The 105,723-nt window shown below is 39.9% G+C and overlaps 5 protein-coding genes and 1 non-coding gene across 8 annotated transcripts; 4 read left to right on the top strand and 2 right to left on the bottom strand.

Moving 5' to 3' along the window:
- The first annotated feature begins 3,102 nt into the window (after positions 1-3,102).
- LOC143702836 (zinc finger protein PLAG1-like) lies at positions 3,103-21,480 on the top strand. The gene is made up of 3 exons (XM_077196730.1): positions 3,103-3,266; positions 7,102-7,428; positions 15,791-21,480. The coding sequence occupies exons 2-3, from the start codon at positions 7,205-7,207 to the stop codon at positions 16,725-16,727; spliced, it is 1,161 nt and encodes a 386-aa protein (XP_077052845.1). The 5' UTR covers positions 3,103-3,266; positions 7,102-7,204; the 3' UTR covers positions 16,728-21,480.
- A 478-nt stretch (positions 21,481-21,958) lies between these two features.
- Positions 21,959-26,975, top strand: LOC143702837 (small ribosomal subunit protein uS10). 2 transcript variants are annotated; one of them, XM_077196732.1, is made up of 5 exons: positions 21,959-22,117; positions 23,926-24,025; positions 24,206-24,279; positions 26,659-26,820; positions 26,937-26,975. In XM_077196732.1, the coding sequence occupies exons 1-5, from the start codon at positions 22,115-22,117 to the stop codon at positions 26,955-26,957; spliced, it is 360 nt and encodes a 119-aa protein (XP_077052847.1). In that variant the 5' UTR covers positions 21,959-22,114; the 3' UTR covers positions 26,958-26,975. The 2 variants fall into 2 exon arrangements, with proteins under 2 accessions (XP_077052847.1, XP_077052846.1); XM_077196731.1 differs by having other exon boundaries at positions 26,659-26,975.
- On the top strand, positions 24,074-24,142 carry LOC143702841 (small nucleolar RNA U54). The gene has a single exon (XR_013190640.1). It is a non-coding gene; the product is annotated as a small nucleolar RNA U54 (small nucleolar RNA).
- A 1,546-nt stretch (positions 26,976-28,521) lies between the features above and the next one.
- Positions 28,522-51,584, top strand: LOC143702835 (kinesin-like protein KIF20A). Its single transcript, XM_077196729.1, has 18 exons — positions 28,522-28,758; positions 28,840-28,935; positions 35,024-35,143; positions 37,194-37,332; positions 39,022-39,206; positions 40,530-40,614; positions 40,679-40,858; positions 43,180-43,291; positions 43,377-43,439; positions 44,111-44,257; positions 44,330-44,492; positions 45,676-45,852; positions 46,230-46,369; positions 47,345-47,510; positions 49,862-49,973; positions 50,137-50,207; positions 50,278-50,397; positions 51,253-51,584. Exons 1-18 carry the CDS (start codon positions 28,642-28,644, stop codon positions 51,502-51,504), a joined length of 2,445 nt encoding a protein of 814 aa, XP_077052844.1. The 5' UTR covers positions 28,522-28,641; the 3' UTR covers positions 51,505-51,584.
- Positions 51,585-54,104: 2,520 nt separating this feature from the next.
- LOC143702834 (uncharacterized) lies at positions 54,105-69,065 on the bottom strand. Of its 2 annotated transcripts, XM_077196727.1 has the most exons (4): positions 68,942-69,065; positions 65,719-66,404; positions 61,032-61,182; positions 54,105-60,697 (listed from the first exon to the last, which is right to left on the bottom strand). In XM_077196727.1, exons 2-4 carry the CDS (start codon positions 66,385-66,387, stop codon positions 55,947-55,949), a joined length of 5,571 nt encoding a protein of 1,856 aa, XP_077052842.1. In that variant the 5' UTR covers positions 66,388-66,404; positions 68,942-69,065; the 3' UTR covers positions 54,105-55,946. The 2 variants fall into 2 exon arrangements, with proteins under 2 accessions (XP_077052842.1, XP_077052843.1); XM_077196728.1 differs by lacking the exon at positions 65,719-66,404 and having other exon boundaries at positions 68,942-69,041.
- A 25,963-nt stretch (positions 69,066-95,028) lies between these two features.
- On the bottom strand, positions 95,029-98,055 carry LOC143702833 (transcription factor Sox-17-beta.3-like). Its single transcript, XM_077196726.1, has 2 exons — positions 97,626-98,055; positions 95,029-96,215 (listed from the first exon to the last, which is right to left on the bottom strand). Exons 1-2 carry the CDS (start codon positions 97,924-97,926, stop codon positions 95,617-95,619), a joined length of 900 nt encoding a protein of 299 aa, XP_077052841.1. The 5' UTR covers positions 97,927-98,055; the 3' UTR covers positions 95,029-95,616.
- Between the last annotated feature and the right edge of the window lie 7,668 nt (positions 98,056-105,723).

The raw sequence follows: 105,723 nt of genomic DNA, 5'->3' as shown, positions 1-105,723 counted from the left end.
AGAAGGGAGAGAGAGACAGAGAGAGAGAGAGAGAGACACAGAGAGAGAGAGAGAGAGGAGAGACAGAGAGAGAGAGAGAGAGAGACACAGAGGAGAGAGGGAGAGAGAGAAGAGAGAGAGAGAGAGAGAGAGACACAGAGAGAGAGGAGGAGAGAGACACAGAGAGAGAGGGGAGAGAGAGAAGAGAGAGAGAGGGAAGAGAGAGAGAGAGACACAGAGAGAGAGGGGAGAGAGAGACACAGAGAGAGAGAGAGAGAGACACAGAGAGAGAGAGAGAGAGAGAGAGAGAGAGAGAGAGAGAGAGAGAGAGAGAGAGAGAGAGAGAAGAGAGAGAGAGAGAGAGAGAGAGAGAGACACAGAGAGAGAGGGAGAGAGAGAGACACAGAGAGAGAGAGAGAGAGACAGAGAGAGAGGGAGAGAGAGAGAGAGAGAGAGAGAGAGAGACACAGAGAGAGAGGGAGAGAGAGACACAGAGAGAGAGGAGAGAGAGAGAGAGAGAGAGAGAGAGAGAGAGAGAGAGAGAGACAGAGAGAGAGAGGGAGAGAGAGAGACACAGAGAGAGAGAGAGAGAGAGAGAGAGACACAGAGAGAGAGAGAGAGAGACACAGAGAGAGAGAGGGAGAGAGAGAGAGAGGAAGAGAGAGAGAGAGAGAGAGAGAGAGACACAGAGAGAGAGAGGGAGAGAGAGAGACACAGAGAGAGAGGGAGAGAGAGAGAAGGGAGAGAGGAGAGAGAGACAGAGAGAGAGAGAGAGAGAGAGACAGAGAGAGAGAGAGAGAGAGAGAGACACAGAGAGAGAGGGAGAGAGAGAGAGAGAGAGAGAGAGAGAGAGAGAGGAGAGAGAGAGAGAGAGAGAGAGACACAGAGAGAGAGGGAGAGAGAGGGAGAGAGAGAGCCTACTTCACCATCTAACTAATCTTTCTTTCTTTCTTTCAAAATGTTCCTTCTTTCCTTCTTTCTTTCTAACTAATCTTTATTTATTTCTAAATTTCTTTATTTCTAACTTCTCTTTCTTTCTAATTTTTTATTTCTAACTAATCTTTCGTTCTTCTTTCTTACTATTCTTTCTTTCTTTTTAACTAATCTTTTTCTTTCTAACATTTCTGTCTTTCTAACTTCTTTCTTTCTATTTTTTTATTTAGAACTAATCTTTCATTCTTCCTTTTTTTCGTACTAATCAGTCTTTCTTTCTAGCTTTTCTTTCTTTCTAACTTTTCTTTCTTTCTAACTAATCCTTCTTTCTTACTAATCTTGATGATCGATCCATCCATGGTCATGTTAAAACATGCTAAATCATGCTAGCAATGTGGTAACCCATACTAGAAACATGGTAAATAATGTTAAACCGTGCTGGAACATTTTAAAACTTTCTGGCTAGGCTTTTTCAAGCCAACTTAAAGTATTTCTGTGAACTTTATCATCTAGTTCAGGATTGTTGTCGATCATTCTGATTTCAGAACAACAAATAACGTTACCAAGCCTGTTTCAAAAGTTACAGCTGCTTTATTAAACCAAGACAAGTATTTAAGAACTGCACATGTAAATCTGAACTTCAATGATAGCAAAATATAATTTTAAATAAAGGTAATTGAGACAATGTTCTTTTTTTCCGTTTAGAAAGGAGTTTCGTTGTTTAAGTTTAATGAATGTTTATGTATATTTAATAAAAATGCAATGTTTACATAGGCATGTCTTTTTCTATGTATATATTTCATTATTTAACGAACATGTACACTCATTCATAAATTATATTTATACATGTACGAATTCATAATTTCAAGTTTAGCTTAATGTTTTTTATTTTGTATTATGTCTATGATCTTCATTACTTGATTTATATTTGATAAACCTTTTTAAATCAAATAAAAAAAATACTAATAGAAGTATTTTACTTAAATAAGTGCATGACATACAGTATTGCAATTATTTCGATAAGTGTGATTCTATTTCAAATGCAAATACGACAATCTCATAGGAAAACTGTGTCTATTAATTGTGGCGCTTTATTTCTTTACTTTAATTTTACATTCCATTGAATTAATGAATTATTAGCTTTTTATATTCTCCCGCAGTTCCCTCACAGACCCCTAGGGGAAACCCTGAGTCTAGATAAACGAGTTCACTATAAAGAAGGTCAAATACTCATTCAAGATCATTTCCTGAAGGGAAACAGAAAGTCAAAATCAAGAAATCAATAATCAATAATGTTCAGGAAGTCATAATCAAGTTAAGTTTATATCCGGTACTAGCGAACATTATAGAATAAATTATATTTGCCAACAACGCAAATACTGTGAAAATTACATATTAAACCTTTCAAATATACATTTCATTGTTTTCGGTAAACAATGTATTTTTGCATAATTAAAAAGTATGAGATGACGTCATTTAAACGGTATTGATACTTTACGTCATAACGTATAAAGAAAACGAATTTAGATCTCCACGCATACAATAAACGCCTCAGAATTAAACACCATAGTGAGCACTTAGTCGTGCCTTAAATCGCTTCAAAACAAACATCAATCTCAGTCATTCAAACTAACGTTAGTATACAGAGGACCGGTGATTTAGCCCAGCTTAAATTTAACGCGACGTATAACTTCTACTGAATTAGAAATCAAAAGGAACACGCTTTATAGCAAACCACAAGCTGTGTTTGTCATGAAAACAGTAAGTTTAACGTCGCAAATACTTACATTTTTGTCGCACAAGAACACTCAACCTTCCCTCATGTCATGTCAGAGACGCACGTAACGTCTGTCACAACAACACAACTCAACCTAACTATTTGTAGCTGATTGACAGGCGTCGACGACCAATCAAACTGCAGGAAGGAAAGCGTCACCGGTATTGGTCGCGTGTATTGTCACCTCTTCCATCCAATGGGATCAGAAGATAACTGTTTTACCCGCCTATTGATTAAACAGATATTTGAACGAAGTGGCAGCGATTGACAGAACCACCGACGAGTGCTAAATTTTAGATTTTCTGAAGGGGAAAGTCAGTGGCGGTGAAATCTGAAAATGACAGTTTGTTACACAAATCACGAGCGCGAGGGAGGAGGGCGTATCGGTGGGCGTGGCCTGAGCTGGGGTTGGTTGCATCGCAGCGCATACACACAATGGCTGCTGGAAAGAGGCGAAAGCAAACAATTTTTAGGCCCGCCGCGTCTAGCAAAAAATATGAGAAAAAAATTATTAAAAATCCGGGAAATAGTTGAAAGTCAAGAAAAACACCCTAGAAAGGATGTTAACGCTCCTATGGTGAGTTTTACGCATATTAAGAAAATTGTTACGGCGTTCTTTAATTAAAATATCGGGGTTATTCAAATTATGAGAGAGGGGAGAGCTAGAGGGGAAAAAAAGTTTTGTGTTAATCAGCGCAGAGTCTGAAACTGAAGAGAACAGCAACGAAAGACTGAATTATACAGAAGATCGAACATTATTCTGGTGTTTGTTTCTGTCAAGTCACTTGACGCGCGGACTAATGTCAATAAACAGATAAGTAGTTGTAAAAAGTTGCAAAAAGTTTTTGAACATTTTGTTTTCTCTGGGAATAATAAGGACGGGATAGCGTGGCGAACTCACGCGCGTGTTTAAACGCTAAAATGCGCGCCGCGCGAAAATTCTGACAGGATTTGTGATACAAGGACCTTTCCGTGTTTAATAAACACGCTGTTTAATTTCGACACAGTTCGCAGTGTGTGCGTCGCGGTCAGTGTGTTTATTGACTATATTAGGGGTGTCATTGAGTCACTATAGCGAGAGAAGCTGCTTGTCAATATCGCAAACAACCAAAATGGTGGGAGAAGTGAAGGACTTACTAATTATGAGATGCTGAGTTCATCTAGAGATCCGCTCTGACAGAAAGTGCCACTGTGATCAGGATGTGATTGGTGGATCATAAACATTAAAGCACATAATAATAATTTAATGAGTTTTGATTGACACTGGGATGTCAGTCATATATAATATCAGAGTTATAAGTTGTTATTGGACGCGGGTGTGGTGCGTTTCTGCAGAATCTCAGCGCAGATTTACTGTATAGCTTACGATCAATAGTTTAATATGCTCGTGCATGTGATGATGATGATTGGCGCTCGTGCGGCATTCCGCGCAAAATACATGATCGAACTGTTAAAATCGGGAAAAAGTCTATTTTTAATGTGCAGTCGTTTCAATGTTTATTTGATGTGTGTGTGTGTGTGTGTGTGTGTATAGTAGTATATGGTGGGTAGTATGATTCCCATCTCCCCCCCAAACCCCCCAAACCCCCCCCCCCCCCCCCCCCCCCCCCCCGAAGGGGGTCAACGGGTTTACCGGGTTTACCGCGCAGTTGTTACGGATGTTCTTCTTCTGTTGCTGCGAGTGGAAGAAAGTTCGCGGTCCTTCAACGATAGAACACGTCAGAGGTTTCCCGCGCAGAACTGGTGTCGCAGAAAGAGATTTAGCATCATAACAGATCATATTCACACATTTAGAACTCATAATTGTTGTTTGATTTCGGTTGGTTGTCTAAAAGGTGAACTGATTGTTGGACAGAAATCACTGTAAACAAATAAGTCGGTAAAAATAGAGCACAATATAGTTTATAAATGTGAAGGCTATTTTACAGGTGTTTCACCTGTATATTTTGAATATTTTATTGTGTCGTGTTTTAGGGTAAAACGACTGGATAATTACAGGCTACATGTTCCTTTCCGTGTTTGTTTTACAAATAAGATTTGGTGCAGAAATATGACTTTGAAGCTTAGTTATTTAAATCAAAGTAGATTGTTTTATGTTTTGTTTTTGTTTTTTTGCGTAATTTTAGCTGAGAACAAAATGTTTTATTTGGTATAATTTAAATCTGCTCAATCACAATTTAATCAGGTAGCTATTGAGGTTTCTGACAGTTCTTCTCTTGTATGGATTATTTCTTACTGAGATGCATCAAAAATTATGTGTAACTAAATGATGAAACTCTGTAGGCATTAGTAATATTGCCCAAAGATATCTAAAATGCAATACAGTATATAAATATATTTTATTTTTATTATTATTATTTTTACATAACTGTACTACAGACCAGAAATGTTTTATTTTAATATTGTTCTGTAATACCTAAATATATAGTACTTTAAGCTAAATTCATTTTATAACTGCATCATATTTAAATTTCTTTTATAACTGTTTTAATTTTCCTTGCTTTTATTTTGGGATTATTTCAATCCCTTTCTGTAAAGCACTTTGAATTGCCATAGTGTATGAAACTTGCCTTAATAAACTTGCCTTGCCTTAAATATATTAGCCATTTAATTAGCCTAGTAAGCATTGCCAACATTGAAATACTAAAATTTTGATGCCATTAAGTAATTTTGCATATTTGCAAGAATCATAGAAGTGGAAGAGCTGATTGGATGTTAAAAGGCATACCAGAATAATTTAACTGGTTTAAAAAAAATGTTTTGTTTTTTTAAAGAATGTTTAAATATTTACAGGGTTGTTAGAGAGTGACTAATCCAGCATGGAACAGTTATAAAGGAGAAAACATTTATTCTGGCTGGTGTTTCATTAAACATTAAAGCTTTAAATTGGCATTTGCCCTTTGACTTTTCAGTGCCAATATTCAGCTGGAATAGCCTAGTAAAGACGCACATGGAATGAGTTGTGTGAAGTGAGGGGTTTGCATAGCATTAAAAACGTGTCAAACTATTATGAGTTTTTGAGATAAAGTGAATGCAATCCCAAGGCTTTGTAAACGAGAAGGCGAAACACTGCTGCGGTTATTAAAGAGTTTTACTAGATTCTGAGGGGTCGTTTACACCACAACGATGTACCAAAAACGAAACGTTTGAGTTTTTCTCGTACAGACGACAACGGAGTCAAAACGATCTCCGTTCACACGGATCCATGAAAACGATTAAAACGCTGCCAGGGCGGGTGGGTGGCGATGTCACAGTGTAAATAAACACTACTCGCCTATAGACTGAATATGTAATACGCATGACGTCACCGTCTTCACAAATTTCCGTTTTTGTAGTTTATACGGCGATGATAACGTATAGTTTTCAAAATCGTACATTTTCACACCTGAAAACGCTGATGTCGTGTAAATGAACATATAAAAAGTTTTTACTTGAAAACGGTGTTGTGTAAAATGCCCCTTAGGGGTTTTTCATGCGCTTGCATGTTACGTATTCACTCTAGTGTTTCTTTACAAAGTGACATCGCCATCTACTGGCCTGGAGGCAGAATAAAAGCGTTTTTAACAGTTCTCGCGAATCCGTGTGAACGGGGATCATTTTGACAATGTTGTCGTCTGTACGCGGAAAACGAAGTAGAAAAACAATTTTTTAATGTCATTCTTTTAAGGTACTTTTACATGACAACGATCTACTATAATGTAAACGTACCTTAAAAGAATGACATTAAAAAATTGGATAAAAAATATTCCACTGACAGCATTTGCCTGATCTGAGTTATTCCTACATGTAATGCAGAAAGAAGCTTCTCCTTTTACACAACACATATCCTGTATTGTTTTGAATTCTATGTTAGGCGTGTATTTATTGCATGTTTTGTTTATTTTTATATTAATGCAGCGTATCACTGTCGTCACAGAATTTACACTTTACAAATACATCAGCTTACAAGTGGTTTACGTTGCATACTACAATGGCATGGCACTGTTATTATTCAGTGATTGTGCCAATTAATGCTAGCAACATGTTAAAACAGGCTACTAGCAATGTGCTAATTCATGCTAGAAACATGGTTGCAATTTGTTAAATCATGCTAGAAACGTGTTAGCAAAGTGCTATTTCATGCTAAAAACATACTAGCAATGTGATAATCATGGAAAAACATGTTAGCAACTTGCTAAAACATGTTAGCAATGTGCTAGAACATGTTAACAACGTTTTATTGAGTGAATAAAATCTTCAAACTTCAAGCTTTTCAAAGTTATGTCATCAAACTTTACTCATGTAGTTTTAGCTAATGTATATATTAAATGGTAAGTTATTGTTATTATATGGGTTTTTGGCTTCAGAAAAAGCTGTAAAATCTGTAAAGTGTATTTTTTTAATGTTTGTTTTTGTTGCTATCTATTTCTCAGGGCCTTACGTCTCTGCTGTGTTGACGATTTGGGCTTTTACGCGCTCTCTGTGCCGGGACGTATCGCTCGTGTCCAACGCATGGCTTGCTGTCGCTAGGTTGCCATGGCAACAGTATCTCCCAACGACGCGGCAGAACACTGTCGAGTGAGGAAGAGGAGAGTAGAGGGGAAAGCAAGGAAGAACTTCTCCTGTCAGTTGTGCGAGAAGGCCTTCAACAGCTTGGAGAAGCTGAAGGTACACTCGTACTCCCACACGGGGGAAAGGCCGTATCGCTGCACACACACTGATTGCACCAAGGCCTTCGTCTCAAAGTATAAACTCCTACGGTAGGTACTTGTATTCTAACAAACAATTTAATGCCCATTATAGGTCTCTGATGCAAACCCACTCTCTCTGAATTTGCACATATGCGAGTAGATAAACTTTCTTTTGACACTACATTTAATTTTCCTTAAAACTCAACAGAATGATATATTTTTTTAAAAATTATTGAAAAAAATTCATCATGCCTTAAAATAGCTTGAATGTAACTCGACACCCTTGCCTCATTTAGTGTACATGGTTCTATGCATATGCAAATGAGCCCCGCCTTATTGAATTTTCACGTGCTTTTTTATTACGGAAATAACAACGAGAGATAAAAGCAACGAAGAAGAAAAATAATAGAACTGTAGCAGCACAGTAGATGGCACAATACAACACTGACACCTATTGGCAAATTACTATATTACAACACTCCCACTTAATTTTACAATGGGTAAATTCTAAGCCATTTCTTAGTAAAAGAATTTCTTATATTAAAAAAAAAAAAAATTTCCTGTAGTCCTTTTTCCATGTTAATAGTTTTACACTGTAACATAGTTAACAGTCTAGCCCATTTAAGATCAGACTAAAACAGGATTAAATGAAACAATGTCCAATCTCACTCCTGAAACACTCAAACTTCTGTCTCACCAATGGCTTGGTAAAGATGTCTGCCTTCAGGTCATCTGTGGTACAGTATTGCAGTTGTATTTGTCCATTCTGCACACATTCTCGAATGTAATGCTAGCGAATGTCAATGTGCTTGGTTCTTGAATGATCAACTGGATTCTTTGCGATTGCAATGGATCCTTGGTTGTCCTCCAGGATCACCACACGAGTAGCATCCATTCCAAGATCACTCAGAAGTCGTCTAAGCCAGACACATTCCTGAGCTGCTTGACTAAGTGCAACATACTCAGCCTCCGCTGTTGAAAGAGCAACAGTTGACTGTTTCTTGCTGAGCCAACTCACCGCTCCTCCACCCAGTAAGAACACATTACCGGTTGTAGAGCGACGATCGTCCTGGTCTCCAGCCCAGTCAGCATCTGAGAAACCGACCAAAGCTCCAGACTCTGACCGCTCATACTTGAGTGCGAGATTCAGTGTTCCCTTCAAGTACCGTAGAATTCTCTTCACCGCAGTCAGATATGAAACACTTGGATTTGCATTGAACTTTGATACAACGCTCAATGCTTGTGCTATGTCAGGTCGTGTGGCCATCGCAGCATACAGTAGGCTACCTACCGTAGACTGGTAAGCACTTGGGTTCAGAGCCTTGCTGACACCATCATTCCTCTTTAGCTTTACATTTGCATCTGCTGAAGATGCAATGGGATATGCATCATGCATACCATACTTTTGAAGAATGGCTTCAATGTAATGGTTCTGATGAAGGAACACACTGTTTTTTTCTTTGTCTTGGATGACAGAGATTCCCAAGATATAGGACAGTTATCTCATGCCCTTCATCTTGTAGCGCTTGTTAAGTGCGAGTTTCAGCTCTTTCATGCTTTCCATCGACTCTGTGATCAGAATTAGATCATCAACATACACAGCTAATATCTCCAGCTCCTGTCGAGATCTCACAAACACACACGGGTCTGATGTACTCTGTTTGAAACCAATGTTTTTCATGAACTCTGTGAAAGTTTTGCTCCAGCAGCGAGGGGACTGCTTCAGTCCATATAATGACTTCTTCAGCTTTCACACCAAATTTTCCTCCCCTGGTCTGATGTATCCCTCTGGTTGCTCCATATAGATCTCCTCATCCAGGTGTCCATTTAGAAATGCGGTTACCACATCCATCTGATGCACATGCATGTTATTGTGGACAGCGAAGGACAACAATGTACGAATTGAGCTAAAACGTACCACGGGTGAAAAAGTTTCATCGTAGTCAGCACCATACTTCTGTGAGTAACCCTTAGCGACAAGTCTGCACTTGTATCTCTCCACTTGTCCGTCACTTTGATTTTGATCCTTTGGTAATTTCACTAAATCCCACGTCTAATTTTCCCGCAGTGATTCATATTCCAAGTCAGCCGCCTTCTGCCATTCCTTTGCATTAGGACTCAGCATTGCCTCTTTCAGTGTGCTTGGTTCTGCAACACGACAAACACTAGCATAATGATCAACAGTTACCAGGTAGGCAAACTCATCATAACCATATCTCTTAGGTGGTTTTCTGATTCTGCCACCTTCTCTAGCAGTTTGATCGACAGTAGCATCGATTGGTGTTCTCTCGTCAGTTTTCATGACAACTTTGTTCTCCGAACAAGAAATGTCCACTTCTTGCTTCAAATCAAAGTCTGACTCATTGAAGATCACATCCCAACGAATAAGAATCTTTCTTTTTTTTTCGTCGTACAAGCAATAGCATTTGGCATTGTTGGCATATCCCACGAAGCGAAGCTTCACAGCCTTCTTGTCCAGTTTACTTCTTTCTGTGTCTGGGACATGTGGATAAGCTACTTAACCAAACAGTTTCATGTGACTCATATTTGGCTGTTTGTCGCACCATCTCTGGTAGGGCGTCACTTGTTTAAGAACAGATGTGGGAAGTCTGTTCTGTATGTAAGCTGCAGTTGCTACAGCCTCTGCCCAGTACGACTTTGTTAATTTAGCGTGAGAGAGCATGGTTCTCGCTGCTTCAATTAATGTCCTATTTTTTCTTTCTGCAACACCATTTTCCTGAGGTCTGTGAGGTACAGTTGTCTCATGGTGGATACCTTGAGCCTTCAAGTATTCTTGAAATTCTTTGGATGTGTATTCCCCACCATTATCCGTTCTTAGTCTTGCTATTTTCTGTCCGCACTCATTGGATAAGATTTTCTCAATGGGCTAGATTTGGAAAGAACTTCACTCTTCTATTTCATTAAGCACACCTTGCAACATCTAGAATAATCATCAATAAAAGTCACAAAGTACTTTGATCCACCTATAGATTCAGTCTGCATGGGACCGCAGACATCACTATGAACCAACTGTAGGTTACTTTTGGAACGGATTTCTCCTACTGGCTTATGTGGCTTCCTAGACAGCTTGCCTTCCACACATGCTTCACAGAAAGGAACTTCTTCCTCTTCAGGAAAGTCCACTCCATTCACCATTTTTTTTAGTTCCTTCAACTTAGTGGTGTGACCCAGTCGCTGATGCCACAAACTGGTTGCTATTAATGCACTTGATGCACAGTGACAGGCGGGCAAACTTCCATCTACATCCAGCTGATACAATCCATCAGATCTTTGTGTTCCCATTCCTCTGAGATTTCCATTTTTATTACGGATGTAACAGCGAGACTTCTTGAACTGCACTGTATTTCCTTTTTTGACAGCAGCTCCCACTGAGAAGAGATTCCCGGATAACTTTGGAACATACAGCACATCAAACATTGTGACATTTTTTACATCACTGATTTTTAATGTCATTCTCAGTTTAACATTACCAACTCCTAGAGCGTCAACCACTCTGCCATCACCAAGTTTCACAGACTGTGCTTTTGGAAATTGCTGGTAGTCTTTGAGAATTTCTTCATGACACGTCATGTGCTTTGAGGCTCCAGAGTCGATCAACCACTCGACCTGTTGTGTCATCTTATCCTGATTTGCCTCTCTGGCGATGAAGGCACTTTCAGACAAATCTTCATCATGGTCACATGTTACATTTTTAGCTTTGTGTGTTTTAGTCTGTTTTTTCTTACTTGGACAGTCACGCTTGATATGTCCTTCTTTCCCACACTTGTAACATCTCCATGAGCCAGGTCTGTCAGCTCTTATTGCCTTGGAGTTAGCCTGCATATCACTACGAACTTGTGTTGACATTGCTGATGCACCACCGGATAAAGCACCACTGGACATAGCACCGCTATAGTTAACATCAGCAGACATTTGTTTTTGTTCTTCATTTATTAATGCTTGCTGAACAAACTGCACCGTTAAACTGTCCAACTTAGTTTCCAGTGCAGTGACAATTGTAGCATAGATTGGAGGCAAGCTGCCCAGGAGTGTTACAATCTGGTACTCCTCTTCAATCACTGCACCTTTTGCCCCTAGCTGGTCAGTTAACTCCTTCATTCGTTTCAAATGTTCAGTTATGTTTTCTCCTTCCTTCATTTCACATCTGAAGTATTTTTTTTTTCAGAAACAGCTTGTTAGCAAGAGTGTCTCTCTCAAAATGTCCTTTTAGTGTGTTCCACACTTCCTTAGGGGTCTTACAGCTTGTTATCAGGTACAACTGAGGCATACTCACATTTAGCACCAACACAGAAAACGCTTTTTCCTTTCGTTTTTCAAAATCTGCTCTTGCCTGTGCATTTGCTCCTTCTGCCACGTTGTCAGTCTCCATCCCCATGCCCCATAGTCCTTTAGCTTTCATCAAATGTTCCATTTGAAATTTCCACGTTGCCCAGTTCTCTGGCCCACTCAGCTTTTCAATAAACAGTTTATCCTCCATTGTGAGTTCCAGAACACTGTCTATTTCACACAACAACAAAAAAAAATCCTGTGTAAAAAGTACCTCTTCTTTGCTTTAGCGAAGATCTAGGCCCATAACCTATTGAATTTTCACGTGCTTTTTTATTACGGAAGTAACGAGAGATAAAAGCAACGAAGAAGAAGAAGAATAGAACTGTACCAGCACACTAGATGGCACAATACAACAGTGACACCTATTGGCAAATTACTATATTACAACACGCCTCCACTCATCACTCACTCACTCAGAGATCCACTCGTTGATGATCACACGTTGATCTGATTGGTTACAAGGTAGTTTGTGACGTCAGAAACACCAGCGATTTCAAACCGTGTTTGGGAGTGTGTCTTTGGTTCACTGCAGTTTTAAGGAGAAAATACTCAGCAATGCTGTCGACTTATGAATTTACGCATGGTTTGTCGTAAAGCATATTAAAAACACCACATAGACGTATAAACAACATTAAAAGATGGGTTTTCACCGCAGGGGGACTTTCTTCTCTTCTCTACTTTCTCCTTTTCTCCAAATAATAGCTCTTTTGTTCTTCTGTGTATTTAAGTCCTGTCTTTATTCAGCTCTTTGTTCGGTGTCCTCAATGTTAAGGTGCTATGAAGTCAGTTTCCCTGAGTGTTCCTGTATTTTTGAATTAAACACTGTTTCCTTGGATTATTCCTGTCTTGCCCTTCATTAGATATAACAGCCCATTACAAAACACAGAACCAAATTCAGTATTTTTGCTGCATTTTTTATTCCATACACCCCCCCCCCCTCTCCATCACCATGGACCTTCCTTCTGTTTTCCTGTTGAGCCTGGAGCAGAAAAACCACTCCCTGGACACCAAACGCACTCTCCCGACCGCTCGCTCGTTCAGGGCACGCCTCCCAGGGAGTGGTCCTTATGAGGGAGGACAACTTTGCTGCATTCATGACTCCAGCCCCACTCCAGCCCCAGACACGGAGCCAGAGCCTGCCTCGGACAACGAGCCAAAAGACCAACCTGAGCCGTACTCCATCCCGGAGCCGGAGCCCAACGACGTGACTAGGTGCGCGAGCCGGCAACAACGCCTATTCCAGAGGTAGTTCTTGTGGTATTCGAGGGCATGGAATGGAGCCCCGCCCACACTCCCGCCACTGATGCTGAGCTGCTACTGGCCTCTGCTTGTGATATATTCCCTTAATCTCCCATCACCGCTGGTTCCGCCTAGCCGAGTCTCCTGTTTCTACACTGGTCCCGTCGTGGGGTGCGTTTCCCAAAAGCATCGTTAGACCAGTAAGGTCACAAGTTCCGTATTTATCAGCAGTTCAACAAGTCTTTGTTTCCCGAAACCATCATTCCAACGAACATTCGCAAACAGCATCGCAAACAGCATCGTTGTGTGTTTGGAACGACAGCTCTCAACCTGTGGTTAGAAGCAGAGTTTCATGTTTGCATGACATGTGTACTCAATAAATCCTAATCTTGAGTAAGCTGACATTCAGTACAATCTATATCTTTAATTTAAAATACATACAAATGTCATTTAAGTCTGTTAGTTTGTCAAGATGTTTAAAGTGTCATTTTTGTAAGTGTCAATCCGTAAATTAAGCAAAATAACTGAGAAAAAGTCCTCAGATGCCATGTTCTTAATTATAGCAAAACATCTAGTATTAATTCGATCTCAAACAGATTAATTAAAAATAGTTATTACTCCCCTATGTGTGTGACATTATTAACCAACGTGGTTGAACGGCCAATTTGCGACAATAAGGTTCCGGGAAACAGTCGTGACTAGCTAGTTGACTTCTTCAACGATGCATTATACTATGGTAGTGAAGCACAGAGTTATGGCGTTGTACGGGGAACACACCCCAGCCCCATGTTGTCTTCGCACCCTGTGATCCCTCCCACTCTTCCTCTCCCACCTCCTCTACCAAAGCCAGCCAGTTCCCCAAAACCTGTCACCGCTGTTTTTCTGTCAGTCCCTCGGCTTATGCTCAGTTCCATCTGGTGGTGTGGATCCGCCTCAAATCTTCCAGTCCCCGGCTACATCTTGGTGTGAGGAACCCCTCTCTCTGCCTCCAGCCACTGAGCACCAGACTCCACCTCGGGCCTCCGGCCCTTCAGTTCCACCTTGGCTCCATGCTCCCTCGTCTCAACCGGGGTCCCTCATCCCACTGGCTCCTTCGTCCCTCCATCTTCACCTTGGTCAGGCGTCACCCTGTTTCCACAACGGAATTCCTGGCCTCCGGCTATGCCTCAGCCCTCCATCCCTACGGACCTTCGGTTCCGCCATCCCTAAGTCTCTGCCGTTGTTCTCGGTTGCTCCTACTCCACCGCGGTCTTCCAGGTCCCCGCCTCTGCCTCTGTCCCGAGAACCGTCAACTGCACCTTGGCCCTCTAGACCTGCGCTGTCACCCTGGATCTTTGTCTCCTTGGCTCCAATGGATATTATTGACGGCCGGCTCTGTCACAGGAGATCGCGTCCCTGGTCCCTCCTCTTAGGCCTCCACCATGGCTCCCCCCTCCTGCGACCTTGCCTTGGATCATCTTGCTGTCTTCCTGCTCCTGTCTCCTCCTGCTCCTGTCTCCTCCTGCTCTTGGCTCCTCCTGCTCTTGGCTCCTTCTGCTCCTGGCTCCTCCTGACTACTCCTGCTCCTGGCATCTCCTGGTCCTGGCTCCTCCTGCTCCTAGCTCCTCCTGCTCCTGGCTCCTCCTTCTCCTGGCTTCTCCTGCTCCTGGCTACTCCTGCTTCTGGCTCCTCCTGCTCTTAGCTCCTCCTGCTCTTAACTCCTCCTGCTCCTGGCTCCTCCTGCTCCTGGTTCCTCCTCCTCCTGGCTTCTCCTGCTCCTAGCCCATCCTGCTCCTGGCTACTCTTGCTCCTGGCTCCTCCAGCTCCTGGGCATTAAGTTTGCCTGTGCACCCTGTCATTTTACCTGGTTTCCTGTATGTTTGATTAATGATTCCTTTCACCTGTTCTCCAGTTATTTGTTCTGTGTTGTCAATGTTAAGGTGTTGTGAAGACTTTCACAATATAAAACTAGTATGTTTGCATAGAGTTCTTCGTAAAATCTTAACACATTTTCCAAGACTCAATTTCATTCTAGAACTATTTGGCTGAAGTACCCGGTTTTTGGCATGTTCGCACCGCAGAAACTAAGAATGATTTTAGTTCTAGGAACTCCTTTTGGAGGAACTAATTTACCTCCTACTTCAGAGTTGGGTCTAAACCAGCACTATAGGAGCTACCAGTGTCTTATGTGTGCACTGATACACTGACCAGCACCCGCCATTTTTAAAACAGCTTAAGAAAAAGCTCTTATAAGATTATAGCCTATATATTTACTTCAGAAACTAACTCTATGAACTTGTAAAACAGTGATAGATGCGCCTTTTAACCTTTACACTGAGGAGAAAATCCAACGCAACTTTGAGGGGACCAAGAGAAACATAATTTTGGGGTTTTTCTGCTCAGCTAGCAACAATGGACATCAATCACACGGCAAACGCTAATAACTTTTCAAATACTGCCTTCTTTCTTTGTATAACAGTTCTATCTAATAACGTATTAGACAGGACTGTTAGACAGATCGTAAACTAATGAACATAGAGAATGTGAGCACTGTGAGCTCAGGCTCTGGCTTTCTCAGTGCCATCAAGATAAAGGTCTGTGCACCTTCAATATAAAGGTCACAACAACTAGCGTGTCTTACTTCACTTCAGAGTTCCTACTGGCGGTGCAAATGTAACTAGGATTTTGTTCCTAAGGGAACCATTAGTTTTCGGGGAACCACACTGGTGGCTAGGTTAGGTGAACGATGAACTCAGTTCCTAGAATTACCCGGTGTGAAAGCCCCTATTATATGACATTTGGTCATCAAAAGGAATAGCTCCTGCTATGGTCAGTGTACACTAATGCATATTTGTGTCCATAGGCACATGGCCACACACTCGCCAGAAAAGACCCACAAGTGCAGCTACTGTGAGAAGATGTTCCACCGTAAAGATCACCTGAAGAACCACCTCCACACACACGACCCCAACAAGGAGGCTTTCAGCTGCACGGAATGCGGCAAGAGCTACAACACCAAACTTGGCTTTCGAAGGCACCAAGCCCTTCACGCTGCTCACCGTGGAGACCTCACCTGCCAGGTGTGTCTGCAGTCGTACCCGAGCACTCCCCTGCTGCTGGAACACCTGCGCGGGCATGCTGGGAAAAGCGCTACCGCGACTAAAGAGAAGCGGCATCAGTGCGATCAATGCGAACGGCGCTTTTATACCCGTAAGGACGTGCGACGCCACCTGGTGGTGCATACGGGACGCAAGGACTTTCTGTGCCAGTATTGCGCTCAGCGATTCGGCCGTAAGGATCATCTTACCCGCCATGTTAAGAAAAGCCACGCTCATGAGCTGCTTAGGGTGAAGGCGGAGCCTGTCGATTTAATGGAGTCTCAATCCTCACCAGCATCCGGGCCACTCACGCTAAGATATCCTCTAGGTCATGCTTCTTACTCACCAGCACCGCCACTAAGGGCGGAGCTCGAAAGCTATCTCCTCGAGCTACAGGCTGAAGATACACCCAAGCTGAGCGCTTCCGCCACGGTGACTGGAGAGGCGACGTCGTCCCTGGACTTTCTGTCTCCACTGTTTAATTTTCTGCCTTACAGCCAGGGGGCGGGGCCTACTTTGGGAGTGGCTTACAACCAAGAGGAGGGGCTTCTGGCCACGCCCATACAAGACACACCGGAGCCTCTTAGCCTTCTTCACACAATCTCCCACTCGCAAAGCAATGCACTCGCTCCCAGTTACACACACCCACCATCTCTGAATACAACCACCACCCTGCCTCGCTTCCACCAAGCCTTCCAGTAGCCCAAATACATTCAGAAACAAACAAAGTGCACTTTTTATTATCAACTTAGCTCTTAATCAAGTTCAAACAAGCACAGTCCTACAAAACACCGCATTTTAAAGGAAAGTAGGGATGCTCCGATATGAACATTTTGGCCGATACCGGTAACCGATAACTCTTTATATTTGAAAGCCGATAACCGATATATTGGCCGATAAATCTAAATCCAAATTTTTATAGAATTTTTGAGGGCCTGATTACAAGTCTCACAATTAAAATCCATTTCCTAAGCCTACGATTATAATGTTATGCCATAATCATTTTATGTAGCCGATATGACAGACTTGTGCTGCGCATAACTGTATTTTCCTTTTTTAAAGTGATTCCAATCATATTTCAAGCAATTCAAAACCATCATGTTGAACAGTGAAATGTCTCAGCGGTAGGAAATAATACCATTATTTATCGGCTTTAATATATCGGTCATATTTTCTTATTAGGCCGATAACGATTACATGAAAAATTAACATATATCGGCCGATACCGATATGGTGGCTGATATATTGTGCATTCCTAAAGAAAAGTCTTGAGGACAGTATCACAGGTTTGCTCATTCAAGAGATTACAGATGCATTACTCGTTTTATGTTCTATAGAGGTGTTTACTGTAACTGAATATTAAGAAGCAGAGCTCAGTTTGCAGTGACGTTTAGCTCTCAAAATGCCGACAGAGACAGTGCATAGTTTTAATGTCCTCTCATTATTAACACTAGCGGTGCTGAAGTTCCATCAAGGCTAAAAGATCATTGATCTAATGTTGTTTCCATCTCTTTGTTTGTTGTATGGCTTATGAACTGTTGGGTACTGAACTACCAGCGTTTTAGTGACCATGTCACAACTATTTACAGCCAAAGGCAACCAAAACCTTCATAGCTATAGAGAGGAAGGCTCATCTCGTTATGTTTTTTGTTTTTTGATGGCTGTCTGCCTTCATGCTGCTGCTCGTTGTAAGGGCCTCAAAGGACACCAGCGCAGGAATGCTTCACAATTCACACCAACAAAGGGAAAGAAGGATGAAGAATCACACACACACACTCTCTCTCTTACTTTATTCAACCTCATCCACCCGAATGCTGGCTGTTGCACTGATCAAGGCTAACGATGAACCAGTTTTTGCTGTCTCGGCTTATAGAACTACAAAATACAATCTGTGACATCACCTTGACTTCTCTCTGAACATAAGCTGAAGATTTAGTCTCTAAATCAAATGAAGGTTTTTCGCATTGACAGCGATTTTGCAAAGTCATTCGTTTTCAGTGAGAGTTGGCGATTCGAGGCGACACAAGGGACTCGACTTTATGCAAATGGCCAGTGACGCAATGTGTCGGCTACTAACGGGAGTCCGCACAGATATGATGTGATCGGTCACATGATCTGTCCCAGAATGCAGCAGTTGAGTAGGAAAGCCTCAGTATGAGTGTGTGTGTGTGTGTGGGTTTGAGATTCACTGCTCTAGAGACCAGTGTTGGGGGTAAAGCATAATCAGACTACTTTTTTAAAGTAACGAGTAAAGTAGTGCATTACTTTTAAATTTAAAACTCTCTGGGCCCTATCATACACCCGGTGCCAGACGCAACGCAAGAGTTTTGTGCTAGTTTTTTTGTCACGCCAACGCAGTTTTCATTTTCAAGTCCTGCGCCACGTTGTCAAGTCAAGCCACCTTTATTTATATAGCGCTTTTTACAATACAGATTGTTTCAAAGTAGCTTTACAGAGATAACAGGAAAATAATGTTGTTCTAATATTGTTAAATATAAAATGAAATGTCCCCCAACTAAGCGAGCCAAAACCCAATGACGACAAAGGCGAAGAAAGGCGACAGTGAAGGAACCGAAACTCCATCAGTGACAGAATGGAGAAAAAACCCTTGTGAGAAACCAGACTCAGTCTCAGTTCTCCTCTGGCCAATGAACCAACAGTGTATGATTATGATTCAGGCAGCATTACAGGTCAGAGGTCAGATTGTATCGGAACATTATATTATGCAGTTCTTATCTGTTTCAAGATCGGCGTCATCACGCGCGTATGGAGACGAGTTTGTTGAGGACCAGTGGCGATGGCTGTCGTGTCGATGAGAGTTTAGTGGACACAAGCTCTGCCGACACTTCAGGGATGCGTTGTGGACGTGTTCCCGCGCAGGTCCACCGTGTGATCTGGACCATCTAAACGTTGTTTAAATTGCAAATCCATTATCGCTCATCTGTGCACCCATGAGCTGCTGGTCTGAGAGCCACGTGTGTGTTCAGGAGCATTGTTGGACCCTTACCAAAATAGACTGAGCCATTGACCAACACAAAACCTGCTCTGAAGTCAATGGCAAAGTATTGTTTTTGCTATTTAAAGAGCGGGTTAGTAATATGAGCCTATAGTCGGGTCACACAACGCACGTACACTCTGTTTATTACACACACACACACACTCTGCTTATTACACTCACTTTGTCCCATAGATGGTGTGCTTGCACGCTTTAACCTCACACACACACACACACAGCTTTAATGTCGCGCACGAGCAGATCCGTTTCCTCGTTAGAGAAGCGTTCAGTCTTTCCGCTTGTTTGTTTGTTTGTTTATTTTATCACACCCATTACTCACTAAGAGAATAGGGACGACCCTAATAGACCATGCGCCGGGAGCGCCGACCATTTTTCCTGTCGTTAAACTGCGCTTGTAGTGTGCGCTTTAGACCATGCGCTTAGATCGTTAAAATAGGGCCCTCAGAGTTACAAATATCTGAGTTTCAAATAAAGTAATGCAAGTAATTCCCCCCCCCCCCCCCATTTATTGACCTCTACTGTACACTTGTGAATTTGCATTTCCTTCAGTCTGAGGCTTATTCAATTCACTTTTGCTGTGAAAATACCTTTACATTTGCCAATAATATAACTTTTTTTTGTTATTACAAAATAAACCAGCAAGCCCAGGTGAGAAAAAGTTATGCAAAAGTAATGTAACACATAACTGTCCATAAAAAATAAATACGTAACGCAAATAGTAACTTTTTAGGGAGTAACACAATATTGTAACACGTCACTTTTAAAAGTAACTTTCCCCAACACTGCTAGAGACACGTGTGTGTGTGTGTGTGTGTGTGTGTGTGTGTGTGTGTGTGTGTGTGTGTGTGTAGTTGTTTGGACAGAGTCTGTAAATGTCTTTTTTATTTAGTTTGTCGGAAGTTGAAGGTTGTTAAAAGCTTAAACATTCAGAGAACCCCCATTTGGGGCGTATGTTTCATAATAGCACTTTCAGAAAAAATAATATGCCCTTTATTTTGTGAAAGTAACTGTCATAAATTACTTTAGATATCATAATTAGCCTTTAGAAGATTTTAAGCATATATACACAATGCTATATGTGTCATATTTTTTACAGGTACACTTCATACAGTGTTGTTTTTAATGTTGTTGTTGTTTTGCTTTATTGCACAAAATATCAAACTGTCAGTGTCTCAGAAAATGAGGCTTCAGCCAAAAAAGGTCAATTCAAGCAAAATCTCTTTAGCAAGTATATACAACATTTACAGTTTTTTTTTACAATCGCTAGGGCACATTCTTCAATACTTATGATCTTTCTTTCTTTTTAAACTCTTCACACAGTTCTCCAAACCAACTTTCAGTCAATTTCACATCCAAAATGCACAAAAACAAAAAGTCATTCTATAACACTAGCAAAGGTTTCACCCAACAAACACACTCTGTAACTAAACACTAAACAACAGGCAGCATTACACAATGATTTCTTTTGTAAAACAAGAATAACATGTTTAACATTCACTGCAGTTCATGTTACATTACGCATGTTTACATTGCAGTTCAAAAGTATTCCTCAGACGTTAAGAAATGTGTCCACGCGATTGTAAAACAAGCTAAAGCTAAAGCTAAGGTGTCTGATAGCTTCAGGAACCCTGTAGATCTGTAGTGGCGAATGACCCGCTTCCATGAGGTCATCTAAATGAGTGAAGTCGTTCATTTATTGCTGCTGAATCGTGGACGTGTGTGTGTGGGATTACAGGATCTCTCCTGTTCATTGGTACAATCACAACACGAGTGTGTATGAGTGACGCTCCTGCAATAATCTGATGGATAATGCTGCTAAAGGACAGTGTGAAGCCCTGGTGCTGCGACAGACCCTCTCCTCGCTTTCACAACATTTCAAAGTGTGTGTGTGTGTGTGTGTGTGTGTATGTTGGGGTTATGTGAGCCATATTGTTAATGTATTTGTAATATGGTGCATATATATCATTTAGAGGATGGATGATATGGATAGATGAAATAGCATTCCAGCCATAATTATGTGTTTTTAATGTCTCTGTAATGCCATTCTGTGATAATGGCCTGCTATTGCTAATCATGCATATTTTACTTTAATGTATTTTACGAACTACTGTTGTACATGTATAGCCTAAGACAGAATCCCATATATATATATATATGTGTGTGTGTGTGTGTGTGTGTGTTGCCACAGCTGATGAATCTAATACTGATAACATCATCCAAAGAGAACGTTATTTATTCGCTGACTATCCGAGTCAGGAGTGTGTTAGGGAAGGCAGGCTGTGGCAGCTGTGTGTGTTTCTGATGAGAGGTGTGTGTGTGTGTGTTTCTGTGTGTGTTCAGACGACCTTTGCTGCTATGTGAGGAGAGGAGAGATTTGGTCCAGTGTTAATACTGTCCACAGTACTGAATGATCAATAAACACGAGAAGGACTCACTTTACCAATTGTTTTTTGTTTGTGTGTGTGTGTGTGTGTGTGTGTGTGTGTGTGTGTGTGTGTGTGTGTGTGTGTGTGTGTGTGTGTGTGTGTGTGTGTGTGTGGAAAGTTTATTCAGGTTGAGAAAAAATTACATTCAATGTGTTTTTTGTTTTATGAGTTACAATGTTAAAATTTCTGTTCAGTTTAATTTTTTTCAATTGATTTTTTTAATGAATATATTGAAGCCACACTCATTTATTCGAGTGGTCCCACTAAAAAAAGAAAAGAAAAAAATCTGTTTTATGAATTACAATGTTAAAATGTGTGTTCAGTTTCATTTTTTTTTTAAATAGAATTATTTATCTTAAATGTATTGTAGCCATGTTCATTTATCCGTTATAATGGCCTTCATTCTCAGGGATCTCACTAAGCAAAAAATAATAATAAAAAAGTTCCCGCTTAAATACTCTTGTTCCGGCGGAAGTGCTGACGAGGCGCCGACGTCACGCAGTGCCCGTATGCTGCGTATAAAAGCTCGAGCAGGCCGTTTTTCCGTCCTTTCGAGAAGGATCGCGTTGAGATCCCGTTGCTCTTCCTGACTCACCGCTGTTCTTCTCAGCCTTTGATACGAATAAGTCGGTCAGGAATTAATAATCATGGTAATTTGAAGTTATACCAATATCATAAGTGTTTTTGACGCATATTGTGTTTGTGTTTAGGTGTGTTTGTGCATCAGAGTAAAAACGCGGCGCTGATGATTTTTCTGAGTGCTCGTGGTTTCTGAGACATTCGCGGTCAAATATTATTTTATTAACCGTTTTATGCCAAGCGTTTGCTTGTTTTTCTTTTTCTATGTTTGTTTTAACTTTATATTTAAGGCTTTAAGTAATCAAAAGTGTTTGTAACGTTACACATGCTAGCTTCACGTGCTAACGGAAATGTCCCACTTCTCATGTCGAGTTTCCGAGTTCGTCAGGGCTTTGTTGTACGTTGACTTAATGAACCGAAATCACGGAGAATGACAGGTTTATTCTCGCTTTTATAGTTTGGGGAGGCCAACATTATATTTAGAGTCTCATTCATATATTTTCCACGCAATCTAGATGTTTATATGTAGAAATGCTCTACTTTAACAAAGACAAGGCGATGCTGTGGGAAACTTGGCAATGCTAACGCTACTTGAGGACTTTCATGTCCGATTTCCTACTAGAAACTCGTATTAGTCACAGTAATATAATTCTGCAATGGTTAATCTCTTCATGAGTAAGTTAGTAGAGTAACCTACGAACATTTAAAAATTCCGAGTCCCGTTGCATTTTAGAGTTACCTTGTTTTTCTGGATAGTTTATTGTGCAACAAAACACCAATAATATCAGTTGTTTACCTCCGTGTAAAGGAGGAAATACTGAGAACACAACTTAATGTATACATTTTTAAATTTTGGCACAAATGGGTCTTTTTTTCTAAATATATAAAAATACAGTATCGATCAGCCACATTCTTTGACATTTGTGGATAAATTTACACTGTTAAAGTTTGGGATATAAGTTTTTTAATATCTCATAAGATTTATGGTCACCAAGGCTGCGTTTATTTAATAAAAAACTAATGTTGTAAAATATTACAATTTAATATAACAGTTTTCTATGTGAATATATAGTAAAGTGTAATTTATTCCTGTGATCGAAGCTTAATTTCAGCATCATTACTCCAGTCTTCAGTGTCACATGATCCTTCAGAAATCACTATAATATGATGCTCAAAAACATTCAGTATTATCAATGTTAAATACATGTACAATTTTTGCAGGATTCTTTGAATAGGAAGTTCAAAAGAACAGCATTTATCTGAAATAGAACGTTTTTGTAACATTAAAAACTATAATTCAAAAGATTGGGGTTAGAAATTATTTTTTTGCGAAGAAATGAAAGAAATCAATACTTTATTTAGCAAGGATGCAGTAAATTGATAAAGTGACGGTTAAGACATTTATAATGTTACAAAATATTATATTTCAAATAAATTGTCTTTTAAACTTTCCATTAAAAGAATTCTGGATTATTATTATTTTCACACGGATAATAATCATAAATGTTTCTTGATCATCAAATCATCATATTATAGTGATTTCTGAAGGATCATGTGACACTGAAGACTGGAGTAATGATGCTGAAAATTCAGCTTTAAATCACAGGAATAAATAACACTTTACTATATGTTCACATAGAACGTTATTTGAAATTATTTCCCACTATTACTTTTCTATATATATAAAATAAATGCAGCCTTGGTGAGTAGAAGAGACTTTTAAAAAATCGTACGAGTCCCAAACTTTTGTACGGCAGTGTATATATTCTGAATAAAGGTAGTATTAGTTTTATTGGTGCAGGTCTTCAGTTTAGTATGTGTGTTTATAAGTGTTATGTGTGAGTGTAAAGATGTTTAATAACAGCGTGTGTGTTTACAGGCGTTTAAAGACACTGGTAAGGCCCCGGTCGAGGCCGAGGTCGCGATCCACCGGATCCGCATCACACTGACCAGCCGTAACGTCAAGTCTCTGGAGAAAGGTGTGTGCGTTTATGACAGTGTGTGTGTTTGATAACCTGTGCTAAACACGGCAATGAGGAGGATAACATGTGAACGACTTACGTATGAGTTATACTATACGCTATTCTGAGCCCTTTTCCCCTGAACACTCGTGTGTGTGTGTGTCGGATGGGTCTTCATTAATCATGTTTTCTCTGTAGTTTGCGCTGATTTGATCCGAGGTGCCAAAGAGAAGAGCCTGAAGGTCAAGGGCCCCGTGCGGATGCCCACCAAGGTGAGACCCGCTCTCGTACACACATATCTCGTGCACATCGCTAACGCGCAGCTCGTGCGTACCGCTAACGCGCATCTCGTGCACACCGCTAACGCGCATCTCGTGCATACCGCTAACGCATATCTCGTGCGCATCGCTAACGCGCAGCTCGTGCGTACCGCTAACGCATATCTCGTGCACATCGCTAACGCATATCTCGTGCACATCGCTAACGCATATCTCGTGCACATCGCTAACGCATATCTCGTGCACATCGCTGACGCGCATCTCGTGCGCACCGCTGACGCGCATCATCTCGTGCGCACCGCTGACGCGCATCATCTCGTGCGCACCGCTGACGCGCATCATCTCGTGCGCACCGCTGACGCGCATCATCTCGTGCGCACCGCTGACGCGCATCATCTCGTGCGCACCGCTGACGCGCATCATCTCGTGCGCACCGCTGACGCGCATCATCTCGTGCGCACCGCTGACGCGCATCATCTCGTGCGCACCGCTGACGCGCATCATCTCGTGCGCACCGCTGACGCGCATCATCTCGTGCGCACCGCTGACGCGCATCATCTCGTGCGCACCGCTGACGCGCATCATCTCGTGCGCACCGCTGACGCGCATCATCTCGTGCGCACCGCTGACGCGCATCATCTCGTGCGCACCGCTGACGCGCATCTCTCGTGCGCACCGCTGACGCATATCTCGTGCGCACCGCTGACGCGCATCATCTCGTGCGCACCGCTGACGCGCATCATCTCGTGCGCACCGCTGACGCGCATCATCTCGTGCGCACCGCTGACGCGCATCATCTCGTGCGCACCGCTGACGCGCATCATCTCGTGCGCACCGCTGACGCGCATCATCTCGTGCGTACCGCTAACGCATATCTCGTGCCCACCGCTGACGCGCATCATCTCGTGCGCACCGCTGACGCGCATCATCTCGTGCGCACCGCTGACGCGCATCATCTCGTGCGCACCGCCTTTCAGGAAAATTCACCGTTAAGCGCAGCTTATTAATTAACTGTTTTTACCAGGGTAACCGTTATTTCTGCTTTTCCATAAGCACCACCTACTGGCAAGTCGAACAATATTTTTGCGTAACATTGTTAACTGGGGAATCGAATAGAAGCAAATGTCTTATTTTGACATTCCTTTTTTAAAGGCTGAAATGTGAGGTTTATCAAACTTTTGTCAGCCTGTATTTGGTTTAAATGGTGTGGTCGTTTTATGATTTGTTACCATAGACGTTGCTCTACTCTGCCCGTACTTTAATATTGGTGCGGGTAAAAACCCTGCAGATGCCGAGTAACTTTCCCCTGACACGTTACTCCCTAAAAAGTAACTATTTGCGTTAATTTGTTACGTTTTATGAAAAAGTAATATTACGTTATTTTTTTCGGACCAGAGCTGGTCTTACTGGCTTTGTATTTTAATGACAAAACCATTTTTTGCCGATGTAAAGGCTCTTTCACAGCAAAAGTGAACTGAATAAGCCAGTCTGTACAGTAGAGGTGAATAAATGCGGAATCAATGTAACTTGCATTACTTAATTAAAGTTACTGATATATAGATTGATGCGTTACTTTAAGTCAGTGGTTCTTGGAGTGTGAGGCACGGGAGATCAGAAAAATGACAATCTCAAAAAAAATTGCATTTAACAATTGGAAAAAATGATCAAAATAAGCTTTCAGGACAAAAAAAGATGTTCTGACGGCGTTTAAGTGCGTGAATAGTGTTTAGCGCTCTGTCTTTGCCGTTCGTTGCCGCTGTATAATTACACTCGTTCTTCTGGAACAAGCCCAGCGTAGAAGCCGCTCGCCGTAGAAGCACTTCAGCCAATCACAAGCTGCGCTCTGCAAACGGGCTTACAGGGCCAACTCGAGAAACTAGAATATCCTGCAAACGTTATTTTTATTATGGCTTATAAAACCCAAATTTAAAATCACAGAAAATTAAATTAAATTGAAATAAAAAAGGATTTTAAGTACAGAAATGTCGGCCCTCTGAAAAGTATGATCATGCACATGTATATAGATTCTATATATTAAAAATATTAGTTTCACCTTTTAATTTGAATTACTGAAATGCATGAACTGTTGTGTGATATTCTCACCTGTATAATGGTGCTTTTATGGTGTTCATCCAAAGCATCACTTAACTATTTAAATGTTTATTTAAATTAAGTTTAAGTTCTATTCTCTCTTACTGTTATGATTCAATGACATATTTTTTTTAAAATGTATATGAGTGCAAGTTTTTTTAAAGGGGGCGTGGCCAAGAAAGTTTGAGAAGCACTGCTTTAATCTGTGTAACTGGAGTTACTGTAAGTGTCCTGTGATGATGATCAGTGCTGTGAGTAAAGTGTTCCTCTCCTCTCCTGAAGACCCTGCGCATCACGACCCGGAAGACCCCGTGTGGCGAAGGGTCCAAGACCTGGGACCGCTTCCAGATGCGGATCCACAAGCGGCTGATCGACCTGCACAGTCCCTCTGAGATCGTGAAGCAGATCACCAGCATCAGCATCGAGCCCGGCGTCGAGGTGGAGGTCACCATCGCAGACGCTTAATGAACACGTCATCTGACATCTGACTGCTGTTTATTCACCCACACACACACACACACACACACACAGAGATCATCAGCACCGAGCCCGGCGTGGAGGTCACCATCACAGATGCTTAATAAACACGTCATCTCTGACATCTGACTGCTGTGTTTATTCACACACACACACAGAGATCATCAGCACCGAGCCCGGCGTCACTTAACGCGTCTCTCACACACACACACTTGTACACGTTCTGTTAGAAAGCATTGTTTTCTCCTTTGTAACAAACTTAAAAGGGAAAGCTGTTGCGTTCCAATATTGGTTCTGGAGAAACTACAGTAGTCCACATTTGAAGTGGATCAAAACCTCTCAAAGTTATTCATGAGTTTTGAACATTACCCGTTCTTGTCTTAGGATAACTTCTATTAACTTCAAATGTTGAATACTGTAGTTCAAAACTTGAGAATTCATGAAAAGCGTGGGAAAATTTGTGATGTATGAGGAAGAAAAAATGTTTTTTATGATTCTAAGCACAAGTGTAAACAGTGACAAAAAGCAAAGATACTTGTGTGGAAGAGCTTTTCAAGCACCCTAACTAAAAGATTATTGCTCTTTCAAACAAACTTAAAGTAGTTGTGTTCCAGTCCTCATTCTCACCCAGTTCTGCTGAAGTGAGTTTCAAACCTGCGATTCAATGAAACTCATGATCTGAGAAATCAGTGTTTGTGTGAGATGGGCAAGGATTTAATTTTTAGAAACCCAAATAAGAGGTTAAACTACCCAAAAGCATAAACTGAAAGAGTTAAAATACCTTTCAAACACTGTAACTGAAGCTAAATGTCTTTCCCCAGTGAAATTATATATACAGTCTGTCAAATTATTAGTTAACCTCGATATTAACGTGAACTAACAATAAGCAATACTTTTACATCACTTATTGAACTTGGTTAATGTGATATTTAATACATTGATGATCAGAAGCAAGTTTACACGGTTTACTAAATATGAAAGTTTTAAAGATTAGTGCTGTAAAATTAAATCACTTTTTGTTAATGCAATAATGTTAAATGTATTATGAATTAATACCATCATACTTTAAAGACATAATGTTTAATATGAAAAATTAAATGTCCAGCACTCATAAACCCTGAAATGTGAATTTTTACGAATATAAATATTTCTGTAACACTTTACAATAAGGTTCATTAGTTAACTACTTTAGTTGACATGAACTAAGAAAGAACAATACTTCTACAGCATTTACTAATCTTAGTTAATATTAATTTCAACATTTACTAAAACGTCAATAAAAGCAAAGGTTGTACTTGTTAACATTAGTTAATGCGCTGTGAACAAACAATGAACAGCTCTATTTTTATTAACTGAGAAATACTGTAACAAAAGTATTGCTCATGGTTAGGTCATATTAGGTAATGCATTAATCGATGAACCTTATTGTAAAGTTGCCAATATTTTAGGTTCAGGGAACTCTACCATCTTATTTATACATCATACACATTTAAAGCTAAATATATTTACAACTTTTAGTCAGGAAAGCCCAGAATGCACCCTTGATTTGACGTGATCTACACCCTAATGAACTTACAGGTGTGCTGCATGTCTTTAAGAGCTGATTGATGAGCAGGTGTGGCTAGTGCATGCTGGGTAACATCTCACATGTGCTATTAAAGCTCGTTCTCATGTTTGAAATGGTTTCAAACGTTTATTCTTCTCTAAACCACTGACACAAGTTTCAAGTCACAAGTTTGTTAAACTGATCTTGCTGTCAGAACATAACTGTTATATAACAGTATAATCATGGCGACGGTTATGGATATGGATGAAGACACAGTGCTGGCGATGGAGTCGACGGCTTGTGAACCTCATCATGCGGCTCTTCCAGAATTTTCTGGAGTTTCCTCCATAACATCACAGGTTATAAGATTGCAAATCAATTTATAACACATAAATGTCCATCTTTGTTTATATATAATGCTGTATGGTGTTTGTGTGCAGAGCGAGAGTGCTGAGATCTCTGAGCAACAGCAGCTTCGAGTTTACTTAAAAGTTCGGCCTTTCAGTGAAGAAGAGCTGAGAAGCAATGAAGAACAGGTGCGGTTAAGCTCAATCCAATGATGACGTTTGCCTTTGGGAACATGGGACTTTAAAGGGGGTTTTATATGCACTTTTCACAAGAATATAGTCTCTGATGTCCCCAGAGTGTGTATGTGAAGTTTTAGCTCAAAATACACCCCACAGATATGTTTTTATAGCCTGTTAAAATCACTTAAAGTTTTCGTGTGTGTCCCTTTAAATGCAAATGAGCTGCTGCTCCCGGGACAGAGGGCGGAGCTTCACGAGCGTGTGCGCTTGCCTTTTTGCAGCTCCGATTACCACACACACACTGAACATAAAACTCTTAGCCTTTGTTAGTATAAACGTCGGACAATGATGCAGAGACTGGAGAAGTGAACATGTTGAAGCAACAGGACATTTCTGAATGGTTAGTTGATGAACTTATGTAGCTGATGTGAAGTTAACAATATTCTAGTCATTGGTTAGCATATTCGGTAACACTTCTGAATAACGGTCCTTTAATAAGTAACTTTTCAGTAAGTAATGAGTAGTTCTACATTAACACTTCAGCTACTACTAACTAATATAGCAACAAGTTTAAAGGGGCGGTAAAACGCATTTTTTCGAAGGCTTGGTTGTGTTTGTGGGCTGCACTGTAACACGTGTTCATGCTTTGTTTTTAAAAAAATGCATTATTTTTCATATATTTTACCTTTATTCTACACTGCTCTGTCCCTCCTTGTAAAAACGGTCTGATGGTTTCCGGGTTCTATGAAGCCCCTCAAAACTACAATGGGCTCAGATTGGTTAGCTGGCCCAGTGTGTTGTGATTCGCTAACCGTGTAGTGCACATTTTCCGGAAACGTGACGCCCCTTACCTTTACGTAGCGTACCGTGGGGTTTCAGTCAGGGCCTTCAGTAACGCACACTACGTGTTGTAGCCATTAAAGTAAAGTTAGTTTCATATTTGTTTAAATAATATGGTATTTTTTCCATTTCATCTATGTTGATTATATGAAAAGTGATCAGCCTATCAGCCAGTATGAGTAGCCTAATCATAAGATGCGTAATATCGAGAGACATCATTTTGACCGCTTTATTAAGTTTTGTATAAAGCCCTTCTTTAAAGTGAATTTCGTTTTGTATAAATTGTATCTTAATTTTAATCAATGTTTCATCAAACATTTTCCTGGATTTAATAAATAAGTAGCAAATATAGCAGACAATAGCCTATAATCAGGACATGGAGGCGCCGACGCGATATAAGACGCGATATAACTTGCATCGCACGTGAACTGGAGCTCGTCTCATAAATGAACAGAAACTCAGAAATATATCTAAGCTTGAAATGTCTACTTTTAAACAAAACAATTCAAAATGAAAAGAGACAACTCTTATAATCTGTATGAAGTGTGCATTTCTCTCTGTATGCACCTTCACAATACTGCGAGTCAGCATCGTCACAGAAAACACTATTTATTAAGAAACAATTAAAATGTCTCCTTGTTATATTTGACACATTTATAATGATTAGGCTACATTTGCCGGTTCTTTGTGGCAAGCTTTATGCGTCTGCTAACTGATCCAATATCGTGACATCCCTATTTTGTACCGGGCCATTTATGGTTTTTCACATTGTTCAATAAGGTTCTTGGTAAAAAAGAAAAGAAAAGAAGCTACTGTGCCTAATATTATTGTATACAGCTTGTATTTATAATAAGTCTTCTCTGTTTAACAAACGGCTGTTAGCCACCAATTACATTAAACTCATAGTTTAGCTAAGGACTTATAGTTTAAAAGTGTATATAACATGGATTTAAAAATAATATGAAACGCACAACCATGAATGTTCCTCATCCCGTTCCTCGCTGCACTTCCTGTGTGAATGATAAATAACCTGTTCCGCTCAGTGCTAGCTGTTAGCCAGTCATAGCGGTCATAGTTACCCTCAGTGAAGGGTAACCCTTGGTCAGCCCATCCATCTTAGGTGTAGATCTTCCTTTTTAAATGATCTCTTTCTTCTCTCCAAAACATACGCCTTGAAAAAGGCACACGAAGGAGATCGTCAACTGGACCGGTAAGAGGTGTGAAGGCAGCGGCCATAGCTCAGTTCACTGACATTGCTCACAACCCGCCAACATTTCAAACGGTTGATGACATCAGCGGGGGCTAGCGCCGACACATCACTGGGCCCCTGAGGGCGTTCTGTCACTGCGCATCGAAATTTGATTGGCTAATGATACACGTCAGTCAAAGTTATGATCAAATGGGAAATGGCAGCTTCAACGGAAGGGTAGCTATACTACTAGTGCTGGTCCGCGGAGCTGTGATGCGTTTAGATGACCATATGGAAAATCCAGCTCAGCCTCACAAAAAATAACCATATTCTTTATGCAAATATAATCGTAAAAATGAAAAATATTATATAATATAATATATATGTAAAATATATATTTTAGATTCTGACAGGGCCAGCAGAGAAGGCCCTGATGGCCCTGACAGCCCACCTCTGCCTTTACCGGTAGTTTGTGCTTTGGTGAATTATAAACAATGGCGTCGATAAAACCAATCGGACCCGGGGAAACGTTAGTGAAGACGATCGAGCAGAACCTGTTCAAGAACGGCTGTTAAACGACGTTTCGGTAAGGTTTGTTTTATTGGTTCTCTCGTTGCTTTTTAGATGCGCTGTTATTGTACTAATTATTATAGAATTACAAAAAATAAGCTTTATAAACAAGAATTTCATATCGTTCTAACAAATTATTCTACAGTCCTCCAAGGGGTTTGTTTGAGTAAAGACTGCGGATCTATATTGACCGTTTCTGACTGTATGGCACAGTTACTCTTGTATTTTTAGATCAATTGTAGACAAATATCTGTCGCCAGAACTATTAACCTAAAACGAACACTAAACATCGGCTGCCAAATCAAACACAGAACCATGTTTAGCATGCCTGTAGATAAACAAGCATGTAGATAAACATAAAAGCTCTAATCAAAGATTAATTTACACTAATTCCTAGTTCGCTGTTGAGATTAAAAAAAAAGTTTGTAAGGTTAGGTGTTTGTCGGATAACGTTAAGTATGAATGAGCATTTAACAAACCAGCAGAGCCAAACAGCGTTGTCATTGTTTACTTCCTTGCTGCAACATACAATTAACTATACGAACTATTACAGGAAAACACATCGACGAAAAATAAATCAAACTTACTGGTTGTGGCTCGTAAACAAAAGCTTCTGTTTACTATTCATTTCCTTCTCGGTGGGCCTCTACAATTTACTCCTTTGAATGAGAACAAACCTAAAAGCATCAGATCCTTTGGCATTCGTATTAAATCACATTTGGAGAACTTAAATATAAATTTGGACATTTTAAATCAAATACAATTCCATGCTATATCTCCTTGGAAATTAAAGAAGCCTAATATCAATTTGGATTTGGCTCATCATAGGAAAGGCGTGACTCATCCAAATGTATATAGACCGCAATATTTGGACATAAGAAACAAATTCCCTTTTCATGTACCTCTATTCACAGATGGTTCGAAGGTGGAAAATAGTGTAACGGCAGCAATGGTGACTGGACATCAACGCTATGGAATCCGTATCCCAAAACAGTGCTCGATTTTCTCTGCTGAAGCACGTGCTTTACTTTTAGCTTTGGAGCATATTGAAAATACACCACAAAAAATATATATAATTTTTATAATTTTTTTTTCAAGCAATGGACACTTTAAAAATTGATCATCCTTTAGTGAACTGCATTTTAACCGAAGTGGATTATCTACTAAATCAGTTCTTCAGTATTAGCTTTAGCTGGGTTCCAGGACATGTCGGATTGACAGGGAATGAACGAGCTGATGCAGCCGCTAAGGAAGCTCTCTTAATCAGGAAGTTAATGAATGTCAAATTCCTCCCTCAGATATCAGACCGATTATTAACCGATATATTTTAAATAAGTGGCAAGAAGAGTGGGATATGTGCAAGAATAATAAGTTGTATGAAACTCATCCGGAAATAACAAACTAGTCTTGATCAAGTGGTCTACACCAGATGCCGTATGGGTCACACACGTTTGACCCATGCTTTTCTGCTTAAAGGTGAAGACCCAACTTTATGTATGTTTTGTAAAATTCCCTTATCTGTCAAATATATTTTATTAGATGGTCCTGGACTTAAAACAAGCAGAATGCTCTTTTCTGAGGGTTTTGCCTGAAATTATGCCTGAAAAGGTTTTGATTTTTTTTATCACATGTTAATTTAAAAAAAGATATTGTATAATATGACTTGTTTATATTTGTTTTGTTTTTTGTATTTATATGATATTTGTATTTTTGTAATTGAATTTTACCATGAAAATAGCTTTGAATGCTGACATTGCATTAAATAAAAGAATCTGAATCTCACTATTGGCCGACGCTGGTCATGTGATGCGTGTGACGTACGACACAGAAGTGCTGCGCTGTTACACTAGTGAACTCACTCGACGCCCACAGAGAAGGAAATAAAGTCGTGTTTTTTTGTTAGCACAAAAAGTATTCTTGTCGCTTGATAAACTTAAGATTAAGCCACTGTAGTCACTTGGACTATTTTAACGATGTCTTTAATAACTTTTTGGCGCCTGCAAGTTAAATCCCTGAAGAAGCCTATGGAGGAGTGATCCAGCTCTCAGATTTAATCAAATATCTTAATTTGTGTTCCGAAGATGAACGAAGGTCTTACGGGGTTGAACAACTTGAGTAATTACTGACAGAATTTACATTTTTGGGTGAACTATCCCTTTAATAGTAGTGGCTGAAGTGTTCATGTATTAGGGATGTTAACGGATGACCGTTTGACCGATGGTTGACCGTATCAACGTTAACCGATCAAAGTTGTCGGTTAAAAAAAAAAGTGATCTCTAAATTAGGCTATTATAGACAGTGGACTAAACGCTACTGCAGATAGCCATCTCATTCCAAGATATTTTTGTGAAGTGAACAAATCCCTCACACTCAATTTTTCATAACTTGCCTGTTTGTACTTAATAAACCATTAAAAACATGTGGCGCGAGGTCACAGCATTTGGGTTCGCGCGCTCACAAGGTTTGCGAAAAGTAAACAGGCTACAGGCTAAAACACTGGAGGTCAGAGCCAGGGCAGACGACAGGATGAAGCGTGTAAAGAAACGTAGTGTGTGGGACCATTTCACCAAAAAGAATGACACTGATGTAGGTTGCAACTTGTGTGATACATTGCTTAAATACAGTAGTAGCACATCTATGATTTAACACCTGAAAACGCGACACCCGCATTAGGGATTTGGAAATGCATTTCCGCATTAGATTTGGAAATGCATTACATCTACATTTCAGTGGTAACAGATACGGTGATGATGATCATCTTTATTATTGTTAGCACTAACGTTACCTCAAACTAAAGCAGAGTCTCTTCGGAGCTGTCATTTTCTTAAATGAGACGCTGCAATGTTTCAAATGAGCTTCTAACGCTAGACTAACGCCTTTATTTTCAACGCGATCACCTTGTACCCAAACCATTTCGAAACTAAGGAGCCATTTGTCCTCCGATTACATACAAGCTCCTCGGCGCGGCGTTTGCGTGACTCGTTTCGCGCTGTAGGGGATTTAAAAAGTGACGTGAGTGCCCCCCGCTCAAACACACACTGCCCCGCCTTTCCAGAGCGGCAGAGAGATGCGACAGTTGCGAAATTGCAGGCGCGGCTCGAAATGGCTGTTATTTCAAACTAACCGGTTTCAACCGGCTAATGAGGCTCGGTGGTCGGTCAAGAATTTTTAGTTTTTGGCATCCCTAGTACTAATTAGTCCTACGTAGTTACTTATTAATAAAAGACTATTATTCTAAAGTGTTACCAAATATTATGTATGATGATCTATAAATCGTGTTTCCGGGGGCGGAGTTTATGTAAATTTTAGGGTTAGTGATGTCACTAACCGTGAAGAAGCTCATTGTAGTTCCTACCAGCCGTTTGTTGTAGTCCTTTAAAGGATATATTTTATTTTACAGATATCGCTTTGTTGCTGTTTGAGCATTAACCACATCTGCACACACTGACTAAAGTTAGAAAAGTGTAATCATAAAATCCCCATGATCTGTCCTCTCAGGGGTGTGTTGTGTTGGAGGATTCGGAGAACGTCTCTCTTCACGCTCCGAGAGGATCCGCCAGCATGAAGAGCAGCGAGAAGGGAATCGGGCAACAGGTGTACAAGTTCCGCTTCTCACAGGTGACTATACACAAACACACACACACACACACACACACACACACACACACACAGGTGTACAAGTTCCGCTTCTCACAGGTGACCACACACACACACACACACACACACACACACACACACACACACACACACACACACACAGGTGTACAAGTTCCGCTTCTCACAGGTGACCACACACACACACACACACACAGGTGTACAAGTTCCGCTTCTCACAGGTGACCACACACACACACACACACACAGGTGTACAAGTTCTGCTTCTCACAGGTGACCACACACACACACACACACACACACACACACACACAGGTGTACAAGTTCCGCTTCTCACAGGTGACCACACACACACACACAGGTGTACAAGTACCGCTTCTCACAGGTGACCACACACACACACACACACACAGGTGTACAAGTTCCGCTTCTCACAGGTGACCACACACACACACACACACACAGGTGTACAAGTTCCGCTTCTCACAGGTGACCACACACACACACACACACAGGTGTACAAGTTCCGCTTCTCACAGGTGACCACACACACACACACACACACACACACACACACACGTTCCTCTTCTCACAGGTGACCACACACACACACACACACACAGGTGTACAAGTTCCGCTTCTCACAGGTGACCACACACACACACACACACACACACACACAGGTGTACAAGTTCCGCTTCTCACAGGTGACCACACACACACACACAGGTGTACAAGTTCCGCTTCTCACAGGTGACCACACACACACACACACACACAGGTGTACAAGTTCCGCTTCTCACAGGTGACCACACACACACACACACACAGGTGTACAAGTTCCGCTTCTCACAGGTGACCACACACACACACACACACACACACACGTTCCTCTTCTCACAGGTGACCACACACACACACACACACACAGGTGTACAAGTTCCGCTTCTCACAGGTGACTACACACACACACACGTTCCGCTCCTCACAGATGACCACACACACACTTCTACAAGTTCTGCTCTTCACAGGTGACCACACACACACTTCTACAAGTTCCGCTTCTCACAGGTGACCAGTACACACACACAGAGGTGACCAGTACACACACACAGAGGTGACCAGTACACACACACAGAGGTGACCAGTACACACACAGAGGTGACCAGTACACACACACAGAGGTGACCAGTTCCCAAAAAAGGCGCAGTGGTTTCTGCATTTGGGTCGGTTCGTGTTCACTCCTTAAAGAACCGCACCAGAGTTGGTTTGTACGGGCCGAGAGCTTCTCTTCTGCTGGGTCTCGGTGCGGGAGTGTTCGGGCCGCACGAGTGCGATCGCGGTTCACTCCGGCCCAAAACTTCCACACTAGAGGGGAAACCAACTTGACTTCCGTTCAATCGCAAACAAGGTGAAGTTGTATAATGTCTACTTGTGTGTCTGAATGCACACTGAAGTGAACTGGCTTTAGGACCCAGCGGAACAGCTCGTTTACTCCATAGAGATATAACCCATCTACAGTCATGAAAGATCAGGATCTATTATTTTCTACAAGACGTTAAAGACGCCCAATGTAAGATATTTAGAGCTGAATTAAAAGGTTTATGCATGAAATCGAGTTATTTTGAATTTACGTTGAAAAAGTAATGTTTTTAAATGAATATTTATTGAATAAATCCAGTAGTTTAAAGGTAAATAAAATAAGAAAATAATAATCTCCCAAAAAATTGCATTTAAAAAAGACAAAATTTTACCAAAATAAAATAAGCTTTCTGAAAAAAGGTTCTGTGCTTTGTGTCCGTGTGTCCCGGGAGGGAAGGCTGAGTGTGTAAAGGTGTGTGTACCGCGGGGGAAGGCTGCGTGTGTAAAGGTGTGTGTGTACTGCGGGGGAAGGCTGCGTGTGTAAAGGTGTGTGTGTACTGCGGGGGAAGGCTGCGTGTGTAAAGGTGTGTGTGTGTGTACCGCGGGGGAAGGCTGCGTGTGTAAAGGTGTGTGTGTGTACCGCGGGGGAAGGCTGCGTGTGTAAAGGTGTGTGTGTGTGTCCCGACTGCAGATCTTCGGGCCGGACTGCTCCCAGACCGAGCTCTTCACCGGCACCGTCCGCTCGCCGCTGCTCCAGTTTCTGCACGGCACAAACGCACTGGTGTTCTGCTACGGAGTCACCAACGCTGGGAAAACGCACACCATACAAGGTGAACCGACACACACTCTTCTGATGCGCTCCAGTCCTCCGGAGACTCCTGAAACCGTGTTCATGAGGTCGTGTGTGTAAGAGTGCCTTCTCTTAATTACACTAAAATACAGTAAGGTTCTTAATCTACTTCCAGAAACACAGTAATGTGTTACATTTTAAAATTAAAAACAGACACCTGATGCAAAGTTTACAGTGTCTTAAATTAAACATAAAACAATAATTTATGAAGACACCGTAAACTTTATTGCTACATATTATATTAATGCTATCATGTCCTGTGTGGGCAATGCACTTACTTCGTTGTAAATTCTAGTAATATCACGGCTAAATGCCTTCAAGTTTTGTGGTTTTTCCGCATGTTTCTCTCTTGCCGCGTTTCCATCACCCTTCAAATTGCGCAAATTGCGAATTGAATATACGCCTAATTGAAAAGCGTCAATTTCGCAAAAACTCCCGTTTATCTCAAAGTTTTTATGCTCTAGTGACGCGGTTTTTCAGGCAGTTCAAAAAATAAATATTTTGCACAACTGCAATGGAAACAGGTTTTACAGTCACTTGACGTAGAAGACGCGCGTTTAAAGACAAAAGAATTACAGGAATACTGGATTCTAAACCTCAAAGAAATGTCGAAATCAAGACCTCGAAGCAGAAATGAGGGAGAAACACCCAGAAACTCCTCATATGAGCCGCTCACAGTATAAGAGTCTTTCCTTGTCATTAATGCTGGATAACACACACACATGTGCGTCTCCTTTTATTAATAATGGCCAGTTCAGCGGCTGAGATATGTCAGAGAATGTGTAGTAAGGGGAGAAGTGTCACTCTCAGTAAACTTCCGGCTTCTGAACTGGTTGCAGTTCCACTCTGGCTCCATATGAGGGCGCTCACAGGACGAGTGCAGAATGAATGGAGGTCTATGGAGCTAAATCCACCACTGGCACAGGTCAATACACGCGCTAGAAGAGGTTTTGTTGTTTTAAAAGACCACGCCGAAAATACACACACACATTCTGGTTCCGCTTCAGATGCCACGATGCCATCAAGCGGTATCTTTGGTCGTAATCAGTCATTCACTGACCAATCAGCGTTCATTAGCAGAATGCTAGCGTGTAATGGGCAACTACTCAACCTGTAAGAAATCGAAAAGACATGCGTACTCGTTCATTCAACTTTCGACCTATAACCCATGTTGAACTTGCAAAACCTACAATCAAATCTGAGATTTCTCAACTGCAATCGGAAGAAAGACAAATTTAGCCGTCTAGCTCCATAGACTCCCATTTATTTTGCACTCAGGGCGATCGCCCCCCAGTGGAGTTCTGGTGGAACTACAACCAAAATACGGTACAATAGGACTTTATAGGGTGTGAACAGGCTTTCCGTAGACGGGCTCTGGATATACGTAAACCCACCAACGTCCGTCGCCATGACTTATCGCGAGGTAAAAATTACATTTTAGACATTTCGCAATAGTATTTTGTCGACATTTAGAAAAAAAATCACAAGTTTTGCGCAAATTCTGTAATGGAAACGTGCCTACTGACACGTAAAGATCTTAAAGACAATCCACTTTACGAAATGGTGTTCATGTGCGTTACACTCGTAAATACGATCTTTACGATGTGACTTGAGCGCACTGTTTGACGCATGTCCTCTGACGTCATCACATGTGGACGGCCCGTTCCAGGTTCCCCGCAGGATCCGGGGATTCTGCCGCGCGCGCTGGACGTGGTGTTCCGGCACGTGGCGGGCCGCCAGTACGAGCACGCGGACCTGAAGCCGTTCCTGAGCGCGGATGTGCAGAAACTGGACTCGGAACAAGTCAAAGTGGAGAAGAACGCCAAGGCGGCGCTTTTCAGCTCACTCAAAGAGGTGCGCGCTTCAGAACCGGCGGGTTTAGCCTGTTTTATGCTTCTGCGTCGAATCGACGGCGTACCCCCGCAGAGCCCTCTGCGTCGCCGCGAACCCCTCCGCCGTAGCTCGATGTGCACCTCCAAAAAAATTGTAACCGCGTCGAGGCGACGCAAACCGCAAGGGCTGTGATTGGTCAGATGCAACGCAACCTGACGCAGAACCATAAAACGGCCACGACGCCGTAGGAGTGACGGCGTAGCTACGCCGTGGAGTTGACGCAGAAGCATGAGGCCTTTAGGCTCACAGAACCTTCCCAGATAATGTGTATGTAACGTTTGTTTGTGGTTAGCCAGGAACGTTTTTCGTTACTTTTGAACTTTTTTTTAATTTATTTTTTATTGCAGAACGTAACGTTTCCCTGACGTCTTATTAACCTTTTCATATTTATTTGACATTCTCCCGCATCACTCTCAGAAAAAAAGGTACAAAAGCTGTGACTGGGGCGGTACCGCTAAAACGTACACTTTTATACCTAAAGGGTGCAGGTTGGTACCTAATGGTACATATTGGCACCTAAAATGAACATATTAGCACCTAAACGGAACACAAGTGTACCTTTTGAAAAGGTAATCCCCTAGTGACAGCGTTTGTACCTTTTCTCTGAGTGTAAGCGGCCGGGAAGACGGATGAATAATCAGGACAAACCAGGTCTTGTTTTGAACCATTGTTTTTAATCAATATAAATAATCCGAGCACAAACCATCATATGGAGTATTATATAAGATTATGTAACTTTTATCCCTGTACCACAGTAACAGATTTTATAACTGACTTCAATACATTAAAAAAGGAATAACAATTATGTGAGTGACTATAGGATTATTACGTAGTTTATTATCGGGACTGCTTTATTTTGGCCCGAAAAACTTAATGTTCTCTTCAATTAGACGTTTCCGATCTCTGAAATCACACTATTTACTCTAGCTTATCAACCTTTATATTGAATTAAATATATGAACAAATGTTAGTCAGCAAAACATTAAGTTAAGCGAGTGCACTTTCTGTGTAAGACTGAAGCGATGCGGATCAGGGCCGTGAAGTTACAAACGCGCTTATATTTATGATTTAATTTTAACCATGAGGGAACATTTCTACATCAGTACATTGGTCTCAATACTATTTGAACCTCTTTAGATGGCGCTTTAATGCTTGGCTAACTAGAAGACACTGGCCAGGTTTAATTTTTATAAGGGTTGTGATGCTGTTAATGTTTCTCCATCACTGCTGATGAACTGGTTCTGAGACTCGATCACGAGCTTGATCACGTTTCTCTCGTCTCAGGATCCTGAACCCTCAAGATCCAGCCGAAGCTCCACCTCCTCCGTCAACAGTTTGTCGTTTTCCAGTGTCTCGTATGACCATACAGGTATACGCGGTTACGATGGCTGTGTGTGTGTGTGTGTGTGTTTAAGCTCTCGCGTGTCTTCCAGTGGACAGTGCTGATGTCACGGCCGATGACGGACACTGCCGGTACTGCGTCTGGGTGGCGTTCTACGAGATCTACAACGAACACGTGTACGACCTGCTCCAGTCGGGCCCCGTCGGCAGAACCAGGAGACGCGCGGCGCTGCGAGTGTGTGAGGACGGCACCGGCAGCTCCTACATCAGGGGTACGGTCCTCACGGGAGGAGTGTGTGTGTGCCTTTAACCCTCTGCTGCTCTTTGCGTCGTCACATTAGTTTAATTGAAATAAAAGTAAAACAAAAAATTTTTTTTTAAATGGAGCACGGGCGTAGACGTCATGGAACGGTGCATTGTGGGTAACGGCGGCCTTTTTAGAGGTAACGCAAAGGCCGGTTTGGTATAAGGTAATAGCGTAACCGGCCGATCTCCGGATAAAGGAGTTTATTTTAAAAACGGTTGTATTGCTCCAGAATGAACAGAACTGTCCATGGCAACGCTCTGTTTTTCATGGCAACGGTGTGTTATACTGAGCAGTGGTCAAGAAATAACAGACCACATTCAATATTAGTATTCAACCAAGCCATGTAATAATAACAATTAAACTACAGAGCTCCAGCAATAGAATAATATGTAAGCTATTAGTAATAAAGCATTTTAACATTTAAGCTTCAGCAACAGAATACCATTTAAGGTTCAGTACAGAGGAGACTATAGCTAGAAATTACCACTGCATTTGTGTGTCTATTGGCTGATGCTTTCTAGAAGTGTAAGGTACAAATTATGCCATAGCATGTCAGTATTATACTAACCTAGTCTATCCACCAAAATCTAGATGAATAAACGAGGTGACATTTAGGGTGGCCAGCCATACCTGTCCGGCGCAGCCTCAAGCCGGACACTCATTATTCCTCCTTTTTGCAGTTGCGCTGAATTGTTTAAAAAAATTAACCTATAAAAATCCCACATATTGATAGTGGCTCCTTGATGCCCGTAAATTAGTTAAAATCTCCCATAGTCTAGAGCTTGCAAGCTCCAAACCGTGTAACGCGCACGGCAGAGAGGGAGAGAGCGAGAGACCTTGCGTGTGTGTGCAAATGTGCGTGTGTGCCTCACAAAGCGCATGTTACACCGCGTCAACAAAGCGCATGTTACACCGCGTCAACAAAACCAATCAACAAAATATATAGCCGGGAAATGACTTCTTGCAGGTTGGGATATCTGTGTCCTCCTTTTTGGTGTTATGGAAATGGCCACCCTGGTGACTTTGCTAATCGAGAATTGATATGCTGATTTGGCTAACAGCAGCTACATCAGTATAACAGTTTGCTCCCAAAACACAGCAGCGTACTTACTGCTTTATCGTTAATCTGAACAGCAGAACTTTAGTTAACTGCTAAATGAATACATTCAATATAAATGTAGCTAGCTAGTTAACTCTGGCAGCTGAAAATCTATTGACCATGTGATAAAAATATCAGTTAGCCATTAGCGCTAACGGAGTTGACTACAAAGCAAAGCAAAAAGACCACCACTTATATGATTCGAGGCGTTTGCCCTGTCGAACGTGAGACCGATTACAGCAGTTCACAATACAGCAATACTGAACCATTTTCCTAAAAATAACCCTAAATTAAACCTAATATTATCTAATGACCAACGTAATTGCGCACTGCCTACTATATAGTACATCTACTTCCGTACCGTGATTCCCACAATGCATCGCGGCATGACGAAACGATCCCGAGCTCTATTAGGAATGTACTATTTTAGTTTTTTTTTTTTTTTGTAGTATTTTTAGGGAATTTTATGGTATTAAATATTTTCACTGTATTTGTAATCCATTTATTCACTTTGAGCATAGACCTGAAAACTTAATTTCCAGCTTAAACTCTGGTAAATCTAGAATGCTTTAAAACACAGACTGAAGTTTGATCTCTTTTCAAACGCGACACTTGGAGAAGTTTTAAAGTGAATTTTTTTTTACATTTATTATGAAAAATGTGCAAAAAATGCACTATTTGAAATATATATTTTCAAAAACATGTTTTACTCTAAAACTGCGCGAATCAAAGCCATACATCTAAACCAGTTTCTAAACAAAATTTGACGGTGATGTCCTAAATGAGCGTTCAGTGAGATGTTTTGTTTGTCTGCAGTACCGAACGCTTCCACTAGAGGAAATTCAGCTCATTAATTTCCAGTGCGCGAGGAGCATTATTGTTTGTGTGACTATTGTTTACAGAACATTTAACCTGTTCGAATCATGTCCATGGTGGTTTTGTTCACAAAGGAAGTGCCAAAACCTTCAAGTTTCGTACCTTTCTGATGAAGAAGAAAATACGAATTTTTTTCAAATTTCAGTCGAAAATGACCGCAGAGCATCACAGGGTTAAAAGTCAAGTCACCTTTATTTATATAGTGCTTTTTACAATAGATTGTTTCAAAGCAGCTTTACAGAGATAACAGAAAAATAATATTGTAATTAATTACATACTGCAGAGTCCTTTAATTTTAAGTGTCGTTGTAGATTTGCGATGGGTTAATGTGCAGAGCGCAGAGGAGGCCAGTAAAGTGCTGCGCGTGGGCAATAAGAACCGAAGCGCAGCCGCAACCAAGATGAACCAGTCGTCCAGCAGAAGGTCATTATGAGTCTGATATTATGAGTCTGATTTGTGCAGAATATATATTTCCATGCAAAAGCAAAACCTTTGTTCTGTTTTACAGTCACAGTATCTTCACCATCAAACTGATACGCCTCGACGGAGAAGATGTTCAGGGACTGTCAGAGTAAGTGAACTGTAAAACGCATAACTTATTTTGATAAGTTATACAAAGTCAGTTTAATGTAATTAAGGTTGAAATAACTTAAACATCCAAGTGTATTCTACTTAAGATTAATTTATCCCTTAACTCTTAAATCACCAAAATGACATTTACAAATTTTTCCTTTATTTCTTCATGCCTTAATATCTTGAATGTAACTCGACACCCTTGCCCTATTTAGTATTTGCAGTTCTATGAATATGAAATTGAGCCCCGCCTCCACTCACTCACTCAGATCCACTCGTTGTCGATCACACGTTGATCTGATTGGTTACAAGGTAGTTTGTGACGTCAGAAACACCAGAGATTTCAAAGCGTGTTTTTGAGACTGTCTTTGGTTCACTGCAGTTTTAAGGAGAAAATACTCAGCAATGCTGTCGACTTATGAATTTACACATGCTTTGTCTTAAAGCGTATTAAAAACACCACATAGACATATAAACAACATTTAAAAGCCGGATTTTCACCACAGGGGGACTTGAAGCAATTTTCATCATTTATGTTATACAAAATTCGTTTAAAGTAATTAATCAATGTAATTTAAGTCAAAATAACAAAATCCAAGTTTATTGTACTTAAAAAAATTCAGTGAAGCAAATCTGTTTTGAATGTTTAATTTCTTTTCTGGCATAAAGTCTTTCACTTTGCGACTTGGCCGGCTCTGAAAGATGCAACAAAACCAAAACGTTTGGGGAGCGTCTGAAGGAAGCTGGAAACATCAATAATTCCTTGCTGATTCTGGGCAAGTGTATCGCGGCGCTGAGGAACAGCCAGAGTCACAGGTACTAGCGACCGCTAACGCCCCTGAGCCGCGGGTGTACGGGCGTGTGTTCATGTGTGTCTGCTCCTCGAAGGGTGAAGAGTTACGTGCCGTTCCGCGAGAGCAAGCTGACCCGGCTCTTCCAGGGCATGTTCTGCGGTCGAGGACGGGCGTGCATGATCGTCAACATCAACCAGTGCGCCTCCACTTACGACGAAACCCTCCATGTGATGAAGTTCTCTGCCGTCGCCAAGCAGGTTTGGGAGTGAAAGTTAATATCAAACCCTGGTTATGATGCTAGTAATCAGTTCGGCCATTCAGAACTTCTACAAGCCAAAACTAAGAAAGAAAGAAACCAGATTAGCTATGTCACAGACGGAGCATATATATATATAATCAAACAAAATCCCGTCACCAGCATCTCATCTTCAACACAAGTTAACACACGCCAAAACGCCACAATGTTTTTACCATTATGGGAACTCGAGGTTGTTGTACGGCTGGCTTATAATGTCAGGTGGCATGACTGATTATGAGCATCTGTAACCTTATGATTCACAAAGCCATTGACCACGTCAACTAGTGACGGTCGATTTCGAAGCTTCTGAACCTTTTCGAATCATTCATTTGGAACCAGTGATTCAGTGTGTATCAAACTAGTCATGTGATTTCAGTAAACGATGCTTTGTTACGTCATAACCAGTGTTGCCAATTTACAGACTTTTGTCACCTAGATTATCGACTTCTCAGACCCATTTTACGTCTTTAAAAAAAGCGACTAGCAACGTTTTGGATTGCTGGTTAACGCAGTCAGTCACTGATTCAAAACCGCTTTATTGGACATTTGGCTTTATGATATATTAACATTTTCAGCGTGTGAGCATGGACTAGGAGATAAACCGGATGTAAACTGTCGACAGTTAGCGCATTACGCCATCTAGCAACATTTAGCGGCTTTTTGAGCAAGCTTTAGCTACTTAACATTGTTTCCAAATGTCTGATTCACTGCTAGAGGGCGCTGATCTCTGTGTGGACCCATGAACCAGTGTCTATATGACTTTCACCTGATCTCAGATCAGTTTTATACATTTGTAGACATTTAATGGCGTAAGAGTTGAAGTTGAGTCTCTAACTAGTCTTATTAGCCAAGCTCTTCATGAACAATACAAGCTCTACAATTTAATAAAATAACAGGTATTATAGAGGCACATCATATTTAGTGGTATAAGATGATTTGTTAATTGCATTTAACAGATGTAAGCTTTAATGAAACATTGCTGGTTTGTAAAAGCTGTTTTCGCTGCATTTACACTGTCCTGCCCAGCAGGGGTCGCCAGCGAGCGGAGCTTCCATCAGTGAATCATTTTGCCAAAGCAATTCAATTGATTCAAAGCCTCATTTCTCCCATTGCCCGTGTCATCTGTGGTCTGTGTATGTCAGGTGTTACAGGTCATGCCTCAGAGATCGATCGAGTCTCTGGCTCCACGTCTGGTTGGTCTGGATGGGAAGCCATTGCTGAGGAATGGAGTGATTGATGACCAAGCCGTGGACGAGTATCTGTCCGAGGAAGAGTTGCTGGACGGAGATGAGGCCGATGTGTCAATATTACCCCAAGAGGTGCTTGAGCTCTGCTTACACATGATGCGCAATGCTCACACTGCAAACACACTTCTTACTTAGGGTTTTTGTCTTGGTTCCAGTCCAAATATTGAAATATTCTTAAATCAAGAGGTGCCATGCGTTACGTCCTGTTTGTCAAAATTAACCGCTATAAAAAAGCAACATTATCTGCCAATTGGGTAAGAAACTTGTTAATTTATTTAAAATTATCTTTATGTTGCTTGTTTTAAGCAGTAAAATGTCTTGTTTTCTGGGTATATCAAAATTAAGTGAAGATCTTTTCAAGAACTTAGATTTTTGGACTGGAAACAAGACAAAAATACTAAGAAAAGCATTTTTTGCAGTTTGCCACATGTTTCTGTCTTCTCTTGCAGGATTTGTTGAACTTGGTAGAGAGCTTGCGCTCAAAGCTGATGGCGGAGCGCAGGAAGAATCTTCTCCAGGAGATTCAGATCCGAAAGGAGATGGGAGACGCGATGCTGCAGCAGATCATGGAGACAGAGGAGCTTCACAGGTGATGACTGAAGCTAGTCGCCGCAACCCACCCGGGCCGTCCGAAGCTAGTCGCCGCAACCCACCCGGGCCGTCCGAAGCTAGTCGCCGCAACCCACCCGGGCCGTCCGAAGCTAGTCGCCGCAACCCACCCGGGCCGTTCCGAAGCTAGTCGCCGCAACCCACCCGGGCCGTCCGAAGCTAGTCGCCGCAACCCACCCGGGCCGTTCCGAAGCTAGTCGCCGCAACCCACCCGGGCCGTTCCGAAGCTAGTCGCCGCAACCCACCCGGGCCGTTCCGAAGCTAGTCGCCGCAACCCACCCGGGCCGTTCCGAAGCTAGTCGCCGCAACCCACCCGGGCCGTTCCGAAGCTAGTCGCCGCAACCCACCCGGGCCGTTCCGAAGCTAGTCGCCGCAACCCACCCGGGCCGTCCCGAAGCTAGTCGCCGCAACCCACCCGGGCCGTCCCGAAGCTAGTCGCCGCAACCCACCCGGGCCGTCCCGAAGCTAGTCGCCGCAACCCACCCGGGCCGTTCCGAAGCTAGTCGCCGCAACCCACCCGGGCCGTTCCGAAGCTAGTCGCCGCAACCCACCCGGGCCGTTCCGAAGCTAGTCGCCGCAACCCACCCGGGCCGTTCCGAAGCTAGTCGCCGCAACCCACCCGGGCCGGCCGAAGCTAGTCGCCGCAACCCACCCGGGCCGTCCGAAGCTAGTCGCCGCAACCAAACTCCAAACACTGTTGTGCGGATGAGCGGCCGGAACACATTAAAAGCGTTTTGTTAGAACGGTGTCGTGTTAGCGGCTCCTAAGTAAATAAGTATTGAAGTGAATCAATCAACTAACTTTATCTGACAATAACTTTATTCTAGAGCCGCTGTAAAGCCTAAACAATCTGTTACTGTAATTTCTATTATCACTGTAAAGCTGCTTTGAAACGGTCTATACATTTATAAACGTGCTGTATAAATGGTGACTTTGCTTTAACGGTGTGTTTTAGTCGTCAGCTGATGGACCTGAAGGAGAGCTATGAGGAGAAGATGGACAGCACGTTCGAGATGTATAAAGAGGCGTTGAAAGAGCACGCGTACCAGTGCGCTCTCGAGAGATTGGAGGAGGATTACATCCCTATAGAGGAATACAGCGAAGAGCAGGAGCGAGCCAAGGCACACACACACACACCTTTACATCTATGCGCACCTTTACATCTATGCGCACCTTTACATCTATGCGCACCTTTACATCTATGCGCACCTTTACATCTATGCGCACCTTTACATCCATACACGCGCACCTTTACATCCATACACGCACACCTTTACATCCATACACGCACACCTTTACATCCATACACGCACACCTTTACATCCATACACGCACACCTTTACATCCATACACGCACACCTTTACATCCATACACGCACACCTTTACATCCATACACGCACACCTTTACATCCATACACGCACACCTTTACATCCATACACGCACACCTTTACATCCATACACGCACACCTTTACATCCATACACGCACACCTTTACATCCATACACGCACACCTTTACATCCATACACGCACACCTTTACATCCATACACGCACACCTTTACATCCATACACGCACACCTTTACATCCATACACGCACACCTTTACATCCATACACGCACACCTTTACATCCATACACGCACACCTTTACATCCATACACGCACACCTTTACATCCATACACGCACACCTTTACATCCATACACGCACACCTTTACATCCATACACGCACACCTTTACATCCATACACGCACACCTTTACATCCATACACGCACACCTTTACATCCATACACGCACACCTTTACATCCATACACGCACACCTTTACATCCATACACGCACACCTTTACATCCATACACGCACACCTTTACATCCATACACGCACACCTTTACATCCATACACGCACACCTTTACATCCATACACGCACACCTTTACATCTATGCTTTTGTTTGTCAGGTCAATTACACGGATTCGCATTGAAGGAGGGGTTTCTATTAAATGCTTGTGCGCTTCCAACAGTGTAACAATCTAGTTGCATTTATTAAAATTTAACATTTTATTATTATTAGGGGTCAAGCACCAAAGACAAGTAGACACTTATTGTAATCGTTAGTGTTCTTATTCCTCCGCTCTGGAAGTCTATGGCAGCCCATAGAAAGGCTTGATGGAAAATTATGAAATTTGGCACACTGATAGAGGACCGTCTGAACTTTAACCACAGCGATTTTGGAGTCTCTAACTTAATCCCTCTAGCGCCACCAGCTGTACAAATTGTCACTAATGTTTGTTAACTTTTGAAATGTAAGGCCTAGAAACAATCTTCTGATTTCTTCAAGATGATACGATTGCGCACTGACGTCAGTTTTCGCCACTTGAATTTTCCAAAAACAGTACTTCTCTCCTAGACAGTTGCTCTGATTTTCTCACAAATTGAGCCAGATCATGCCAACAAAGTTATGGAATTAAAGTTGATTTGTCAAACTGTTTTCGAATGATGCGCAAACAAATTAGAAATAGAGCATGCCAAAATGGCCGTGAGATTTCTGCAACGTTTAGCGTATTCTGACCAAACTTGGTGTGTGTTATGAAAACCATGACATGAGTTTACTTGCACAGTTTTGGCACAGTGCCAACTAGTGGTCAGGAGATATGCTCTTTTTAACTCTTCAGCCAAAAATCACAAAACTGGTCTCTTTAGATTCGGTGCAGCATGTCGAGTCGAACAATGCCATATTGGCCATTTTGGGTATCTGCTTTTAAGAGAAAATTCAAAAAGGTAATCTTTTATAACTCATTACCATATCGTTATGAAACTGCGTTCGTCACCATTTCCTGTAGCTAATCAAAACGTTTTGGGGCAGTGCTACCTTGTCAAATGTTATAATTAAATTTTAAATATGCTAATGGAGTTTGATTTTTGCCTATTGTAAAGAAACTGGTCTTAATACTTTTCTTGAGTCGTGCCGAGAACATATACCAGTTTTGCCGTAGTATGCCAAACTTTCCACCATTTTGATTTTCTTTAAAAACCTACTTTTTCAAAACTCTTAGACAGTTTATCCAATTTTCACAAACATTTAATTGTATCATCTCCAGACCATGCCGGCACAAAGTTATGGATTTCGTGTTGATAGACTAAAGCGTTTTTGTACACTGCATCAATTTTAGGCATGATGCTAAAACGACTGAGGCTTTCTCTTATGCAATGCTAATGCAGAGTTTGGTGTCAATATGCTATCGTCACTTCACTCTGATCAAACCACATCAGTTTGGTCACAGCGCCACTTATTGGTCAAAAGTGATAAACCATTAAATCATTACTAATGACCATTTATAATTTCAGGAATTTAGCCTAAAATCATCTTAATGTCTTTAATTGCTCATTTTTGCAGTTATGATGTTCCAGCCACTTCTCGTTCCTTGAGCTTAGCCTCTTAATGTAGCGATTTAATCATTTATTTTGTTTATAGGCGCTAGAGAAACTTGTATTTGAGTTGGAACAGGGATGCCAGTGTTCTGGTCCTCAAGCCCTCAAACAGGACAACTCTATGCAGACAAGCCCACTGCCGTCCATAGACACAGGTATCGTGTGTGTAATCCTGACTTTTTTGGCCCTGAATAAATCATACTAAATGTTTTTTAAAAATGTAAAACTGCAGAAAGTTCTGTGACTGTTGTGTTTAGGGGTAAAGATCTAATATACAGCTTGTACAGCATAAAAATTATTCAATCAATGAATGTGCAGATGCAGAAAGGTATAAGATGCTGTACAAGGAAAAGTGTGCGGTGGAGAATCTGTGTGTTGAGAAGCAAGAGGTAAACGCATAACAGATGAAGAGGTCATGAAACTGCTGCCGAAACCTCTGAGTTCCTGCTTGTGTTTTAGCTGATCGTGTCTCTCGAGCGGCGCATCAGCGAGCTGAACGAGACTCTTCAGGAAGCCGGCGAGAGCTATATGGAGAAACTTGCAGAAGTCCAAACTCTACAAAACAGACTCTCGAATCAGGTTAGGACACTTGGATGAAACCTATGTGCTGAGCATAGACTGTAAAAAAATGTTTGTAGTGTGCGTGGCGTCACCCATAGTGTTTCTGAAGAGCATTTTTGAAGCCCAAAGTGGGCGGAGCCATATTGGCCGTGCGTTGCTCCCGGATAAACTACTTTTTATGGGCTTTTGGCCAATTAATTTACACGAAAATGGGACTTTGGGGGCCTAAAAACACGAACTTTTTAAAACCATGTCTGTGTGAACTACAAAATGCAAATTAGTGGAAACGGTGACGTCATGTGTATTACTTATTACTGTTGTGTGTGTATATATGCACATAGTGTTTCTTTACAAAGTGACATCGCCACCTACTGGCCTGGCAGTAGAACACAGCGTTTTTAGCCGTTTCCGTGGATCTGTGTGAACTGGGATCATTTCACAATGTTTTTAGTACATTGTCGTGTAAAGGTGCCCATAGAAACAGTTTCTATTCCCGTGGCATTTGTTCTTGTTCCAGCCACAATGACAAACTATATCTGTGTTTCCATTACAGATTTACGCAAAACTGTTATTTTCTCAATGTAGATAAAAAAATGACTGCGTTTCCATTATCTGTTTTTGTTTTTTTTCTTCAATAAGTCTTCTATGGGATTGAGTCTCTTCTGCAGCCTATTGTACAATTCGCTATATAGACCAAAACCACTTTTTGTACCAGGCTGTAAACATGTTTTTTTCTGCTGTAAAGTTGGGCATTTTAACATGCGAGTCTATGGGATTGAGTCTTTTCTGCAGCCTGTCTCTAGTGGCCAGTGGAGGAACTGCAGTTAAAGGCACGTCAGCGTTGGTTTCTGAGAGCTGTGTGTGTGTCGACAGGAGCAGAAAGTGGCGTCTTTGGAGAGTGATGCCAGCGCTCGAGAGCAGGAGATCGGGCGTCTGCGTGAGGAGGTGAAGCGTGCGTGCGTGTGTGTTGGGCCGTCTCGGGCGAGTGTGTGTGTCGGGTCTCGTCCGCGGTGTGGTCTTCTGCTCAACATTAAAGAGTCCATGACTCCTCCGTCTACTGGGAGTCTCTGCCGCACCATCAGAAAGTCTGTGAGAGCCACGACTCTGAGGAAGAAGCCCAGCTGATCATGAACTCGAGGACTGTGTGTTTGTTCAACGTCTCTATTGAGGTTTTTATTTGTGTAATAAAAGTATTTTAAAATCTTTCCACTTTTTTTCCAAATCTGACTTTTTCCAAATTGTTAGTGATTCTATAATTGAGATTGGAACATTTGACCAAAGCCATTACCACAGAGCCAAAGTGACATCCGATCAAATAAAAATGGCTTCAAAAACAAGGATTCTGAAATCAGATTAGATCACGCTCTAAGATTGGGATATCTTTGATATTTAATGTCCCCCGTAGTCAATTTTATCCTTAACTCATCTTTGATCACCAAAATGACCTACAAATGTTTTTTTCCTTAAATGCCTTAAAATATCTTGAATGTAACTGGACACCCTCGCCTCATTTAGTATACATGGTTCTGACTATGCAAATGAGCCCCGCCTCCACTCACTCACTCAGAGATCCACTCGTTGACGATCACACGTTGATCTGATTGGTTACAAGGTAGTTTGTGACATCAGAAACACCAGCGATTTCAAACCGTGTTTTTGAGACTGTCTTTGGTTCACTGCAGTTTTAAAGAGAAAATACTCCGCAATGCTGTCGACTTGTGCTTTAAGACAAACCATCTAAATTTATTTAAAAACACCACATAGATGTTCCACATGTGAAGTCAACCTGGTCCCAGCAGAACAGTGGGTTTCAGAAACAAATGTAATTGTATTAATGAATCGTTTGTATAGTCTAAATATATCCATTTTTATTTTGGTTTTTATTAGTTTAACGGTTTTAGTAATAAAGAAGAAATTAAGCATTTCTGTGAAGTAAAAAAAAAGATTTTGGTGCCATAAAATAAATCCCCCAAATGTTACAACCCCAGCTTGGAACTTTTGTAACTTTTTCCAGTTAGGATTGTAGTCGGTTTGTAGTTTTCTGATTGCATGTTTGCTATTCATCCCTGTCTAAAGTCTCTCGCTGCGTCCCAATCGGTCCCTATTCACATGCTATTCACCCTTAATAGTATTTGAAATTAATATTCCAAATCGCAGCATGTTGAAATGGGTTTTCATGGCGGATGTACGAGACCGACAGTTAGCATAGTGGTTTAGATCGAGTTTGAGAGATTGATAATCAGTATCTAACCAGACGAAAATATTTATTCAACGCTATTGCAACGTTGAATAAATCTGCAACCAGGGGCGTCGCTAGGCCCTTTTTAGGGTGGCTTCAGCCCCCCTAAACTAATGCCTAGCCCCCTAAAAAATTTGTGATTATGTATGCTACACAAATTAGTGTTCGCTTCAGTCTTGTTATAATCAGATTCAGCGCGTTCTTCATCTTCAATCCGCAGCGGCGCCGAGCATAGAGCACGTCAGAAACAGAGTGGTGTGTGTGTGTGTGTGTGTGTGTGTTCATCTGAGCCTCATTGGTCTGTCACTGCTCGTCAATGTCAGAATATTTGAGATGACCAATTAAATTAAGGTAGGCGGGCTTTATGTTCACTGAGCGCGAATTTTAACAGTGCGACTCGACGCGTACGGTCAAGTGCGAGATAAGATGTAAGTAGATAAACTTATTTTATATCATATATCAAACTTAGGTCATAAATGGTAGACGAATGATAAAGAAATAATCAGGCAAACTTATATAGTTTTGTCTATTTTCGCCATTTTGAACTGAAAATAGGCCTATATGTAACGTGTAATTAGTTTTCTGTCATTGTGAGGGGACAAGAAACATTAACAAAGCCGTTTTCATCATGTTAGGCACAAGATTAATAATGGATGTGTACATATATAGTGTCCCACTAATTCCAGTTAACTGAACTCAACATGTTCAATATTCTAATGACCTTTTTCACCTTCAACAAGCTCATTTTAAATAGTCATGCAGTCTAATCTCAAATAAAATGTATGAATATTCCACGTAAACACTGCATTAACTAAATGAAACGTGCATGATTACTATTCATTTAAAAAGCATTTTAATTAGTGTTATCGTGCACAGGGTATAAATTACACTGATGTGAGCAAAACAAACATCACAGAAAAGACACAATCAATAATTCAACATCTTTAATTTTGTCAAGATTTATGTGGAAACTTCTGCTGCCACTAAGTGGATTTACAGTCTATGGCAGAGAAAGAAAGATCTCCAGTTCATGAAAAAGAGGACAACATAAACACATACGTTTAACTGAACAAATTATTACATTTTGTTTTAAAAATGATTAATACACATCAGCTGCCATTGATTGAGGAGTCTCATTTTGACAACAGTATAAGTTATTTGTGCGTATTGTACCGTACACAACACAGTCTTACTGTATTGAGCTTCTTCACACTCATATTTCATACATAGACTTTTGCAAGTAAAGGTTTCTTAATTGGCATCTATAGTTCTGTAAAGAAACTATAGGTTAATTATATATAAAAAAGGTGGTGACACTTTATTTTGATAGTCCATTTCAGACACTACTGACTATAAGTAACTTTGCAAGTAAATATCAACTTATTCTACTAAAACTAACAGTCTACTAATACTGTAGTAAGAGTTAGTTGACTTCTATTTGACAAGTTACTTACAGTAAGTAGAATAACTGAAGTGGACCATCAAAATAAAAGTTCTTCAGATGATTTAATTATTTTGTAGAATTCTTATTTATTCTTTGCACTATGAAAAAACAAACAAAAAAAGGTTATTTTAGGAACCCAAACCGGTTCTTCTATAGCTTTACTGTAAAAAACATATTTTTGGAACTTAGATTGCATGAGGTATAATGACTTCTAAAATAACAAGTTTGTACAAATCTACCGTTTTCTTAAAATTTCTAAAAAGCCTTGCATTTACAAATAAATAAAATTTACAAACATAAATTTATTCTTGTTTAAAGTAAATGTGATATCCAACTTTCCCATAGTGGTCACAGGCAGCATGGTCACACAACATACACTGTCTGATGAATAGAAATCACATGAATATGCTTTGAGCATAAAAATTCATAAACTGTGGAGCCAGAGGGTGTTTAGCTGCCGTGGGACCATGCCTGATACGTTACATTGAAAAAGACACTCAGTTTTGGTTTCAGGAGTGCAAGCTGAAGTTCGCTGCATTTAGAGCTTCAAAGATTAAAAAAAGCTCTTGAACACGTCAACGCAAACAAGGCATGAGGATGCAACGCACTACAATGAACACTTCAATACAACACCAGCATGCACCCGTCCAGAAAGACCAATGCACCAGTTTATAGTGGTTACTTTGTGTCCGGTGCGGACAGACTCAACAGTTGGGTCGTGTCATGTCGAAACAATAACCCAGTGCAGATGCAGTGTACAGATACTCTAGACAGTGTTCGCTATTCAATTGAATTGAATTCAATATTCAGGTTAGCCTAATTTTACCTGACAAGAGCTTTGTTTGTGATGTTTTAGTTGGGGGAGGCGTGACACGCAATATTTGCAAATATGCTGTATTTTTGTAATTCCACTAGATATGCCCTTTAAATAAACCATACATTTCACATATTTCAACAGGGCATCTTGCTTTATTCATGTTTCTTATGAAATTCATAACCAAACCTCAACAACATGAGGGCAGATCACTTGAGCTCAGCTGATACCGCTTAAAGCGTGATCAAGTGATCATGAATATTTCAATGAACAAATATATTTTTCTTTGATTTCTTTATCCTCTTTTTCTTTCCTTGCATCCTAGTTGATGGGGGAAAAAAACAAGAATGCACAATTCGTGAAAGAGCTTGTCATGCAAATGAAGGCTGGAGAGTTGTTGCCCAGAGGGTTTTGAGCATAATCTCTGTTTATAATGTGCAAGAGGAGTTGCAACAGAAACTTGTTGATCCCATTCATTAATTGTCTTATTCTGGAGTAAAATTGGTGCCAAGAAGTTCAACTTTTAAAAAGGCATCTTGAGATCTTGCACATTTTTCCGTTCCAATGCACTGCGTCTTGCATTTATTCAAAAACAAAAAAGCATTCTGTGTAAATGGTCTCTTTTGCCATTCAGTTCGCTGTAGTTCGTTCTGTGCGAATCAATCTTCCCTAAAGGCTAATCCACGGCTAGCACAGCGGCTACTGCTTTTCATCAGGGACAGACAGAGTAGACCAGGGCTGGGCATCTCTGGCCCTCGAGATCATCCCTAATCAAACACACCTTCAGAACGCCACAGACGGGTGAGTTTGATCAGGGTTGGAGCACTGAAATACTACTATATTGAAATACTACGAACTGTGCATACTTGGTTGTAATATCACCTTAAACACATCTTTTTCAAAGTTCTGCCCACCAAACTTTGTTTGACAAATTCTTTAAGTAACCTGAAAGCTTGCCCAACGCCAGTCTAGCATTTGTTCTTCTCAGTTTGAGTTCATGTTGGTTCATGTTAAGGTGAGGACTAATGATGATATAGTACAAATAAATGAATTTACACTCTGAAGCAAGTTTAGAGTATGGGGCAGTGTTGTCCACAAAACATATATATAATCTCCAGTGCATCAGGTTCTGCAGAGCGTCTTGTGACTTCAGTGCTTTGTCCTTTAGTTGGCTGGGTAACTACTGGAGGTGTAGTTTCTGTCATTGGATGCACCTTATTAGAAGGTGGTGTCAAGACAGATACAATGCTGTGTTTTTCAGACCAACATTTAGGAGGCTCTGTAAGAGGACTAACCTTGTTCCCTGTTTTCCCCTCTGGAGTGTCAGTTTTTTGCTCATCTGGCTGTATTTCTGAATCATTGGCGTTTGGAAGGTGAAAGTATGTGAATGTCCTCCCTGGGCACCCAGTATTTTCCCCTTGTTCTGTGAGAGACGAATCCTTGTCAGGTATGATAGTAGAAGGGCCAAATAGGGAATATGGAATATCCTCTTTCCCAGAATCCTGCTCTGACTTTACATGCTTGGGTGTGTCTTCATTCTCTGGACAAGATTTCGGACTCGTTTGGTTTTCCCTACATAACCAGCGACCCTTATCAATTAGGACTGCATCATTTGGTCTAATCCTCGCATTCAGAGTAATGCAATGCGTTGGCTCATTGAAGCCGTCTCTTGTGCTTGTGGCATTAAAGTAAGATAAATCCTGTATGGCATTTGTGTGAGCCTCATTGATCGAGGGCAGCCTGGGGGAATTTGTAGCTTTAAGGCCTTCTCTTTTCTTGACTTTGTGGGCTGAAGAAGATCTCTTCTCATCAGAACTAGATCCTTTAGAGCCTTGTCCATAAAGATGCTCAATAGTCCTTTTTACATAACCTTTGGCAATGGACAACTTGCATGGATCTTCTTCTTCTCTTGATACATCTGAGGATTGGTGTTCTTTTTTGTTAGAAGATTCAAATTGGTATTCTGCCGAATCAGAACTTCTCGGCTGTGTCTGTCTCTGCTGTATGCCTGTAGTGTTCTTAGCAAGAAACATGTCTCTGATGGATTTCACTTTGTTGGTCTGAATGTGTACCTCTGAATCTTTTGGCAAAGCACTGTTTTTGGAATCATAGCTGAATGCTAATGAGGATGAGATTGAATCCATTGATGCCCTATCTGTGGTTCTGGTAATCTCTGCTGCCTCTAGATTTGGTGCATTGATGTGGTTCAAGAGCTGTTCGCCAAATGTTTGTGCTGTATTATAAGGTCTCTTACACACTGTTTTTTCCTGGTCTTGTAGACTGCAGATAAGCTTTGCAACAGTGCTTGCTATTTCTTCCTTAAAATGAATCTCATTTTCTTCACACTGGTTGGCTTCATTAGACATCTCCTCAAAGTCCTCCTGGTAGATGGTGTAGCATTCTGGCGCTTCTAGGATCACTTGTTCCTCTTCTGAATAAGTCCCACTTTCCATTGACAAGTCTTGATGTGACAAGTCTTCATCCACTTCTAGATTTGATTCAATATGAACAAAATGAGAAATGCCTTGCACCTCAGGTAATGCAACATCCCTCTCAGTCCTCTCTCTTTTATTGTGCAACTGATCTTGAGTTTGAATGGTCTGAATCTCATTGTTCCAATGTCCTGATATCTTCTCTTTTGAGACATCTAAATCTTTCAGTCCAGAACTTTTCACAGTAAGATTAATTTCTTTATTGAAAGTCCTTTCCTCAGGAAAGATCTCACTCTTGTTCTCCTCCTGTTGGCGGACCTTTTCTTTCACAGATACATTTTGTTTTCCAGTACATGTAATAAGTGACTCTTCTGATAATTTAGTTCCCACATCTTCAACAGTATCTTTGTCTTTTACAATCTCATTTACAGCTTTTCCTATGACCTCTTTTAATGTCTTCTCTACTTCAGAACCACTTTCTTCCCATGTACCTCTCCCCTCATCAATTTCCCATTGTCTTTCTTCCTTTTCCTGATGTTTCTTGATGGTTTCTTCTTCTTGTCGCTTGCGTCTTCCTTTCACCATTCCTTGCAAACCTGTTCTTATCAACCCCATCTCTCTGCACATTTCTGCCCCATAGCTAGATTCACTAGATGACATATCCTCGCAGATATCTGAGTCAGGTATTGAATCACCCTGAAAAGTTCTCTTAATATTGGAAAATATCTCATTTCTCAAATCTTGTTGGTATCTATCAGTGATCACAAGATTGTCCATATCAGGTCTTGCATGTGAGCCTGCTGTGAGGTGTGCATTTATAGCTCTATCAATAACTGATTTAACATAGATGCTCACATAATCTTCCAGCACAAACTCTGAGAAACTAACCATCTGCTCTTTAGAGCGGTGCTCTGAAACGCCATTCATATTCATTTCTGGGAGTGAATCACTTACTGCGTCAGTGTCTTCCATCTGATTGCAAATCATGTACTCTACATCTGCATGGTTGAGGGCTGCCAGCTCCTCTCGAACCCTCTCAGGAACACCTAGATGTTCCATCAGCACTTGGATTGAATGTTCTTCCTCCTCTATACTTGACCTGTGATGGGACTCACTCCCACTGCTACTTCTTGCTTTATTGCTCAGTACTTGAAAGCCCTTCCAGTTCTGGAGCAACTGAACAGATGCTGAGTTGTAGAGGTCATATAGACTTATCCTTAGATGTTCTGCATTCTCTATTACTGCCAGTTCCTTTAGAGACTGCAGCATGAGCATTGCCTCAGAACTGCTTAGGTCGGCCTCAGTCTGACAACATGTATTTAAATGGCTTAAGCCATCCTTTAAAGTCATGATAGAAAGAAAGGCAAGGAGTACTCTGGAGGAAGAGCTAAACGTAGATGCCAAGGATGAAGAAAAATCTGGCAGACATTTGGATGTTTTCAAACATAATGACCTCTTTTGTTGTGTGATCTCACGAAGTGACTGAATGGAATTGCAAAGCTGATCAAGTACTGGCTTCATATCGGGCCTTACAGCCATTTTAACAGTATAGTATTTTTGTGCTGGCAGATCTATCAGTTCTTTTAGAGGCTTTGTTTGGATATTAACTGGTCCCCTCAAAGTATTTTCTGTGTCATACGAGGAGGTCTTACTTATTAGCTCAGAAATCTGTTGATATCCATTTGTTTTTGTTAAGTGATCACTTTGTTCTTTGTCTGAAAGTGCTGGCTTTTTGGTGTTTGGTGAATATACATGGATTCCTTTCTCATCAAATGTGTCCTTTGCAGATGGTTGTATTGTCTTAGAAGATTGATAATTGAACAGTGATGCTTTTACCATTGTGTTATTTTTGGGTATTGCTTCTAAACAGGACTGTGCTGGAATCTGTTGAGATTGTAGCCAGAGTTCAACATATTCTGATGTTTGCTGTGTCATTGTGCCTTTGCTGAGTGATGCATTATGCAGGTTTTCCTTTGGCAGAGTGAAACTATCAGCTTGCACTTGTATGTTGTTTTGTTCTTTTTCAACTAATTGTGGGCTTGGGTCGTCTGTACTCAGTTGAACACACTCTGTTTGAGGCTTTAGTCCATTCCCACTATTATTTCTCCTTTTCAGAAGTTTTTGAACAGCTTTTGCTCTGAAATGTTTTATAGCTCCTTTCTGTCTCAATATATCAGCTCTTATTTTCTTTATTTCTTTCAGGATGTCATCTTTTTTATCTCTCTGCTTTCTTTCTGGGTAAGCAGACCTAAACAAGTGATTCTTTTTCACTATTACTCTCACTGACTTCCTCTTTGTGGTTGTATCAACAGTAATAACTCCTCTAGATACCGAGGCTTCTGAGGATACAGTAACTGGTGTTACTGACACCATGGCCCTTTGTGTTGAGGAGGTGTTTGTTTCGTTAGTGTAAGCATATGGTTTATCATTTTTCCTAATTGACTCGCATTTGATAGTTGCCAAGGTCTCAGATTTCATATCTTCATTAAAGTAATGGAACGTTTTATCTGAGGATACTGTGTCAGAAGATGCTATATAGCCATGTTGCGTATTGCCTGAGAAGTTCTCTTGACAAATCTGCTCTTCATAGATGTGTAACAATGTATTTTTCTGATCGTCCTGGAACTGGAGGACTTCTGAAGATCTGTAGTTACTGGATTGTTGCGGTGTGGTGGTGTTCGTATCAGAGGGAAGAGTGCATCGAGGCTTGGGAACAGGGTGGTTCTGCTTCACCTCTCCATTGTCCAGATCTTCCATGTAAGAGTTTGAAGAGTTCTTATGAATGTCTGTATCACTAGCAGTTATGATGCTCTCGATGGATCCTTGTTTGTGAGTAAGTGGTGAAGAAAGCCGCTCTAACTCCATGCTTGCTGCACCTCCATTGATCTCACTTTGTTGATTTACCTTACAGTCTTCATTGGGGTCACTCTCGCTGACCTCTATAGCACCAGGATAATTTTGAGGGGGTAAGCTATCAGGTAAATTAGCTTCCAGGTCAGGACAGGGAAGAGTGTCTGCTATAAATTGATTGCACACATTGGAGCGGCTGACTGTGGTGGTCCAATGTATTGTTTCCTCCTCTTTAATAGTGAGGCGTACCTTCATTTCAACGGTCATACTTCCATCTTGATTGACTCGAAAGGATTTCTCAATGTCATCATCAGAGGGCATGTGTGAATCATCCTCTCTCTCACTATCCAGACTGGTGATTATTTCTGTTTCAGAAACTGACGCAAGATGATATCCAGTAGCTGCTTCCACAGAGCCATTTGGGTTGCTTGGAAAATCACACATACTTCCTGGCAAACTGTTTTGTATTTGATTCACAATGTAGCTTTCTGAAGATAGGGAGAAGGGACAAGATTTGGCGCTGCGGGATTTCTTTTTTCCTTTATAATGTTGGTGATGTTGACAGATGAAGAGTTGTTTGATCAAGTCAGGACAGCAGTAAAGCAATGCAAGTGAGAAAAATAGGAACACAGATTAGAGAGAGAGCATGTATCCTATAATCCATATTGAAGAAAGTGGGTCACTGTAGGTATTACACTAGATATGAATGCCTCAGCACTTGCTTCAAGACAGTCTCAGTAGTAGATTATCTTGACATGCAGTGTAACATATAATACACGTTTTAAAGTATTGAATATCTGCAAAGTTATTTTCTCCTCCTTATTATAGCAGTTGAGCTCTGTACTGGAATAAAAGTAAACTGAATCAACTTACTGGTTATTGGACGCCGCCGTCCCAGTCTTTTAGCCGGTAGCCACTTTGATGGAGATGACTTCTGGACATCATAGTTGCTTTTTTTGAAGGGTTCTCGGCCAGCGGCCACCAATACCCCAGAGCATAAGATCAATGCGGGAAGCCCATCCACCTGATAATGTAAAAACATCTTTATCATTTGTCAATAAAGCAGATATAAAATATTAGCGTAGTTAGTAGTCATTCTACAATACAGTGCACTTCATAATTGTTGGATTAGGTCCTTTATTAAAATTAAGAGTTATTAACAAAGTCAAATTCAAGCAGAGTGTGACTTTAATAAAGGGCAGTAGGGCCCGATGTCATTTTTATACTAATTGACAGTTCTTCAATTCTTCAAAAAATATCTTGTTTTGTGCTCGACAGAAGACAGAGAGTCGTACAGGTTTGGGATGACATAAGGATGAGGGAATGAGTGCAGACTTGGCAGAGGATGAGAGGATGTGTATGTTGTGTAAGAGCATTGCAGATTTACATTGACTGCACTAGCAGCCAGTGACGTGAGTCTGAACAGTTCTTTATTTGTTTCAGGGACTGAACAAAGGGTGTAGCCTAAAAGGCTATTCCAGAAGTTTGTGAAAGCAATTTTGTGCACCTATGAGGTCTGCGGATTGATATCACCAATGGTTCCTGGCCTCCTCTTGGCCAGTATAGTTTATATTGGATTTTATAGAGAAATTTGAACAGAGGATTAACACCTGCTTCTCAGTTTTTGATCAGGGTTAGATGTTGTAGTGTGTGGTTAACATGCTTGTTACGCAGGCTGGTAGAGGTGGAAGCTATATATGGTGATTATGCTAGCACACTCTTAAGGCGCTTTTCCATTACCAGTACCAGCTCAACTCGACTCGCCTCGTCTCGGCTCGCTTTTAGCTCCGTTTTCCATTGCAGATAGTACCTCCCCAATAGTACCTGGTCGTCATAGCGAAGCCGCATGAAACTGCCGTGACGTAATCTTCAACGCGACGCACACCCGCTATCCACACACAGGACAATGGAGGAAATCGAGTGTCTGTTTTTGATCCTCGGGATGTGGCTGTTTCTCACATGGCGTATTCTTCCGAGTTGCCATGGGTAAAGTTATATCTATTTAAAAATCACGCAATCTCTGGCCAAACTATTTAAAAATGGCGGGGTTATTCAGAATACTCCGTCTGGCGCGTGCAATGATGACGCAGTGAATAGTGACGATTCTCTCTGACCAATCAGCAGTCTGCCGTGTTTACACGTCACATTTTAGTATCGCCTCAGCTCGCTCAGAACCTCACCGGAGGTGATACGAAAAAAAGTCCCCGAAAGCAGGTACAGGTACAACTTTTACGCTGTGGAAAACCAAACAAAGGCGAGTCGAGCTGAGGGGAGCTGGTACTGTGTAGTGGAAAACCCTCATTATAAGCAGCTGATTATGCAGCACTTTTTAGGTGGTGTCAAGCGACATCAGCCAATGAATTGGAGTGATGCTATTCAGGTAATCGTCACACCTGAAAGGTGTTCTTGTATTATCAGCACTAAATTATTGGACTAACTGAGGCCCATATGGATTTATAGAGAGAATATGAACACATTCTCACTTCCAACCCATCACATATTGACACTTGGTCAGGACTTTCAGGGCACTCCGTTGCTTTCAGTTGTTTGCCATATCCGTCAGATTAAGACGCATACTTTGCATTTGTAAAAGTAGTAGTTTTTTGGAGCACCTAATCCCACCCCAAGAACAGAGCGCAAGGTTTTAATCACTGCACATGAGCTTCATGGCGGATGGAGAGGGCGATCGTTTTTGGGTCTGTTTCGGCTAATGGCCTATATATATATATATATATATATATATATATATATGTTTATATTTATTTTAATCAATATTTAATAAATTAGAAATAAATTAGAAAACAAATCTTTAAAATAAACATCCTTATACTTTAGATGGCAACTTCTTAAATCTGCAATCCTATAACACTATTTTTCACAATTTTTTTTTTTAAAAATACATGAATATGTGAATAAAAAGGAAGTAAACACTGTAACAGGGCACTCAGTAATCTGGTCATTTCGTGTGCACTGGTAATCATATTTTTTCTAATAAAGACAAGATAACGCTAATTTTACAGCTCACGGTGAAACTGATATGAATATGACACAGTGGGCAACTGGATATTGCACAGCATATTTTAAAATGAAGGATTTAAAGTTTTTGATGGCGTCTCCTGTGAAGCTGATCTTCTGTTCACATTCACTCACTGCGCACGGACCGACCGTCACTCGCAGGAACACGTTTATGAGGCTACAAACGCACACTTCTCAAGATATCACAGCTGGATTCGATTAAATCTGCAAGGTTTGTGAAATTAAATGTTTATTAGATATTCAGAGATTTGTTTAAATGATGTAGATGCGCATTTGCTGAATGTTGACGGTAAATGAAAAAGTATTTTAGCCTGATTGTTTGCCTTTTCTGTTACAAATAATATAAAAGCTACGCTTTACTTTTTCGCATACCATTTACTTTCTTTGTTTACCAGTTCTGTGTAACAAAGTATTAGAGATATGACGGATAGAGATTGTAAACTAATGAAGACGGAGAATGTGAGTGATAAAAGTCCGGAGCGCTGTCAAAATAAAAGTCCCGATTCCAACACATCGGCCAATCAGAAACACTTATCGGTCAATGCCGATATTTAAAAAATGCCAAATATCAGCCGATATATATCGGCCTAGGCGATATATCGGTTGACCACTATACAATACACAAATGGGTATGTTTAGGGGGTAAGGGTTGGGTTACATGCTCAAACATTTCTAAATGGTGTAAATAAAATAAATATAAATAAATATTGGCTGATTAAATTGAAAATCACACCCCAACATATATGTCAAAATGGCAAACTTATACCCCAATATATAATGTCATCATGACGATACATTTCCCTTTTCCATCGTATCTGTGTGACACACCAAAGGTTTCTCATTGAATATATATATGTATAGGTGTTACTCTATTGAATGTGTACTTCAATAATAACCATAAATAGTAATCATGCTCTGAAGAACACTTAAGGTTAGCATTATTAATAAAGCTGGTTTGGTAGTCTATATGGCATGCCTCTTATTCCCTTCAATGTTCTATCCCAGATTGCAGAGTATAATAGGATGAAATGGTAAAGAGGATTAGCATCACTGGGCAGAAGGTCTTCCTCGGTCTGTAAAAGCTATTTATGACTGGCCAGCTTTACACCAGAGCCACTACTGACATGGTCACTCTCTAATCAAATAAAACACTCTGGAAATAGAGTTATAGTTTCTTTTTGTTTCAATGTGTCAAAAGCGTGCATGTAACAACAACAAAAAAACAACAACACACATTTAATCCTTTCAGTTCAATGGACCAAATTACGGGATTAGTTCACATCAGAATTAAAATTTACTGATAATTTACTCTCCCCCACGTCATCCAAGATGTTCATGACTTTCTTTCTTCAGTCGAAAAGAAATTAAGATCAATATTATTAAATATAGTGGACTTCAATGGGGTCCAACGGGTTGAAGGTCCAAATTGCAACTTTAAAGGCTCTACACGATCCCAGCCTAGATATAAGGGTCGTATCTAGCCAAACCATCTGTCATTTTCTAAAAATAATTAAATATACTTTTTAACCACAAATGCTCATCTTGCACAAATGCTCACGACTTCACACATTACGTAATCAGGTTGGATAGGTCAGGTGATAACCTGATGTAGGCGGAAGATGAGGGAAGGGCAAAAAACTCACTTTCTTCTCGAGTTCATGACCTTCTACTTCAAAATTGTCCAACATCATTGTTTTACCTTTTATTTATTAAATTTTTTTTGTAAATGGCATTTGACTTAGTCTTTGCACATTTGCTTTGTAAACACTAGATCTGTTCTTACGCCTACGTCACGCTTGACCTTTCAACCTGATTACGTAATGTGGGTCGCATCACAGCTAGTGCAAGATGAGCATTAGTGGTTAAAAGTATATAAATGTTTATTTTGTTATAAATGTGCGCTGGTTTGTGTAGATCAGACTCTTATTCCTCGGATGGATCGTGTCGAGACTTTGAAGCTGCACTGAAACTCACATTTGGACCTTCGACCCGTTGGACTCCATTGAAGTCACTATATGGAGAAAATCCTGGAGTGTTTTCCTCAAAAACTGAAGAAAGAAAGACATGAACATCTTGGATGACGTGGAGGAGAGTAAATTATCAGGAAATTTTCATTCTGAAGTGAACTAATCCTTTAAATCGAAAAACCAATTTAAATGTTAGATTTAAAGAACTGAAGTTAACGCTTTACAATAAGTTTCATTAGTTACCATTAATTAATGTATTAACTAAATGAACAATCCATTTGTTACTTTATTTATTAATCCTTGTTAATGTTTGTTAATAAAAAATACAGTTGTTCAATGTTAGTTCACATTGCATTAACTAATGTTACAAAAAGATTTTAATAAAGTATTAGTAAATGTTGAATTTAACATTAACAAAGATTAATAAATGCTGTAAACATGCAGTTCATTATTAGTTCATGTTAACTAACGAACCTTATTGTAAAGTGTTACCGAACTGAATGAAAAATAAAATATTGCAATTAAAAATGAATGCAATCTGCCGGGAAAATCCTTACCCTTCTCCCTTCAGGTGTGTGTAACTTGAGGACAGGGAAGTGCATGACCTCTGACATGTGATCTAAGAGTGCTTCGAATGAGTATGTGGTCCTTCTCTGCAGCGTCAGCGTGTGTTTCACTTCTGGCTCTCCGTTACGGAAAAGCACGAGGCGTTTTGGCGTATGCAGCAGGACCCGCTCGTTCCTTCTCGCGCTGTAGAGTCCGTGTTGAGCAGGGCTGTGCGTGTACCATGCTAATCGCCGGGCGCTAACGGGTCGAGCGTGGTACCAGGGCGGCGGCTTCCGGCGCGCGCGCTCCAGGTCAATGGGTTTGACGGTTCTGCGATCAGAACAAATGTAGGAGTGTCCATGATGCAACTGTTCAAGCGACCGAACCGACGTATGACCTCGAGGAGTTGTGATGGTGCGAACTCCAAACGGCAGAGGCACACGCTTCGATAAGCTATCCAAGAGAGCCTCGAAGGTTTTAAAGGTGCGGTTGTTGATGATCACAGGTATACCACTGAACTGGGAGTCTCCACTTTTGTAAAAGCACACGTGTTTAGAGGAGGTCTTCTCCGAGATGTACGGTTGCCGGTAGGTCATCTGAGTGTGACCGCTAGCGGTGGACTGGGCCGGGGGAACAGCCTTCTTCACAACCGGAGCTTCACTCATCATCATCATCATCATCACGATTCAACCGCATCCTACATGAAGGAACGCATGAAATTAACTTAAAGAACTCAAAAATGTAGAATGATTATGGCCACTTAAATAGTAACAAACCATGCAATCATGCTTTTGACCAAGTGAAAGCATCCAGATGGTGAAATTCCAGCGTTTAATGTTGTTTATATGTGTATGTGTTGTTTTTAATACGCTTTATGACAAACCATGTGTAAATTCATAAGTCGACAGCATTGCTGAGTATATTCTCCTTAAAACTGCAGTGAACCAAAGACAGTCTCAAAAACACGCTTTGAAATCGCTGGTGTTTCTGACGTCACAAACTACCTTGTAACCAATCAGATCAACGTGTGATCGTCAACGAGTGGATCTCTGAGTGAGTGAGTGGAGGCGGGGCTCATTTGCATATTCATAGAACCACTGCAAATAGGCTACTAAATGAGGCAAGGGTGTCGAGTTACATTCAAGATATTTTAAGGCAAGACAACATTTTTTTCAAGGAGATTTTTTTTAAAATATGTCATTTTGGTGATCAAAGAGGAGTTTAAAGGGATACAATTATCGACTACAGGGGGACTTTAATATTATAGACACCAGTTGGAGGGAAATATATAATACTCATTGAGAAAAACATACCTGTGGCTGCATTTCTGCAAAATGATTTTACGTTGCATTTTGCACGTTTTGCACTTTGCAATTGAAATGTCTAGTGGGTGGCGCTTAAAGCGTGATCAGTTTTATCTTAAGATGTACATGTATCTGGGAATGTTTTTTTTTTTTACGTAGGTTGTTGTACGTATCACGAGTCACGACAGTTCTGGATTAAGTGGTGCAAAGTTAATGGTTTATGGAGTTTGAAAATAACGCACCACTTACACTAAACCCGATAGTTTTAACAAAAGTGGGATAAAAACCCATTTTCTGAAGCAACATGCCATTTTAGTAACATTTAGTACCATTACTCGTACCCGAGCGCTTCACATCGCGACTGCACTGCTGCAAGTTTACTACGCCAGAAAAGACAAACAAATAGAGCTGGTTATGTGATGCAAACCTTAAACTGTATTAGTTTACAAATCATGCACTATGGTGAAAGTGTTTTGAGATCATAAAACAGTATTTTGCAAGGGACCACGTGTAAATACGTCTTTATGAACTCTTTTCCCGCCAGCGTAAAAAAAAAAGAGTTGCCAGCCACCGTCAGCATTTCTGATAATTTCACAAAGGTTTCATGGCCAGAATATTTTGTTGTATGAATATCTAAACATATATTATATATCAAAAGATAGAGAACATATCCTGTGCATTCATGCATTTTTCTGTCAACAGTTGAATGTGGGTAAGTTTCATCATAAAAAGCAACATTCAGTAAAAAGCTCAGAAAAACGCGTACATCGCTCTCAGATTCAGAACGATGATCAAACACAGATGGAGTAGATCGAGTCCATCAACACCCCTAATACTAACACAGTCGTTAACCCTTCCTGGGTCGACATTTTATTCAGTAAAATTACGCGGTTTTGATTTCTGTCATTTAAAATTGACGATCTCGTTATTTTTCATATCATATGCATCTGCTTACATGTGATATTGCATGTTTCTGCATCTTCTTCACGTGTGTTTTGATCAGGAGATTCTGTACTCTTTGAGTAGATGTGTAATAGCGCCCCCTACCGTATAACAGCGGAAACACAAAAAATATCCGTCAGTGGTGGTGAAAGAGTTAATCAATAATCTGCCCTTCTGTTTTACTGTCTCTATTGTTCATTTCAGATGGAAACTGCAATGATTTGCATGTATTGTTGTTGTTTTTTGCGTTTAACGAAAAATGTAGGTAGAGGTTCGTTTTTCCAGTGATCCTTAGTTGGAAGTGTGTTTTATGTCTTTAAATGCTACAGCTTCCAAACACAACATATCTTTTCAGCAGATTTGTTATAATATTGAACATTATTGGAGATAATATTGGATTATGTTTTCAACCACATTACAAATAAGCTTTGTGATTGCATTTTCTTTAAATGCAGCATATAGCTATACATTGAGTTGTTGAAGCCTGTTTTTGTGGATAGATCACAGACTGTACATCAGCTTTAATGGCAGGTGTTGTTTACTGTTCAACAGGTCTGGATTAAACCATCACCAGAACTGTCCAGTCAGAGACATACTCAAATAATCAGCCACTTAATACCACTACATCTTTATAATCACTGTATTATAAACCGTAAACAACTATCTTACACAATTTATGTGGTAAAGGAATTCTTTAAAAGGTAAACTATAGTAAGATACTTTCACTGGGGGAAAAAATCCAATATTCATTTTGATACTCAGGATTAAATCTATGAACATTCTATCATTAAGTTACTATAAGGAAACGGTATTGGCTTTTTACGTTTAGAAAGCATACATTTTCTAAACTAATGTCCCTTAATACTCTGAATGCAGCTTTATCCGTGGAAGATTTACCCGGTGACGACAAAACCGCTCCAGAAAACACTTCCCCAGTCTAAAAAACACAACATTACATGTACAGTCATAGAGGTTGGACAATACTCACTGTGTTCCTCATTTCGAGCGAGTTAATGTGAACATTTAGTCACGCACAAGCGCTGTCATACGCCGAACAGGAAAGCTGGAGACTAGGAGTTATTCTGAGACCGCTTCAGACTTCATTTGCTTAATCTTTTCTCGCTTGTAATCTCACCAACCAGTGTGAATGTGTGTGTGTGTGTGTGTGTGTGTGAGATAAACACGCTAGTTTAAGCACATCACCCGAACACACCTTCACTTGTGTAAGAGACCTAACCGATCAATATCTTATCAATAAAAGAAATAACTCGGTACGTCTGAAAAATGGTCAAAATATTCTCAAATATTATTCAATATTTTTTTACTCTAACTGTAACAAACTGATGAAGTGAATAAACAAATGTTCTTAAGTTCACAATATTAGTAAACAGTGAAACACTTATAACTTGTTTGATCCTTGATGACTCTTACTGAAATATGATTGTTAAATATAATCAAATTCTGTCTCTACATAAAGAACTATAACTACATAGACTGTGAAAGAATTATACTATTATAGCAATAACATTGATTTATTTTCATAAACCGTAACACATTACAATTTCATGATGATAACGAGGACATGAAAAGCAAACTTTCCCCCATTAATTCAGCAGTAAACATGATTAAATCAATATATAAAAAATGGCATGTTCTTCTATAATTTTAAAGGGATAGTTCACCCAAAAATGTAAATTCTGTCAGTATTTACTCTCCCTCATGTTGTTCAACTCCGTAAGTCCTTCGTTCATCTTCAGAACACGAATTAAGATATTTGTGATTAAATCTGAGAGCTGGATCACTCCTCCATAGGCTTCTAAGGGATTGACACTTGTTCCCCGAAAAGTTATTAAAGACATCGTTAAAATAGTCCAAGTGACTACAGTGGCTCAATCTTAAGTTTATCAAGCGACGAGAATACTTTTTGTGTGCAAAAACAAACAAAAATAACGACTTTATTTCAACTATTCATTTCCTTCTCTGTGGGCCTCGAGTCAGTTAGCGTAGTGTGATAGCGTAGAGCTACGTCACACGTAGCCTCACGATTGGCCGACGCTGGTCATGTGTGTGATGCGTGTGACGTACAACACAGAAGCGCTGCGCTGTTACACTAGTGAACTCACTCGAGGTTCTCTTGGATCTTTTGCTCCAAAAAAAAAGGAAATTATTAATTTAGCCCTGGTTCGCTTAGCGCTACCACTGCCGTTTTTAACTCTTTCCCCGCCAGCGTTTTAGACCATTTTCACAAAAGTTTCATGGCCTCCAGAATATTTTCTTGTATGAATATCTGAACATGTAATATGTAATGTAACGTAACACCGTGTCCTAACTACACGCGACGCGACGCGCGATAAAAGGCGTCTTTTCCATGTTAATCAGAGTTTGTCCTAACCAGCCGCGACGGCGACGGCGACACACGATTCTATTTTAGAAACGGTTTCTATTTTTCTGCGACGTCACGCTGGAACAACAAACACAAGTGTGGCAATGATAATCTCAGGTACTGTTTATGTGCTTTATTTAATGTTAAAAGCATGTAATGTGACTTTGAATATCATTTAGTGCTCCAGCTTTGCAGCCGTAAAAGCAACAATGGATAATTCACCTCAGATCTTGAAATGAAACGAATGGAAACAAGAACGTACAAACTTTGAACAAACAATGTAGTATTTGACAAAGATTGTTTTAGTAACTCAATAGCCTATGTATTTTTAATAATGTTTAAATAGTGTAATGTTTGTGAATTTGATTATTATCCATTATCTTTGCGAGTGCCGTCAGGATTACTCTCTGTGCGCTTGCCGCGAGACTCCGCCCACACGCTGTTCTGATTGGCTGTGGGTTTTCATTGATTTTGACGCGTCTCACAGTCGCGTCGCGTGTGGACAGACTCACGGTAAGGACACGACTGTAGCGTGGTGTCGCGACGCCTCCCCACATTTGTACTTTGATGGGCGTTCCTCAAGTTTACCGCTATGGGTGTGGTTTTGAGCCAGCGGCCAGTCTAGAACAGAGGACCTGCGAGAGACTTCCCCCCGTCTACATATGCTCTGCTTCTATTGGATAGTCGCGTCTCCTTCAACGGAATTCATTTGCATAAAGATGGGCATCGGCCAGCTTTTTGACGTGCAGCATTTTTCCAAATGAAGCGCCGCCTTCCCGGGATGCTTTGCGGGCGCGTTAAAGTCGCGTGACGTCACCCATAGGAATAAAGTGGAGCGCGGCGCAACAGAAGTGTCTCACGGACAAGTGGATCTGCACCATCACGGTACTGATCCACTTTTGCGACACATCTGAAGCGTGGTGTCGCACGCCTCTCCACATTTGTAAGTTGATGGGCGTTCCTCAAGTTTAAACACACTCGTGACAGCGACCGTTGGCGACCGGATGGGGCGTGTCTGGCGACGCGACAAAGTTGAGATCTGTTTAACTTTATGCAAATGAAGAGCGACTTTCGGAAGCGACAACCAACAGGAGTGGAGCGCGCATGATCCTTTTCCACATCATTGGATGTCATTTATAAAGGCAACCAGTAGTGGGAACGCCCACTAGCGACCTCATCGCCAGCCACTGGCGACATGCAGCGACAAAGTCGCTTGTAGTGTGAACGGGGCTTGATTATTTGTCGCTTGAATCGCATCGCATCTGGTTAGGACACACGGTGTAAAAATGAATAACACTCCGCTTTTAAACAAAAAAAAAATACGTTCATGCATTTTTAATCAACTCTTGAATGTGGGCAAGTTTCATAAAAGAAGCAACATTTTGAGCAAAAAAGCTGATAAATCACGTTTTTGTGAAAGACTACATCTGGATCATATTCAGAACACTTCAAAACACAGAGTCGATCGAGTCCATCAACACCTCAAAGCTTCATGGTGTTTAACCGTTCGTCGGTTCGACACTTCATTCAGTAACTTTAGACAATTTTGATTTATGATGTTTAATGTTTATTATTGCGTCAGTTTACATATGAGATTCCTCTTTTTTGCATCATCTTCACATGTGTTTTGATCAGGAGATTCTGTACTCTTTCAGAAGATGTGTTATAGCGCCCCCTACCGTATAACAGTGGAAACACGGGAAGCCGAAAAATTCCATCAATGACAGGGAAACATTTAATATCTGAACAACATAAAGATACAAAACAAAAGAAATGGGTTTTATGACGGGCTCTCATTTCGGTGGAGCATGGGAGCGTATAATTCGAATGGTGAGACAAATTCTTTGTGCAGTCCTTCGACAACAAACATTGGATGAAGAAGTCTTGCGTGAAGCGGAAGCTATTTTGAATGATCGATATCTCTAAACTATCCAATGATCCTAATGATTCGGAAGCCCAAATCACATTCTGCTTATGAGAGGAAATCCTGCATTGCACTGGGTTGTTTGAAAGATCTGATCTGTATGCCAAAAAAGAGATGGAGACGTGCAAGATATTTCCAATCTCTTCTGGAAACGACGGGTACAGGAATACTTAGCCTTGTTACAAAAGCGACGAAAGTGGAACAAAGAACAACAAAGTTTTAGCCCCGGAGAGATCGTGATTATTGCTGATTCTTCAGCACACGAGCTTCATGACTACTTGGAAGAGTTGTGGAGACCTATCCTGACAACCAGGGTTTGCTACGTTCAGTAAAAGCAGACTAAAATAGGGCATTCGACATTTTAAGTGTTTGAATTTACTGTCTCCTACATACATTTGTACGAAACTTGAATTGGTATGTATGGCTGCATTTGTATGAATTTGTAATTGATATGGCAATATGTCATAATCAACTAAGGGGCCGATGTGTCGGAGCCATTTGTTGTAAGGTACAGTTTTTTGTCCACTGGGTGGCGCTGTGTAGAACTAGAGCACCTGAGACACAAGTGGTAATCGAGAAGTTTTTTTGACCACATGGCAGTGTATCTCAAGCTGGATTTTAGTATTTTGCTGTCTAAGGTGTGTGTGTGTGTGTGTGTGTGTGTGTGTGTGTGTGTGTGTGTGTGTGTGTGTGTGTGTGTGTGTGTGTGTGTGCGTGTGCGTGTGCGTGTGTGTGTGTGTGTACAAGGAAAGGCCACAAGAAGTTTATGAGATGATGTTTAATGGAGCACAACAAGTAATAAAGAAAGACATTTGTTTGCGTCTACATCCGTCTGCATGGACTCGGTTTCTAAACAGCTTACTCTTATTATCAACAACAACTGCATTGGAAAGCCTTTACATGCATTATAAGTCCTTTTCAATTTTCATAAAGACATCTGTACATATTTGTTACTATTGCTTTGTAATTGCTTTTGTTTCGTTTAAATCATTCCAGTTCTACAATCATTGGTCTTGATCGCATGAAATATTTCATCCTATCAGAAGGATTCAAACTTTTGATATTACTTACAAACCAATTTAAGCATGTATTTATATTTCTATAATCAAACTAGCCATTTAGTAGATGCGTTTATTACTCAGGCTGTGTCGGGGACAGACGTACAGTATTTCCGTATCTAGCCCAGATCTTTAACCACCAGTTAAATAATTATATAGTGATAGTAGGATAGTTGCAGGTTGGTCCTTGTTCAGGAACTGTACAGATGATTGTATGATATATTGATTGAGGATTATTGTTACGGCACGGAGTCACACACGTCACTTTGCCATCCAACAGAACAGCAGTTTTCAGAAAGATGTAGCCTCAACACAGCTTTTTAGCCTGGAGAATAAAGAGAGAGTCAAAACAAATAATAAATACAATGAAAGTAAATACAAGTATAATCAATTGCCTGATTTAAATTGAAAATCTATGCTACTGTATTTATTTATTTATTTTGCTTCCCCAAATTAATTGTTGTTCTCTCTGTATATCTCCTCTCCTAATGCTCTCCTTTTTTCACTGAAACCTTTTCTGACGTTTTCTAAGTAGTGTCTCGGTTTCTAGTAACAATTAAATTATTCGAAATGGGAATTCTTATTGATAATGTATTGTGCCACAAATCTGATTTATGCATTTGTGTTTTATCTCTAAAATACAATTCATATGCAGAGGCCAGTTGGGAGTTATTTGTGTAAACTTTAAGCTTTTGCAGAACTGTGATTAAAAACATGCAGAATGTTTAGAATATTTCAACATCAAACATTACTGAAATAACTGAGATGCGTTTTACTGTTCACTCGGTGCTTAAAAATTTTAAGAAAGTATAAAATGTAACAACTAATTAAAACTAAAAAGGGCATCCTGCCCATCTCATGTAGTCGAGATACCATTTATTAAGCTTTGAAGAAATTTTAATACACCACATTTTAATTAATGAGACCAATCTTACTGGGAAAAACAACTGCACAAATTTTCATTCTGACGATTACATTGTTGCAAAATAATTCCAAAGAAATTGGCATATGAAGACGTAGAGATAAAAGTTAATCATACAATCATTTATTTATATTTGATACATTTTTTAACAAACCTTTGACTCCAATTTCATTGTTGACATAACTGCATAATCTCCCCGTATAACCAGCCGGACAGATACAGGACAGGTTGTTTGCATGTGGAGTTCCACCGTTTTCACATCGAATAGGTTTGACGGTTGTGTCAAAACAGGAACAAGTCATAACAGGATCTAAACAGCGTCCAATGAGGATGAAGATACTCAAAGTATTTCAAAACAGCTGCATGGTCTTGTTAAATAAAGCAAAACTGAGGGACGATGAACTCAAAAATGAACAGGTGTGCCAATTAATCAAAAACCAGCAAAGAGCGGGAAAATGAAACAAAGTAAATGTGTAACAAAGGAAAACAAATTAAAGTGACAGACTAATAATTACAATTTGATGTATATTTTTCTCCCTACCTGAAATGAGAGACAGACTCAGGATCAAAATGAATGAAGATGTGTAGTTTATCAGAATCATTTCCCTAAACGAATCCAGTGTCCAAACACATGTAAAATAATACCCAGCAGCCTCGGTGTGTAATCTCAGCTTGTGCACCTTCGAATGTCCAACTCAATGTGATTTACTGACCTGAGTTCATGGTTTACATATTATGAGTCACACATTCTTAAAGCCTTAATTATGTATCAAAGTCCACTATGAGAGAGGGATTGTACAGATCATAAAACACTGATAAGTTTCTCCTCAGACCATTTCACATTGCTACATATTCCCCAACGTCATTTTATTATACACTGATATTACACAAACTGTGGATATTTCCTGACTAGCCCATCATAACACTGTGAAAAACATTCATGTTTTGGATATGATGGCTATAGCTGAAGGAACACAACACATTCTTGTTACAGCAAAATATTAAATTATTAAGGCAAATGCATGTTTGAATAGGCCTTTAGGCAAAAAAATAAAAAAATAAATTAAGATATTCAAAACCTAAAAATAGGTTAGCTTCTTATTCTATATGCATATTGTGATTTTGTAACTATGGGCTCTAATCAGTTTTAACTTGCCATTTGTGGCTTCTTACAGAGAATGTGAAACTACTGAAAAGGGATAATAAGAGTTAAACATAGAAATGTTTTCAGTAAATATTACCTAAATACAAGTTATTTCTGTTTCATCGATTGCTAAATTCAATTATTGAAACCCTTACTAAAGTTTCTGTTTCCTCGCACACAGGGAATGATTTTAGAACAAAGGTCAATGTTATTTCTGTTTCATTTATCAAATGATTCAAGCCCATGCTAAAGTTTGTATTTCCTCACACAATTTGAATGTTTTAATGTTTTAACAAAGGCCTGCTTTACATACTATAAGTTACCAATCTGTCAGTCGCGTTCAACAATACCTCGAACACTGGCAAATGGGGTCTCATTCGGGAACCCAATCACCTCTGAGTTGTGATGGATGGATGACCATGTCGGCATTCTGGTCACGACTCTGTTTATATATATGTGGTATATATATGTATATGTCGTTCTTGTGGGGGACCTAGCATGTCATTCAGTGCCCGGATGAGGATCAGACGTGGAGCTGCATGTAAGAGTGGCCTATTGTCCTCAGGAGAGAGAGGTGAAGCTGGGATTCAGAGTTGACGCCATGCTTGGACTTCAGTGGAACCCTCCGTCCTGAGATTATCCTACATATTTCTACGATTGGATTAAAGATGATTGCAAAAGTGAGAAAAAACAGGAAAATAATTTGGAATAATAATAATTTTAAAGTGGGGTGGGACTGGCATACGACTTAATCACACAATGGAACATGGAATTTTATTTTATAATTTGCCCATTTTGGGAAGATAAAGGTTCCTAAAACTACGCTCGTTTATGATCACAATCAAAGTTTGCTTTGATGTCTTGAGAAAAACGTAATCTGTACTTTGTTCTGGTGAAATGCAATAATCATTCACAAAATATCTCCTGAAATAGGTCATATCTGTATAAATTTAAAGACTCAGTTAGCTTTAAGTCAAAGCTAACTAACTAATCCTGTTTCTCAGGGCTTCTACGCTGTTTAACAGTTTTAGAAAGTGAGGTAGGGTTGTAGGGAAAGATACCCCTGTTATCTAGTCTGATTACGGTGGTCCTCAAGTCCAAAAGACGCACAAATACTTTATCTAACAGAGATTGGGATGCATATTCAGTCTGAACTTGTTCTAGCGCCATTTCAGATGGGCAAAATTAGGCATCATACACTGAACAACTCCGGATCAACCACTAGCAGACTTTCAAGTCGTTCTGAACACAACAAACTCACACAACAATATTGCTAGTAGACATGTGACAAAGAAAAACAATATGTGTTCTAAAATTGTTTATCTGAACACATTATACATTAAACTAAGTCAACACAGAAAATTATTATTATTATTGATAATAATAATAATTTAAATAAAACAACTTCCAACATGAAAAAACAATGGTTTAATAATCAGAGAGTGATCATTTATTCTCTTATAATGCATACTATACAAAAATTTAATAATCAAATGTAAAAAAATAAAACTGCATAGTCTTTACCATATGTGTCACGATTCATGAATTCACTGTCTCTCTCTAGTCTTGTGTGTTGGTTTGTGTGTGTGTGTGTGTGTGATACATAACATAACATAAGTGGCCATGGCCGCTGATCACCACTGATTAGCGGCGCCAGCTGTTACTACTTGTTTGTTCCCTTTATATGTTCAGAAACTGGTGTCTCATGTTGTCAGATCGTTGTGGATTCCCCGGTGTGTGTTCCTGTTCCCGTGTTCGTCTCTTGGATTTATTGTGGATTTTCTTCTTGTTCTTTGTCGTCGTCATCTGTCTGGATTCCTGCATTACCTCACTGGATCACCGTGCACCATCACCGGGAGATTACCACACTGGACCACCGTGCACCATCACCGGGAGATTACCGCACGGGACCACCGTGCACCATCACCGGGAGATTACCGCACTGGATCACCGTGCACCATCACCGAGAGATTACCGCACTGGATCACCGTGCACTATCACCGGGAGATTACCGGGAGATTACCGCACTGGACCACCGTGCACCATCACCGGGAGATTACCGCACTGGATCACCGTGCACTATCACCGGGAGATTACCGGGAGATTACCGCACTGGACCACCGTGCACCATCACCGGGAGATTACCGCACTGGATCACCATGCACCATCACCGGGAGATTACCGGGAGATTACCGCACTGGATCACCGTGCACTATCACCGGGAGATTACCGGGAGATTACCGCACTGGACCACCGTGCACCATCACTGGGAGATTACCGCACTGGATCACCGTGCACCATCACCGGGAGTTACCGGGAGATTACCGCACTGGATCACCGTGCACCATCACCGGGAGATTACCGCACTGGATCACCATGCACCATCACCGGGAGATTACCGGGAGATTACCGCACTGGATCACCGTGCACCATCACCGGGTTGCCTGTCAAAGTCCCTGCGCCACGTTACATCTATTTTTGTTCGCCTGGCCTGGTGTATTCTACGTCTGTTTAAAAAAGCACTTTTCTTACTTGCATTTTGCATCCTGTTCTCAGTCTGTTACAGTATGAATAAACACATTGATTATTATTAAAGTTACTAAAGTTATTCAGTGAATGATTCTCTGTCTTTTGTTGTTTGATCAACATTAATGACAGACAGGTTTATTAGGCTACTGTCACTTTAAGAGCGAATGCACTGATCTAATATACTGATACACACACTCCATTACTTTCCCAACTATTTATGTTCACTTAAGACAAAACCAACTGCGTTTAGTAAATACTCGCCAAGATGGGCATTCTAACACATTTTTGAGAGTATTTGTCCATTTAAGCGCGCAAAATCCATTTCTGAAATAAATGAGTCCCTGGAATAATGAGTTGCATGGTTCATTTTGTGCTAAATCATGCTAGCTACATGTTAAAACATACTAGCATCATGTTATGTTAACACCATGTAAAATCATGTTAGCTACATGTAAAAAATGCTAGCACCATGCTAATTCATGCAAGAATCATGTTAGCACCCTGTTAAATTATGTTAGCTACATGCTCAAACATTCCAGCACTGTTTATTCATGCTAGAATCATGTGAGCACCAATTCTAAATCATGTTAATAACGTTAACAAATCACGCTGGCTATATGCTAAAACATGCTAGCACGGGTTCTTTAAAAACGGTACAATAAATGGTTTATTTCGTAACTGATTGCATGTCTTTGTCTTTTATCCAATGAAACATCAAACTCTTGTGGATTCCAGTTTCACAGCAATTCTAAAGTTTGTTAACTTTTCTCTGCTCATGTCATTAATAACTCGGTTCATGCCACGACGAGCGATAAAAGGCGTCTTTTCCATGTTAATCAGAGTTTGTCCTAACCAGCCGCGACGGCGACATGCGACGACTCTATTTTAGAAACGGTTTCTATTTTTCTGCGACGTCGCGCTGGAACAACAAAAACCAAGTGTGGCAATATCTCAGGTACTGTTTATGTGCTTTAATTAATGTTAAAAGCGTGTAATGTGACTTTGAATATAATTTAGTGCTCCAGCTTTGCAGCTGTAAAAGCAACAATGGATAATTCACCTCAGATCTTGAAATTATGGAAACAACACTGTGAACAAACAAGTGTATTAGGCTATGACAAAGATTGTTTTAGTAACTCAGCAGCCTGTGTATTTTTAATAATGTTTAAATGGTGTAGGCTAATGTTTGTGAATTTGATTATGTACTTATCCATCATCTTGCGAGTGCCGTCAGGATTACTCTCTGGTGCCGCGAGACTCCGCCCACACGCTGTTCTAATTGGCTGTGGGTTTTGATTGATTTTGACCCGTCTCACAGTCGCGTCCCGTGTGGACAGACTAATTATTTGTCGCTTGAATCTCATCGCATCTGTATGGAAGCCCGTTTCCGCCATAGTTGAGAAAAAAAAAAGACTATCTAAGTCATAATAATGAGAAAGTTTCTCATAATTATGACTTAGTATCTCATTATATTGAGAAAGTTTCTCATTATTATGACTTAGTATCTCATTATATTGAGAAAGTTTCTCATAATAATGACTTAACATCTCATAATAATGAGAAACTTTCTCATAATAATGACTTAACATCTCATAATAATGAGAAACTTTCTCGTAATAATGACTTAGCATCTCATAATAATGAGGACTTTCTCGTAATAATGACTTAACATCTCATAATAACGAGAAACTTTCTCGTAATGACTTATTTTCTCGCACTTCTACGCATGCGCAAAGCAGTGGAGCAGAAAGGAGTGCCACGCTAGCGACATCCGCTGGTCAAAGCCGTGTAAATGCATCACAGCAAACATGGCACGATCTGCAAACCAGTTGTTTTCATTACAGTCGGTGTGAACTAAGAAGTGCAATCTGTAGTATCATAAAATAACATCAATTAAAAATCATCAGTATCTTCCATACTTTTCCATGCCCACGAAAAGGTGTGAAAGTGGAAAGCAGAAGCAGGACGGTTACCATGGTAACGAAGGACGCCTGCTTGTGCACACCGATGGTGTTACGTGAATTTACAAAACTATCAGATTAAAGTTGGATTATTACATTTATTCGTTTAGTTTAAGTGTAACATCTTCATAAAATATATGGGTATATGTGTTAATATGTTTTTAGAACACGTTTTTAGAACACTGAACCCTTCTGTGTTGCTGCTTGTTCATACACAGAAATACAAATGAATATTACAAATGTATAAAAGACTATCTAGTATGGAAGCCCGTCTTATATACTGATAATTAAGTTGGCTTGTGAGAGCCAACTTACTGATATTGTACTTAAACTTATTAAGTTGGCTTGTGAGAGCCAACTTACTGAAATCCTATTTAAACTTATTATTATTAAGTTGGCTTGTGAGAGCCAACTTACTGATATTGTACTTAAACTTATTATTATTATTATTATTATTATTCTGTCAAAAATTTACAACTCTATCTCCTCCTAGAGCTTTAACTCCACATACTCCAAACTCGGCACGGACACTCAAACTGTTCTGACTCGGTATGCTATATCTTTTCTAACTGATCGGACTTACGGTTTTCCTAAAAATGACGATCAAAGTCGGAAAAAACTCCCATTGACTTTACATTGCGGAATGTTCAGATTTTCAAACTCCCAAACTGTCAAAATTTCAAATCTAAATACCTTGAAGCCCTAGACTGAATCAAACTGCCATTCTATATACTATATGAGCCATTGAGACTCATTTAAACTAATAAACTCATATATCTATGACACTTATCTATCTACACTTAAACTCTTAAACTCATAATAAATTAATAAACTCTAAACTTGAACTCTTAGACTCATTTAAACTTATAAACTCTAAACTCATAAACTCATACACTTATAAACTCATACACTTATAAACTCATGAATTCAAACTCTTATGAACTCAAACTCATAAATTAATAAACTCTGAACTCTTACTCATTTAAACTTATAATCTCTAATCTCATAAACTCGTACACTTATAAACTCATGAATTCATACACTTATGAACACAATCTTTCTATCTCTCTTTCTTTCTTTCTCTCTTTCTTTCTAAATAATCTTTCTATATTTCTTTCTTTCTAACTAATTTTACTTTCTATCTTTCTTTCTTTCTTTCTAACTAATCTTTCTTTCTTTCTAACTAATCTTTCTATCTTTCTTTCTTTCTTTCTTTCTAACTAATTTTACTTTCTATCTTTCTTTCTTTCTAACTAATCTTTCTTTCTTTCTAACTAATCTTTCTATCTTTCTTTCTTTCTTTCTAACTAATCTTTCTATCTTTCTTTCTTTCTAACTAATTTTACTTTCTATCTTTCTTTCTTTCTTTCTAACTAATCTTTCTTTCTTTCTAACTAATCTTTCTATCTTTCTTTCTTTCTTTCTTTCTAACTAATTTTACTTTCTATCTTTCTTTCTTTCTAACTAATCTTTCTTTCTTTCTAACTAATCTTTCTATCTTTCTTTCTTTCTTTCTAACTAATCTTTCTATCTTTCTTTCTTTCTTTCTTTCTAACTAATTTTACTTTCTATCTTTCTTTCTTTCTAACTAATCTTTCTTTCTTTCTAACTAATCTTTCTATCTTTCTTTCTATCTCTCTTTCTAATCTTTCTTTCTAACTAATCTTTCTTTCTTTCTTTCTTTTCTAACTAATCTATTTCTTTCTAACTAATCTTTCTTTCTTTCTTTCTAACTAATCTTTCTATCTTTCTTTCTTTCTTTCTTTCTAACTAATCTTTCTTTCTTTCTAACTAATCTTTCTTTCTTTCTAACTAATCTTTCTATCTTTCTTTCTTTCTTTCTTTCTAACTAATTTTACTTTCTATCTTTCTTTCTTTCTAACTAATCTTTCTTTCTTTCTAACTAATCTTTCTATCTTTCTTTCTTTCTTTCTAACTAATCTTTCTATCTTTCTTTCTTTCTTTCTTTCTAACTAATTTTACTTTCTATCTTTCTTTCTTTCTAACTAATCTTTCTTTCTTTCTAACTAATCTTTCTATCTTTCTTTCTATCTCTCTTTCTAATCTTTCTTTCTAACTAATCTTTCTTTCTTTCTTTCTTTTCTAACTAATCTATTTCTTTCTAACTAATCTTTCTTTCTTTCTTTCTAACTAATCTTTCTATCTTTCTTTCTTTCTTTCTTTCTAACTAATTTTACTTTCTATCTTTCTTTCTTTCTAACTAATCTTTCTTTCTTTCTAACTAATCTTTCTATCTTTCTTTCTATCTCTCTTTCTAATCTTTCTTTCTAACTAATCTTTCTTTCTTTCTTTCTTTTCTAACTAATCTATTTCTTTCTAACTAATCTTTCTTTCTTTCTTTCTAACTAATCTTTCTATCTTTCTTTCTTTCTTTCTTTCTAACTAATTTTACTTTCTATCTTTCTTTCTTTCTAACTAATCTATTTCTTTCTAACTAATCTTTCTTTCTTTCTTTCTAAATAATCTTTCTATCTTTCTTTCTTTCTTTCTTTCTAACTAATTTTACTTTCTATCTTTCTTTCTTTCTAAATAATCTTTCTATATTTCTTTCTTTCTAACTAATCTTTCTATCTTTCTTTCTTTCTTTCTTTCTAACTAATTTTACTTTCTATCTTTCTTTCTTTCTAACTAATCTTTCTTTCTAACTAATCTTTCTATCTTTCTTTCTATCTCTCTTTCTAATCTTTCTTTCTAACTAATCTTTCTATCTTTCTTTCTTTCTTTCTTTCTTTCTTTCTTTCTTTCTAATCTTTCTTTCTTTCTTTCTTTCTTTCTTTCTTTCTAACTAATCTTTCTATCTTTCTTTCTTTCTTTCTTTCTTTCTTTCTTTCTAATCTTTCTTTCAATCTTTCTTTTTTTCTTTCTTTCTAACTAATCTTACTTTCTAACTTTATTTCATTCTAACTAATCTTTCTTTCTAACTAATCTTTCTTTCTTTCTAACTAATCTTTCTATCTCTCTTTCTTTCTTTCTCTCTTTCTTTCTAACTAATCTTTCTATCTATCTTTATTTCTTTCTAATCTTTCTTTCAATCTTTCTTTCTTTTTAGCAACCACCCAAAATACCTTAAAACACCCTAGCAACACCATAGCAACCACCCAGAACACCCTAGCAACCACCCAAAATACCTTAAATCACCCTAGCAACACCATAGCAACCACCCAAAATACCCTAGAACACCCTAGCAACACCCTAGCAACCACCAGAACACCCTAGCAACTGCCTAGCAACCACCCAGAACACCCTAGCAACCACCCAAAATACCTTAAATCACCCTAGCAACACCATAGCAACCACCCAAAATACCCTAGAACACCCTAGCAACACCCTAGCAACCACCAGAACACCCTAGCAACTGCATAGCAACCACCCAGAACACCCTAGCAACCACCCAAAATACCTTAAATCACCCTAGCAACACCATAGCAACCACCCAAAATACCCTAGAACACCCTAGCAACACCCTAGCAACCACTAGAACACCCTAGCAACTGCCTAGCAACCACCCAGAACACCCTAGCAACCACCCAAAATACCTTAAATCACCCTAGCAACACCATAGCAACCACCCAAAATACCCTAGAACACCCTAGCAACACCCTAGCAACCACCAGAACACCCTAGCAACTGCCTAGCAACCCCAGAACACCCTAGCAACTGCCTAGCAACCACCCAGAACACCATAGCAACCACCCAAAATACCTTACAACACCTTAGCAACACCATAGCAACCACCCAGAACACCATGGCAACCATCCAAAATACCTTAAAACACCCTAGCAACACCATAGCAACCACCCAAAATACCGTAGAACACCCAAGCAAAACCATAGCAACCATCCAAAACACCCTAGCAACCACCTAAAATACCTTAGCAACCGCCAGGCAACCACCCAGAACACCTTAGCAACCCACTAGAAACACCCTAGCAACTTTAAATTACTTCAAACTATACTTCAAACTTTAAACTACTTTAAACTTTAAACCATTAAAACTTTAAACTTTAAACTTTAAACTTTAAACTTTAAACTACTTTAAACTTTAAACTAATTTCAACTTCAAACTACTTTAAAATTTAAACTAATTTAAACTTTAAACTAATTTAAACTTCTTCAAACTTATTGGTCCAAACTTTCACGAGCCAACTTAAAGTTTGTCTCGACGAACTTTTTCTAGTTATTATTATTATTCTTCTTACTCAAATTTACAACTCTAACTCCTCCTAGAGCTTTAACTCCACATACTCCAAACTCGGCACGGACACTCAAACTGTTCTGACTCGGTATGCTATATCTTTTCTAACTGATCGGACTTACGGTTTTCCTAAAAATGACGATCAAAGTCGGAAAAAACTCCCATTGACTTTACATTGCGGAATGTTCAGATTTTCAAACTCCCAAACTGTCAAAATTTCAAATCTAAATACCTTGAAGCCCTAGACTGAATCAAACTGCCATTCTATATACTATATGAGCCATTGAGACTCATTTAAACTAATAAACTCATATATCTATGACACTTATCTATCTACACTTAAACTCTTAAACTCATAATAAATTAATAAACTCTAAACTTGAACTCTTAGACTCATTTAAACTTATAAACTCTAAACTCATAAACTCATACACTTATAAACTCATCCACTTATAAACTCATGAATTCATACACTTATGAACTCTTAAACTCATAAATTAATAAACTCTGAACTCTTACTAATTTAAACTTATAAACTCTAAACTCATAAACTCATACACTTATAAACTCATACACTTATAAACTCATGAATTCAAACTCTTATGAACTCAAACTCATAAATTAATAAACTCTGAACTCTTACTCATTTAAACTTATAAACTCTAATCTCATAAACTCGTACACTTATAAACTCATGAATTCATACACTTATGAACTCATGAATTCATACACTTATGAACACAATCTTTCTTTCTCTCTTTCTTTCTAAATAATCTTTCTATATTTCTTTCTTTCTAACTAATCTTTCTATCTTTCTTTCTTTCTTTCTTTCTTTCTAACTAATTTTACTTTCTATCTTTCTTTCTTTCTAACTAATCTTTCTTTCTTTCTAACTAATCTTTCTATCTTTCTTTCTATCTCTCTTTCTAATCTTTCTTTCTAACTAATCTTTCTTTCTTTCTTTCTTTCTTTCTTTCTAACTAATTTTACTTTCTATCTTTCTTTCTTTCTAACTAATCTTTCTTTCTTTCTAACTAATCTTTCTATCTTTCTTTCTATCTCTCTTTCTAATCTTTCTTTCTAACTAATCTTTCTTTCTTTCTTTCTAACTAATCTTTCTATCTTTCTTTCTTTCTTTCTTTCTAACTAATCTTTCTTTCTTTCTTTCTTTTCTAACTAATCTATTTCTTTCTAACTAATCTTTCTTTCTTTCTTTCTAACTAATCTTTCTATCTTTCTTTCTAACTAATCTTTCTATCTTTCTTTCTTTCTTTCTTTCTTTCTTTCTAATCTTTCTTTCAATCTTTCTTTTTTTCTTTCTTTCTAACTAATCTTACTTTCTAACTTTCTTTCATTCTAACTAATCTTTCTTTCTAACTAATCTTTCTTTCTTTCTAACTAATCTTTCTATCTCTCTTTCTTTCTTTCTTTCTTTCTCTCTTTCTTTCTAACTAATCTTTCTATCTATCTTTATTTCTTTCTAATCTTTCTTTCAATCTTTCTTTCTTTTTAGCAACCACCCAAAATACCTTAAAACACCCTAGCAACACCATAGCAACCACCCAAAATGCTCTAGAACACCCTAGCAACCACCCAGAACACCCTAGCAACCACCCAAAATACCTTAAATCACCCTAGCAACACCATAGCAACCACCCAAAATACCCTAGAACACCCTAGCAACACCCTAGCAACCACCAGAACACCCTAGCAACTGCCTAGCAACCACCCAGAACACCCTAGCAACCACCCAAAATACCTTAAATCACCCTAGCAACACCATAGCAACCACCCAAAATACCCTAGAACACCCTAGCAACACCCTAGCAACCACCAGAACGCCCTAGCAACTGCATAGCAACCACCCAGAACACCATAGCAACCACCCAAAATACCTTGCAACACCATAGCAACCACCCAAAATACCCTAGAAAACCCTAGCAACACCCTAGCAACCACCAGAACACCCTAGCAACTGCCTAGCAACCACCCAGAACACCCTAGCAACCACCCAAAATACCTTAAATCACCCTAGCAACACCATAGCAACCACCCAAAATACCCTAGAACACCCTAGCAACACCATAGCAACCACCAGAACACCCTAGCAACTGCCTAGCAACCCCAGAACACCCTAGCAACTGCCTAGCAACCACCCAGAACACCATAGCAACCACCCAAAATACCTTACAACACCTTAGCAACACCATAGCAACCACCCAGAACACCATGGCAACCATCCAAAATACCTTAAAACACCCTAGCAACACCATAGCAACCACCCAAAATACCGTAGAACACCCAAGCAACACCATAGCAACCATCCAAAACACCCTAGCAACCACCTAAAATACCTTAGCAACCGCCAGGCAACCACCCAGAACACCTTAGCAACCCACTAGAAACACCCTAGCAACTTTAAATTACTTCAAACTATACTTCAAACTTTAAACTACTTTAAACTTTAAACCATTAAAACTTTAAACTTTAAACTACTTTAAACTTTAAACTAATTTCAACTTCAAACTACTTTAAAATTTAAACTAATTTAAACTTTAAACTAATTTAAACTTCTTCAAACTTATTGGTCCAAACTTTCACAAGCCAACTTAAAGTTTGTCTCGACGAACTTTTTCTAGTTTATCATTAATATTATTCACTGCAGAGGGTGCCATATTTGCTGTGATGCATTTACACGCTTTGACCAGCGGATGTCGCTAGCGTGGCACTCCCTTCTGCTCCACTGCTTTGCGCATGCGTAGAAGTCGGTAGAAGTGCGAGAAAATAAGTCATTATTTCGAGAAAGTTTCTCATTATTATGAGATGTTACGTCATTATTATGAGAAAGTTTCTCATTGTTATGAGATGTTAAGTCATTATTATGAGAAAATTTCTCATTATTATGAGATACTTTCTCAATATAATGAGATACTAAGTCATAATTATGAGAAACTTTCTCATTATTATGACTTAGATAACCTTTTTTTTACTCAACTATGGCGGAAACGGGCTTCCATACATCTGGTTAGGACACGGTGTAAAAAAGGAATAACAGACCCTCTACTTAAAAAAAAAATACGGTCATGCTTTTTTAATCAACTGGGCAAATTTCATAAAAGAAGCAACATTTTGAGCAAAAGAGGTGATAAAATCACGTTTTTGTGAAAGACTACATCTGGATCATATTCAGAGCGATTCAAAACACAGAGTCGATCGAGTCCATCAACACCTCAAAGCTTCACAGTGTTCAACCGTTCATGGGTTCGACACTTCATTCAGAATGTTAGACAATTTAGATTTATATGCTGTTTAATGTTGATTATCGCGTCAGTTTACATAAGAGATTCCTCTTTTTTTGCATCTTCTTCACGTTAGGGTGACCACCACCAACAAATGTGGGACAATTATAAGTTTGTGTGGGACAATGTGGGACTATAACATAACCGGAAACTTATCTAACTTAATAAAAACATTTGTATTGTGCCTTTCAGCTGATAAAAATTCGTTGTTCTTTAGTCCCTTCCAGACACACCGTTACATCACATGTAACATTATGTCTTACATGACATTTAAATTCAACATCACTGAGCCCAAAGGCATCAGGCATCATGCAGATCACTATTTTTGAAACAGGTCTGACCAAGTCCAACTAAAATCCAACAAAATAAATAATGAACAAATAAAATATAAACCAACATGAATTTAGATCATTGACAGTCTTCTATATTAAGAATATATTACACCAAAAACGTTCATATTTTTAGAAAGGATTTGGAAACCTCAGCAGCAACAAGTTGATAAACTCCGTTAAATTTAAAATTTGATTTACAGAATTATCCATTTTTTTCCGACTGAAACACAAGAAACGAATCACTGCTCCACATTTTGATTGATAGCGTCACAACAACCCACTAGTGACCGTGTTTACTCCTGTACTTTCAACCATAGGGGTTTAAAAACTGCTGTTGTATTTTGTACTTCAGGCGAAACACAGACTGATGAAAATGCGGGACATTTTCTCAATATGCGACGTGCGGGACAAGGGGTGAAAATGCTGTGCGGTAACGCAACGCGGGACGCGTGTGTTTTGATCACGAGATTCTGTACTCTTTCAGAAGATGTGTTATAGCGCCCCCTACCGTATAACAGTGGAAACACGGGAAGCCGAAAAATTGCATCAATGACGGGGAAACATTTAATACCTGAACAACATAAAGATACAAAACAAAAGAAATGGGTTTTATGACATATATATTTGATAACAGAACTTACCAAACGTGCAAAACACTGCTGTGAGCTAATCTTGCTCGTTTTATGTGTGACGTTGTTCTGACCATCTGAAAACTCGTGATTATAAAGTGTGTAAAGGAGTCAAAACAATCCTGCGTTAAACACAAGCGATGATCTGTGTGAGACTGCGCTTCTCTCATCATGTATGCGGGGGTATTCATCGGGAATGTGTGTATCTATATTTAACCCTTTGCAGTTTTCCAGGCGCCGGTTCCAGATCCCCGAGCGAGCATTGCTTATACTGGGAAAACATCCAAGACATGTTTGGGATAAACATAGAATTTGTTTGATATGTCTGTGGACTCAGATAGTTACACACATGTACATGCATAGATGACATGAAGCAAAGCAGCCTTGCTGTGTTAATGATCTTTCGGTCACCCCCAACACGAAAAATGGGGTCAAATAAAAACAAAACTGCACATTTAAAAATGTTGATGGCAAAGTGTTTTTCAATTAACACATATTCATAAATTCATGAAAATGAAACCCCAAAATGACCCCAAACCCTTAATATGTTATTTTTTTAGAGCAGTTTCACTGTCCAACAACGGTGAGTTGAAACAGTCAGTAATACCATAAAAAATAAGATTACAAACAACAGGACAAATACAATACAAAAATAACACTTTACAATAATGTTCATTAGTTAACATGAACTAAGAATGAACAATATCTACAGAATTTATTAATCTTACTTAATATTAGTTTCAACATTTACTAATATTGTATTAAAATCAAAGGTTGTATTTGTTCACTTTAGTTAATGCACTGTGAGCAAACGAACAAACATTGAACAGCTGTATTTTTACATTAACATTAACAAAGATTAATAAATACTGTAACAAATGTATTGCTCTTGTTAGTTCATGTTAGTTAATACATTAATGTTAACTAATGAACCTTATTGTAAGGTGCTACCAATAAAAAAATATATAAAGTTAAATATTTTACCCCATATACTATACAAAAATTGAATAATCAAATGTAAAAAATATAACTCTGCATAGTCTTTACTGTATGAATAAACACATTGATTATTATTAAAGTTACTAAAGTTATTCAGTGAATGATTCTCTCTTTGTCTTTTGTTGTTTGATCAACATTAATGACAGACAGGTTTATTTGTTATGCGGATGGAAGGAGAACAGAGGCGCAGACAGCAGATGACTTTTAAGGGATTTATTAAAGACAAAAACAGAAAACAAAACCCACGAGGGGGCAAAACAAGACAGGGTAGAACACACCAGACTAAGACAGGAACAAAACTAAGACAGGTACAGACACTTCTCGAATAACAGACTTCTCAATAAACTACTTACAGCTAGACTCACTCAACGTCAAACAGAGTCAAACAATGAACCGACACAGGACAGCAAACACAAGGGGATTATAAAGGGAACACTAATGACAAGGACAGGTGAAACTGACTAGACAATAATGACGAGACGAGGATAACAAGGGGGCGGGGTAACGAAACGAGACAACACAAGCACATCGCCCGAACAGCTGGCCATGCGCTTGCACACAAAACATGATTCTGTTATAATCCTGCCTCATGACCAGAGAAAATCAACGACAAGAGGGCAGAATCATGACATTATTAGGCTACTGTCACTTTAAGAGCGAATGCGCTGATCTAATATACTGATACACGCAAGTCAAGTCATCCTCATTTATATAGCGCTTTTAACAATGTAGATTGTTTCAAAGCTGCTTTACAGAGATAAACATATAATTTAAGGTAACAGAGATTGGTTTGGTTTTATAGTGGTTCTTGAAAAATGTTTTTTCCAGCTAAAGTTAGTTTTGATTGAATCACTTCCGTCTAAATGATCATTTGTTGTTAAATTAGGGGCCGCTAAGATGACACCGTTCTCTCTAAACACACTTTAAACATGAACATGAAACATGAAGACGCTGATGGCGTTCACATGCGCATTAAGAATTGATTCTATAGTTATGTGCGTTTGAATATATGTGTGAAGGTTTGTAATTCCCTTCAAACCATGCCTAAACAAACTACTTGTCTTGTCTATAAATTTAGATGCAGAATTTTATTTTATTTGTTCACTTCGGGTAGGTACGCGGACCGAAAAATTCCACAACTCTTTATCTGTAGAGTGGTATAGGGATCCTCCATAGGGAGAGGCTAGTTGGCACTTCAGCACTGCATTGTCATCGGGTCCAGGCGAAAGTCCTTCGTCAGATCTGGAAACGGCCTGGATCCGGCAGGCTGCGGGAAAACCTCGGGATAAACAAAGACACTAAAATTAGCGTAGATGCCATTCTTCTTATGATGTAACGAGTACATCAGGATTTGAGGGAAGTGTTCCCAGTTCCGGCTGACCTAATCTAAGCAGCCTAATATTGAATTATAGAAGTCTATAGAGTGTTATGTGAATGCTAGGTCAAAGAGATGTGTCTTTAGTCTAGATTTGAACTGACAGACTGTGCCTGCTTCCCGGACAATGTTAGGAAGATTGTTCCAAAGTTTTGGTGCTAAATAGGAAATGGATCTACCGCCAGCAGTCGATTTATATATTCTAGGTATTATCAACTGGCCGGAGTTTTGAGATCGCAATAGACGTGAAGGACTATAATGCGTTAAGAGCTCGCTCAAGTACTGGGGAGCTAAACCATTTAGTGATTTGTAAGTAATCAGCAATATTTTAAAATGTATACAATGTTTAATAGGGAGCCAATGCAGTGTTGACAGAATCGGGCTAATATGGTCATACTTCCTGGTTCTGGTAAGAACTCTAGCGGCTGCGTTTTGGACCAGCTGTAGTTTGTTTATTAAGCGTGCAGGGCAACCACCCAGTAGAGCATTACAATAATCTAGCCTTGATGTCATGAACGCATGAACTAGTTGTTCCGCATTTGTCAAGGAGAGCATATGGCGTAATTTAGATATATTTTTAAGATGGAAAAATGCGGTTTTACAGATATAGACACGTGACTTTCAAATGAAAGATTGGTATCAAAGAGCACACACACACACACACACACACACACACACACACACACACACACACACACACACACACACACACACACACACACACACACACAGGTTTTTAACTGATGAAGAAGACAGTGCAGCCATCAAGTGATAAACCGTATTCTAGGTTATTACGTGAGGAAGTTTTTTGTCCAATAATTAGAATCTCTTTTTTTTCAGAATTAAGTAGTAGGAAATTTCTAGTCATCCAATTTTTTTATATCAACTATGCATTCCGATAATCTTGTGAATTGGTAAGTTTCGTCAGGTTTTGAAGAAATATAGAGCTGAGTATCATCAGCATAACAGTGAAAGCTAATTCCATGTTTCCTAATGATATCTCCTAAAGGTAGCATGTACAGAGTGAACAGCAGCGGTCCTAGTACTGAGCCTTGTGGTACGCCATACTGAACTTGTGATCGATAAGACATCTCTTCATTTACTGCTACAAAACTGATAGCGGTCAGATAAATATGATTTAAACCATGCTTGTGCAATTCCACTAATGCCAACATAGTTTTCTAGTCTATTTAAGAGAATGTTGTGGTCAATGGTGTCAAATGCAGCACTAAGATCAAGTAACACTAATAGAGAGATACAACCACGATCGGATGATAAGAGCAAATCATTTGTGACTCTAATGAGAGCTGTCTCAGTGCTCTGGTGCGGTCTAAATCCTGACTGGAAATCCTCGCAGATATCATTTCCTTCAAGAAAGGAACACAGTTGTGAGGATACTGCCTTTTCTAGTATCTTTGACAGAAAAGGTAGATTTGAGATTGAGCCTGTAATTGACTGATTCTGTAGGATCAAGTTGCAAGAAATTTTACATTGCGAAACGTTACTTTAAATTCCTTTTAGCGGCTGCTCGAGTGGCCGGTGTCATGTTTCATATTACAATATTTACTGCACTTTTTTATTATCAAAAACTTTTCTAATCTTGACAAAATGCATATCGATGGAATGGTCTGAGACTCTGGGTTCCATATTTGGTCATTGTTTTTCTGAGAGAAGTGATATTTTGACAGAAATTTATACATTTGTGACAGAAGAACCCATAATAAAATCAACGGAAAGTGTGTGACTCGATGGATATTTTTAGTAAAGCGCAAAAACAAAAATTCTCATAGGAACTTCAATTTTTGTGATATCAACTTCAAATTTCAAACAAAACTTGAATAGACATGGCATTTCAGAGCATTTTCAGAGTAAAAAATATTTTGAAAAATTTATATTTTGTATAAAATAAAAGTACATTTGCTTTTGTTCTGCAACATTGGGATGATTGAATTCAGATTGATAGTTTCATAAACTATTATAAACCTCATTGATCACTTTTTCTTTCTTGCACAGACCAGTGGTGTTATTAACGCTTTATAAGTTTAATCAGTAAAGATAAATGAAAACAACACTCATTTTATAACTGCCAAAACTAAAAACAGTTTGGCAGATTTGGTGAATTTCATAACAAACATGAACAAATAAAAAGTAAAGTGACAAAGCTGATATAATTATTCCAATTTTAAAAAGCACAAGAGCGCCCCCTAAAGGCAGTGTGTGTGTGAAATGTCATTTTTGGGTGTAATGTAGAATGTCAGGTGTTTAAATTATTAATAAATATAAATACAAAAAATCTGTATAGATTTCATATAGTGTAAAGTATATTTTCATACACTATTCACCTTAAAACATTACACATGATTGGCCATCTCAGAAGCTTGATCTTTAATAAAAGAAGATAAAATACTGGTAAATCACAGGGGAATGCAGTAGAAGATAATTAGATAATATATATGGCCAGAAGCGAAGTGTGTGTTTGCAGTGACTCCGCCCACCGCTGTCTGATTGGTCGAACTGACGGAAGAAACCTGTCTGATAACACACACACACACACACACACACACACACAGAAGACAGACGGGTGATGGGTGATGCTGGCTTTTGTTTTCTCATCGCATTTCAGCTCGGAGAGGAGTTTATTTTAAATAAAAATTAAGACAATTATGAAAAGTGGAAATAAAGTGCCTAATGGGTATTTATTCATATTTATAATGTATAAGTGTTAAGCTGCTTTCGAAGGAATCTGTATTAAATAAAGTGATAAATAAACGTGAATTGAACTGATTTTGTGTGTGTCTCTGCTGTACTAGTACACAAGTAACGGAAAGGAAAGAAATAAATGTTTTTACACGTGTGTGTGTGTGTGTGTGTGTGTGTGTGTGTGTGTGTGTGTGTGTGTGTGTGTGTGTGTGTGTGTGTGTGTGTGTGTGTGTGTGTGTGTGTGTGTGTGTGTGTGTCACTATTCTTTAGGTGCAAATGTGGAACTTGTTTGATAAACAGGAACATCGGTGTGAAGCTTCTCAGATGTGTGTGTGAAACACATTTACACACATTCATTCACACATACGCACACAAACACACATTCATACACACACATTCATACACACACACACACACACACACACCTACAAACACACATGTATACACAAACATTCATACACAAACAAACACAAACATTCATACACACACACACACACACAAACAAACACAAACATTCATATTCCGCACTCTCTGCATAGCCACACACACACACACACACACACACACACACACACACACACACACACACACACACACACACACACACACACACACACACACACACACACACACACACACATACACACACACACTCAAACTGGACCTGTATCAACACACAGTTACGTTACAGACAAAAACACTTATTCTTTTACAATAAGTTAATTTTAGTCAGTATTCCTGTTACAATAAGTTACATTTATAGATTTACTCCACTAACACACACAAGTAACAAAAGAGTCTGTGTGTGTCAGAGATATTTATAGATGTAAGTGTGTAAATCAGTGTGACGAATATCTGGTTGTGTAATTGAGCTACTATACAGTGTGTGTCTATATTTATCATCAGCACAACTGGACTGGGATTGAGAACGAGCTTATGAACCTGATAAAGCCTGGAGACACATATTTACAGGATTATACATTCCTGTCACACACACACACACACACACACACACTATCTCTCTCTCACTCACACATACACAAACACACACACACACACACTCTCTCACTCACACATACACAAACACACACACACACTCTCTCACTCACACATACACAAACACACACACACACTCTCTTACTCACACACTCGCACACACACACTCTCTCTCTCACGCACACTCTCTCACACACACACACACACACACACACACACACACACACACACACACACACACACACTCTCTCACACGCACACTTACTCACTCACACTTCCAAACACACACACACACACACACTCACATACACACACACTCACATACAAAAACACTGATACACACAGAGAGAGTATGTGTTTGTGAGAGAGTGTGTGTGTGTGAGAGAGAGTGTGTGTGTGTGTGTGTTTGAGTGTGTGTGTGTGCGAGTGTGTGTGTGTGTGTGTGTCTGTGTGTGGGATGTATGTGTGTGTGAGTGTATGTCTGTGTGTGGGATGTATGTGTGTGTGTGTGTGTGTATGTGTGTGTGTGTGTGTGCGCGCGCAGAATAGAGTTAATATTAACAGAGTTTGACTCCAGGAGGAATTCATTAAACAAAGCAAAAAACACAATATTATGCTTTCCTTTTATTTTTCAAAAATACAAAAAAACAAAACAAAGACAAAATAAAATGAACAGAAATGTATTCTGTAAGAGTTTTACTGTACAGTAATTTTACACTGTCAATATTTACAGTATGAGTCAGACGGGACGGTAGAGTTTTACACCAGAATTATTATTCTCAGTGTTTGTCCCGCTTTAAACTCAAATGATGTTTTAATGGGTTCGGAACTCGAAACAAGCGAAGGTTCTCTGAGATCTCTACGGGGAATTACATTTTCATTGATCGAACGCTAGAAATAATTCATCAAATTTTAATTCTAAAGAGCCCAGAATTTGCTGGACAGTTTCTACAGAGTTTTGCACCAGAAATATTATTTTCATTAGGTTTTTTTTTGTGCTGCTTTACAGAAAGATTGTACATTTTGAAACCTTAAATTATACTTTATTGCTGCCATTTCAATGGTTTCGGCTACTCATAAAAAGTGTGAAAGCAACTGAAGGTTCTCAGAGATGTCCGCTCTACAGGGAACTGACCGAAAACTAGAAATAATTCATCAAGTTGGATTCAGTTTTGATCTAAACCAGCGCAGAACGGCTCAGGAATGAGTGTAATAATACACAGCGTTGCTGGCGTCAGACAGAGCGGTGGAGATCGGATCGGGAACATGAGGGACTCCGTAAAGCAGACACTCGTCCATCATCAGACCCGGATCGGGATCGGGATCGGTGTTGTGTTTGAGTGGGGACTCCTCATACTGACGCTTGGAGAACACATCTCCAGTCGAGGGGAACGCGTGATGAGAAGAAGAGTTATACACACACACACTCTCATTATAAAGCTGCTGTGTGTCCGTCATCAGACTGAGCTGCGGCTCGGTGTGTGTGTAGACGGCGTGTGTGTCGGTGTGCTCCTGAAAGTGTGTGTATCTGCACGACGACTGGTGTCCGCTGAATCCCACCGGAGTCGAGCTGAAGGACTCGAACGCCTGGCTCTCGAAGTACGCGGGAAAACCCGGACCGGCCGGACCGGAGCGCAGGAGTCCCGAGTCCAGGCGCTTCACTCGTTTCCCCGGCTTGCGGCGCCGCGGGCGGTACTTGTAGTTGGGATGATCCTGCATGTGTTTCGCTCGCAGCCGCTCCGCCTCCTCCACGAACGGACGCTTCTCCGACACCGCTAACGACTTCCACGACTTACCTACAAATAACACCACAATAATGAGCATTAAAGAGACAGTGAGCGTTTAAATAACACTTTACAAAAAGGTTCATTACTAAACATTAATGTATGAACTAACGATGAGCAATACATTTATTACAGTATTTATGAATATTTGTTAATGTTCGTTATTAAAAATAATATACAGCGGTTCAATGTTTGTTCATGTTAGTTCACGGTAATGTTAAGAAATACCACCTTTGATTTTAATAATGTATTAGTAAATGTTGAAATGAACTAAGATTAATAAATGCTGTAGAAATGTCGTTCATTCTTAGTTGATGTTAACTAATCAACAGTATTGTAAAGTGTTATCTATTAGTGCTTGCACTGTAGAAAGTGATCAGTTGACTTAACTTAAAAAAAGAGGAAACTCGTCTTGAAATTAAGTAGGCGAAATAAACCATGCGTAATTGAAAGAAATAAGTTATGTGGAATTTTCAACTTGACATAACTTAATTATGTCAAGTTGACAAGTCCACATAACTTAATTTTTTCAATTACGCATGGTTTATTTAAGTTAAGTTGAAGTTCACTTTTTAAGTTAAGTCAGCTGATCACAGTCTACAGTGAACACATCTCCAGTGTATAAACCAAATAAAACGTACAAAAAATAGCCGTAAAGTTTTAAGTACAATCAACTTGACTTAAATTACATTAAACTGACTTAAAAAAATGAGTTGAATCTTGTTCAGCTGAAAGTTGAAAACTGCTCAACTTATTTAGGTGAGTTAAAGCAACATAGAAACATATGTTGTCTCAACTTATTGATCATATAATTTTTTTTTTACGGTGAAAAAATGAAGGAAAATATCCATGAACAAAGAGCAGGATAAAAATACAATTCCAGAATGTTTGTCTCTTATTACACTTACTGATAAATAATATGATTCTACATGCAAATCACATTATTATAAAACTAAATCACATGATACAAATATAAATATTATATTTGTACTGTCAGCATTGCTTATTCACTAATAATTGGTTTAACTTCGGTATATGGTATAAAAAAAGTGTAGAAACTGTTTTGCATTAACTATTTTAAACATTTTTCACACATGTATGCATCTCACTTTACACATTCATGTCGAATGATATTAATACATGACATTAGATTCTACTTTTATTTCACCTTGGGTCAATGATAAACTTCCAAGTGTATGGAAAAGTCTGCGTTCTTGTTTTATTTTGATGCATATTTCCCACATTACTATATTTAAAGCTGTATTTATAGCCTATGAAATTTGACTTTTAACAATCCAGCCTGGAAGACAAAGATTGAATATGTGATTTGAATAATTATGTTTTTGAACAAAGGCTGCTGATTTAATGAACCTCTCTCTTTGTAGTAAAACCAGTAGTAGCCTACACATTATGTGAACTCACCGAGTATTTTGCTGAGCTCTGCGTTGTGCAGGTCCGGGTTTTTCAGCGCGAGCCTCTTTCGCTCATCTTTCGCCCAAACCATGAACGCGTTCATCGGCCTGCGGACGCGCGCCTCGCTGTTTCCGCGCTTCGCTTTGGCTTCCGAGAGCGCGTGAAGCGCGTCCACCTCCGGCCATGCGCACTGTCGCGCGCCGGGCATCATGACTGAGCTCGTGCCTCGGCTCAGGCTCGGGTCAGGCTCGGATCTGGCTCGGGTCAGGCTCGGGTCGTCACTGGCGTAACCCGCATCGGGACTGCTCATCTCCTACACGCGGCGCGCGCGCTTCTCCGGTGATCACCGATGATAAACTGGACTCTGTGGCCTGGAAACTTCCTTCACTGGATGTCCTCTGCTGGTTTCCCAGTGCTGAGCGCATACAGTATATTCAGCACTAAGGTCAGAAGTGCACACAGATATAAACTCCACCAATAGTGACTCGTGTGGGCGGACCGAACCGAGCCGGGGAAGGTGTGAGAGACTCCGCGTTCACAAACACTGCGCGTTCACAGCGATTCTTCCCCCGTGACATTTCACTTTTTTATATTTAAAGAATATAAAGCATGTGAATCACATCAGCTAACAGAGCATATGTTTTGTGCATGGTGAAACGTTCTTATGGTTCCCGTTTGCGCCTTTATTTATGACTAAAATGCATTGCATAGCTCGTGATTTAACTTTTACTCAAGCATTAGAAACACTTCTATTTTATTGCTAGGAGGCATATGTTTAAACCGAATGTGTTAGTAGTATGTGTTAAGACGCTTTTTTATTTGTCATACTGATAAAAAAAGGTTCGAGCGTAAAAGCATGTGAATAGTAATCCCGGTCTCCTGAAACTGTTCACCGCGCACAACACACATGCAATGTCAGGTGAAGTGCGCATCTAAAGCACGACTTTCATTTCTCGAGTCATTTATATGCCAACAATTGTTTTTGCGTGCATATGATACGTAGTTTTCGCGTGTAATACGCAGGTGCTTTGTAATTGTTTTATAATTTGTTTTATAATCTTAGATAATATGTTCTGGGCTGTATGTAAAGCACTTTGGCCAACTTAGGATGTTTTTCAAACGTGCTATATATAAATAAATATGATTGATTGATTGACTCCACACCCGTGTCCAAGAGGTTTGCAGTGCGTATATCACTCGCAAGCAAAAACTATTTTTGGCGTATAAATGGCACGAGAAATGAAATTCGTGCTATAGATACGCACTTTCATGAGATCGTGTTGGAAAATCACATCACCTGACATAGCATATGTTTTGTGCATGGTGAAAAGTTCTGCTTCTGTTTGCGAGTGTTTATTTATGACAAAAATGCATTGCATGAATCGCTTTAACTTTTACTCAAGCAATAGAAACACTTTTATTTTCTCTCTAGGAGGCATACGCTTAAAACGAATGTGCTTTTTATTTGTCGTGATGATAAAAAAGTGCAAGCATAAAGACTTTTTGTCATTTTAAAGTGATTTAACTTTTATTTCGCAAACTTTTAATCGTTGGTTGTCTAGTATTAAGAGTTGCAATTAAAATGTTTGTCTCACGGATGCGATAATGTTTGGTTTAGGATTAATATCCTGCCAGTAGATTTAACCTGAATTTGCAAACAGTAGTAGGAGGATTGTCACACACTGATAATGAAGAGAAAGGTGTTGCATTGTATTCAGAGAAGGAACTCTCATGCCTTTGAATTAAGTTCTAGTCTCTGAATATTAAGTAGTCGTTATGTAACTTCAAACTCTGGGCTTTAACGTTAGTGATTGTTGAACTGGCTTTACTTACAGTATAGGTGTTTTACAGTACTTTACAGTGTTTTGTTTTATCGAATGCAAGGTAAATTAAATTGTTATCGTATTAAAAACAAACTATTTATTGAATATTGGGGTCTGATAATATTGTTGCCTCAGTAAAGGGTTTGTGTGGTGTGATGAGGCTTATTGCTTAAATTAACGCTGTAAAATGAGCATTTAAATGGTAAATGTTGACGTTTTGAGAACTAAAATGTCGCTGTCCGCTCGTGAGCAGTGTTACCGGAGCAATCGGGAACTTTACCAAAACCACATCCTATTTTCTGGTCACCTTGATTTGAATTTTTTTATTCTCTAACTCTTTGTGTTATAATGGCTTCATGATTGTATGATTATCAGAAGAGCATCATACACATAAACTGGACACGTGTAACGCCCTCTGTAATACATCGACTATTTTGCTTGTGAAAACCATGTGTGTGTGTGTGTGTGTGTGTGTGTGTCTCTGTGTGTGTGTGTGTGTGTGTGTGTGTGTGTATGAGAGAGAGAGAGGTGAGTGTGAACACATATACAGCTTCCGTCTGACTCATGTAAAGTCCCCCGGCTCTCAGGAGCCAGTGCTATTGTGTAATTCCCCACAAAGGCCTGGCGACAGTGTGTGCGTATATTCATAAATGTGAGTCTATGTGTAGAGCTGTCTGTGCATGAGGGACAGGGTGTGTGTGTGTGTGTGTGTGTGTGTGTGTGTGTGTGTGTGTGTGTGTGTGTGTGTGTGTTTGCATGTGTCTGAAGGCTCCAACGCCAAGGACAGGAAGCAGTTTGTGAGGGACAGGAAATGCAGGCTGAAGCACTAGCCTAGATAAGGGTGAGAGACCTCTCCCACACACACACACACACACACACACACACACACACACACACACACACACACACACACACACACACACACACACACACACACACATAAATGGGGACATTTTATAAATGTCTACTATTTTATATACAGCTAGCTGTACATACTTAAACATAACTCAGACAACGTTTCACATTTTTCCAACACAAAATTTTTATTTATTTAAGTTTTACGAATAAGGACATCCCTAAAGGGAGGCTACAAATTTGTCCCTAAAGTAGGTACACACACCCCTCACTCCATTCCAGTCTGCCCTCCGCCGGTGCCTTACAAACATGTTAACACTCCCAAAGAAAAAGCTATAAATGCATAAAGGGACCTGGTGTTATCAAGGCCAGTCATCGAGAGAGAACCCGAATCCGGCCCGATGTCGATGGCTATGATGATCTCAAGTTTATTTATATAGCACATTTCATACACTATGGTAATTCAAAGTGCTTTACACAGAAATTAATTAAAATAATCACAAAAGAAAAGCAAGGAAAATTAAAATGGTTATAAAAGTGTAAAAGGATGATACATAGATGAACTTCTCATCTGGCAAAACACCAGTATATTATTTTTTCACAGCTCCCAGTTTTACTGTGAGATTTTCCCATGTTGATTGTACTTTGTCTGTGGTGTTCTTTCAGCGCGCTTAAGTGATCTATTGTTCGTCTTCAATAGATCTGATTTATTTTTCCCTAAAATCGGACAGGAAGAGTTCAAGGAAAGCGATCCTGTGATGTTATGAACGCCTCCAACCCCCATCCAGACCTCGATTTCACCCACAAGCGCCCTTAGATTTATAAAGTCGCGTGTCCTGGCGCCGGCCCGGGACTGACCCGAACGGCTGGTTTTGAGGTCTGGGCACTCGAGGGTCAGAGCCAGTAGATCGGATAGCACTGGAGTCCACACACACGGGGGGGGGGGGGTGGTAGATGAGCAGAGGTGGACAAAGTACACAACTTCCTCACTTGAGTGAAAGTACTGATACTACTGGTCAAATATTACTCCGGTACAATTAAAAGTTGTAAAGACCAATTTTTATTTAAGTAAAAGTACAGAACTACTTGTTTTTTTTTTACTTAAAGTACTTAAGTATCAAAAGTACAAAGTAAATCTCAATGTATTGTTTTATTATTGTTGTATGTAATACTTACAGTACCCTATGTCTCTGAATCTATGCCTACCCTGATATAAAAATATCAAATTTATTTCTAGAACACAGTTCCAGTAGTGGGATTGAATGTGAGATTGAATAAGTGCACTCACTAACACACAATGGTTTCAGACACCCAAATGGCTGTTCCCTCAAATAGTGCCCTATTTAAAGTTTTTTGGCTTTTAGTATGGATATGTTAGCCTTCCTGTTATCCATAAGCTAGTTTGCTCCAAAACAATGACAAAATTCACATTTAAAAGACCAAACCCAACATTGAAAATGAAAATAAGGTTGATGTCAGAAACAAACATCACTCAGGCTCTGACGTCAACCTGACATTCATTTCCAACCAAAATGTTGATCCCCTGACTGACGTTACTACTTTCTACTCAAGGACCTTGACAGAAATGTAGTTGGAGTAAAAAGTAAGATAGTTGTCTTTCAAATGTAGTGAAGTTAAAGTAAAAAGTTTCCAGAATAAATAATACTCAAGTAAAGTACAGATACTCAAAAAGTGTACTCAAGTAAATGTACTTTGTTATTGTCCACCTCTGAGATGGAGAAACCAGGGAAACAGGTCAGGAGTAGATAACTCAGGCCGCGTGTCCACCAAAGCGTGTTTAGCTGGAAACGCTAGGCGCTCTGCTGAAAACGCCTAGCTGTGGGCGCCTGAGAGCGTTTTGGCATTACAGCGTTTTGTTTTCCCCAGTTGAGACGCTTTGCTATTATACAGAATAACTGCGGAAGTGTTACTTGTATCGAATTTTACAGTTTGTTTCTGTGTTGTTTCTACATAAAAATGTCGATAAAATGTAAAGTATTTGCTCTGGCTCTTGTTTTAAATTATTTTTTTCCATTATTATACTTCTTGTTGCCATCTGTTGACGTTGTACAAGCATAATGCGACGGTTGGTCGGTGTGGTATTAGCCCCGCCCCTCCTGCACTGTGATTGGACGGATGGGTAAAAAGTGGCAGTGATGAGCGCTGTGTTTTACCCGAAGTTCTTCAACTCTCGGCAACCGATAAAAAATGCTGAACGCTCAGCGCCTCGTTTCACTTATGGCATTTTAAGAACGCGGTGCTCCCATTGACAACAATTGGAAAAATACATCAGCCGCGTGAAATAACGCTTTGGTGGACACAGGGCCTCAGAGTCCAAGGCGGGTCAGAGACTATAATCAGGCAGACAAGACCAGTCAGGGAAAACAGACAGAAAATCCTGAAGCCAATAACAGACAAGCCGGCAGAGCAACAGGCTGAATGCTGACAGAACAAAGGCAAACAGCGGCAGGGAACAGCACACACAAGGAGGGCAGGGCTAAGACACGGGGAAACCAGTCCAGAATACCCCAGGATGGGACACAGCATCTCTCCTCAGCCTGAAGAGACTCCCTGACCACATTCAGCGGAAGGTCATGGATCTGGAAGACGTGGGCTACCGCCGCCAGTGCTCTCTCCTTAGCAAAGGGGAGCTTAGGGAGGGGAATTAAGTGGACCACCTTAGGAAAGTAATCCATCGCAGAAAGGATGAAGGAATTGCCACTGGACAGGGGAATGCCTGTGACGAAATCCAAGGCAAAGTGGGACCAAGGATGATGAGGGAGGCATGTTGGACGATTTATTCTGGGCACAGACTGAGCAGGCAGTAACACACTGAACAGCAATTGCTGGCATATGGCATTTGCTGGCATTTCAGTGTCCTCTTCAATTCTAGGTGGCAAGCCTTAATGGATGGCAAGCCTTAATGAGTGGCTCCACAGGAGGGCAGGATCACCTTATAGGCACAAATAATAGGTTCTCTCAGCTGACTGAAGCCCCTCCGTGACCCCACCTCAACGTCCTGACAGCTGACACCATCCACTCAGGCTAAATGATAGGTTCAGGAGTACAACTGGGTCATCTGGGCCAGTGAAATACTGGGACAAGGCATCTGACTTAAGATTTTTGGAGCTTGGACGTTAAGATAAGGGAGTAATAGGCACAAGATTGCACTCCCAGGGTTTGCTGGAAAAGGATCACCCTAATACCAACCTCTGAGGCATCAACCTCCACAACGAGCTGCCACTAAGGATCTGTAAATAATAAAATGGGTGCAGAATAGAAACAAGCCTTCAGCAAACTTATTCTGAGAGGACTGCCCAGTCTGACTGGACTGGACTGGACAGGTGGAAGTCTGCAAGATTAAAGTGATCTGGCTATAATTATGCAACAAATGGTGATAAAAATGAGTAAATCCAAGAACCACTGCAGCGCTTTGTGAGAATCAGTAGTCAACACGTGCTAGTGTGTGCCGGGGCCAGTCACGTTTCCATGGTCACTTCCGGGGCCTGATCGGGCTCGCCGGGGCTCCTCGAGACCAACGGCCAGGGTCACGAACAGAGGCGGGGATTACCAGAGTCTGGAGACGACAGCGCCGGCTGATTCTATTGCTATACCAGCTAACATCAGCATTAAAGACTTTTAAAATCATTTCAGCTCAAAACTCACTTTCATGTGTGAATACCTTCTGTTTGTGATCCGATGTGGACTCTGATCACCGTATAAGGCAAAAAATATTTATACGCATACGAAGGACTGTGCGCTAACCATTACCATAGTAAACATGGTAAATATGACCGCTTGAAGAAATCAGACAAATCATAAAGGCTATCACAATCATGTTTTTATTTGATCTGTCAGTACTTCTCGTCTCTTACCGGACTGTCTGATATCCATATTTAACTCCACATGGCCTATCATAGCATAGCTTCCTCTGTTTCTCTGACTGAAAATATAACTGTACCGTGAGAGATGCTAAAGCTCCTCAGGTCATATTTTTGGTGGGATATTTGTAGAAATTATCAGTATTATCAGAAATTGTTTCTAAATGTGATGTACATATGTGCTGTGACAAATAAACAGAAACAAACGCGACTGTAAAAGTAAGTGTGTCCTCTTTCTTTTCTGAAATAATGGTAAACCACTTTATTTCTATCGCCCCTTTCACACACAGATTCTGGAAAATACACAGATAAAGTGAACCGGGATTTGACCCGGGTTCGTTTGATTTTGGTTCGTTCACACTGCAAGTGATTTTCCAGAATCAGAGAGTGCGTTTACACACAACCCGTAAAATCCCGTAAAGACATGTGACATCGATGTGACATGTAATGTCTCAGCAGCGTCTATAGTTTGCTTATGAGCTGCGACTTCTCTCTCGAGAAACCACGCTTGTGCATTTTTTTCTCTGATTCGATCATAAAGTAGCGCATTACGTACCGTTTCACGCTGGCGAACGATCCGGCCTTCAGCGCCATCATTACGACACGGCATTGATTACGGCTTTTGTTCACACAGCGCGCGTTCCGGGACTGAACATGGCAATGTTACTAGATCCTGAACCCGCCATCAATCCCGGGTCGTGTTTGCGTTCACACAGAAGGTGGTCTGGCAATTTCCCGGTAATTTCCCGGGATCAACGCGCTGTGTGAAAGGGGCTTGTGTGACTAATGTGCAATTTTGACACAAATTAATTCATTATGATCAATGTATCACTTTATATTGTAAACCTGTAGTAAAACATCAATGCTAGGGTTTTAAATCTTTAAGTAGCCTAAACAACAAACATCCACCAAACAGTCGCTTCATCATGTTCATTTTGCGATATCGCTGTTTCCAGTGATTTCTTTCTGATTCGTTTTCTGATAAAACTTCCTTTTGCCGGTGAAACGATGGGTTTGTGAGACGCTGAGACGCTGTTCCAGAGAGGCGTGTTACGGGTGTGTTTTAGTGAAGCACAGTGGAAACACAGCAGGTTTTGGGCTCATGTTCCAGACTCGAAGCCATTAGCCCGGTTAAAGCCCGGTGAAAGCCCGGCTCGCACTGCCCGACACACAGCTGATGAGCCCAGGGCAGGACAGACCCGATAATCAGGCAGAGAGGGAGGTCAACACAGGCAGAAAGTCCTGAAGCCAACAGGGAAAAAACACTAGACAATCTGACAAAGCAACCGGCTGGCTAACAGCGATCTGGCACAGAACAGACACACAAGGGGAATGAATAGAGCCGAAAATAAGGAGGGTAAGAAGGAGGGAAAGTGAGGCAAATACACTTATAACAAAGGAGCAAAGGGGGACAAAGGCAAACGAAACAAACAAAGGCATGTACTATAAAGCATATGGCATCCAAAATGGACTTTTGCTGATAAATAAACGGGTGTATCTGGGTGCAGGCAACATATACTGCTAACATTATAAAAATAATGTTAAAAA

This window comes from Siphateles boraxobius, unplaced genomic scaffold (assembly GCF_051911475.1).
Source record: "Siphateles boraxobius isolate OS27281-9 unplaced genomic scaffold, OSU_SipBor_1 351, whole genome shotgun sequence".
NCBI lineage: Eukaryota > Metazoa > Chordata > Actinopteri > Cypriniformes > Leuciscidae > Siphateles > Siphateles boraxobius.
Note: the sequence above shows the minus strand (reverse complement) of the source record. Positions and strands in the feature narration are given on the sequence as shown.

What these genes read in the sequence shown, in the direction of transcription:
- LOC143702836 (XM_077196730.1), top strand. Translation starts at nt 7,205, where the DNA reads ATGGCAACAGTATCTCCCAACGACGCGGCAGAACACTGTCGAGTGAGG. An exon ending in TCAAAGTATAAACTCCTACG is followed by an intron (nt 7,429 to 15,790) that starts GTAGGTACTTGT and finishes TTGTGTCCATAG; the next exon opens with GCACATGGCCACACACTCGC.
- LOC143702837 (XM_077196732.1), top strand. An exon ending in CCGTGCGGATGCCCACCAAG is followed by an intron (nt 24,280 to 26,658) that starts GTGAGACCCGCT and finishes CCTCTCCTGAAG; the next exon opens with ACCCTGCGCATCACGACCCG. An exon ending in AGCCCGGCGTCGAGGTGGAG is followed by an intron (nt 26,821 to 26,936) that starts GTCACCATCGCA and finishes CCCGGCGTGGAG; the next exon opens with GTCACCATCACAGATGCTTA.
- LOC143702835 (XM_077196729.1), top strand. Translation starts at nt 28,642, where the DNA reads ATGGCGACGGTTATGGATATGGATGAAGACACAGTGCTGGCGATGGAG. An exon ending in ACAAGTTCCGCTTCTCACAG is followed by an intron (nt 35,144 to 37,193) that starts GTGACTATACAC and finishes TCCCGACTGCAG; the next exon opens with ATCTTCGGGCCGGACTGCTC. An exon ending in TGTCTCGTATGACCATACAG is followed by an intron (nt 40,615 to 40,678) that starts GTATACGCGGTT and finishes CGTGTCTTCCAG; the next exon opens with TGGACAGTGCTGATGTCACG.
- LOC143702834 (XM_077196727.1), bottom strand. Translation starts at nt 66,387, where the DNA reads ATGATGATGATGATGATGAGTGAAGCTCCGGTTGTGAAGAAGGCTGTT. An exon ending in ACACACCTGAAGGGAGAAGG is followed by an intron (nt 61,183 to 65,718) that starts GTAAGGATTTTC and finishes TTACATTATCAG; the next exon opens with GTGGATGGGCTTCCCGCATT. An exon ending in ACGGCGGCGTCCAATAACCA is followed by an intron (nt 60,698 to 61,031) that starts GTAAGTTGATTC and finishes AACATTATAAAG; the next exon opens with GAAAAAAGAAATCCCGCAGC.
- LOC143702833 (XM_077196726.1), bottom strand. Translation starts at nt 97,926, where the DNA reads ATGAGCAGTCCCGATGCGGGTTACGCCAGTGACGACCCGAGCCTGACC. An exon ending in AGAGCTCAGCAAAATACTCG is followed by an intron (nt 96,216 to 97,625) that starts GTGAGTTCACAT and finishes TGTTATTTGTAG; the next exon opens with GTAAGTCGTGGAAGTCGTTA.